The 121,896-nt window shown below is 39.7% G+C and overlaps 1 protein-coding gene across 6 annotated transcripts; it reads left to right on the top strand.

The window, feature by feature from the left end:
• The first annotated feature begins 543 nt into the window (after positions 1-543).
• Positions 544-83,062, top strand: MIB1 (MIB E3 ubiquitin protein ligase 1). 6 transcript variants are annotated; one of them, XR_012622864.1, is made up of 22 exons: positions 544-1,200; positions 11,392-11,563; positions 14,344-14,473; positions 16,221-16,325; positions 24,308-24,374; positions 28,150-28,354; positions 29,949-30,132; positions 30,443-30,587; positions 31,726-31,859; positions 32,882-32,989; positions 36,790-36,987; positions 39,490-39,641; positions 57,881-58,013; positions 58,368-58,454; positions 61,253-61,414; positions 65,415-65,596; positions 66,903-67,095; positions 69,232-69,310; positions 70,853-70,966; positions 72,124-72,224; positions 74,435-74,611; positions 77,415-77,527. XR_012622864.1 is itself a non-coding variant. In XM_074820941.1 (22 exons), exons 1-21 carry the CDS (start codon positions 972-974, stop codon positions 77,553-77,555), a joined length of 3,021 nt encoding a protein of 1,006 aa, XP_074677042.1. In that variant the 5' UTR covers positions 545-971; the 3' UTR covers positions 77,556-77,592; positions 78,495-83,062. The 6 variants fall into 6 exon arrangements, 5 of the variants coding, with proteins under 5 accessions (XP_074677052.1, XP_074677042.1, XP_074677059.1 ...); XM_074820941.1 differs by lacking the exon at positions 74,435-74,611 and adding an exon at positions 78,495-83,062 and having other exon boundaries at positions 545-1,200; positions 77,415-77,592; XM_074820972.1 differs by lacking the exon at positions 74,435-74,611 and adding an exon at positions 6,738-6,978 and having other exon boundaries at positions 1,117-1,200; positions 77,415-83,062.
• Positions 83,063-121,896: the final 38,834 nt, after the last annotated feature.

Below are 121,896 nucleotides of genomic sequence, written 5' to 3'. Positions count from 1 at the left end.
AAAAAAAAAAAAAAAAGGATTTCAGGGCACAGAAGTAACTAAAAAACGGGGAAAACACACTACAAGTTTACCTAGGCTACGCCGGGCAAGACTTAACCGAAACAATTTGATTTGGGAAGGCCGGCTCCGCGGAGGGCGGCCGTAGGAGCGCTCTCCCTGCTGCTGCCGCCAAAATCACCTCAGCGCCGGGCGGGGCGGGGCAGGGCGGGGCCGCTGCCCTCGGGGGACTCAACGGCGCCCGCAGAGGGAACCGCCAAGCTGGCGACTTGCGGGAGCCGCGGGCAGGTCTGCCGGCAGGGGTAAATACATCAACAGATCCCTGTTCTCTCCTCTGCTGCCTCCCATTCCCACCGGCAAAGGCCCGCCACGGGTTCTGGAGGGCGGGGGGGTGGCGGCCTCGGAGCGCCGGTCAGAGCCCACCGCGGCCCCGCAGGGGGCGCTCGAGCCCCGCCTCGTCTGGGCCGCGCTGCGCTGCGGCTGCGCGGAGGCGCCGGGGCCGCGCGCACGCGCAGGGCGGGGAGGCGGGCGCTGGGCGCCACCGCCGGTCGCCGTGGTGCTGCCGCCGCCGTAGTTCCCGGATGTAGCGGCGGGCGCGCGGGGCCGGCGGTGGCTTGGGGCTGTGGGGCGCGGGCGGGCGCCGCGGGCCGGGGGGGGCCGCGGGGGAGGGGTGCCTAGGAAGGTGGGAAGGAAGGAAGCAAGGAGGAGTGGGCCGGAGACTCCCGCCGCCCTGGTCGCGTCCCCCGGCCCCTCGGAAGGGTCCCGCCCTCCCTCCCTCCGCCGCTCACCGTCGCGCCAGGATTGCCCCTTTCCCCCCCGCCCCCCTCCCTCCGTCGCCGCGCCGTCACCCGCGGCCCGCGTCCTCCCTCCCCGCGCCCCAGGCGGCCGTCCCCATCGAGGTCCCCCTTCGCCGCCTGCGGGCTGCGCGGCCCCTCCAGCCGCCCCGGGGCCCGGGCCCGCGGGGCGTCGCCGGGATGAGCAGCTCGCGGAACAACCGGGTGATGGTGGAGGGAGTCGGGGCCCGGGTGGTCCGGGGCCCGGATTGGAAGTGGGGGAAGCAGGATGGCGGCGAGGGCCATGTGGGCACCGTCCGCAGCTTCGAGAGCCCTGAGGAGGTGGTCGTGGTGTGGGACAACGGCACCGCCGCCAACTACCGCTGCTCCGGGGCCTACGACCTCCGCATCCTCGACAGCGCGCCCACCGGTGAGCGGCGGCCGGGGGCGGGGTGGGGGGGAAGGGGCGAGCCCACACGACCCCCTCGGGGCTGTGGTGGGTGCGAGGGGCAGCACCCCAGGGTCCCCGCAGCGGGGTGAGGGTCGGGGGCCCGTCCCTGGGGGCGGATTGTTCCCCTCCTTTCCCTTTTCGGGGTGCGCCTTTTCCTCTCGGTTTTGGGGGGGAAAGTCAACCATCCTCCCCCCTCCCTTCGTAGGGTTGCGCGTGGGTGTCCGTACGTGCGCGTGCATATGTATATATACAAGCTAACTTAGAATAAATATGTAGCGTGTGGCCGTGGGGAGAGGGAGAAGTTGTCCTGGGACTTTTAAATTGGGGTAGACAAAGCAAAAGTGATCTGCCGTAGAGAGCAGGCTCCCGGTGTGCTGGGGTGGGGGTGTCAGTGGAGGGAGGGAGCCGAGAGGATGGTACCTCAAGGTTTTGTTTTGGTTTTTATCCCCCCCCCTTGAATTATATTTCAGAGCTGTTTTGTAAAATGGTGACAGTCATTCTGAGTCACGTTTTTGAGGGATTGCAGAAAAGAGGTGTAGCACCTTTTTTGATAAAGATTAAGTGGTTGAAATACCGTTTTGTCTGGTAATCTGCACGTTGCCTTTTATCTGTATTGCCAGACCTGCTATAAAATAGTGAAGGTGTTGGAAAAAAAATGCATTCGTTCATTCTTGTAATTACTTGACTGCTTGATATTTATGCTTTAAATTCAGTCAGTTTGGACAATGGGTTTAGATCTGCACTGACATTATGCGGCAGTGTTAGTGTTGCAAACGCTGCAGGGAAGTGTTTGTTTTAGCACCTGTTTTTACAGCGAAAATTCACAAAGAAAAATACATTGTTTAGTTTCATCAGAAACATAGTGAGTTGATTTGGGGCTGGGCAGGATTGCCTCAATAACGAGGTGATCGGACCGATTTGTTGGCGTACTTAGATGTACTGGTTTTGTAATGTGTCTTTCATTTAGAATATGATGGAGAGACCATCTTTGAGCCACCTATGTGTAGTGTTACAGAAAGGAAAATAGCAGTGGGTTGAAGCTAACAGACTTCTGAAGAGACACCATGATGGAATTTGCTCTAATTAATTAAGAAAATCTTGCTAAGGAAGAAACCCAACCACCGCACATTGCATTGTGAGCCTTTGAGATGAATTTATTTTTTCTATGTCTGGGTACCTTCCTCTCCCCTGACTTCATGGCTGGTTTTTTGTTGTTGTTTTGGAGGGTAGATGCCATTAAAATGAGCTGAAAAGCTTTTTGAAATGGACCTTGGAACAAGAAGTTAAGAGTAGTCTTTCAGGTTGTCAATCCTTGTCTTGCAGATGTTTATGCTTTGAAACTTTACCTGCATTTGATGTCCTGTAGAAACCAGTGAGACTACTTCTGCTTAAGATTGAAGTGTATACATAAGTGTTGAATATAAGCCTTGAATGCTCATTATTCTAGCTCTGCTTGATGTATTTGCAAGCTGACGGTATCCTGTTAACTGCATCTGGAAGCAATACTCAGTTTTAATTCCTTGGGTTTTTTGGGGTGGGTTTTTTTTGCTGCTTTATTCCTTCTAATTTTCAGTTATGTTTATTCTTTTGTATTAGAATTTTAATTTCTGTTTCAGGTAGGACTATGTATATTGCTGTGGGAAAAATTCATAATCATTGCTGTTTTCAGGCTTTGCAAAATGAAATTTCTCTTCCTGAGGTTTTTGGCCAATGTGTGCATCATCCTCACAGAACTGCTCCATAGAACTAGCCAGGGTTGCTTTTTGCTAGAGGGAGTTACTTTTGAGGTCATGGTTCCCTGAAGGTAGGAAGAGTAAAAATCTGTAAAGTAGTAGCAGCAAAAGGGCAACATTCATGGAATTAGGATGCTGTCAATTTGGAGTGAAATCCTGGGTTTACTGATTTACTTTGTATTCCCGGGCAAATTGCTTCCCGCCTTCACTTTTCCACCTTTTTGCAATTACTTATTTTTCTCCATGGTATTGATTATCCGTTGTTTAGAATAAAGGACTCTGACTTTGGGTGATAATTTGATACTATCTCTAGGGACATTTAGATAATTTAGATACAAATAGTTACAGGAAAAGTGGGATTAGGTGACAGGAGTTTCTAATGGTAGTATTAATAATGATGCTGTTGAGCAAGGAAATATTATAAAATATGGAGTATTTTTTGGTTTGATGATACTTGGCACAGTGTAAAATCATGGCTCAAAATGAAGAAAATGTCTCTGATTCATAAATTTACAGTCATAACATGACTGTAAGTTTATAGTGAGAATAAATATAAAAGTACAGCAGTAGAAAGCAAAATTAAATTATTTATTGCTAGGAGTTCTTTTTATTAGGTATTCAAAACCAGACTTGCTATAAGCCCTTAAAAGTAGTGCTTGCAGCCAGAGTTGCTGCTTTGATGAGTTTGAGGCCTGTGCAGCCAGAAACAGGAGTGATGCATCAGGAACCCATTGTGTTATAGAAGTAATGTTTGAAGTTCATTCTATTAAAAAAAAAAAACAACCTACCTGCGTTGGATACATGTATGTGCATATATATATATGTATATGCTTTCCCTTTGATGCCAGAACAATGCTTCATAGACTTAATGATGTACTGTTCTTGTATTTTAATGGTTGTAGGCTATTACCAGCATTGTGAGACTACGTTAACTTTTCCTAAAACTTAAATTCCATTACTAAGATTTTTGGATGGTGGTCTTTAAAATAAAAACTCATCCATGATTTACATGAAGTATCTCTTGTAAGCTCTTTGCTTCAGATGTAGTCATCTGGGTAATGAATGATTGGTGATACGAAGTTTTGTTTTTCAGTTATGTCTACCAGGCTAGCTGCATTAGGTGCCCACTGGTGATCATATGTACTTTGGCCAGCATTTCTTTAAGCAAGACAGAGCGATTGAGAGGGATTAGTAAACAAAGAATGAAAAGAAACTAAATTAGAAGAAAAGAAACTAAGTTAGAAGAAAGGAAACTTGAGTTAGGTCCTGCATAGTGGCCTTCTAAATGGAGTAAGTGGTGGGATGCAATATATGAGCAGTGCAGTGTGGTTGCCTGATTACATGCAGATAAATCATGGTCTTTCTGTAAAGTAGCTTTGTGCCTGCATCTAGGAGTCTTGAGAGTCCCCTTTTTCTGGTAGTATTGTGGAAAAAAAAAACAGAAAGGAGCAGTTTTCTGAGTTGCTGAACAGAAGTTAAAAGTATATAAACCCAAGCTTTATATTTAGAAGGGAAGGCAGCCTTTTGCCAGAGGTAAAGGCTGTACAGTAGCATGTTTGTAGAGGGCAGTCCCGACTGTTAACATAATACTCATGATCATTACAGAAACTTTCTGTGTTTATTCTCTTTCTGAAGATTTGCTTTCTACAAAGCTTAGGCTAAAATTCATTTGTCATCCATTTCCTCTTTTATATATATGGTTGGTTCAAAGTAACAATGTTATTTTCCTGCTGAAAATATTTACCCAATTGTGTTTGAATAAGGGGAGGTGGAGGGGCTGGAGTTAGGAAATGGAATCTTGACATGGAATTATCCTGCAGCTAGAGCGAGCATCTGTGCCGTGTGGAAAGCTCTGTGTGTTGTATTGTGCTAATACTGAAAATGTAGGTGTTATCTGTTGACGATCTGAGTGGCTTTCCCTATTAATATTAATAATTTTCTGTAAACTGAAGAGTTGCATAGGTCATCATGAAGTCATACATGTCAGAACATTTTAAAAGGTAGACCACCTCAGATGATTTATCCTATGTATTTGTTTATTTGTTCTTACTTTTAGCACATCAAGTGTAATTTAAGGCAAATAGTCAAGATTTTTTTTAGTGGCTATTTGTAAATACTTAGAGAACCCCTCACAAGTAAAAAAATCTAATAGCTTCATGAGCAGTGGTACTTGGGAAGCCTGTTTTTTTTAATAAACATGTCCTTTGTTCTTCCTGCCCTTCCCCCATGTCTCCTACACAATAATCGTCTCCCTCCTCATGTATCTTGTGATACCCTTACCAGATAGGACATATGCGTTGGCAAGTTGGGCATCTCTTGTCTGTAATAATTGGTCAGCTGGCTGCTGCCAAACAGAGTATTTAATAGATGAATAATGTTTGTGGGGACACCGATTTGAGTTTTCACACAATTTTTCAGAATCTGGTTAATCTGTAAAAATTCTTTCTTTTCAGTTTGCCTGGAATCTGGCCATAGTGTAAAAATTATCTGGAGTGAAAGAATGGGAAAAACAAAACATTGCTATTGCTTTTTAAATTGGGGTGTAAATGAATTGGTTTTCTAAGTAGTTTATGGTATCCCTTGCCTGATGTAGTATTGTCATATGATATGAAAGAATTTTGACTTATTAGAGTTCTGTAGAGAATAGCAAGTCCATTAGAAACCAGATTTTGTTGATTCTGAGAAGTAATTGAAATCACTATTGACTTAAGCTGTGCTTAAGAGTGAGTGGTATTGATATCTCTTGTACATCTTACTGTACTGTTAAAACATTCTTTTATTGGACAGCTGTATATTGCCACCTAATTAACTTTAGCACAAAAGAGAGATTCTTAACAAATTCAAATAGCAATTTGAGCAACACTGCTTCTATTTCCTTTCACAGCTTTAAGAGTGAGCATGGGTTTTAAAAACTTGTAGGCAAAGGCTGTAAAATTGATGTATAAATGAGTGGTGACCGAGGGATGGTGGGCTAGGTAATCCAGGGAAGATTTGGGAATAGATGAGAGAAGTGAAAATGACCATGGCAGAGACATAAAGGTAGGAAACTAATATGAAATGCAAATAGTAAAAATACTAATAACGAGTGGAGATCAGGAATACTGGATTTTATGGTGTACTAAGGTTGGAGGGACATTAGGAAATGGCAGCTATTTAAAAGTAATTGAGCATGGTGAAAGTACCATTCTCATTACCTGGTTTCTTTTGTTTTTTCAGTATACTATGGAGGATGATACAAAATCTGCTTCGTTTTGAAATAGCTTGCTTGTAGGAAATCTTGAGAATCTTTAGAGGTTTCATTTTTGCATTATCTCATTTTTGAGGTAAAGTGCTCTTCTGGTTCACAGCTAGCCAGCTGCAGGGCTGATGTTTGAATTCTGAAGTTTTTGTGGCACTTTAATGTATTCCAGTGGTTTAATTAAGGCAAGCTTTCCTAATACAAACTTTGTAAAGTTTGTGTTTCTCAACCTTTCTTAAACAGTCTTCCTTTTGAAGAGCAGAAGTGGTTTGTGTGACAGATACAGGTTGCATTTGCGTCAGGATTTCAATTTGTCTCCAGAGCCTACACTTGACCCAGTCTCCTGGTTTTCCCTGTGTAGTGTGCCACAGTTTACATCATGAGGTGGTTTTGGAGCACACATTGGTTTACTTTTTGGTGAAAATAAGTTGAAAGATAGGATCTCAAAGCTGATAAGCATTCAGTTCACTGGGCTAGAGCAGAGCTAGTCTGAAACATTAGAAATAATGTCTCCTTCCCTCCCCATAAATGTGTGCCACCATCAGGTCCTCAGGACTGAATTTTGGTGAGTAGATGGAGACCACGGTGATGTAGGCTGTCCCCTTACAGCCAGTGGAGGGCCACGATGGAGGAGGTATCCATGCTGCAGCTAGTGGGGGACCCCGTGCTGGAGCAGGTGGACATGCCCTGAAGGAAGCTGCAGCCCATGGAGTGCCCACGCTTGAGCAGTGTTTTCCTGAAGGATTGCAGCCTGTGGAGAGGACTAATGCTGGGGCAGGGAAAAGTGTGAGTAGCTATTGAGGAATGGGGGGGAGGGGGCTATGGTCAGTCCACAACTTCGCTGAAATTTCTTCACAGAAACGGTTGTCAGGCACTGGAATCGGCTGCTCAGGGAAGTGATTGAGTTACCATCCCTGCAGGTATTTAAAAGACTTGTAGATGTGGCACTTAGGGATGTGATTCAGTGGTGTATTTGGTAGTGTTAGGTTAATGGTTGGACTCAATGATCTTAAGAGTCTTTTCCAACAGAAATGATTCTATGATTATCTCCCCTGGGGAGAAGTAGAGAGATAGAAGAGTTGGGAAAGAAGGAGTAAAGTTGCATCTTGGAAGAAGGGGGAGTATAGGGAGGAGGTGTTTTAGTTTTTATCTTTCTCAGCATCCTCTTTTTTAGTGGGCTATAAATTTAATTTTCCCCAAGCCTGCTTTGCCTGTGATGGTAATTGGTAGATGATCTCACTTTATCTTGACCTGCAAGCTTTTTCATTTTCACTCCCTATCCTGTTGAGAGAGAATGAGAGCATGGCTGGGTGGGCATCTGGCAGCCAGCCAAGGTCAACCCACCACACTTGTGTACCTATAATATCTACTTCAATTTAGGAAAAAAAAAATTCTTTCAACCTTCTTTAAGACTTAATATTGATTTAAATAGTTCATTTTGTTTGTGTTATGAACATGAATAAGAGTTTAGCTATCACATTTTGTGACCCAGTAGTACACCTTGTTTTGCTTTTTTTTTTTTTTAGCAGATGAAATTAAAACTTAGTTCACTGTTACCAGAGGCATACAATTCTACTTCTCCCTCCAGATCTCTAGTGCAGTGGTTAAAAATTCTGTAACAGGATTACTTGCCTGCTCCTGCCCTGCAATGCTTTGTTTGTTGTGCCAGCAGTGTCGTACAGCACCACAAAGAATGGGATTGGGAAACCAATCCAGTTGAATATTTTTCCTCCTGGCTGTTTTCCAGCTGGGTATGTTTCTTGATCCAGTTTACAGCTCAGCTCTGGCATTCTTTCCATTAAAGAATGGAGCAGCATGGTCAGGTGAGGCATGCGCTGAAGTGGGTGTTGCTGCTGGAATCGTGTTTCAGGGAACGGATGAAGAAAGGCTGTATATCTCTTAGGGTGGTGTGTAGGGATCTGTGAGATAGAGATGTGACTCTCTTGATCAGAGGCTTCAGATATGCACTGTTGTCTTTTAAGTCCCAGATGCTATAGTCAGTAAAGTGACTTTTGAGTCAAATATCTTTGTATGTTTTTTTCTTCTTTCTAAGGAAGTTTCTCTGAGTTATTCCACAGCAGCTTTTTCCTCACTGGCTAGAAATGTTTAGTTTTTATTTGAGTTTGCTGTGAGATGACCTAGTTCTGTATTATATGACTCCTGATTATACCTCTCTTTTGCCCATTTTCCTGCTGTTTGAACAAATTGAAGAATCCTGCAGCACTCGATTCCTTGGTCCTTCTACATCCAGAATAAATGTGATCCTTGGCAAACTCTTCCCTGAAGTTCAGCAACTGTTAAAAAAAAATCCAAAGATGTGCAAGTTCTCTGTTTCTATGTGAAATGCCAATTTAGCAATCTTTTTTTTTTTTTAAAAAAATACCATCCCTCAACCCTAAGCACCATAACTAGTTAGACTTTTTAAGCAAGGCAGCAAAACACTTAACTGGTTATTGGAGTCCCTTTAATGTACCTGCTCTTGAAGACAACCAAAAAACCAGTGAAATGGTTCAATACAATTCATAGCAGTGAGACAGTTACTGTGAGATCATAGCTAATTCTATCTTATTGTTACAGATAATCAACAGATACCAGACATCAAAGTCTCAGTACGCATAACAAGATAGCTAGCGTTCTGCTTGATGTTAACCCACCGTGTTGGGAAGAAGGTCATTGACAGAGTTGTGTGGGGGGAGAAAATGTATGGGTGTTTTCCAAGTTCTTGTTCTGTAGAAAAATAGCCTTTTTAGTTGTTGTTACCAGGCAGCAAATACTTTTTAAATATAGAAAGCTAGTTAAAAAGAACGATTATGGTATACAAGGTGTGTTGTCTAGCAGTTGGAGTTGGCAAATAACATTGTGGGTTATAGGACTTGTCTTTGACAGACCTTCAGAATTTCAGCACAGACTTTGTGGTCGAAGTATGGATGCCACCTTAGTCATGAACCGCACCAGGAATTACAGTGATCACTTGGTATAACATCAGCAGTTTCAGGGTTTTTGTTGTCACTGAAGGCTATCTTTGACTGCCCTGAAGAGCTGCTCAGATCTTTGTGGTGCTATGTGCAGTCTTTGCTCCAAATGTGTTGCCTTTTCCAGCCTTACCTAAATATTTATTCCAGTGTTCATGCATCAGAAAATTTTTTAATTGTGAGGCCAGAAATCTTCCTAAATTTATAATCAGGGCTGAAGAGGGTGGAGTGAGAAGCCCTCTTTAAGAGAAATGAACACAAGATGATTTTGCTGGCATTCAGAGGGACCTTGACAGGCTAAAGAAATGGGCCAGCAGGATTCTCATGTAATAAAGGGAATGGCTGAACCCTGCACCTGAGGAGGATTAACCTCTGCACCAGTACAAGCTGGGGACAACTGCCTGGAAAACAGCTATTCAGGAAAGGATCTGGGGGTCCCAACGGACAGTGACCGTGAGCCAGCAATGTGCCCTTGTGGCAATGAAGGCCAGTGGTATCCTGGGCTGCATTAGGAGCATTGCCAGCAGGTTAAGGGAGGTGATCCTTCCCCTCTACTCAGTGCTAGTGAGGCCACACCTGGAGTACTGGGTCCAGTTCTGGACTCCCGAGTGCGAGAGAGAGGTGGACATACTGAGTGTGTCAAGTGAAGGGCTGCAAATGTGTTTGAAGGGATCTTAAGGCATCTGGTATGAGGAGAGGCTGAGGGAACTGGTGGTATTTAGTCTGGAGAAGAGAAGGCTCAGGAGGATCCTAAGAGTATAAATACCTGATAGAGGCTGTAAAGCGAATGGAGGCAGGCTCTTTTCAGTGATGTCAAGTGACAGGACAAGAAGCAATGGGCACAAATTGAAATACAGGAATTTTCACTTAAGCATAAGAAGAAACATTTTTGCTATAGGGATGATTGAACACTGGAACAGGCTGTGTTGTGGAGTCTGCATTCTTGGAGGTGCTCAAAACCTGACTGGATGTGGTCCTGGGCAGCCAACTCTAGTTTACCTTGCTTTGAGCAGTAGTGGTTGGAGTAGACAATCTCCAGAAATTACTTCCAACTGAGCTATTACATGATTCTGTGAAATGATCAGACAAGAAGGCATTTCCTTCAGTTTTGCCTCTCCAACTGTTGCTTTTTCTTCACTGTGGATGGCTCAGCTGTTGGACAGAAGTCCCTAATAGGTTTATAGTGAATTTGGCAGTCATTTCTAAAAGCATCCCTTCTGGAGGGGACAAAACCTGTTCTTCCTCAATAATTCGAGAGTGATGTTGTTTTTTGGCTGGTTTTTTTGAAGTTGAATGACTGGGAAAAATCTGTGTTACTCCAACCTTTTAGCGCTCATTTTTATCTTGTGCTACAGACTGAATGCCAGTGCTTCTCCCTTCTATTGCTCAACTTTTTCCAAACAGCAGCAGAATTTTTATTTTTTTATATAAACTTGTGGCTGTTCATGGTATTCAGGATGCATGGATGGAAACTGTGACTGATCACTTCCACTCTGCTGTAGCTTGACAAAGCTGTAGGAGTAAGTCTTGACAACTCAGTTTTTGTGGAAGGCTGGGCAGAGCACATGCTGATGGGTTACATCTGGTCTGTCTCTGCCCCATTCTTTTCAAAAATACCAACATATAAAGCAGTAAAATGCTTCAAAAGAGGTAACAAATTTTCATGAAGTTTATGGTATCTATCCAAGAGAGCTTAATTTTTTCCTATATAAAAAAGAATAGAGGTAAGCACTTACCTTTTCCACTGTACAAAATGTGTAAATCAAACCAATGATTTTCAAACTGTCATGAACAGCTGAACAGAGTGGCCTTCATGGTATAACATCTGTTGATAGTCTTAATCCAGAGATAAATTCCAAATTGTCTGTATATTTTGATATACACATTTCTGACCCTTTAACTTGTAGTTAAAGGATTTCTCATTCTCTTTCTCTGATTTGTATACATAGAAAAAACCAAACATAGCTTTTCTCAGCTCCTGAGAAAAAGCTCTTTGGAGCTCTTTGAGCTGAGAAAAGATACAACTTTTCAGGAACAGACTGAGAACTGGACATATGAGGCAAAGTCCATTATATTTACGCCTCAGTCGTATAGCCTGATAGGGTATGACTAGCAGCCTTTCCTTATTGTTAACTTTTTACTATATGGTTTCAAATTATAGCAGTGCACAACAGAAATCTATGTTGTGATGTGGCAAAGTTAAGTTTTGTTCTTTTTGTCCCCACAGGTATCAAGCATGATGGAACTATGTGTGATACTTGTCGACAGCAACCCATCATTGGCATCCGATGGAAATGTGCTGAATGCACAAATTATGACTTGTGCACAGTTTGCTATCACGGGGACAAACATCACTTGAGGCATCGTTTTTACAGAATTACCACACCAGGGAGTGAAAGGTAAAATTTATTTTTTTTCCCCATGAAATTAAATAGGAACAGTTACTTGTGGTTAGCTTTTAAACTGCAGATTTGGTTACTGAAACTTGGATTAAGTAGGATAGTGGCTTGAGGTGTAGATTCTTTACTGGTTCTACCTCTTTGTGAGGGAAGGTAGCTAGGACAGATCTTTGGAGCTTGGAAAACATGGAAATTTCAGAAAGAATGGAGTAAAGAGTTACAGTGTGATTATTCAGTTTCTTTTCTCATTCCAGTCTTCCTACGTCTTGTGTTATCATATAGCAGCTTTAAAACAAAGGCAATTATCTTTACATAATGTATAACCACAAAATAATTTGTCAATGAATTCTTGAATGTGAAAGTTTTACTAGGTTCAAAAATGGTGTAGACGGATTGAGGGCAAAATACCCTCCTTCTGGGCTATGAAAAACAGAATGATCTTGGAGACAAAACCTTTGACTTGATCTGCTTAAACTACTCACTACAGAAAGCGGAGAAAAGATGATGTGAAGGATTGTTCTACCCTTGTCTTGTTTTTCATGTTCTTTTCTTAAGCATCTATTATTGTCTCCGAGGGAAGAACTGAGCAAAATTGGCATTTAGTGTTCTTGCATAGCTGCTCTTGTGTTCTTTACTTTAAATAACTTGTCTGAATCCAAAGCCCCCCTCTGTCATGATTTATCTACTGGTTAAGTGAGAACAGTGATATTTGCCTGTTACTAAATACTGGGAGAGTTATGGTAAAGCATTGTTTAAAGACTACATGCTGCGGTATCACCTCTGTGATAACTCTCCAGAATGTTCTTTTGTTAAATCATTGGAAGCTTTTTTGTTAGATATGATATTCAGTTAAACGCAACACGTGTGAGACAACATTTATTTCTTCTTCTTGAAGAAGTAAGGTTTACAAATATGTTGTAATTCAGTGGTGTGCTTTTATCAGTGCTTTTACAGTTAAGGGAAGTGGTTGGAGCATACAGACTGAGTTCTCATATGGTGTTTTGTAGGGACTGTGTTTATTTTCTCAAGTGTTTGCCTTGAAGTTTAACCATAGCTTAAATGCTCAGGTCAGTGGGTTAATCAAAAAATAGCTTCTGTTTTGTTGAGATTCATGCCAGCAGATGTAGGTACCAAACAGATATCATAAGCTTAGTGTCTCAAATATAATGTTTAATGCAGAACAAGACTTGGAAGTTAGATCCAAGAGTAGAAAGTGCTGGCTTAGTGTAATTAATAGAGAATGGGTAACAAAATACAAATCTGTTTTTCTATTTATTTCTTTTAAAAAAATCTCATTGCTTTTGAGAATGCTTGCCAGACTTTTTTTTCTTCTACTTTTTTTTTTTTAGCTGATGTTTACTTTGTAGTTTTAAGTGGTCTGTTAGAGCGTATAAAACATAAGTTTTAGTTTTGGAGCTAGATTGTACACAATGTATAGAATTGCAGGAAATCTTTTGCATCTTGTCACTTTCTCCCTATCTTTGTTTACTCCCATTGAGTTGTTTTGCAGCTCTTATCTAGAAGGCAGCTTCATCTGCCAAGGAGCTGTTTCTATTGGATCAAGCTAAGCTGAGAAGAATTTGTTAAAGTGAACTGTTTGAGGGAGGAGAAAAGGGCAAAGCAGTGCTATTAAATTTGAAGGGTATCTCATTGGAAAAATGGCAAGAGGCATCTAATGATGTTTGGATGAAGGAAAGCAGAAGCTCTACCTATTTTCTTCTTGAGTCAGGATATCATACGGCAGCATACCAAAGTAATGTATGCTGGTTTTTGTCTCAGTTCTGTAGGTGTTGAGGACTTTCTAAAATGCTGCTATAAATAACATATCTTTGTGTTTTCTATCACTTTTTTATATTACTTAGATAAAAATGGCTAATATTTTCATCTGCTCTTTGCAATGATACTAACAGTTTAACTTTTTCCTTGTCTGCCATCTGCTGGCTGTTAAAAGTTTAGCAGGAGGGTGATAAATTCCTGAAAAGGTCAGGAAATGTTCAGAATTTCAGTTGAAAAATAATTCTGTCTGGCAACATTTTCCTGGCATGAAGTAAGAAATCTGGTTGCATGCAAGCTGGTGGCTTTTGAGATGACTGAAAAGGCAGGAAAATGTTTGTCTCTTTGTTTCTAGTTGTAAGTTAAATACTCATAAAATGTTCTGTTTGGACTTAGCTACTTCAGTTCTGTTGAAGTCAGAGGGAATGAAGAGCTCTGCTTTAGAAGAATAACATGACTAAAATAAATGGATGGTGATATATTAAATTAAATTTGCCAAGATATGCTGTAAGAAGTATGTAGAAATTAAACTGACACATGGAGGGGAAAGAGATGTAGCTCTTACTTAATAGCATAATTCTGAATAAAAACGGCAGGGCAATTGCGGGACAGTAATATTGGCCTAGGGTGCATGTAAGAGAAACAGAAGTGTGTTGTTTATATGACTCTGTATGTTTCTTTAATGATTTTAATAATATGAGTACAGATCTATATGTAAGTGGTTACAAGATTATTGCTGGTTGTAGGAAATTTGGAGAATTATCATTAAATTATTATAATTAAAAACTAATTATAAACATACAGTAAATCAGATTTAGGAATATCATGGTTTTTATTTTGAGGGCTTCTGTTTGAGTTGAGAATTGAATGGATATGATTCAGGCACTGAAATCTGTGCTTATGGGGTTATTTTTGTTTCAAGATGCTCTCCTCCTTTCCCATCCCCAAAGATTAATTTTGGACTTTATTATCTTGACATTTGTGGGTTCTTCTTTTAATAACTTCAGGGTATTGTTGGAGTCTCGCCGTAAATCAAAGAAAATTACAGCAAGAGGAATCTTTGCAGGTGCCAGGGTGGTGCGAGGAGTTGACTGGCAATGGGAAGATCAAGATGGTGGCAATGGGCGTAGAGGGAAGGTAAAAATAAAATGGTTTAAATAAAAAGATTTTTGCATGCTCATGTAATGGCCTCAGTGGCCTTTCTAATTGTGGGTAAAAGTACCATCATAAAAGTTACTTTTTTAATTTGTTGGACATTATTTAATCTTATTCTGTAATGCTCCAGCATTTACAAAGAGGAGGGGCATGTATACTATGACCAGTTATTTTAAATTTAAATTTACTTTTTTACAATACCAGCAGAAAATCTTTAATAAAAACTACTAAATTTTTGTCTTGGTTGGTCTGTTTAAGATCTGGGGCATATTTCAGCATTACTAGAGAGTTGGTATAAAACCAGAGTTCTCAAGTTTAGCCCTTTCTGGTCATCACTGCATTCTGTAGTCTTATTGCTTGTGGGTCAGCACATTTATGTAATTCTTGCTCTTGGTTTTCATGGCTTATACCCTGGACTTTTGTTTTTCATCTAATAATTATATGGACTTTTTCAGTTTAAAATTAAAAATTTTGCAGATGTTGGATGTGGATATTATATTACTGGCTTAGGGCATGATATGAATGTGTTTTTTATATAGTTGTATAATAAAAATATTTTGATTTACTGAAAATCGCATGGAATTATATGTTGCTAATCATAACCATTGCAAATTTTGCATTTACCTTGAGAAATAATGAAGGTTTGTTACAAGTATGAACATACAGCAGGGAGTGTAAAATACTATGACTTTAATCACCAAATATGAGATGTTCTAGAAAGATAATTGGATGCCCTTACTATCTTGGTGAACTGGTGGTTCTTGTTGCATTTATTTTTAGTACGCTTAAGCAGCATTTAAAAGAAAGTGCAAAATTCCTGAATAAGGTATTTATCCTATTTTATATCCTAGACATTTTTGGAAGCTTTAGGACTTTTAGGGATTTAATTTTGGATTTTATTGGGAGGAAATAATAAATTTACATCTCTTAAAGCAAGTGATATTCAGGTGCAGCTTTTTTCATCTGATTATTTACCCCTTGCTGTGAATTTGGCAAGATACTTTGAAATCTCTGAAACTTTGCAAATCAAGAATCTTACTCTGTATTGTCTTTATGTACTAAACTTGAATTAGTAGGATTATTTACAACCTGAAAATATAAATAAATGCATATAAATGTTTTTAACAAGGAAAAGCAGATGGTAGATAGCAGAAACAGCTCTTAAATACAAATAAGAATGAAGACAAATTCTGGAAATGGATTTTTTTTGAATAATGGAAGTGTTTTCAGAATTTGGTGCATGGCCTCATGATTTCAGAAGTGTCTTTTGTACTGTTGTTAAACAGATTGGCTTTGGAAATAAAACTTTGTCTCGTAATACAGTGCACCGCCACCAGGCTAATAGAGGTTAAACCAGGTAAATTGGAGCAATTAAGATAGTTTTCATCCTGTTTTTCTTAGTTAAATGCTGCTTCTAGTAAGAACATGTCAAAGCATTACAAAATAAATTTTTACAGTTCAGATTTTGTTCTCTACTTAAGGAGTTAGATTACCTACCAAATACACAAAAGAAAAATAGGCCTACAAAGTATATATTCAGGCTGCCATCTTATTAAGACACCTAGGGAACACTTGTATCAAACTGAAAACAGCTTCAGGATAAATTTGATTAAATTCAGTAAAACTGCTGTATCTTGAATTATTCTGAGGAGATGAACAAGGTTTTAAGTTCAAATTGTGCTTCTGAGTCTTTGTTCTAGAAACAGTTTTCTTATTTTTAAAACTGAAGGTAACTGAAATCCAAGATTGGAGTGCGTCAAGTCCACACAGCGCAGCATATGTTCTTTGGGACAATGGTGCTAAAAACCTTTACAGAGTTGGCTTTGAGGGCATGGTAAGTATAAAAGAACACAAAGGGTAAAATGCATGGTGGGGGAAGGGTAGTAAGAATAACTTGTTGTGCTTTATTATCCTGCTTTTCTAATATCCTTTGTCAGTTTGCATGCTGTTAGTCAGGCCATTGTGAATACAGCTGTATGGATCATGCATATGTATTAGTAAGAAAGTCTGATCTGGGTATTTATAAAACATGTGAATAGGGCAGATTTCTGCTAGAGGATAGTAAATGTTTACATCGCGTACGTGACTATCTTACTGTGCTACTATTGTGCTTAAATTAAAATTCAGAAAAGGAGAAGAGTCTTAGTTATGACCTTCTTAAAGACCCTATCTCTTTAACTTCTGAATTCTTCAGTTCACTTCAAATTTTGGTGGGATTACTGCAAGATTTGCAGTTTTTAAAAAATTACTGGCAACACTCAGAATCCTCCTGAGAGCAGTTTTTTTTGTCAATGAAAAGGTGTTGAATTAAGTTACAGCTGTAATTTGCTTTAGCACTAGATTTTTCTTTTCACTTCCTAGCTTCTACAGCTACTTCTACAGCTTTAGAGAGAAAATGGGTCAGGCTCTAGCCTAAGTGCCTTCTGTTGCTGTGTTTTCTTATCCTAATGGGGGTCAGGGAAAGGTTACTTTGATTATCAACTGCTTATAACATCTTAATTAGCATTTTCTTTGCATGATTTTTTGTTTGATACTGCAGAGGAAAACCATGTTAACTTAACATTGAACTGTCATCTTGTCACATGTGTATCAGTAATAACATGTTAAACAATGACTAGTCTACTTGTTTTGAAAGTAAAATATTTTGCCTTATAGCCTCACTTGAAATAAAGTTTAGAGTAAAAAATAAATACTAAATACGACTTTTGCAGTAAATTCATATTTCAGTGTCAGGTTTAAAAAGGGTAAACATCTTTAGTGCAGGTCAGCTTTTCTGATGCATGAAGGTGCTAAGGATAGAATATAAGTCAGTATTGAATTACGTGCTTCGCGGTCCTCCCCAGTTCTAAAGAAATTCCTTATGTACTAGTAAAATGGGAAGAAAGTTCTATGTAGTATTTTGTAGTATAATATTATTAAACCAATGGTTGGTATCTCCCTCTTATATTTGATTGTGGTACGTGAAAAAGGAACACAATTACAAAACCTGGATAGCGTGAGATACAGATCAACTGATTTTTTTTTAAAACTTTTTTTCCTGCAATTTCAGTTACTACGTTAAAATTTGTGGACTGCATAGTAGGAGTTCTGTGGAATCATTATAGATTCCTTCTGGCCTCAGAAAAAATACATTTAAGATAAATTATATTCTGTTCTGAAGTAGTTATTCCCTTAATAATAAAAATATTATTCATAAATCAACTATATTCTGTTGCCAAACTACTGCCACATAAGGAAGTGTTAAATATTTCTAGAATACTTAACTACTGCAGCTGTAAATTTGAATGGATAAGGGTGACCCCACAAGATTTGTTCAAATAGAAATAATTGGTCAGTGATTTTAATTAACAACAAAAAACCTGTTAAAATGTGTGTGAAACTGCATATATCTATGTATTATATATAAGATTATATATAAATAATATATGTACATACATATGTATAAAAAGGATAATTTGAGGCTTTATATGTAGTGCTTACCTGATTGCAGTACATTCCTACAATAATTTTATCTTTGTCAGATACTTTTATCAAGCACAATTTTCACTTCAGACAGAATGGATTCTTGGATATCTGTGACAAACAGTCATTTAAATGTAATGCTAAATTTTATAACTGATTAATTGCTTGCTAAGTGTACAATTGATTATGATGATTTACTACTATTTATGTGCTGTTATGTAACACTGACTAACAGACTGTCAGAAAGTTCATATAAAGTTGGGGCAAACTTGTTCTGGGACTTGAAAATTGGTTAAGAATGTCCAGAGAATGTGGAATCAACAATACTGGAGAGTGTGTGCCCATGTAAATACAGCTGGGAAGAGACCCCTGCTTGCAAATGAGTAACACTTGACTCAGATGCAAATGGAGCTGATTAAAGAAACAGCTTATTATTGTAAGTCAGGGTTGCTTGTTTGATAGCTGACAGGCTGCATCTGGTCCTCAAAATTAATCTATCTGGCCTGCCAGCTTTTCCTTGGGAGAGATGAGGATTGACTGGTGGGACAGCAGGTGCTGGCTGAAAACTTGCATTTATTTGTGCTCAGATCCTTAGAGTTTTTATTTGAGTTTGCTCTTGCTGTGTTTACGTATGAAGTGGTTGATAGAGGTACATCGTGCCTTTCTTTGTGAAGCCCAGCATTTAAATCTGGGAGTTTCTGCTGCCACAGGCCACAAATTCCCGAACTGTAATCTATTTTTATGATGCTGTTAGGTTGAATAACGTTTGCTACATCCATAGTAGGAATAAAGTACTGTTGGCTAATATGGTTATTGACACTGCTTGTATTTCATAGCTATATGTATTCTGATTCTAAAGCCAAACAGAGCTGTTAACCACATCACCTGCTTTAGAAATATGTGAACATAGCCTTTTGCAATAAAAAGATACGCTATGTGAAATTAGAGAGTTAATAAGAATATTGTGATGTAGCTTTTTGGACTTGTTTCTAGTTTTTATTTCTTCATATCACACAGCTGAGGATGTAAAGCTGGTAACTGCCGTTGGTTTTCAAAGCTTTATATTCCACTACTTATTAATAGAATGATTTTGCTATGAAAACTTAAAATAGTTCCATCAGCTGGAATGCCCTAAATCAATTTCATTATTTAGGAATCCTTTTGTGCTACTAAATGTCTCTGCTCTATACCACTTGCCTTTTTTCCTTTTTTGTTGTGATTAACCTCCTCTTGTTTTTCATTATGGAGGATCTTGCTTTCATCTGTGTAGCTTCTGAAAGAAGTAACTGTAGTTATCATCCATCATTGTCACAGTAATCTGTAAGCCATCTGTGTTTGTGTACTTTTGTCCACAAATTCTGAATAGTTGAGTGCATAAAGGAAATTGAGAAGATTCCTTGCCCTTGTGTTTTTGACGTTACTTTAAACTTTCTTATCCTGATTAATACCTAATGTCTGTTCATCAACATTTATCTGGATTACCCCTAAATATAATCCTTGAAATTACTGTAGAAGATTTTAAGAATGACTTATTAACGCTTTTTTAAAAAAAATAAGAAGGTAGATGTCTCAGCATACTAGGTACTGCAGGTGAGTGTTATATGTAGAAATATGCTTTCTGCTGTAGTTAGAACTGTCAGATTGGTAAGTAAAATCTTCAGCTCTCTAGTCTTTTATCTTGTCCCCAGTATGCTCAAAATGAGGAGTTTAGAAAGGAGCAACAAGAATTTTCATTATTTTGTTACTTTAGTGTCCTGTTGCTTCTAGGTGCCCATCAAAACTGATTTAAAATACAGAAATATGAATTTTGGCCACCTTTACACATGCAGCAGGTGTTTTTTATTATGTTACTCAGTCTAGCCAAAGTTAGGTGGTTAGTTGTTTTGGAATCCAGAGAGGAAGGAGATATTTATGTATCCCTTGTGCTTTTATTTGCATTTGTCAGCGGACTTTGTTTCACTTCTTGTTTACGTAGTCTCATTTCTCTACATTTCTCTTGTAGTCTCAACCAAGCCAAGTTTTTCATCTCTCCTTAACTGAGTTGCTTAGAAACATATTTCTGTTAAGCAGAAATGTGCTTACTGATCCTTTTCTAATTTTGTTATTTACAGTATTAACCCACAAGGAAGACTTTAAAATGATCCTTCTTAAAAAAAAAAGTTACACATGGGAAGTTTTTATAAGTGCCTATAATCAATAGACAGTAAGGTTATAAACCACCCAGGATTTGCATGAGGTTTCTGATTTCTTCTGTAAGAAGCTGTTGCTATTGTTTTTATACCTCACACTTCTTTGTCATTTCAGTCACTTTACCGTCTTCTACTTTCTCCTTTTATTGCCTTCACTTTTCTCAGCTTCTTGAAACTGAAAATTCATTAAATTTGAAATACAGCATTTCTTATAAACCTTTAGCTAAAACTTAAGGATTTATCCAGTCTGTTGTCTTCAGGAGGCGACAAAGTAGCATGCAGTGGGCTTTCTCCCTTTGCCCTGTAAGGTCTTACTTTCTTGCCAAAAGCTGTTGTGAGTTTAAAGACTTAAAATGACCTTTAATAGTTGTATTCATTGCTACCTCAGACACCTGCAGCTGTGACACCGTTCCTGCTGGTATATCTGTAAGATCAGTATTCATTTCTCTCCTGGTGTTTGCTGCTGATGTTAGATGCTATTTCAGTGTATCTGGATCAAACATTCTTCTTTTTCTTAGCAGCACACCTAGTTTTCTTATCAACTCTGTAGACTCCCCTCCCTGGTTTTGATGGATGGCATTCCATATTGATTAGAATAACTTTTTCAAGGGCATGTAGTGATAGGACAAGGGCTAATGGCTTTAAACTGAAAGAGGGTAGATTTAAATTAGATATAAGGAAAAAATTCTTCACTTTGAGGGTGGTGAGACACTCGAACAGATTGCCCAGAGAAGCTGTGGATGCCCCCTCCCTGGCAGTGTTCAAGGCCAGGTTGGACGGGGCTTTGAGCAACCTGGTTTAGTGGAAGGTGTCCCTGACCATGGCAGGGGGGTTGGAACTAGATGATCTTTAAGGTCCTTTCCAACCCAAACCATTCTGTGATTCTATGAATAGTTATTCCAGTAGGCAGCTGCTCATTCAGCATTGATTCACCCTTCAAGGTCAGGGCTGATGGTGCTTTTACGCCATCTGCCAACGCTGCTGACATTGCTGTAATGTACGTTTTTTCATTCTCTGAAGTTTTTATGATGATGAAATTGCTGCTGTTTTTTCAATGGTATAATTGGATGGTAAGTCAAAGTAAACTGTCATGTTTTCCATATTTCTCATTTGGCTGAGCAGATCATGATCTTTATGTAATGCAGTCACATACAGCTGGAATGCAAAGACTTTTTCAGCAAGTCAGAAGGTAGATGCTAGAAGACCAAAGTTCTCCACTGTAGGCAAAAAAACCCATTATTAGCCACTACTCCTGTGCAACAGTTGTTACTACTGATCTGAAAATCCTGCTGTGCAATGTTTTGTGCTCATGGTGTTCCTTGAGTTTTTATTATAATGCTTTCCTGCTTAACTGGGGCTGCCATCTCTTCTCTAACTATACACAATTTCCACAAAGTTTATAGCTTGTTTTTGTTGAAAGAGTACTATTCAGGGTTCATTGAATGATTTCTCCATCAAACTAGTGTATAACACTGCACGTTTTAGTGTATAAATTACACATTTGTCTCCACCATGGATTTAGACCCTACCTCACAGTTGTTACTACTTCTTCTGTACACGGTGTCACTGTGAGTCTAAAACTTGCATTTTAACATCCCTTGTGTTTTTGTGCATTTCCTTTTGCACTTGTACATCTCACCTCCAAATGATCTGCTATTTCAATCCATTTACAAGACTCAGGGAGACTTGTATAACTTGTAAAAATCCTGGTGGGATTCTCCGAGGTGCGGTACAGCAGAGCTGGCTGAGCGAGCACGAGAGCTGGCAGCAGCAATGTGCTGGCAGCCTGGCGTGGCCGGGCTTTGGCTGTGTTTGTGCTCCATCCTCACTAGGGGGGCCCCTTGCCACGCAGTCCCCAGAGGAGGATGACCAGGACCTTAACACCACCCCTCATTTTTTACTTAAACTACTTGGGCAGAAGAAAGCTTGTTTTCCTTTTCTGATAAATACAGTAGCTGAGTGCTAGAAGTACAATTAGTAGTTGTTTACCGAGCTTTTGTGGTACTGAAGTACAACCAAGTACAGTTTCCTATCTTAAAACTCCAAGATCTTTTTTGGGGTTGGTTATGTTTTTTAAGACATTTGCAGGCCTTCATCATGTTGATGTTACTTTTATTAGTAGTGCTGTTTGCAAAGTTGCTGAAGGAACTCTTTGCTGTAAATCTGTATGTAACTCTTTGCCTTAATCTCTGTTAGTGCCTCATCTTCCTGTGTGGTTTGGGTTGTCAGTTTTTTGGTGAAGGCTTATATAAAAAAAGTAAACATGTTGCCTTGCTTTTCTGAGATACTTAGATCAGACTCTTATTCCTTAGCGATCTAACATTGACTTCATGTAAGTGAAAGGAAGGCAGATGTGAAGCTGAGGTTAAACATCAAGCTACCACTTAGTTTTACAACCAAGTGTATCATTATATTTCAGAAATAGACCATGCACGGGGCACTGTACAGGCAGGGTAAAAAGACAGTACAGATTTGTAGGTTTCTGGGTTGGTTTGTTTTCTGTAAAATTTAAGGTATCTTAACCTGCTTCCTAATAATTTCTGCTGCAAGATAGTAATTAGCTTTTTATTAAGTATTTTATTTCTTCTGCTGGCTTTTAGCCATCGGTCTGCTCTGTACATCAACACCTGCTGTAACACAAGCGATCTTTTGCTCAGATTTTGCTTGGCTGGGAGGAGGACTGTTTAGGATGCTCTTGCGCTCTAAATGCTCTGAAGAATGTGAAAACAGCTCTTGCATGTGTACCTCTTCTTGACTCCTTCACAGACAGCTGGTTGTTGCATGGCATGAAGAGTTTGTATTCAGTGGGTGAGACCAAGTGCTCCCGGGCACATTAAATCTCTGTTGGTCTGGGGGAATGAATGAGTTTGCCATCTGGGATGGTCAGTGCAGCCCCTTTGTCTCTGACCGAGTTAAACCCAGCACCTGCCCACTGGGTAGCAGCATTTTGTTGCAGGCCTGCTGCTGCTGGGCTGAGCAAACTCTTTCTCTGATTTCTTGTAGGATTTGAAGAGCAGCTAAATCTCATTATTTTCATCTGGCTGTTTTCTTCACTTTTTCAAAAAGTGGCAGTACCTTCTTTATAGATCAGGATATATGCTGAATTTTGTATTGTTTCTGGCTGCTTAGTGGTTACAGGTCTTTGGGGGTAGTATTGTGCCTTGATAATTTGGAAGACTTGAGAGTTTTCATTTTAATCCTTTTGCAGGAGCTCAGACTGTCAGTAAACTTTAGGTGTGGGAAAAATAATTATTAAAGCATTTGTTTAGTTCTGGTTGATTATATCATAACCACCACCTGTCCTCTGTTTCCTCCCCCATCCCATAGAATATTCTGACACATTTTGCAAATAGTTTCCTATCTCCTCCCCAACTCATCGTATACATAAAATGCCCTTTGTTTCATGAGAATTGTTCCATAAGGAGCAATGGCAGATGGTAGCCATTTGGCTTTAAGGGTTACACAGGGAAAAAAACCTAGAGGAAAGGAGAATTATAGGAACACCACTGGCTTTATGAATACGAGTTAGTTATCACACTTGAAACTTCTGTTTCTCAGATAATATGAAACAGTCTTTCTGGAGGATAAGTTTTAGAACTTTTCAAAAATACCATGTTTAGCTCAGCGTAGTGTTGTTGTGTTTTTTTTTTTTAAAGTAATATCCTTGTGTTCTGTATATTCTTAATTGGAAATTAATTGGGTCCCAGGTTTTCTTCAAGTTAAACATATATCTGTCAAAAAGGGTTGAGAAGAGGGGACAGCGCTGATAGGCATTAAATGATCAGTACAGGAAAGGCTGCGGCCTTGAGCACTGTCTGCAGGTACTATGTTGTTTCCTTGCTTGTGTGCACAGACTTTTTTTTAAAAAAAGATAACTTTATAGAACAAAGCAAAGGAGCTTTGTGTTGTTTGAATACCTTTCTCTGAGTTAAAAATGTCTCATCCTTTATAGCCTTTTGTATTGGTAAAGGTTATTAAAAAGTTCAGAATGTCAAGGCTGATAGATGGGAAAGTGTTTGAGATTATATGCATCAGTAACGATTTCATGGGACATGATTTTTGTATACATAATTTTCAGCCTTTCTTAATTGAGTGTATTTCAGTTCTAGTTTCACTGACTTATGTTAACCTGGAGGACTAAAGTTGTCTCAATCTCTCTCCGTAGTCTGACCTGAAATGTGTCCAAGATGCAAAAGGAGGCTCTTTCTACAGAGACCATTGTCCTGTGTTAGGTGAGTTGAAGATAAAGTAAAATTATCTTGATGTGTGTAAACTATACTTAGTCTGCATTTCGCTTTCCTTCTTAAATGTCATCTAAAAGGACTGTGCTTACTAGTGAAATGTAAATGGTAGCATTTCTATGCTTTAATGATAAATTGTAACACTTTTCTAAATGTATTTGGTGTCAGTGTGCCAAGTGGATGGCAAGAGAGCTCTGAAGTGTTGACTAAGTAATAAATTGATTCACTGTGTCTTGTGCGCTATCCTTCTAAAGAGTCAAACACAGATGTGCATTCTTATTAGACTGTCATAAACGTTCAGAGATGTTTAGTGAAGTAGGATCTACCTGGCCATAAACAGGACTTACTCAAACATATAATTTAACCTGTTATCTTCACTAATACTAGTATGTGTTGTAATCTTGGTTGACGTTTTCCATATCAGCTACTGCACTGATTTATTCCTCTAGTGTCTTAGCTGGGCTGTAGACATGTGCAGAGTATGAAAAATAATTGCCAGGTGTTTTGGTTTTTGAAATATGGGCAAGTTGGGATAAAGTTTATAGATTATGGGGCACAAATTTCTTAATAATGTATATTTCCTTGGTAAAACACCTGGTCATAAAACTGGACACTGGAGAAAATTTTGCTTTTCTTCTTGGGTTTCTTATTATACTTTAACGCATTAAAAGCTCAGCTGATAATACTGACTTTTCTAAAGTGATGAGAATTCTCTGTTTACTAGTCTTAATCTAATTCCTTGCACGAGTACTTGAAGTATGTTCTTTTATTCACAGCACTGGTGAAAAGGTGAAAACAGTAACTGTTTTGATCAGGAGAAAAAAAGTTGTCCAAGAAGTTAGCTATTGATTGTCAAGTAGATGAATTGTATAAAAGGCCAAGGCACTCTGACCTTTGTATCTTGCTTGTGTACTTAAAATTAATTTTGTCATTTTAGTCTGACATGAATAAAAGTAAAAAAGTAGTAATGGGGTCTTACTGGCTGTTACAGAGGTAAACTTATGTTCTTATGCATGCCCTTTATTCATTTTGGTTCTTGCTTTAAAAGTACAGGTCTGTGTTTTCTGCATGGTGCTTATTTTTAGGGTGATACTGTATTTGAATGCATGAATATTAATCACTAAAGATAGTAGGAGACTATTCTTTAAGTTCTTCCCTTTCCACTATATTAAGTTGCTCTTAATGGATGACGATGAACTCATTTCGTCATTCTTGCCATATTATGCTCCACCTTCTTAGTCTTACTCTTTGTTAGAACATCTGTCCCTTTTATTTGTCTTCTGAACATAGTTCACAGATATGTTCATGCTGTGAATTTAGATGTACACTTGCATTAAAAACTAGAAGGTTAATTTTGAAGCTTGGCAATATTTGAAGTAGAGCATGAATAATACTCCAGCAGGGTCCTAATTAATATGGAGTAGTATGTAGTTGGGGCAAAATACTGGGACTGATTTTGTTCAATACCACATTAGTGACCTTGATGATGAGGCAGAATACAATCCCAGACAATTTGCAGGTGATTGCAAGTTGGCAGAGGGTTGGGGTTGAAAGCTTTATTCAGAAGAGCCTCGAGGAAGCGAAGAATTTGGTGAATGAAGACCTCATGGAGTTCAAATAGAAATGCAGTTTTGCACTCTGCTTGAAATAAGCCTATGTACCAGGAATTCCCAGACTGGGAATTGTGAATGCCTGAGTGAGGAGCCTTGCTGAGGAAGACCTGGGTGTTGCACTGAATACCAAATTGAATGAGACAGCGGTGTGCTGTCATTGCAAATAAGGCAAAATTCATAGTAGGCTATATTAGGAAGGTGGTGGGCAACAGAGCAGGAAAAGGTATTATCCCACTCTTCTGAGTGGTGATGAAGCTGTGTCTAGAATTTTGTGTCCTGCTTGTGTCATTCCTCTCCTCTTGTGTTCATCTCCTCTTCCCTCCCAGTTTTGAGAAAATGTAGAGGGTCTGATGGTGGCCTGCTAGAGTGGTTAAGAGACTGAGAGGACATGATTTGCAAGGAGGAGGAGCTGGGCTTGTTTAGTCTGGTAAGAAGGAGGTTAAGAGGTAACTGACTAGCCACCTACAACCAGTTGAATAGTGACTGAAAATAGTGGCACCAAAATTTCAGTAGTGGCAAATGGCATAAAAACAAATGGTAGTGGCCTTAAGGCTGCCTTGAGTGACTCGAGAGGTTCAAATCAGATATTGAAGTAGTTCTCTGTTACACCTACAGCTCTAATTGTAACACTGGAAAAAGTCACTGGAGAGCTGGTGGAACCTCAGTCCTTGAGTGCTTTCAGGACTCAAGCAAAACAACAACTGACCTCAGCTGGTTGTTAGTCCAGCTTTGTGTGGGATATCACACCAGATGACCCCTAGCGATCCTTTTCTCCAACTAATGCTTCTATAATTCTTTGCTGTTTTATATATCTTCCTTAGAGTTCCCTGTCTCATTGGGGCTGTCTCTGGGATGTTTGCTAAGTCTTCTGTCTAGTGAATTCCATATCAGTAGGTTTTCTGAAGAATTAATCTTTGACTTTGTCCTCTGCAGAAGTGTCTGTTTTCCATGTTGTGTGTGTTTTGCTGTGAAGGTGGAGGGTGCAGACTGAAAATACTGTTCCATCTGTAGGTCCTTTAAACTAAGACCAGGACAGAAAGAAGTCATTGGGTGGTCATAGAAGTCAAAGTCCATTGACTCTGAACATTTATTCATGGCTGTGTCTCCTTTCTCAGCAGTTTTTTCTTCAGTAGCATCAGATTCTCTTCTTCGCATTCTGTCCGCTAGAGACTTTTAGTACTGCAACTAGTGCTGCCAACGTCTGGTGTGGATTTCAGGCTCTGGAATCAGTCTCCCTCCAAATAAGGTTTTTGTCTCTGTGTCAGGCTATTTGTTTGTACTTATTGAGTGCAAGGACCCTTTCTCCATTATTACCTCTTGCTTGGAAGAAGAAAAACACTCACTCCCCCCCTTAGAGACAGCAAAATTACTAAAGGAACTCTGCTCACCCTGTCCTTTGCCACTGATGTTGGCCATGGAACTCAATCTACATGACTTCTGCAGTTGTACTGATCCGTGGATGGATGGCACCAGATACCATTCTCTGGTTCTGGCAGTGAGGAGGTCCACAAGTGTGTTCTCTCATCAGTTAACACAGCTTGACGTGTGTGAATGTATGCCGTTTCCCTCCAGCTAATGAATTTTTGCTATGACGCATCTTTTGAAAGGCATTGTCCAGGGAGAATGTTTTAATTTTAAATTCGCAGGCTGTTTTTCGGTCTGTAGTCATCTCCCCACTTAGAAGATTAAAGATTTTCATGGTTGGTCATTTTGGAGATATTCCTTTGCCAGTGCTTTCTCTACATTCAAGGACTGACCCAATTCAAAACCACTTTCTGTGGGACTTCTGCTTATCTTTCAGCCTGTCAGTGGATAGATGGCACTTTGTGTATGACTCTCAGAATTATCAGAGCTTTTATTTATCTGGATGTCTAACACCATACGATAGCTGTTACCATCCCAGTTAGAGCCTACGGTGGAGCATGTCACAAGTCTTTAGCGTTTGGCAGTGTCATTGCTATTTGCCTTGAAAAATCAACAAGAAACACCCAGTTGCATAGCCAGAGGTTCAGAATTCTTTTTTACCTGTTCAATCCCTTTTGCTATTGGCCACTACAGTTGCAGAGGCATTAAGTCTCAGAAAATAACTTCTGCTCTTTAAATTGAATGGAAATTTAAATTAGTGTAGTCATGTAAATATTTTCTTATTTCAGGTGAGCAAAATGGTAACAGAAACCCTGGTGGGCTGCAAATAGGTGACCTTGTGAACATTGACCTTGATTTGGAAATTGTACAGTCTTTGCAGCATGGTCACGGAGGATGGACTGATGGCATGTTTGAAACTTTAACAACAACTGGAACAGTTTGTGGCATTGATGAGGATCATGACATTGTAGTACAGTATCCAAGTGGCAACAGGTTTGTTATATAGCCTCTGTCATTGATTCTCACAAACTTCCTTTGCCTTCAGCACTTGTGATCACTTGGTGCCTGAAACATTCTGTTCTCCTTTTGTGTCTATTAAGATTTCCTTGAGAGTTTTTATATTCCTTCTACAATGTGTAATGAGGACTTAGCTTTAAAGATGCTTTAGTGGGAAAAGGAAGTTTGTTGCTTCTCCCATTTGGTAAAAATTTGAGTCCAAAATAAGTAATGACATTCTGGACTATCTTATTTCCAGCATGTAATGTTTTAAGCAGTAGTTTCTTTTTTAATTACAAAGCATCCCATGATTCCAAGAAGAATGGTAGTAGCAATACATTACAGGTTTTCAGGAAAATGGGTTAAGAGAACAGGTGACAAACTTCTTATGTTGGGGATCTTGTCTAATATAGAGTGAAATTGTCAAGATCTAGATCTATCAAAGGAAGGTTAGTTTATGTAAATAGGGACCAAGAATGGGAAATGTTGGGGAAGCTGTTGCCAAAACCACTCCCTGAAAGCCGTTTAGATTTTAAGTTTGAGCTGCATCCATGCTAACAGGATTCAAACCCAGCTCTACAGCTGGATCTGAGCTGATATGTCCACATGGTTTTGTGTTGTCTTGCTCTCAAGTATTTGGCTTATCTTTAAAAAACAGCTGATGAATGGAATATCACTTCAGTTTTATCTGGAGACTGACCTGCTCACTTTGTCCAGAAAGGATTAACAGTGCATTATTCATTCAGGCTTTCCCTCAAGATATTGTTTGTTAATATTGCGAAGTAATGCAAAACAAAGCTGTCTTCCCAGCTAACACAAGCTGAAGGGGATGCAAGTGGCTTTTCTTCTGATAGTCATAGCTGCAGAGCCAGTGAGAGGAGCTGCTCTGTCTTGTGGTTTCCTCCCTGACTTTGCCCATTATAGAGATTATCTGATGCTTCTCAACTAGATCAGATAGCTGAATGAAAGTTGACCTCAGACCAAATGGCACATAAAGGAGAGATCATAATTTTATATATTAGAATATAACTCAGCATAAAAACAGCTAAATGCCTCTAAACCAGTGAAATTTATAGTACAAATTAGGATAGTTTGGTCAAAAATTGAGGTGTATTTAGGATGTCCATTTAATTGAAGAGTATTTTTATAACTGAATGTTGCAGCTTTTGATTTAGGGGGGAGGGGGCAAAATTCCGTGTTCTTCCTATGTTGTTGCCTGAGAGTCCAATCCTTTGTGAGACAGCTTGGATCTTGCCCTTTTCAACCAGAGTCGTCATCTCTCCCTGGAAAAATAAATGAACTGTATAGCTGCTTTCAGGACTATTATACTGCTGTCAGCTTGCTTCCCCTTAGGCAAGGCATTTCTTCATTGCTTTTACAAATGTACATCTCTGAAGATTACCCTGGAAATATTCAACTAATGAGCCACGGACAAGTTTATGGACAAAAAATGGTTAACAACAAATACGCCATAGTATCCAACTGCAGAAAGTTTGTAGGCATACAAGCAGAATCTTGTCCAACAGATAATTTGTAAACATATATTTCACTTTGCATGTTTAAAACCTACTTTAAATGATTCATTGTCTAGGTGGACGTTTAATCCAGCTGTTCTCACCAAAGCCAATGTTGTCCGAAGTGGAGATGCTGCTCAAGGTGCAGAAGGAGGTACCTCTCAATTTCAAGTGGGTGACCTTGTTCAAGTATGTTATGACTTAGAGCGAATCAAGCTTCTTCAGAGAGGTCATGGAGAGTGGGCTGAAGCAATGCTTCCGGTGAGTAGTTGTATGTTTGGATTCATAGAATGGTAAAACTTGTATAATATTTCTAGTTATGATTGGTAATAATACCTGGAGGTTGTGGGAGTCAAAGGGATTTTCTTCTAAGTTAGAGAAGGTGTATTTCATCAAATGCAGTGTAATACTTGCTCAGGTGTAGTCTGCTTAGCCTGATGAAACTTAGCTAAAGGTATTAGTGACTGTACTATTAAACAATGGATTTCATAAAATTTGTGACTTAGTATAAAATATTCAGATTTCTAAATATTTTTAGTATTATTTGCATTTGACATTTTCTTTAATGCAGACTTTAGGTAAAGTTGGTCGGGTCCAGCAGATCTATTCAGACAGCGACTTAAAGGTAGAGGTTTGTGGGACATCTTGGACATATAATCCAGCAGCTGTCTCGAAGGTGGCATCAGCAGGATCGGCTATAAGTAATGCATCTGGTGGTAAGTTTGAAAAATAACCAGTAATATATGTATGGCAAGTATTTGTGTTAATTAAAAAAATGTTAATAAGGGCATAGTTTGTATGCAAGGTTAGTAATACTCAGTCTTGGCATTTGGCTAATTGATGTTATACCATTGAGAAAGACACAGGAAAAAGCTTGCAGGTCGGCAATGGAAATGTTGGTGATTGTTATCTTGATAAGGTGCAAAAACTCCAAATTGAATGTGGGTTTCTGTTTGGCCACAGTGCAGGTATGTCTTCGGAGGTCTGCTCTAAGGACCTTTAAAATTTAAATGATTGGAAGGAGCATTAGATTGGAATAGGGATTAAGGCGTGAAGAGAGTGTCACTGGTTGTAGCAAGCAGACTCCTTGTTTGATAGGTGGTGTGGGATAGCAAGCATAAGCAAGGGATCTGTTGCAAGCAGTTAGACAGGAAAATATTCTTTCCTTAAAATTTCTGTCTTAAAATTGTCATACATCCTTTGACTAATTACAGTGGGATCTGTAATTTTGTGTCTGTGTAATCACATTCCAGTTCTATTGAACCTGCTGTCATTCATGTAATAACCAGGTAGAAAGACTATCCAATGTGTTTTATGTTGTTGGCTGTTTCACAGGTCAATTAAACTAGAATGTTTTTCCTTTTTTTGGTCATAGCTAGTTGTTTTTTCCTCTTCATATACTTGTTTTAATGCCAAGAAACCTTTCTACATAGCTTTCTAGACTTTTTCTCAGGGAGACATAGATACAGTGAGTTTTCTACAATAAAGACTAAGTCACAGTGGTCATAAAACTAGCTAGAAGAGTAATATGACGTAGTGTTTCAAATCACAGAGGGCAGGATATACCCTAGAAGACTAAGCCTGTTATATCAATATGTAAATTCATGGTAGACAAGCTATTTGTGGTTCAGTCAACTTTGGTTTGAAGCATCAGATGTGACAGTCTCAACTGTCTAACAGGTACTGGAGTGCAGCGCTTACTCAGAACTGAGTAATAACTTACAGCTGCATTTTATGGTGGTTTTTGTATTATGATGTACATGCCTTTAGGAACGCGGCAAATTTAGCTGTTATTTTTACAATTCTAATCACACAAGAATAGAATCTTAATTGTCCTTTGTTTAATAATTGCAGAGAGATTGTCCCAGCTATTGAAGAAATTATTTGAAACGCAAGAATCTGGAGATCTCAATGAAGAATTGGTTAAAGCTGCTGCCAATGGAGACGTTGCTAAAGTGGAAGACTTGCTGAAGAGGCCAGATGTAGATGTGAGTGTTCTCTTTTGGGAGGACCTGTTCTGGGGACCTAAAATATTAAAGGAATAAAACTGTCCTAGATAGTCCTTGCTAGTCAGTAGTGTATCTGCATAGAAGTAGTATAGCTCATTCCAGTGTCTCTTCTCCCATTTGTTGTCCTATGAAATGTGTTAGGGGAGTGTGAATATAGTGCTTTACACCCTTTTTCGCTGGACAGATTTTGCGTTCTGTTGACTGCCATGAATTAAAATACCTTCCATCCTCTGTCTGCCAGAGGCAGGGCAAAGAACCAAACACTCCCAATTAGTAAGGGTCTTCAACTTCTTTTGTTTTGAAGGGGATAGAGGGAAGGAGTGTAGATTCAGGGGATTTTTTTTGCTGCTGTTGTGGGTTTTGTTTTTTTAACTCACAAGGTATATCATTTAATCTGTACCCTGTCAGATTCCTTTTACTAACTTGTCTAATCACCTAGTACTGAAAAGTCTAAAAGAAAATGCTTAAGAATTCGTTCAGGGAACGTGTTTTAAAACCACAATCAGATGATTTTTCTCACTACAGCAGTAGTAATTCTTGCAGGTAAACTTCAGTTGTGAGGATTGATTTGTAGCTCAGGATTACACCGTACATGATACTTTCTTCAGACTGACTCCTGTTGTTGCCATAAATTAGAAAATGAAGTTAAATATACTGTAGAGGACTGATATTCTGAGACCTGTTCTCAAAATCTTGCCTTTACAGTAGCCCAAAGATGAAAGTTTTTAATCCAACTACTGTTAAGGTCTTAATGGTTGAAATAAATCCATTTCTTGCTTCTTTACTTCAGTCTAGCTAACGCTATACAAATGAAATAGAGAAGACCTAGAACATCATCTGTATGTGCTAGAAAGACAGCTGTCTAAAAATTGTTCATTTGATACATTCATATGCATGCTGTTGCTTTAAGTTTTCTAACACACTTGCATGTGTACTGCTACAGTGTCTCATAGGTATGTGTATGTATCTTGCAACTTACCTCAGTGTTGATGTGCTTCCAGGTGAATGGACAGTGTGCTGGACACACAGCTATGCAAGCCGCTAGTCAGAATGGCCATGTCGACATCTTGAAGTTGCTTCTGAAACAGAATGTGGATGTAGAAGCAGAGGTAACCTAAATATTTCAAAATACACTTTGTGTCTCCTGAAGTTTTAAACTTTGCTACATACAGAAATCACAATTCTATTGGAGTTGCCTTCTTAAATGTCAGAGCTAGTGAAAAACTGCTTTTCTTACTGTGATTATGTTCCCAAATTAGCCTCCTACTAACAGTATTACAAAGGGTCATTATCTAATTGTTTAGCACCTCTGATTAAGTGAAATATAATGCTAATATAATAGAGCTATGGAAGCTAGTACATGATTGTGGTGGATGAAGCCCCTTCTGCATTTCTTTTATTTCATTTCAACAGCAGAATGCAATAGGCTAGCACACTGCCTGTGACATTCAGAGAAAAAGATGTTGCTGGATGCTGCATCTCCAACTTCAGATACTTGCCATGCTTCTTACGTACAGTGTTCAGTTAGGAGAAAGTTTTCCATTCTTAACTAAAGCAAGTTTGAGCAGAAAGTAGTAACGCTGTCTTTGGGTAGGAACTGCTAACTCTGCTTCCAGTTTTTCAGGGTTTGGTGGTGTTTTTTTTTTAACTTCACCCCAAGTGGAAGGATTTCATTTAAGTTTTTTAGAATTATTGTTTGTGAGAAAATTATCTATTAGCATACTGTGATATTTTAATTTTGAATGGATTTTGCCTCATTTGCTTACACAGAATGCACTGATATTGCAGCCTTTGCTCATTTTGTGAAGCACAAGAAGGATCTGTCAAACTTCTTTTATTAAGAATATAAATTAAAGCCTAACAGAATGCTTAGAAGTTAATATGTGTCTAGTTGTTGTTTACATAACAGAAAAATACCTTTACATGCTTGGGCATTTAGCGTTATATTGTATTTGGTACACAGGAGTTAAGTTAAAACATTAAAGAGGCAGTGATGTAATTCTTGGAACCAAAATATTCATGGATACACCATTACTTTTACATAACGGTTTTCTGCTAAATTGTGCAGATGGCTTAGATTTTATGGAATACATACTTGCTGTGGTCTGGTTTCTGTGAAGTAGCTTAATTTTAGAAGTAGTGCTTTCACTGCAATACATAGCATATACTGTTAAACTAGACTAAGCTACTTTTCATCTGTACTACAGCATCAAAGCTGCCGTGTTAATCAAGCGGTAGACTAATACTTTCTTTTCTGGAATAAGGTAGGGTTAGAAGCATTAGGGAAGTAGAAACACTGCTTAAACAGCTTCAAGGTAATACACCTAGTAATCTGCTGGGAGTAGAATTGTTAGGAGTTGATGTTTGCTCAGGCTTCAGAAGGCTCATAACGCTAGCATTAAAAATTTTCAGGGATTTTATTGGAATTTTCAAGCCTTTTTCATGTTACTTTGAGTTGCTTGTGAAGATGAAATTCCTACTTAATTACATAATTGCATTCGTTATTATAATATTAATCATATATAATATGATTAGAGTAATGATTATATGTTCTGGGCTTTAAAAAATGCCAGCTGTCTATGAATTAATGATGTGAAGACCCAGCAGAGCCATCCCATTAAGCAGAGAGCAAAAAAAATAGGCTGTTTACTTCACTGTTGTGGTCCATGGCATGGAAGTAGTGGATAAAAAATTCTTACTTTGCCTGCTTTATAGCGAAGCTGGATATATTTACACCTATAGTTTCTGCTGCAGAGCCTATACATTCATGATCACATATTCTGGGGATGCTCTCATATTATTGTCTTCTCTGTTCTTATGTGTCTGTCAGCTTAATGTAGAGTACAAGGGGCCTCTGTTTAGTTGGAAGACAATTTGTTACTGATGGAGCTCAAAAAGTCTGGTGTAGATACTACATAGTAAAAATATGTAGCCTTCTAGTCTGCAGAAATTAATGGGTATCAGTTACTACATTGACAGTACTGACTTATATTGTTGGCATGTATAGAAGTATAGTGTTGGCATGTATAGAAATATAGTGCTTTTAATATTTAGATGTGTATCTAAGTATAAGTCTTAGTACAGACACTTAATTAGTTGCTAGCTTTTTCTAGGTATATTAATATGCCATTGTGTAGAAACTACACAGTAGGATTTAGCTCCTGAGATTACTTGTTTTGATGCTGAGCTAAAAAAAAGGCACACACTTTCTTGGACCTCTACTCATTAAAGCAGGAGTTCTATACCTTAAGATTTTATAAAATCAGGGGTTTGTGTCTCAAAATTGGATTATGTTAAGACTGTAAAATATTTAAGAAATTATATGGGGTTTGATCGGCAAGTGTCTCTGTGTACATTGCAGACTGCAAGTATGAAAAGACAAATTACCACATACCTGTGAAACAAAGTGCTCTCTGAATATAAATGTTGTAGCAGTATAACACTACTGTCGTGCTCTTGATAAGTTTTACATCATGATTATCTTTCTAACCAGATGAGACATTTAGAGAAGTTCCCCTTTCTGATCCTTTCCCCTTCCAAATGGGCAAACTTTGGCTTCATTTGACTGTTTGTGTTGATGAGCCTGAGAAGGTATTCTGCTATCTTAAAAAACAATTTTGTAGCATGAGTTGATTTGGAAGGCATAAAAAGATACTGTTTTCAAAAGCTATTGAAACTGCTGTTTACTGCACTGGCCATCTTGAAAATTGTAATTCATATTTCCAAAAAGATATATTTCATAATTAGCAGATAAGTATCCTTAGTTTTTTAAAATGCTGTAAATAGTCTCATTGTTATCTTGTAATTATGTAAATACAATTTATTCTAAGAACTATTCATTTTTGCATTGATGTAAAGTATATTAGAATTGTGTTACACATAAAAGTAACTTTTGAAAGACATTGCTGAAGGAGAAGCAAATTGGTGAGAGAGACTGAGTTTATACAAGAGAGACATCCAGTGCACCCTTGATCAGTCATGATTTTCTCCTTACAGTTTTCAGTATTTCTCTGTTGTCAAAAATAAATCCTACAAATACATATAATATTCCACTGTGCACAAAAATTTAGTTAGAAACTAGCTTGCGGAAGTTTTTATTTCATCAAAACCTGTTATATACCTTCCATTCTACTTTTAGATTTGTTTACTGTCATTAATGTTGAAATCACTTGATTAATATTTTAAAATTTTTCATGTAGTACAGTCCACTTTTATGGATGTTAAAATAATCCAGACTGACAAATTTATGACTTTAATACCTTAACTCTCAGTTTAGATGAAACTGAAACAAACTGAATTTAATCAGAGCTTTAATGCTGTGAATCATCATCGTAGAACCAGAACTTCTAATTAATTTCATCATCAATCCAAAATTTCCTTTGGAAAAGTTTTATTAACAGAAAACTAAAACATGTATAATAAAACCTAATAAATACTTGCTTAATTGTATGAACAAGGCAATTCTCTTGTCTTACACCATGATTTGGAATCTGTAATGCTTCCTGGGTTACAAGGAAGGGTTACCCTCAGTTACCGGCTGTAATTTTTGGGGGTTTTGGGAGTTGTGTTTTGTTCGTGGGCGGGTTTTTTTTGACAGTAGTTGTTTTGTAGTAAAAACCCACTTGAATCTATTTGAGTTTCTGATGAACACATCACACAAAGATTCAGGGCAATAGTTATATATGGTATAGAATATAATATGTCATAGATGTTTATGAACAGACTCTTCATCCTCTATTACTGTGGTTTAAGCAATTGTTCTAATTAGGTATTTGAATGGTACCATAGTTGTCTAATTTTTCTTTCTCTTTTAAGAAATCAAATATGCACAATTTTTCAGTTTTTTAATATTGTTTAAATGCAAAGGAAATGCGTGACATCCTGGGTCAAATTAACGTTTCTACTTTAGGACAAAGATGGAGACAGGGCCGTCCATCATGCAGCCTTTGGCGATGAAGGTGCTGTGATAGAGGTTTTGCACCGAGGCAGTGCAGATTTGAATGCTCGCAACAAACGCAGGCAGACTCCACTTCATATTGCTGTCAACAAAGGTCATCTGCAAGTTGTGAAGACTTTACTCGACTTTGGCTGCCATCCTAGTCTCCAGGTAAGTAAAGTAACTATTAATGTAGATTCACTTTTTAGCTACTGAATTTTATGATTTGCTGTATATAGATGCTGTGTGTAGGTGACAGAAGAATAATGGAAAACAGGATTTGAAAGGAATGGACCTTCTGAAGTTATCTGTCTCAGCATCTACACCAACATGTGATCAGCTGTAATAAAAATGCTATTAAATCTTATTTGTTTTCTTGACAACGAGATAGGCACCTGATTTATTCTAGCCAGTCAATATTAATTAGTATTTTCAGACTTTAGTTATCTGTAATTTTTAACTTTCTCTCCAGATTAATTCCTCTATTGAATCCACAGCTGTTTGCTCCTTCTGCAAGGCACAGCTTTGCATTTTTTGCTTGGTGATACTGTGGAATGTTTTGTTAAAAGAAACCTTTTTTTCAGAATTGACCTATTATTGTTAGAACTATTTAGCCAGATTCTCTTTTCGATAAAAGGCAGAACATTTTAAAAAAGCCATCATGCATAGGGCCTCAAGTACCATAATTTCACAGGGAGTTTTATCTATAATGAATGTGGCAGAAGTTGTGACATGTGAGTGCAACCTCCTGTTGAGAAGGTAAAGTAGAAACCTGCTATGAAATAAGCAGACATCCACATTCTGCATGAGCTGAATACAGCCGCATGCAGTGCATTAGTAAACCAAATCAGAATGGCTAAGTTTGAAGAGGCTTGCAACAGAAAGTAAAATTTGTAATGTCCTGGGCAAATCAAGATACGCAGTAATAACACATTTACCTCCTTGTTTTGCCATGTCAGTAATCAGTGATTTTTTTTTTTTTTTTTCCCCCAGGCTGTATATCCATATAAAAAAAGATGAGCAAACTTGAAATTAGTCAATATAGCAATTGTTTATTTATCGGCTTCCACTTGGCTTTGTAGGTACTGTGTGGATCTCGCCAAGGGTGAGCTGTTAGACAGCTAACATCCATCCAGACACTATATAGTATCTGTTGAACAGTAGATATAATAAGGAGTCTGATGTGTTGAGCCCCATAAAGGTTGACTATGTATCATATAATGATATATGGGTAGCCAAAATGGATGTGTCTGACTTTAAATTATAGAAGTCTGTTTGGATTGAAAAATTCAGTAGAATGGTGCTGTGAAACTCCATCTGGAAAATATAATTGTCATTGAAGATAATGAACTTTTAGATCCTGCATTTGTGCTGAGGAACCCCGATGTGCAAATGTCAGTAGGTGATTGATTTGGTGGATGAGAGCACAGGAGAGTCAGACTGAGGCATGACTGGAATTTAACTGGCCAGCACTCTACTACTCAAGCCAATTCACTGTGTAAACAGAAACATATGTTAGTCTGTAAACAGTAAATTCAGGAAATATGATCAATTAAACTAAATAAGAGCTATGTAATTTAGTTTTGGCAAAGTGGTTCACACTGGTTCAAGTGTTTCTGTGTTCTGGCACTTTTTGTTTAGCAGTGTTGGATTCTCACTGTAAAGATTTGTTTTCATATTAGTGTACTGCTAGAATGTTCAGTTCCTGTGTTAGTTTGCAGTTGAGTCAGTGTCAGTGACAAAAGACTTCCTGACTTATATGGTGTTAGAATTTTACTGGAAGCATAAATCTAGAGAGTTTGCCTATATAGCAGCAAATAAGCTTAAATGGATGTGTTTTCTCACTGTTAGTCTAGGGCATTCCTTTTCAGTCCAACCATTTGGGTCCTTGAATAAGTAATGTACAAAATGCTTCTAGGAATAAAAAGTATTCTTCCCTTATTTGGGATATTTGAAAAATAAAATGTCAAGCTAAAAATATAAATTCTTTGCCTGTTCAATTATGAAATATTTTCATGTACCTTGTGTAATGTAATCTGGTATTGGCCATAACAAGTTTAAAAGCTTAGTATTGTTTATGACATTGGCCTTTGCTTCATGGAAAATGATCTGATTCAGTTAAAACAACAGATGTGCCTAAGTTTATTACTTGGACTGCATTTTATTTTGATTTGCTTATGCTTTTATTTCACACTGTCTTTTTGGTATTGTCTTTTATATGGTTAATTGCTGGCTCAATCTTAGCTTTCAGCACTCAAAATTCCCCGTCTTCTCCCTGTCTGGCTAGTCTCCTCATGTTAATTTTTGTTGATGTCCTTCTATTACTCATAAATTGTAACTTAGACATCAACTCCATCTGGATATGAGGCATAGAGAAGTTGATGTCTGCACCAGTGCCTTCAGTACGATCAGATGCAAGGCATGCTTGAGTTCTGGTAGTAGCGTACTTATAGAAGACTGGAGCACTGGGTGAGATAATTCACTGAAGGGTTTGCAAAACCCAGAGCAAGATCAGAAAGTAGCTTGCTCTGAACTGTGCAGTATAGCAGTGCTTTTAGGTCTGAAGAGCTGTTTTTGTGTTTGTATAATCAGTTTTCCTAGTGATATTTAAGCATCTTTTTTTCTTTGATGTGGATGCATGTAAAAATTGATGTAAGCTGTTTCTGATTTTAGGATTCTGAAGGTGACACTCCCCTTCATGATGCAATAAGTAAAAAACGTGATGACATCCTTGCTGTGTTGTTAGAAGCTGGAGCAGATGTTACTATCACCAACAACAATGGGTTTAATGCTCTTCACCATGCTGCACTAAGAGGAAACCCTAGGTAAAAATTTGGTTTTAAGGATTATTTTATTATTGTAAAAGGAAAACAAGTGCATGGGAGGGTAGAATTACAGCATTCTTCCAAAACATCCTTAAACCTACATGCAGTTATTTCTTAAATTTTGATGTTGCTCAGATGTGCGTCTTTCTAATACTTGGGAAGTCCTTATTAGAATGATGCTATTAGTCCTCTCAGTTTAATGCTGTATTCAGGTAACTCCAAATCCCTGGGAAATATCATATGGTGGCTGTAAAGTTTTGCCAATAAATGTTTTTGTAAGTAAATTATGAAGTAAGATCTTAAGATAGGATTTGTAAAAATGTTTCCCTTCTCAGATACTGGAATTGGGTAAGGGATTTGAGTTTTAAAGAAATACATATTTGTGAATAATTAATAAAGATACCATGCAGTAATAAAGTGATCTTAGGATTTTTGTATTAAATTGTATTTGTCAGTATAAGAAACACTTAATTTTGTTTTCTTAAAAGTATGTATAGAAGGAATTTCTTATTTTGCCTTTATTTAGCAGCTTATCTGAAGAAGTTAGTTTTAAGGTATGTTTTTGTTGTGCTAGCTGCATGCTATACATCTACATTCAATTTTCAATTAAGACAGCTTTCAAAACCTGTATTGCATAGATAGAACTTCATGGAAAACTTGCTGCACTGCTGGTTGCTTATGTTGTGGATAAATGGTATTCTTCAGAGCTGTCAGTGTAGCAAGGCTTCAATATGTTAATTGTGTGGTGGAGAATTTGGGATAGCTTACATGAAAGAAGAGACGTGTGTGTTAACTTGTTTAACTTTACTAAATTCTGCTACTTTTCAGTTGAGAGAAATTGGATAAATAAGGCTGTATATTAATGTATTAATGTATGGGAATAAAATCTGGGTAAGTCTCTTAGAACATAGCCATCAAGACTGATAGTTAAAATGTAAACATAAGCTTTTAGATATGTATATGCAATGGAAGCACACTTCACAAAGTAAAAGCATGGATTGGAAGTGTTGATAGGAACAATAAATGTGTTTACAGTTGTCTACAGTGTTCATAAAAGGTCTGTAGGAGAACATGTTGAGGACCTAGTGAAGGGAGCTTATTTTTGCGATTCAGGAGACAATTCTTTGAAGTCTGACTTAAGTCTAACTTACTCAATTCATGGGAATTCTCCATATTTACTAACAGCATTTGCCAGGAGTACTGTTTCCAGTTACTGAAATAGGGTAGTTCTTTGTTAGTTTTTTTGTTCTGCAGTGCTTTCTTTAGGCTGTTGTGAGATGCAGGAAAAACGTATAGAAAAAAAAAGCTCTTCGTGTAGGGATGCTGAAGATTTTTCTGTGGGTGAATGTTTTAGGAGCTGCAAGCTTTTTTCTTTGATGGAGGGATACAGATTGTATTTCAGACTGGGTCAGTTTGACAGCTGGCAGAATGTGAGGCACAGCGTAATTTTTCCCAAAGTCCTCTCTCCTTTACAAAATCTTTTACTGGAAGAACAGGAAAATATTTCTAGTATTAGTGATTTGAACCCTGTGTAGGTCCCTGACCCCATACATGAGTTTTCACTTGCATCTAAAACTGTTAGGTATCTAAAGCTGTTAAGATACCTACTTTTTTGGTTGCAGTTACATCTGAGTGCTTCTGAAGCATGTAAAAAGAGAGAATCTTGTATCTCTTTAGAGAAAAATAGCGGTTTTACTTGTTCATTTAGAAGTAGTAGTTTCATTTGTTCTCAGAATTAGGTATTTTACACATCAACCTGGAAAGACATTAATGAAAATAAAAGCAAATTAAATTATTTGGAAAATTTTAAACTTTTTTTTGTCCTGGCCAAAAAAAATCATTATAATCATTTGATTCATTTAGGAGTTAAGTTTTATTTTCTTTAAGATTTTGGTGATGGTCATTTATTTCATTGTTGATTCTGTAGTTCTACCACTGACCTCTTTTTGAATGAAACCAAAGACTTCATATTTGCCACTTAGTTTTTCTAATCTGATATGGAACGATGGATATTACTAATCTGTCAAATGCACTAAGCACAAGCTATTTAAAACACTGTTAAAAATAACCACCTGAACTTTAGCTTGTAGCTAGTGTGGGTCACAAGCAGTACGTAATATATTCAGCTTGAAACCTTACTTAAGGACCTATCTTTCATAATCTCAGTTTTCCTGTTGCACCTAAACTGGAGTGTTTGTGGCTTCAAGTTGTTGGTCCCTTATATGGAATACAGTGCACTAAATTCCCCTTAAGGTCAAATATATAAATATATACAGAAATGTTATTTTATAGAAGTTAAACATATATTCTTATATGTATATAAGCGTGTATGCATCTGTGTGTGTATCTAACAATGCTTACATACATAGTATTTTATTTTTATAAATGTAAAGTCCACATCCATCTTTCTAGTTACTGATAATAAAATAAATGCGTGTGCTAAGTGCGTGGATACCACAATAAAGTGAACTAGATTTCTATAGAATTTTTTATAGTTGATATCAAATAGGTGTTTGAAACTAATTTCATTTTCAGTGAAAAACCTATTCTGCTTCTTGCTTCAGTACTGGCCTTTACTAACAGTAGGGAGATAGATCTCCAAGCAAAAAACCACACAAACTGTGCTGAGGAGAACATTTGGAGGTTTTAAACTTTTCATATGAAAATTAATACTTGTATTCTATTGTAAATATGTGATTATTAGATAAACTGCTATCTTTCTTATAATATTTATGTCAGATACCTTAGCTATTTTTCAGCACTTAATCTTTCATGACAGTTTGGTAGTGTTTTCCAGAAGTTAAGGTATAGCGTGTTTTGGAGAGCATCCTATTACCCACTATTATTAGTGGAATATTTTTCCTTTTAATAATTTGTTTGCACCTAGTGAACTGGTATAGGAACAGAACTTTTGGTTTTCATGTTGATGTGTAATGTTGAAATGTAGATTGGATGTTACTCAGTTTATGTTGTAGGTAGCTTTAAACTTGTGCATGGGAGAGCTAAAAAGAAATTTGAAATGATGTGTGGGGAAGTGAAGACTGTTTGATACATGGTTTCTTGTTCATGATTAACTGAGTCGGTCGTATTATAAGTGCATTTATTTTGGAGTTTTTTCAAAGTACTGTGAACTTCAAAGCTTGGCAGACTTTGCCTTTTCAGTGTTAATGAGATTTTTCAGACAGAAAAAAGGAGAGTAAAATTTGAAAATACTGTACAGATTGGTTATTTTCCATGTTATCAACTCTTGGTTATGTTTGATCTACTCGCATACCTGTGACTTCAGATTTTTGAGCTGAAGACATGACTGTGAAGTGTAGGCGTATTTTATATCCGTTGCCCCAGTTAGTTTTAGCTTTGCATTGTATCTTGTGAAGAGAGCTTTATTCATACTGCAGCTAGCATCTTAAATAGAGGCTGCTTTTAGAGCTGACCTGACTTTGCACATGCGTAGTACTAGTTCTTCACAGCAATAAATTCTACCGGACTTTAAATCAAAAAATTAACATAACTGGGATAAGATGCAGATTTCATGTATTGCTGTCCAATAGCAAGGAGTAAGTCATCTTTATGTCCATAAACTAGCAAGTAGGAGACTGGTTTAAAATGGAATTATACTTTTTCGCCATAGTTGTCTTATTTAGTAGATCTCTCCTTGTTTTTAGACTTGCAGGTGGTTTGAACTGGTTGGCAGTGAAATTTTTACATGTTTTTTAGCATGTATTTCAGAGGTGGGGTTTCTCACCTGTACTCAGTGCTAAGGAGTGTTTCAGGGACTTTTGTGCTTGTATTGTTGTTGAGGTTCTCAGAGACCAGTTGTGAGGTAATAGAGTTGTACAATTACTTTTCATTTTTTGCTTTCATAGTTGCAGTTCTGACAGTAAGTGTAGGTTGAAGCTTAGTTGAAGCTGAGTGAAAAAAAAGCACGCTCCTAAAACCTCTTATTAAAGTATTATGTCAGAAAATGCTTTGAAAGAAGACTTTCGTTCAAGTTGATTTGGAGAAGAAATATAATCTCTGTGAGCAGACCTATAATTAGATAGCAGATTAGCCTGTAGCTGTTGAGGTCAGTGACAAATTTGTTATCTTTAAATAGTAAATAATATGCCCAGCATGTGCAAGATGGCACATACAAGGGAGTTTCCCTCCCTTGTGCAATAAAAAAAAGGGGGGGGGGGGGGGAGAGCGGCAGCATGGGAAGAGAGGTGCTCAGAAAGCAGACTTTCCCTCTGTTGCCAATGCTGTTCATGATTGCTTCCTTTTGATCAAGTGTTTTTTTGGTCAGTTCTGTTACAAAGGGCAACAGACTTCAGGAAAAATACAAGAGACAGTAAATCATTGGAAAATGTGTTTATTTCACTGTTTACCTATCTTCTTTATTAATGTTGTAAGAGATCAATTTTCACTGAATGTGGACAGAATATTAAACACCAGTAGCTGTTTATTTACAAGTAAAACCTTGAAATTTTGGAATACAGAATTTGCTACACTCCTTGTTACCTTCCATCTTCAAGCTGCCTAGAATAAGTGAACTCAACTACAGAGAAGACTGCATAATTACTCTGAGCAGACTTAATGTCCAGTTTTAAACCAATGAGAAATCCTGTAGTGATCAATGCATAGCTACAGCTGGTTGAAGGGGACCAAATCCATTGAAGAGGTGATTTGGTTCCATTTTACCAGCTTTAGCAAAGCATTGGAGTGCAGGAAGGTTATAATTCAGTAACACATTTTTAAGTACATGAACAGTTCACAAAGAACATGTGGCTTTCTTCCGTGTTACACGTTTTGTTTCTAGTCAGTGCAAATTTAAATTCCTTCACTAATTTGGAGACAGCAAAATAGAAAGCTGTATACCAGAAAGGCCTGTACAGTATCCAGGTTTGTTCCTTCCTTGAGTACTTCCTTGAGGATCTTTGGATGAGTCTCAAATCAAATTACAGTTACAATTTTAACAGTTTTCTGTCTGCAGTAATGAAATTCTAGAGTAGTGACCAGAAACTGTAGTCTTACAATTTCTACTCATGCTCCCTTGCCTCTTTATGTTAAACTCTGCTACGGAAGGTGGTTTCGGTTTTCCCCCTGCCACCCCCCCCCCCCGCCCCTTCATTTTCTGGCAGGTTCCCTTTTGCAGCTGCTTTAATGCTGTCGTTGGTTAGCACAAGTATAAATGTCAAGTGCTTTCAATTCCATTACTATATCTCTAGTTAGTATTAACTTTTTAGGAATGATTATATAATATAGCAGGATAGATTTTTAAATTTTTTTTTTTTTTTACCCTGATAGCATACATAAAAACATTAAATGCCCGGAAAATACAGCTTTCAAAGAATTATCTGGGGTTGCATCTGATTTCTTCTAAATTAAGGTCCTTGATACACTTGTGCATGGTCACATACCATTTTTATGTTGTATGCTGAACTCTTTGAGCTTTGACTGCAGTGGGAAGTAGGGGGCAACCTTAGTTCAAGCCATTCACTAGTAATGAGTATGTCAAGTATAGTCTACATCTGTTTGTTGCATAGTCTGATGCTGGTGAGAAGATTTTTTGTAAATATATTCCCAACACCATGTATCCTAATAGAAACATAGCAGGTGTGTCACTTGGACTTAAGCATTAAGATGGCTATAAAATTAGTTTCTATTTTTACCAGTTATACAGGAACTGTTTTACAGATACAGCTGCTCAAGTGCGCTTTTGGATGGCAATACAGTTTCATGTACTGGCCATATCGGGACAAAAAACGGCTGTGGAAAAAAAGCCGTGTAGCATTTGATAATGTCAGCATCTGTTATCCCTGTCAGTCACACAGTTGAAATGTTTGAGTTACAACTGTGTCAGCAGATGCCCAAAGTTCAACGTGTGCTTGGTTAAAATTGAACAGCTGATCTAAGTGATGGATGTGACATTTTAGAGTGACTGGGTATGTATTCTTAGAGATATGCTAACATGAACTAGCAGGAAGCAATGTCAACATATAATTTTAACTTTTGTATCACTCTGAACTGTCATTTTGTTTTGGAATAGCATTGCAATGTTATACAAAGAAGACAAGAAGGAACACAACATGATGAATTGTTACCAGAAACCTTTCAAAATAAATTTAAGCTGTTAAAAAGTTGGTCTCATTATGTAGTGGAAGCCAAATGAATTGGTGGTGAGGACAGGAACTCTTCAGGAAAAGAAGTAAACATATAGCAATTAACCCCTCTGTAAAGCTGTTGGTAATACCAGATTGCTTCTGTGAGCATGATCGAGTTCAGTAGCATTGCTCCATTTAGAAAAGCTACTACAATTTGATTTGTTTCCCACTATAAGCCAGGTTTTAATTTAGATGTTAAGATACTGTAGACTTCATGCCAAAATATCTGCTTATAAGAGAAATAGCTATAAAACTAATATTAATATTTTACTTAAGAAAATGGTTCTGGTAAGATAATGTTTCTTCTTGTATATATGTTATTCTGTAGTTTCAGATAATAAAAATAGCAGGCTATGTATAGTATTAGCTATTTGAGAATTATGTGAGTATTTAAGATTCTCCATCTAAAAATCTTGCACTGCCATTTTTTATTTTTCTTGGGTTTTTTTCTCCCAGGCATTTTAGTAAGCACAGGGCTACAGTTAGAATCTTTAATCTGGGCCAAATGTGCCTACTTACCATGGATGTATCCTATTTAATAACTGCTTTTAGAAGGCTGCTGTCACAAATAGGAATGGCTGGATTGATGAGCTGGGAGGTCTTTCCTCATATTTTTCTTTGTTCCTGAATTTGATGTTGAGTGTCTTAGGGATGGTGTGCACCCGGACATTTTAATTAATACCATTTTTAGAACTTGAAACTGTTGCAGAACTATTTCTCATGTAGTTCTTACAATTTTCTGGATGCTACAAAGTCGTATTTTCATGGCCAATTTTCTTAAGCTGAATTAATTTTAAATCCAAGTTTATTTAAAAATAGTATTTAAGATAACTTACCTTTTAGGTTGTAGTTGTCATTTGTGTTTTCATTTAGGAATCTGTCAATAGCTTTAATCCGCTGACTAGCAACTGTGGCCTAGAAATCTCTGTATTGTCACTTTCTGTGCATAAACCTGACACCGCACTTTGTATCGAAGAGCTCAGTGAGCATAACAAGTGCTGATTTGGAGAAAATTCTAACTTAAGTCTCATATACTGAATTACAGAAGTTATCATACTCATATTTTGGCTGTTCTTTTCTCTAAATCACAGCCTTAATTTCTGAGCTGTTTCTACTTGTGTCTTAGTTGCAACCTGTAGATTAAATATTCTATAGTAGATGTAAATTTTAATACTACTATCTGAAGTACACAGAACAGGCTGTGATTAATAGAACAGTGGCTTGTTTTTAATGAGATACATTCTGATAATCGTGCTTTTAAGTTTAGTTTAGAATCTATTAAGTGAGGAGCACTAATGGATAAATTTTGCAGCAGTCTCAATCAGTGCATTTCAAGGGTTCATTTCCAGCCTTGTTTTGAATTCTTTGTTTACAACTAATGTTCTGCTTATCAGCTGTTAACAATTCTTCCTACCCACTTTTATAGTCACTTACTTAAATGTTTTGTGATTTGTTACTAACAAGTATGAGTTATTTTGGCAATACCAGCTGACCCTTAGCAAGCTAATTTGTCACATGAATGTCATTCAAACAAGAGGGAAACCTGTTTCTTCCAACAGCTGTTTAGTTTCCTCTTACTGGTCGTTCCATGCCTGCCAAAAATACATACTTCTTTACATTCCATAGCATTGTATGTTCATATGGGTACATAAAGAAGTATGTACTCTGAGCAGGTACACACAGAGTTGCTTGACTACCTGTCAGATGAGCCTGAAGAGTATTTTGCTGCTTTCTGTTGCTGTCATTAGGTAAAACTCAGGCTGACAATTCTTTGGAAGAACAATGCTATGATTAACTGATGGTAGAAAGTAAACTTGCTATTCTAACTGAACTTTGCAATGCAATTTACCTGCACAGTGGCTTAAAGCCGGTTATAGCTCATTGTTCTGGGATGGTATGGACATTAGAAGTGCTTTTCCAGATTTTTGCAGCCTCTTGCTGTTCATTCTGAGTAACCACGTTTGAGTGGAGAGTTGTATCGCTGGCAGCTTTGCAACGTGTTTTCTTGGAATTCGTAGTTGTATTCCACTGTAAAAACTTCAGCTTCCTCCCAGGTCTTCTAGCAGATTTCCATGCTGGTGTACAGTTTGCACCTAGTGTCCTGAAGGGAAGTAGAGACTCATCTAATATGGCAGTTATAAACTTATTTTCCTACCCTCCCCAATCCCACTTCCATGCTTTTTGCATCCCATCCAGGGTTCTGCAAACTCTTTGCAGAGTTTATACTTATTTCCACTCTAGTTCAGAGTGGTTTAAAAAAAACCCAAACAAAACAGCAGCAGCACCTTCCACTGGTGATCCTGCTTGTTGTAAAGATGATGACACTGAATTAAGAAACAACCTCTAACTGCTGTGACAGGACTTGGATTGTTAGGCCAAAGGTCACATATGAAAGCTAATACCTATTCAACACTTCTGCAAGGAGCTTTTCTCATTTTTTAAAATTGGCACTCACCTGCTTCAGTCAAAATCTTGTCCACACTTGAAATATTTCATGACAACTAAAAAAAAAACCAACCTCAAAGAAACAGACCCCAAATTTAACCCTGTTTTGTCAAACTCTGTGCACCTTGGTTTAGAATAGTAGTTAAATATTTGATGTACAGTATGGGTTTGACTTCTAAGGGTCTGTCAGATACAGCTTACAGTTGCTTAATTTGTATTTCAGGACTTGATTGGGGTTACAGTAAAGAGGAAGCTTTGTCTTTACAGCACTAGAAGGTAAACTTGAAATAAGCTTAGCAATTAGTAAATGTAATAGTTGTAAGGAAAGCTGAGAGCAGAGGAAGTAAGAATTTCTGCAGCTCATGACAAAAACCTAGTGCAGCTGATAGAGAGCAAATCAGAGTGTAGCAGTAGCTAGCACAGTACTACAAGGAGAAACAGCAATGCAGCATTAGAATCACAGCAGTCACATTCTAGTTTTTAAGTAGGTTGTTTTCGTGTACATCTGAGATAAAGCACCTTGAAAATATTGCTTAGACCTACTTCACAACTCAGCATTGCACTACCACACTGTTTATTAGATTTTCTTTTTAAAGTTGGTAATTTTTTTAGTTGTGCATAGGAAGATAAGAATATATTTCACCGAAATGAACAACCGGTTAATGTCATTGCAATTTTTGAGTTTATCTTCTTTAAAAAGAATTATGCCTACCAAGCAAGTTGGGTTTTGGTTTTTGCTATGAAATTTGGACTAATGTTGTTTTCTTTCAACCTGCTCTTTACACTACAAATGCTTGATACTTTAACACACTCAATATTAAGCTGTTCCCAGAGTAGAGGGATTAATATAACAATAAAAAAACATTCTAGTAAATAAGATATACATGCAGAAAGTCATAGGCATCCTTTAAACGTGCAGAATAATGCAGGTCTCCTGATGTTCTATTACCTGTAAGCTTAGTATCATGCAGCATTTGCAGTTGGAAGAGAGGTAATGACCTAGAGACACATCAGCAGCAGCCATCTCATCCTGAGTGCTCTCTCACTCTATTCGCTGATTCAGCTCTTCATTACATGGGAGGGGGAGGCAAGGGGGGGCGAATGTCGGTGCATACAGTACCTCACCACCTTAAATAGATAAAACTTAAAAGGAAAAAAAAAAGCATGAAGACGGATGCCTAATTGGCACCTGCTGTCTTTCTTGGAATGCTAAAATATGGATGATGTTGTATAGAAATTATACCTTATGTCTGCTGGACTGAGAGTTAAGACTCCAAGGATAGATGCTAGGAAGCCAAGGGAAGGTGAACTTAGCCCACTGTCAGATGAAAATAATCACAGGCAAAAAGAAAAATAAAAACCCAACAAAAAAACCAAAACCAAGCCCCCGAAAGTTGGAGTCGCTTCCAAAAAAAAAAGAGGCACAAAAAAAAAGCGCGATCGTCTCCCCCCTCCCCCGGCAAATATTGGTTTCTTCTAGTTCCTTAGATATTGCACTGCATCTTTTCTTGCTTGAGGTTATGTTTCCAGGCTTAACTGTAGGCAGGTCTGTATTGAAGCTACTTTCCATCTTCAGAGGTCAAGTCTGCTAGCGAGGTCAGGGCTCCCGCACACACCCTACAGAAGACACTAACCGTATTTCCCACTTAGAGGGCACGAGCAAAACTGTTACGGCTTTATAGGCAGCTAAGCATTTGAAACATGCACTCCCAGGCAAACAGGCTCTCTTGTGCCTCTCTCTTCCCTGACCATATTTAGTCAACCATTGCAAAAAATAGTCTCTCAGCTGTCGATTGTCGATCCGGTGGCGGAGGGAGCCTCTATCCGGCTCTCTGCCTATTGATTGTGCAGCCTGCACTTCCACCGCCGCTTTAGCCATTTGTCCCCAGGTTTTTTTAGCACTGCCAAATAAAGCGCTCTCTCGTGTTTCCAGTTAGATTTCCCAGGTTTTCACTGAGCTTGCGCTGCTACTAGTAAACCCTGATGAGATTGTCACTATACTTAGAAACATTGGGGGGGGGCAGGGGGAGGAGAGAGGTTGGGGGGAGGAAGGAGAGAGGAAAAAAGGCAGCCCTGCTAGTAGCAAGGCAAGGACTTCACGCAGATAGAGAACAATAAATATCCTGCGCTGCCACCCCAGGTTGTGTAACCTGGCTTCTTGATCACTGAAAAATGCCACGAGTAACAACACGCTGTTTAACCTACGGTCTAAGTGGCCTTGTGTACATCTAGTTTTAAGTTCAACTGCAAATCAAACTGGTGTTTTGTAAATAAGTTGGTGTTGATTCGTGGCTCCATGTTTCCATCTTAAATTCAAGTTATAAATTCTTTGAAAAAGATATCTTTGCTTTAATTAGTAAATTCATATAATTCCACACTATTATGTTTAATAATTCCATAGTATTTTGTTTATAATGCTTAGCTATAAAATTACTTTTAAAAAGTAAATGCACGTGTAAATTAGGTGCTAATGTTCTTTGAAAAAACTCAAATGTTTTAGAAAAAAAGAATAAAAAAAGAAATTGAGTGAACAGCTCAGTGCACAAAATTGGCCTATAAAAAGACCAATAACTACACATTCAAAATACGAAAAGGGGATTTTCTTATTCATAGGGAGTATATGCAATCTTTTCTTCAGAAAATAATAAAGTAACTGAAGTGTAGCCATTTAAATGCAACACTCAGGAACCCAAATACTTAAAGACTTTCTCTGTATTTTTTGAACAAAATTCTTTATGGTGCTGAGGAGCAAGAGTGAAAATGCTGAAAATATCTCAATCTAAAATTAAACAAATTTATTAAATAAAAATGTAATCTCAATTAATATTGATGTAATTTGTAGTTACTAATATATTAAAGTTTGGTACTGTAGGGTAGAGTGTGAATTGCAGAGTCCTGAACTGACCACTGTCTTGGATTCGTACTCTCCTTGCTGCTTCTTTTTGTGTGACTGTCCTGTGCTTAGCAGCTGCTTACCCAGTAACTCCTGTTGCAGTATAGCTTTCTGGTAAAAGTCAACATTTTTTAATTTATCTTTCTTCAATTTCACAATCATACACTAAAGACAAAATTCTTGTGTTAGACCTAGGCTAACACAGAATATTAATAGAATATTAGTTTTTGTGAATTCCATGTAAATTTATATACCTCATTGTTTCTTTAGTTTCATGCATATTGAAATTGATTTTGTAAATACCAAGAGATACTTAAAAACCTGAGACAAAAAGGAAACAGCCTGCCCACTTAAACTTTTGCCAACTGAGCCATCAGTCAGATATGAAGTATTACATCCTAATTTCAAGATACAGCCTGCTCAGTAATACCAGTCTAAGGTATTAATCTATTCATTGTTACTTGTTCCTGAGGGATACTTCCTTCTTTCTTCCAGCGTTAACTCCCTGTACTGCACAGCGAGCGTAGTGTGAACCAGATCAGGGAACTGATTTGGCTTGAAGTTGTGTGCTGACGTGCACTTAAGATCATATCGTTGCCAAAAATAGCACTGTCCTGCTCCTGTGTTACTTCTTGCACTATGTTGGTACAAACATTTCTTTGGCTTCACAGTGAGCAGACGCAGAGTGAAGGGGTGACTTTTTAGATGCTGTGTTAGGACTACTTTTGAGGGAGGGTGGGGCTTTGAGCAGAGGTGCTAGTCAGAGGGGAAGAATGGGATTAGTAAAAAGTAGTCTTGCTTCTAATTGTGTGGTAAAATGCATGTCGGGCTACATAGCCTTAAAGGAAACTTTGCCATGGAAACTCTCTTTAAATTTGATCTGTTCCTTCAACTGTTTGAGTATGTAACAGGAAACAGGTCAAGAGGTTTAGCTAAGCCAGGGGTGGGAATAAGTGGACAAGAGGGTGTGTGTGTTGACAAGAGGGGTGCGTGTGTTGCGGGGGGAATACTTCAAGCCAGGATTGCTGTAAAATATCTTCTAGTATGAAACCATGTCACACTGAGACAGCGGAAAGCTGACCTGAGGGAGGAGTAGAGAAACTTGCAGTAGAAAGTGCACTGAATCATTACAATCCCTGGAGATATGATTCCTGATAAATTTATGCTGATCTAAGCCTTTGCTTCTGGAAAGCTCAGTCTGCCCTCCCTGTAATTCTAGCTTCATCATTTCCTTGTTCCTGTTGCTTCTAGTGCAGGGTTAGTTGGATTATCTCATTGATCTGTCTGAAAGCAAACTTGCCAAATCAAGAGTCTGGCAAGTTGCTTCACTCGCTAGACAGTGATGTGTCTGTAGAGCCAACATAATGCAGGAATTGAAGTGCAGGGAAAAGTGGGATAGTGTCTTTCAGTAGCCATTTAAGTTAAATGTGTTTTTGCTGATTGTGAAGTAGCCTCTGTGGGTTTTTTTATGCCTAAGTATCTGTTTTTAAAAAAGCCAAACAAGCCCCAAAAGGTCAAATAAAACCACTCTACCACCATCCTACAAACCCCCTACCTGACCCATTTGAATCATTCTGCAGTCAAATTGCAGTTGGTAGCATAGAATCTTCTCTAGTTTTTCTTTATATGTTTTTTTATCTAGGGTGGAAGGATGCCTTTGCAGTTAAGAATGCTAAATCTGGCATTTTTTCTATACAATGAGGTGCTAGTTTCATCTTGCTACAAGTGCAAAAAAAATCTTCTAGATTTTTCAGATAATTTCATTATTGTATGCAGCATTCTCAGGTAATGCTGATGAGCATCTGTAAAAATTCTATGAGTAAAATACTGCGTAAGGAAAAAGATTTTATACGTACGTTGATAATAATATACCATCTGTTAAAATTTGGTCATAACAATGATTTTTTTTGTATGTCTAATGTTGGTAACTGCTGTTGAAACAACTGCTCTATGTGGCTAAAAATGAATTAGTGTATTGTTCAGATCTGTGATGCATTTTATGTTGCAAGTACAAAATTCTTGCTGTTTAATTTTCATTTTGCTATTATTTATAACTTAAATACATCATATATATGTTAAGCTGTGGTTCCAGACTCTCTAAGAACCTGAGTTAAAAAAAAGCTCACGCGGCAAGGTCAAATTAAAGGTGCATTCAGCAGCAGCATTTGCTGTTATTCTTCTACATCTCAAATTAAAGGTAACACAGTATAAATGGTTGTTCCTTCTACCAAATCACTTCTAACTATTAGAGCCTGGACTGTCGTTTTATGGGGAGAAATTACGTGAATTATGGTGGGCTTTGTAAGTCACTGTACCAGCTGGGTCTGGGAAAGCAACAGATACCTTGATCTCAGCCCCCTATACACACGTGCTTTCTTTTTACCTTTTTCACTGAGCAGGTATCTAGCTCATATGAAAGAAGAACTAGTTTCCTCATCTTCTTCAAAGCTTTACAGACAACTTCCTCAAATTTTTACAGAAGTTTTTCTTCCATTGTCCCATGTAGAAAATTTCAGAACTTGCAGAAGATGATCCAACTAAAAAAGACCCAAATGTTTATCAGATTCCTGCTAATCTGAAAATACTGCCGGCCAGCAAATGCCAAAGCTCACCTGTTAACTCTTTTTTTTTCGTTAGTAATGCTTTACTGTAATGATCTTTAAATGACATAGCAAGGGCATAATTTCAGTGTTTTCATAAGGATTTTAAGCATCTTATCAATAATCTTTGAAGCTACTCAATTAACCATGTAGTCTGTTCAGTTGAATACACTGACAATGATAGCCCGAAGAGTTTTTCAGCTATTTCATGGTTGTGGTTACCATTAGATTTGCTGATTTCTTAATCTTTTCAATACAATTAGAGAAAGTAGTCAGTCTGTGGTCTGTTTTAATGTATACAAGATCAAAGCAAGTTTTCAGGACGACATCTGTGTTGTGGTCCTGAAAACAGAACACTACAACTCAGCTGCTTCTTTAATACTTCGTGAGGAAAAGTGAATCAAGAATTACTGTGTAATTGGCATGCAACATTAATTTACTAACACGACTTTTTGTGGTACAATGCATGCCTGTTCCAGTGAGTGCTGTTCTGAATGGTAGCCACTTAGCTGTCAAAATTTTGGCAGCAGCTCTAGAAAATCCTGCAAAATAGAATAGCTGTAGGAAGGAAGGCTGCAGTGTGAAGGAACAGGATCTTGCGCGTCAAAAGAAACTACCTCTCAGCTGATGAGAAGGAGGATGCAACCACTGGGCATCACAAAAATTTATCACTTGTAGCATATTAATATCTTGCAGAATTTTAAGGTGTCATGTCCATAAAACCATCCTTCCATCCTGCTGACCAGTAATTTAGCCCAGCCTGGAAGAGAGAGGGATGTGGTCTCAGCTTGCATAGGCAGAAGCAACTGAGGAGTAGTTACTGGCCCTCTGATGCTTTGCTGTGAAAAGTAGGATAAAAGTCTATTACACACAGAAGCTGTTCGTTTGGTTGGTCCTTCTGTTCTTTCAGTAGGACCAATGCATTTTAAAAGCATCCGAAAGCGTAGCAGGCATCTCATTTATATAAATGCAAGACGGCCCCAAATATTTTACAGTTCAACTTCAGATGAAAATTTTCCTAGTATTTGACAGCAAACTAAATAGGAAAAGGTTTGAAAGAGGATCTGGTAAGCCTAGTGCTCTTGCAAACATTAGGATGAGTACATTTTTTTCGTAGCATACAAAATAATGCCAATTTCTTACTTTTCTTTCAGAGATGAGAGGTGTTAAAGAAATGACAACAATAATGTTTCTGAAGTACATTCATTCTCGATGCATCTGCCAAAGTGTATGAATGTACTTTACATTTTATTTTATTTATCTGTGGAGTTGGCAGTTTCCTTATTTCCTTACTGAAGAAAAGGATATAAAGTATCATCTGGTTAGGATTGTTCCTTGTTTAGTGACTAGAGCTACTTTAGAGACAAGCTGGTTATAATTAGAGACTTGAGCGTTGATGCCTTCCCATAGCATTCATCAAGTTGTAGTTGCAGTTGTAAAAAAAATTTCTTGACCTTGGGTTTTTTCTTAGGTTAATGTTGCTCCACCTTTTACTGGTCACTCACAGTGGTTGTAGTGTTTGTCAGTCATAAGGAGTTTTCAGGTAACTTTTGTTGTGTTTTTTAGATGATCCACAGTAAATACTCTAGAGCTTTATGGGATCTTTAGAAGCACTGAGCCTGGCAAGTGAAGATAAAGAGCTTACATGACATGATACCCTGTGGGAAGCCACTGTAGAAAGTAGACTGGTTTGTTGTGCTGCTGTTACCATGTGCTCCTGAGACATGCTCTGTATCAGCCCAGCTTTCTGAAGAGCTGATGGTGGTGTGCCCAGGTGCAGCCCAGATCTGATGTGAACCACAGTGCTCCAGACTTGCTCCCTCTCTAAGGCAGCTAGAACCAGTTCTGATGTTGCAAACCAGAGACGTATTTATGTCCTAGGTTTGAAAATACATAACAAATACATCACAAAATAAATGATGTTTATCAATGCAACTAATATTCATTTATTTTGCCACGCTTCATAAAGCTTTGGTAACTTGTGTTTTACTAAATTATATCCTTAATTTCGGAAACGCCTATGTAAGTGGATCTCTCAAAGAATTAATGTTGGTGGGTTTCTTCCTCCAAATATTCTAGTCTTTTTTTTCCTAGCATGTGACAGAGCTGTAGAAGGCGTTATGAATAGAAGCTGAGCAATGGTTCACAATGAGCAATGTACAATCTGTTAAGTGTGCCTTCTTATTTTGCTGTAAGTGATTTCAACTGTGAGGAAGTGAGAAGTTCAGTCCTGTCAGGAAAACAAAAAATCCTAAGAGGTTGAGAATGGTTTCTTATTTATTTGCTTATCTCAAGCAAGCTGTGATTATGATGGAGTCTAAAAAGAAAGAGATAACCCACAGACTGCAAAATGCATTCAGTTCCTGGCCAGGCGCTTATGTCCAGTCTGCGGAGGGCAAATCTCCAGAGCAGCCTGGCTGTGGACGATTCACGTAGTAGTTGGTCGTGGGTCTTCTGTGGGCCTGTTGTGATCCTGCGGCCTGCAGATGCAGTCGCTTAGTTGTGATTCCTTCAGACACTCTGCATCTGAGGGAAAAAAGGGACTGTTATCTTGCAACTGTCAGGATGGTGTGTTAAGTGTGAAGCTGAGGATTTATGTTGTGTACTCAGTGCAGTAGCAGGAGAACATGAGGAGATGCTTAAGCAGTCAGGGTCTGTTAGGGTAGTGTCCAAGCACTGTGTAAGAAGGAGTGCATGTTCTTACTGGTAGTCTACCTTATGGACTCTTACTTCTGCTTTTCAGGAGGGCTTACTGGAGTGAGCTATCCCCAGAACCACAGCTTTTTGTTTGTTTTATAGGAAACTTGACTTAAAGGAGAGTTTAGGAGTGAATAGCACTTATACAGTGTGGATGTTCAAGGTAACAGATTATTGGAATGAATTAGGAGCTCAGTTATTACTTGACAGCACAGTCATCTTATTGCTATCTATTGAGAACATATTTAAGTAAAAGCTGAGAGACTCATTTTGTGAAGGTATTTCTGAGGCTTAATGAGATCCCACGTTTTCAATATCAGGTGGCTAACAAAGAACTGTTTAATTCAGTTATAGTATATATGCCTTGCAGGGCATTCTGTGACTGGTTCCACTTGCATTACCTAGTGTTACTTGGATTTTAAAGTTTGAATTTTGTGAAGAATCTCTGTTTCTCCTGTAAATAGCATGTTGCTTCAACAGTAGAGGAAGATCAAATGACAGAAGAGGTTTACTGACACAAGGTTACAGCAGTTTCTGGTTTTCTGATGTCTCTGAGGAGCTGTCGCAAGGGAGCTGCATGTGCTGTTTATAAGGATAAGACAATAAGGGAATTAAGTTTGGTTACTTACCTATTCCAAAAACTAAGTGAAGACATGTGAACTTAAGAAAAGTCTATTCCTAAGAGAATACAAGATTGAGCAATTTGTTTATCTAGCATGGTGGTATTAATACCCTTAACACAGCAGTCTTTGGACTTAATAGTCTACTTTAATACTCTAGTAATCCAGTTGCTTTTCCCCACCCTTGAATTTGAGGTGTAAGATGACAAATCCCCTTTGGTAGGCATCCTGGTAAGCACATACAGAAGGGGTGGAGTACCGGACTTAGTATGTTATACTCAGCTGCTATCTGTTACGAAAATATTCCACTAATTTGCTTTACAGTTTAAGCATTTATTTTGTCTGTGTCTACTCCAGTTTTATCTTAGAAATTGAAAGCCTTCATTGTTAGAGCTCATGGCATCAGCTTATAAAGTGATGATTTTAAAGAAATGTAATGTAGTGGAACTTGCTCATTAAATAATTAAGTAAAGGATGCTATAAGGATTTTGAGGGATAACAATTCTGTCACCTATGTTTCAGAATTTGTGTGAATACTTTTTTTTAAGGTAATTTCTAGTGCTAGAAAACATTCTTCTGAAAAAATCTGATTCCCACACTCTTGGGTATTGTCTGGTTAGTTTGTATGCTTTAACTAGAAGGAACTGAACATGAAATTATTATGCTTTGGAACTTTTGGTATAGCTTTTTACCCACTTTCTCTTTTTGAAAAAATACTAATGTTACTTTAGCTACTACTACTTTGTAGTTTTGAGAATGCATATTGTTTTACTGTTGCCCTGTCGTCATTCAAGAAATACATTATAGGTGCATTTATGCCACCTCTGCATGTTTATTTCAGTGCAATGCGGGTACTGTTGTCCAAGTTACCACGACCATGGATTGTTGATGAGAAAAAAGATGATGGTTACACTGCCTTGCATCTGGCAGCTCTCAATAATCATGTGGAAGTAGCTGAACTTTTGGTGCATCAGGTAAGGACTCTTTTCTCAGGAGGATTTAAATGTCACACATCAGTTAAACATCTGATGTGAAAATAGTTTGCTGCTTTATGCCTGCAATGGCAGTGTAGAAGCAATGGAGCAGGGAAGGACATGTGGTGAGCTCTAAAGGTCAAACTTGCCTTTGAGATCGTTACAATGGCCTAATGGTGCAGAGGGACTGAAAAATCTGATACCTAGTTTGATTCAACGGATCAGCATCTGTACAGTGAATGAAGTATTTAATCACTTCTGCTGTCGTATCTCCAAACAAGGAATCATAGTTAGGGTCGTATTCAGTGCCAGTTACTGTGATGATAATGCTCTAATGCTTTGAATATTTTTCAGGGCAATGCTAACCTGGATATCCAGAATGTTAACCAGCAAACTGCTCTGCACCTTGCCGTTGAACGACAACATACGCAAATTGTTAGGGTAAGTATCTTATTTGCAATAAGCCATATGGTTAATGGTACTTGACTCAAGCTGATTGTAGCTGTTAAGACATGGGTACTTCAAGAACATTTGAAAAATGATTTAGCAACATGGAGCCGTTGAATGTTTGTATGATAAATTTTGATCAATTCAGAAACCTGCCAACTTGCACAGAAGGTCAGTCAGCAATATGAAGGACGTTTCAGGAATGCTAAATTTTTGTATGTGTACCTCTGTGGTTGCCAATTCCAGCATCCCTCCTTGTTGAATAAGGGAGCATGTGTTCCTCTGTTACGTGTCTGAGTCTTGCGGTCCTGTAATGGGACCTTCAGATAGCATTTTTTGATGCCTTTTGCTGTATAAGTAATTATTCTTGCTCATAGCTTTTGCAAATTGTAGCTGATACATCTTTTTACAAGTTTAACTACTTTTCAGTCTTCTGAGTGTGTAACTTTCCCTGTTCTTAGCTTGGGAGAGCTATAAGCAGTAACAGAAGTACCTTGACGGTGAAAGTAATGCTATTTCTGTTTTTTGCTTGCATGGCTGCAACAGCTAATATTTCAGTTTAACAAAACTTTGTTACTGGCACAGGAAACGGGAGTCTGGCAGAGCTTGCCCATTCTGGCTTGTGTGCACTGTCCGTATGGGACCTATGTGATTTAGTGTTTGGGTTGCTGGCGTGGGCTGTTGAGCCTCAGAGAGCGCACTAACTGCTATAGGAGATGTTCCCTGAGTGACTACATCAACCTGGCCTTGGTCCTCTGCTTAAATTTTTTTCCTTTGTCTTTGTGGAGAGAGAGGCATCCTATATTAAAATCTGTCTCTTATTCAGGCCTACAGAGAATTGTCCCCGCTACGCAGACCTATATCTGTGTTTCTGTTTAGTATTATTTTGCCGTAAAGTTTCTCCATCTCATGGGGTTGATGGATGTGATCCCATTACAGTGAAACATGTGATACAGCCCTATAACTGGAACTGCTTGCTACCAAAAGAATGGTTTCCTAGAGTCAGTGTCACTTGCATCCTACAAGCTATTTGGCAGCTATATTTGGTGAGCTCTTGTGCCCTTCTGGAACTGACACGGTACCTGGGAATACAATACTAATGTAGCAGATGAGCAGGAAGGTAGGCACGTAGAAGAACTAGCATGTGTATTGGACTGTCATGCTTATATCTGAGAATGTTTAAGTGAATGACCCTGTAGAGTATCCGTACTTCAGAGTTGGATTAACTTTGAGAAATCCTAAAATAACTTGTGCAGCCATGCAGAGAACATGTTGGCTGTGTATTTCAAAATTAATTCCTATTGGGTACCTTCCAGGACTGGGTTGTACCCTCAGGCATCTGTGGAATAGTGGTCAAAGGTAGCAGGGTTCTTTTAAAAGCTCTGCTGCTATGACAGAGGGTGGTGGTTTGACTTCCTTCCCCCCCCCCCCTTTTTTTTTTTTACCTTCTGCAGAGTCTTTGAATTTCCATGGTAGCCAAGGATTCCAGGTGGCTCTGAAAAGAGTTCTTACAGATTTTCTTCCAGCAGAAACTCTTAAGCAGTAAATAGTGGCAGACACAAGATATGAGTATGAGAAAAAAAATTGGGCCAGAGTAAGTCCATTTAGGGTGTGTAAGAAGTTGGGGGGAGACTGTTGCAACTATTAGCTGGTTTTCTTGGTTTCACTTGTGGAAGAAAAGGTTGGGGAAAATGGTAAGCTGCAGTCAATTACAGGCAGATATTTCTTTGAAAATTAAGTTCTGAATTTCTTTTAAGTTTTTAAACTTTTTCTTTTAGACTTTTCTAGAATCTGAGATTCTTTGATTCCAAGAGGCTGAAATGCTTGCAAGCATGTGGGTTCTGAAGAGGGAGATCCCCCTTCATGTATTCCTGTTTCTAGGCTATGTCTTTTGTCTCTGCTGCTAATCTGAATTTTGCAGAGTAGCAAAAGCTCAAAACTAAAGTTAAAACCTCAGCTGCTATCTACAGGTTTCTGAATAACGACAGTGACGGTTTAATTTTTAGGGGCAATTGTTATTTGTCAGCATGTGTTGAATTTTTTTGTTTAACAGCGTATTTAAGAAACTTCTAGTGCATTGAATTATGGGAGGGCTGTATGCAAAGGCAGTATGAATAGGTTGGCCTATGCAGCCTTATGCTTGCTTTCGTGTCATGTGACCTGGGCTCAAACCCCGACAAACCCATGCATAAAATTAGCATTAAAGATGAGTCTTACAGTTCATTACTTTCCAAAGTGTTCTGAGATCAGTGTCATTGTTTTTTGTCTTCTGCTGAATAAGGGTAGACCTAAGTACCTGCTTAACTACTTTGCTAATGGGAAGATGCTGCAAATTAAGTTGTAAAGCTTAGCATGGTGTGAAAGTGGTAATTTTTGAGGTCATTAAAACCTAATATTGAAGAATATATGCATATATAAAGTATTGCCCACTTGTTCTGTTTCTGATATTTTGCTGTAATAGGTTATGTTGTTTGTAGGCTATCTTGTAAGAATTAGAGGTTTTCAATAATAGAAGGAATCCTCTAAAATAGCATCTCTTGCAGCGCTCCCTCAGAGTACAGGCAAGCATTAGGCTTCTGCTGAAATAAGCTTGATATTTGAAAGAGATAAATGCCTCAGATGAGGGCTGAGCTCCAAGTATGGAAAATGAACTCGACTGTGAATTGTAGCAAGATAACAGAATAACCTTTCTGGACCTCCTAGAGCATCCTAAACCACAGTTTCCTGAAATTAGTTTAAAAAGGAATAAATAGCTTTTTTTGAGTTTTAAATTGGGTTCTCTCTCTTTTCAGCTCTTGGTCCGTGCAGGTGCTAAGCTGGATATTCAGGATAAAGATGGGGATACTCCCCTGCATGAAGCCCTGAGACACCACACCCTGTCACAGCTCCGCCAACTCCAAGACATGCAAGATGTGGGCAAGGTAGATACTGCTTGGGAGCCATCAAAGAACACAGTAAATAAAATGCATTTATTTATTCCTTTTTTTTCCTGTACATTTGTCTCTTTATTTGTCTAGTTTGTCTAGTTCTGTACTGTTGAACTTAGTTTTGGCAGCGTAAGTTTATGTAGACATTCAGTAGGCAGAAATCATATTGTTATATGTGGCTTTTCACATGTAGTCATTATCCTTGTTAAATAAAAATAGGGTTATTTAGTTCAAAATATTTCTGCAAATCTACCTTCATAGTGAATATGTAAGGCTGCCAAAAAATCAAAAGTAGCTCTTCAGGAAAGACACATAAATGGTATTACAGTACAGAATAAGACTAGAATTGTTTTCTGTGATTCAGCATCTTGCATGTCTTTAGCTTTAATTGTTTAGCTGTTTCTATAATCACCTGAAAGTTTATTCTGCTAGAACAAGGCATTCCTAATCTTCGTGTGTTTATTATTATGTATGTTTCTGACAGAGTTAATTTCAGAAACTGTGCTGTAATAGGGAAATAGTCAAGGTAATAAAGATCAAAATGTCTTATTGAAAAAATAAATATTCACTCCCAGAAAGCTGTGTGAACCCCATGTGCAAAGATGAAGTTTATAGTTTTGCTGATAGGCAAAGGAGAAATACAATTCTGGAGTGATTGGGATTGAGAAAAACAACAGCTTTTTCTTCAAATATTAAAGATGCACAGCATAATGGTGGATCAGATTTGCCAAATCATTAGTTACTAGTGTCATAATATTTTCCTAATTTTAACTGTGGGTGGTAAGTTTTTTGCATTTCATTCAAAAAAAACCCTATGAAGTTTATTAAAAAGCCTTTGTTCAAAATGTAATTCCACCGTACAACAAATGTTTTTCAGACTGATTACTTAAGCTCAGTGAAATACACTGGAATAAGCTTTGAAAAGAGATTTAAAATGACTGGCGTATGTAGGAAAATGCTTGTGTCCTTTTAAGTGAGAGGAGGAAAGCAATTACAGCTCAGTTACTTCCATGATCTGAAACGCGCTCTGTGAGAGGTGGCCAAAATACTTTGTGTGCATGTATTTAATTGTGAAACGAATGAACAGGAGATAAATATTTTTTCTCTGATTCACCATTCATGACTAGGTTTCTCTGTTGCCCATCTTATTAGTGGTATCCACAATGAAACTAGAGACATTGTGTTTTGACTTTTTTAATGCAAGAATTGAGGTTTTTTTCTACCACCTTTTTAAATATTAGTTTGGGGGGATTTTATGTTTCAAAGAATTTTTTTCTTCTAGTTTCATTTGAGTTGTATCCTTGGTTTAAAAAAAAAGTAATTATACTTTTGGTTTATTTCTATTAAAATAACAATTTTAAAAGGGCGAGAGGGAAGACACTGCAACAAACAAAAGCAAAAAAATTCCTCCATGATTGTATCTCCGATCACCTAAAAATGTTCTAATGTTTAAAAAAAATCACGATCAACCAGTACCTCCTATATTAAGCTTGATCAAGCTATCAGTCATTTTTTACGCTTTGTTTAGCTGCAGGGAAAATTTTTGCCTAACAGAAAATTTGGGAGGTTTAAGTAGTGTGGAGAAGATACGTGCCTTCAGAGAAGAGGTGAAAACTTGCTTATTTTAATTTTATGTGGCAGCAACATAAGATGTGGCTGAAATGTAAAAGGTGGAGTAAAGCCTGGCTAAAATATACCTGAAAATTCTTTAAGATGATCAGCAGATCAAACTATCTTGAAAATCTTGTTTTGTGGAAAACAGGAAATGAGAACAATACTTGAATGTACCTACTGTTATTTAAATAAAGGTAATGTAAAAATGCTATAAACTAGATTTTACTGGTAAACAGTTTTAATAGTAAGCCACCTTTGGCCCAAAACATACCACAAAAAAAGACAGGATCTAGGCTGCTAAAATACATGCAGGCATCTGGACCTTTAAAGCTATCCAAGGACACCTTTGTAATTTGTGTTGTGTAGAACTGCAAAACAGGTGATGGATAATACAAGACAAGTAGGATTAATATCTTAGTGTGGGAAACAGTAAGGCTTCCTTTTTGTGAATATGATGACTGAAGTTAAATTGATGGAATCTGGGTTTTTTTAATTAATTTTTGTTAATTCCTTTAAAGATCGGGAAACGTGTCAGATTAGTTGATGTGATAGCGAATCTAATATGTAGATATTGAGTATTTTAGAGCTTACTTTTGCTTGGCTAAACTTTAACTTGGACTACTGTCTTGAAGATACCAACCTCCTGAGCCCTGTAGGGTGCCTCCGTAGCATTTCAACAAATAATGATTTCTTTCTTTTTCAATTTAATAAACTGAAAAAGAACAAAAATTTCTCTTGCAGGATTTTAGATGTTTCTTATTTGATGAAGTTGGTTGGACCAACCATTTGTTAGTTTTTGCTTTGGGCACAGTTTAAAATATGAAACAATACTTTTTACTAGTATTGTAAACTTCGTAAACGGAATTTATAAGTGCTGTTTGTACCTTATCATAGGAAAGAATGCAGGACCGTGAGTATCTGTGAATTCATGAAGTGACCTTCAAGACTCTTGTAGCAGCTCAGCAATACATACTTATATAAGAACTCCTAGCTAGAAACAAATGTATAGACTGAAGTTAAAAAAATTGCTTCCCTAGGGAACTGAGTGGCTGTACAATGAAAAGGATAATCTTACAGTTATCAAGGCAGGGTAAAGACATCTAATATATACTTCATGTGCTGCAAGTCATGGACCCCAACCAAGCCTTTTTCTTCACAAGTCACCTCTGAGGGGTGGGGGAAATAACTAGAGGGTTTTTGAAAACAGTTTTCTTTGTAGTTCAGACTTCAAGATATGCAGCATTTGGGGCTGCAGTGACACGTATCTGGTATTTCAAATTCATTCCATGCTTTTTTGTCAAAAATAGCATATCTGCTTCTTTAAATACAGAATGGTAGTTAATCCAATTTTTAGGAATGATACTTGACACCCAGCTTTTAAAAGACCAGTTGCAGGGATAGATTGTACAAACTGAAAATGGCATAGAAAGATGTACACCAGTCAAGTTGGGCACTTAATTAATGTAAAAGGTGCATACAAAATCCTGCCTTTATCCTAGTGTTGAAGCCTTTGTATTTCTGGAATTCAGCACTTAACACTTCTTGAATTGGAGCTGACCCAGCTGTGCCAAAGCTGTTCTTTGAATATAGTCTGGTGTAGTTTGCTGAGGGATTTTTAGTGGTGCCAGCAGTTTCATGTTATATGTAGTCTGCATTACACTTACGCATTTTACCTGATCAACCTTTAATACAAAAAGACGTTGGGAGCAGGCTCGGAATACTGCAGAGTAGGTGAATCCTCTCCTTGCTGGGCTATGGTAGCGAGCCTTCTCTCTTTGTTTTTATATCTGCCCTTGTGAATCGTACATAACAGGTACACTAATTCAGAAATGCAGTAATACTTGTAAAAGGGCAAAGGAGCAGTAGATGATTAGGAGAGTATGTGAATTTAAATCCCTTCAGGCTGAGAAGGCAACCAAAGTCTTTCTTGGGCAGATGCTTTACTCACTAGACTAAAAGTAAGTGTGCATTCATTTCTCTGCTTAGCTATGTTTTCAGTCCAGTGTGGTGAATTTTTGCTGATTTTTGTGGTGATTTGCCTGAACCCAGGGATTTCAGTATACTGCAAGTGTATTCTGAATATACCCACTGGGACTTTGCCCCTTACAGTGCTTATATAGAAGGAAAGCCACTACACAAGTGAGTATGGGTGTGCAGGAGACTGAATGCTTCAATAGCTGAACTATTCCTTGCTGAATCTTAGTTCCTTTAAAGGGGGGTGGAGTATAGCTGACTCAAAATTAAGCAACCATATGATTGTTTTGATTTTAGTTCTAGACGTGCTTCCTTGGGCTTACAGATCTATATGTATGTGTGTCTGTATGTGCCTGTGTCAAGTAGTTTTCCTTTAGCCAGACTATCCCTAACTGTTTAGAGAGTCTCTTAAGTTGCTGACGTATTTGTTTTCTTTCAGTTAATAATGGGACTTGGCACTCAGGGAGCAGAGAAGAAGAGTGCAGCATCTATTGCCTGCTTCCTGGCAGCCAACGGAGCTGACCTCAGTATTCGTAATAAGAAGGGTCAGTCTCCTCTCGATCTCTGCCCTGATCCTAGTCTGTGCAAAGCACTGGCTAAGTGTCACAAAGAAAAAGTCAGGTTTGTATATTCATAAAGTATGCAGTTTCCAAATCTCTGCTTTCTGTAGATTAACTGATGTATTTAAAACATTGTGCCTTGATTAGCAATAGTGTTAATACATACAAGCTTTTTCTTGACTTTCAGTTAATTCTTTATTTTCTATGGTACATTGAATGCTATTTACAAATACATTAGTTGAAACTTACACAAGTCTTATAGGGCTTTCATACATGTTAATACAGAAGGGAGGAGAATGGGAAGGTGGCAACGTGCAAGTGGAGTTTGGTAGAACTTCAAACCATCCCAGAAAAAATGGGGAGGGGGAAGTCACTGAAAGAATAACTAAGCATTGTGACAGGTTGCCCAGGGAGGTTGTGAGATCTCTGTCCATGCGAGTTTTGAAGGCTGGAATGGGCAAAGCCCAGTATAACCTGGTGTGAATTCAGTGTTGACGCTGCTTTGAGAGGGTGACCTCCTGAGTACCTGTCAACCTGAATGATTGTGTAATTCTGTAAAAAGAGGAGGGGGTAGGCCTGATGTGTCAGAAGCACTTCTCTAGGAATTATGATTTCAGTTAAATGTCATGCTATCAAGTGCATGCAGTATAAGAAGTTTCAGCTTGCTACTTGTCCTAGTTGTGTTCCCATCATTGGCTTACATGATTCTCCTCCTTAATTCCTGTATGGAAATCAAAAATGTACTTTCAAAATGTCACTGAGAGACTATTTTTGTTGATGCTGCCCTGGTGTGTAAGGTGCTTATTTTCTTCAGTGTCTTTCTGTCTGTGTCTGTCCATCTGTCTCAGCCTCATGCCTGTGGCTGTTCTTTCTCGCCGCCTTTTATGGGCTTGCGAGGGCTGTAGGAATGAGCTGGTTAGGTTCAACGTGCGCTCCCTCTGCCGGGTGAGCAGCAGCATAGGACGAAGATCCGAGGTGAATTCACTGCGGGAGTTTGGGGGTTCTTTTACAAGCCTGTCATTTGCTAAGCATTGGAAGTATATTCAAGATTAAGGTGTTAAGCTGTGCAGTTCTGAATCTACAGGGTATGTCTCTATTAATAAAGTAAACTCTTAGGATGGGAGGGAAGGGGTTTTTTATGTTCACAAGATACTATTCTAACCTGTGTGGCCTGTTTCTGTACAATGTCTTATCTGAGCATGTGACCTTGCACTCTAGTATCAACTGTGTGTTTGGGAAAATGCAGTTCAGATTGCTTTATGGTGCTTGAATGCATAGGAGTATATAGATAAACAGCCAGTTGATGTGCATTTTAAATTAAGAATTTAAAAAATTTTTGAAAGTCTGACTACAAGATTTCTTTGTAGTGGTCAGGTTGGTTCCCGAAGTCCATCTATGATCAACAATGATTCTGAAACCTTAGAAGAATGTATGGTGTGTTCAGACATGAAGAGAGATACTCTGTTTGGCCCATGTGGACACATTGCCACGTGTTCTCTGTGCTCACCACGGGTGAAAAAATGCCTCATCTGTAAAGAACAAGTTCAGTCTAGGACAAAGGTAAAAACTTCCAAAGTTCATTGGTTCTCTTTCTGGTTTTAATGGAAAAGTAAAAACGGAGATCAAGGAAAAGTGTAGTGTATTTTAAGTGGTATTTCGCCCTACAGGTGTCTCACTGGATGGAATTAATTTTGAATTGTGTAATGATATCTTGTCCCAACATTGTATGTTACTCTTTTCTGTTTGCCTGTACTCATGTCCCACCTTCCCCTCATTCTCTCCCCACCTTGCAATGTCTTTATTGTTCAGGTTCTCAGAGTTCCTAATACAGTCACCTGAGGATGCTTTATTTAAATAAATGCTATTCCCCTTTCCCTCCCTCCCTCCCCACCCCACGGTATTTTTTTTTCTGTTAAGATAAATTCCTGCTTTTTGTGAAGTATAATTTCCTTCAGTAATATTCAGTTATTCTGTGTTCTTTTATTCCTTAAGGCTGTTTGGAAAGATGATTTGCCTGTAAACTGAGTTAGTGAATATGTGCTTGTTTTTGAAGATAATAATTACTTTCAGCTTCCACCTTCTCTTTCTTTGGAATCATGAATCTCATGCTGTCTTTCTCCTTCAGAGTATCAACCAGTTGTGCCCTGTTTTGGCGACCTAATCCCAGTAAGGTCCTCGGGTTTCTCAAATGGTTGCTCCCAAGTATTTGTGACTGTATGGGTGCACAGCTGTTGCTTTTCTATTTGAGTATTCTTTCATTCCACATAACCACCAAGTCTTGTCCTTCTGTTGCCTTTTGGCTGTTTAAAAAAAATAAATAAATAAAAATACAGTGTTCCACACACGGATTTTTCCGATCTGTAGAAAACCCACTCTCTTCTTGTCTTTTCCAAACTATCTTTGACTAGTCTGCTTTTGTGGTATGTTTTTTTTTCCTCTACCTGCAAGTAAATATAGGAATTGTAAATATGAATTTTTACTGTTTATACTATTCGCTCTCGTATTCTTACTTCTTATACTGTTCACTGTTGTGCAGTGCATATTTTCAAAGGCTGAATGTTAACATAGTGTGAGCTCCTTTTCTCTAGACTTTCGTCATAGTCAGTGAAAAGGTTCTGCCACTGGGTGATTCAGAGCACTTCTAATTCCACTCATGCATCTAAAGAAGCTAATCTATGGAAATCAGCTTTCCCAGATGAAAGCTAACCTATATGGATAACCTTTCTTTGATTTCTTCTGGTAAATTAAATTGAGTGTGTGGAATATCTGTTCAATACTTCTCTTACATTCTTTTATATAAAAACTTATAGTAATACCTGCAAGGCTAAGAAATGAATGAACCTGGACAACAGTTCTATGAACTGGAAGAGGTGGTCCAGGCCAGTCTGAATGGACTGGTATGTGGTATCTCTGGTCACACTATGTATACAGTTCATCACGTTAAAGGACTTGAGAAACCCTAACACAGACTATTGAAACAGATTACTGTAAAAGTCTCTTGTAAGTGAATTTCATAGAACCGTAGAATAGTTTGATTTGGAAGGGACCCTTAAAGTTAGTTATCTAGTCCAACGCCCCTGCAATGAGCAGGGACGCCTTCCACTAGATCAGGTTGCTCAGAGCCCCGTCCAGCCTGACCTTGAATGTTTCCAGGGATGGGACATTTACCACCTCGCTGGGCACAACTTGTTCTAGTGTTTCACCACCTTCATTGTAAAATATTTCTCCCTAAATCTACCCTGTTTTAGTTTAAAACCATTACCCCTTGTCCTATCACAACAGGCCTGCTAAAATGTTTGTCCCCATCTTTCTTATAGGCCTCCTTTTAAGTACTGACAGTCTGGAATAAGGTCTTCCTGGAGCCTTCTCCTCTCCAGGCTGAACAACCCCAAATCAAGTATATATGGTAGAGCAAAGGAGGGGGAAAGAATAAAGAAAAAGAAACATATACTGCCTTAGCTGCTTCTCTGTACCTGTCAGTGTACTGAACGTATAAATATTGCCAGGAAATATCTAGTCTTAGAAGTCAGCATGACAACTCATTTAAGTTGCATTTTGAGGTGCTGAGTTAGTTAAAATAACACTAGATGGAGCTACTTAAAGTTCACATGCCTTGCCAAAGAGAGTATAAAAGCAAATTAATGTAGAGAGCAGGAGATAAAATTTTCTCATATGTGTGCTTACTGTTCTTTGCAGATTGAAGAATGTGTAGTATGTTCAGACAAAAAGGCAGCAGTGCTTTTCCAGCCTTGTGGTCATATGTGTGCCTGTGAGAGTAAGTAAACTTGACAGAAGTTCTTTTTGAAGTAGTTGTGAAACAATATTTTTAATCAGATTGCTAAAAGCTCATCAGTAATCTGACTTCAGGTCCAATTTACTTGATAGTCTGGTGCACTGGTCAGAATTTTGGCATTATTGGCATGTTGGTAATGAAATAATTGGGGGACAAACTGGAGATTTTCAAAAATTCAGAAAGCAAGCACTCTTCTGTCTGAATTATTTAATTGTGAGTAGGCTTGCTTAGTTTATAGAAGCCTGCTGTATATCATTAAAACTTCTGAAGGTAATTAGAATTAATTTTATTGCTGCTTTGTGGATTTTTTTGCATTCAGGTGTGCAGAAGGTGTTCTGAAAGAATATTGTAAATAAATCTTTAATAATCTTCATTACGAATGTACAGATTTACACATGGGCTATATTTTTCCCTAAAACACACATCATACATCTTTGCAAAGAGCACTGGTTATGATTCACTCTGATTTGTCTTATGTATCAAAAAAAGACATAGGAGATCTCCAGATTTTTTTTTTTGGAGAATATGTGGGTGAGAATGCAGCCATTACCTTGTCAACAGGCATTTCAGGGCTTTGTTGAAGGGTATTTGCCTAGAGAAGAGCAGTCCTTGTTGCTGAGAATCTACATAAGAGGTACTGTAATCATTCCCATAAGTAACTGATTGCTTGGTCTCACTAAAGAAGTCTTGTTTCTTCCTCTGTTCTGGCTGAGAGACCTGACATTGAATCACTGATCTGGCCTCTTTCACTATCTGCAGTTGAAAGATGATGAGAGAAGTTTTTTTTTGATTAGTTTCCCAGGAAGAAGACAGCAAAAAGATTGATTGCTGTGGTGAAGGATTTCAGCAGTGCAATACACATTACCAGGTCTAAGCTGTAACAAGGACAGCAAAAGGTTTAACAGAGATGTAGATGATTTCTTTCCAGATTATTCTCTGAATGTCTTGTTCAAGCAGGATGAGAGAGAGTCTTCAAGTCTGTGTAGTTTATAGGACCCACTCTGTTGATTCACAGTAACCTTCAGCATTTATGAGACATAATAATTTGCCTTTTGTAGAAAAATTACAGCCTCCTTGCTAGGATTATATCAAAAGATACAGGTTTACTCTTAAGGGTAAGGAGCCACACCTGTTTGCCCCTGGAGCATTAGGACAGTAAGTGAGATCTTTGTTCTAAAGTTAAAAACAGGTAGTCAAGACATTCTTGGAAGTTCTGGTCTGAAATGTGTGTGATTTTACTTTTTTAACTTCTGTAATTTTTGTGGAATAGATATCCATTTGGAGGAGGAGGAACCTGCTCGCTTGAAATACATTAAAAGAAGATAAACAGGTTTACTTCAGTTCCCAGCCAAGACGCTGTTTATAGGTGTGATTTGCAGAAAATGATGCAAAGATGAACACAAGTAGTTATTTGTATTACAAGCATCTATTATGGCATTGCTGTAAATAAACAAGTTCATGGATAGGAAGGAAGAAAAATGAAATATCAGGACTCAGAGTTGATTTATTTCTATGTCCCCTCAGATTGTGCAAGCTTGATGAAGAAATGTGTACAGTGTCGGGCAGTGGTTGAGCGAAGAGTGCCTTTCATAATGTGCTGCGGAGGGAAAGGTACAGAAGATACCACTGACGATATTTGTGAGTGACTCCAAAACCCGTACTCTTTCACCTTCCCCCACCAACTTCTTATTCTCATTCTTTTGAATGACCTAAATCTTTCCTCTCCTTTTTAAAGAAAGGTTTAATAAAAACAGTGTTGAGCCAAGTATCCATTTGCTGTTCCTACATTGGTAGCAGCAGCTGCAATGGTGACACCAGTTACTGCACTAAAGGATTGCTTCCAGAATCTAGAGTAGAAGCTGAAACATATATGACTTCTTGGCCACTTATTAATGTCCTGTGAAGCAAAAGCTGAAGATTGTCTGTAACTGTGCACATGAGCAAAGAAATGTTTTGGGTTTTTTGCTTTGCTTTGCTTTTTTTTTTACTCCTGGAACTCTCTGACTGATGAAGGAATGGTAAATATTTTGCTTCTAGGTACAAGCAACTTTAATGATAGATTGTTTGGTTTGACTTCTCTTGCTTTGACTGGTTTTTAAACTTGTGACTTCTCTGAATAGTTTCTGTTAATTATTTGCATTTACTCTGTGTGTGTATGCAGTGTTTGAATTGAGTTTATGTGAATTGGCATTTAGGTCATTCGTGTCATACTGTTCTTAAATAGATAAATACAAGAATAATCCTTAAAATCAGGTTTTTAATACTCACACTGGAAATTTAAAATCTGAAATACTTCTCAATTTTTCTGTTTCTTACATTGCTTCCCGGGTCAGTCAAATACAGGAATGTTAATCTGAGTTTGTTCAAATTTTGAACAAAGAACTTCCAAGATGCTTGTGCAGTTTTGAACAGCAAATAAATTGGTTATGTAGATAAGAAGTCTTTTCAGTGTGAAATAATTTGACTTTGCTCTTTACATGTGCAAAAAAATTTACTGCAGGAACTTCACTGCCAAGTAAGAACTCGTGAGAACATTAAGGGGCTGCAGACATTTTGAGCATCATTATTGAGGAAATAGTTGTCAAAGCAGCATTGCTGCTCAGAGAAGTCAAAGAACTCAAAGTTCTTTATGAATTGAGCTGCAGTGCTGTCATAGTGAATGTAATTAGACTATCAAATATGTTTGACTAACATTTCAGATAATTGAAAAAATGTAGTTAGTGCACTGGAAATAATCATTCCTGTTTCATTAGATTGATGCATAATCACATATCTTTATTTTCTCTAAATTACAGCAAGTGGAAACATTCCAGTTTTGCAGAAAGACAAAGACAACACCAATGTCAATGCGGATGTTCAGAAGCTGCAGCAACAGTTACAAGACATCAAGGAACAGGTAAAAGTGCTGGATAAAAATTTTATGAACCACTAAAATTGAAAAAGCCAATGCATCTTCTGTTATTTAAAACAAAATGACATGTCAAAGTGCTTCAGTTCTTAAATTTCTGTTAAATAACCAATATCTTGTGTGTGAGATGTGGCTTGTATGTCTTCTATGTACAGGTTTAAAAAAAAAAAATAAAAATCAAGTGGCCGTGTTTGATAATCCACCTATTAGAGCATCTGTGTTGGTGTGACTAAACAAGAATGCTCTGCTCAGTATGTTCTCTGCCTGTTTAGCTGACCTGAGTGTACAGGTACAGCAGAAGCTGTTTTCACAGAAAGTAATAAAAGTAGATATTCTTCATTATTCTGTATCTACCTCAATCTTTACTTGTCTGTTTCATGAACTGCCTTTGAATAATGGCTGGCAGTTACCTGTTGTATGAAGGCTATAGTTTATGTACTCTTCAAAAAATTTTATGGTTGCAAAATTAAAACCTTTGAAACTACTGTACATGTAATTTGAATATTTGGAATGTAAATGGTAAGGTTTGTCTTTTGGAATTATGCATAGTGTTTGCAGGAGGAAATTTATAAAAGTTGACTGTAGATTGTATTGATTATTCGCTGTTGAGTTACATGCAATTTAGAAACCTAACCAAAAAACAAAAATTAATGTTTTGGATAACTGACAGTTATCTATTTGAATTTGTTACATCTGTAAGTCTAGTTCCATTAGAAGTGCTTAAGTAGTGGTCTACATGCAGAACTTTCCTATGTTAAATTACTAAATTGTTTCCTTGCTTTTCCATCTGCACAAAGGAAAACTTGATTTTGAGATTTTTCAGCAGTAAAGGACCTGGGTATCTGACTATTTTATGAACTCACTCTCTTAGAACCCCGATAGTGAGATTTTTGGCTTCCTTATGTATAACACAAGTGGAAGAGACTTTTCATGGATACAGGAAACAGAGAAGTGTTCTTACTGTGTTACTTGTCTTTTCCTCTTGTAGGCTTACAGTAGTCAGTAATACTTCAGTGATGCCAGCATCACATTTAGTCCTGGTAGTTGTTGTTCTCAGCTGTTCATGTGTGTGAAAGCTAAGACTCAAGTGTTTAGATCACCAGTTTTACAGCCCATATCTCTAAATGCCTTAAATTTGTGAACTGATATGCTGCCAAATTTTAACCTCAGTGGCATGTCTGTGAAGAGCTGTTCCTGTTGTATGGGAACTTGGCCAACACCCCAGTAACAGAAATTCAAATATACAATTCAAAGCAGATTCTTTTGTCTGCAAAAGAACATGCAGATTAAAAATTGTCATTTGAAAAATGCATGTCTGTCTCGATGATAACGTTGGGAGTTTCTAGATATCTCTGACTTCTTACATCTACTCGTTCACTTTTTAACACTGGATGAAAAGAATAAGGCTACTGCTTTGGCATGTAAAATGATAGATGCAAAACATGCAGATGAATGTTTAAATGCAAGTAATCTATTCAGATGTATATTTTTCTTTTCTGGTTACGTTATTTTAGGAGTTTCTAAAAGATGGGAGTTCTATTTCGGTATGCTAATGCTTTTATGTATAGGGACATGAAAGGAAAACTACTTTGTTACAGTTTTTCTTCTTGATTAAGGAAAACTGAAAAAACTTAGGGTTTTTGTATTCTTAACAATTTTGTCTTTGGGATTTGCTAGCCAGAAGCTTTCTAACTAGAAAGTTATGCTGTATTAGGGAGAAGAGACTACTTCATACATGTCATTTTCTACTTGTATTTTCATATTTGGTTTTCATATTTGCAATAGTAAGAAAGATCTAATACTGGAATTCTTTGGGAATTCAAGTGCACTCTTTTGCTTTGAAATACCCTTTTGTCCAATAATTTATTTTAAATCAGTATAAAACTGAAGATTGTTCAATGCCTCTGACTACAAAGAGGTGGTTCTGGTCATTCTTGTGTGCATCTTCATTTGCGACTCTTTCATGTTTTCCTTAGTGTCTTTTCTGCTTAGTCTTGTGACAGGGCAAGTTATGAATCATACTTGTGAGTATCAAGTTGGATATGATTAAAATTAGTCATCTCGTCTTTTAAATTTGTGCTGGAAATGATGCACAGTATTCCGCTATAATTGTGTATTCTTTTGATTTGTGTTTTAACAGTTCAGTCTTCATCTTACATTGATATTTTTGTACTTAAAATTAATTTGTTCTCTTTCAGCAGGTATAATCCTATGTTTCAACTCATACCTTCAATGATAATCTAATATGTTAGTGCAGCAAGCTTTTAAAACCATTTCTGGTGCCAAGCAGAAGTGATGCTGATGTCAACAGAATCTCCCACATCTGATGACCACACCATTCTTCAGGGATTCCCTGAATGTGAACCCTTTTGACTGTAATTGCAATACCTTCATTCCATTTCATACATAATCACCATCATCTGTCTGATATCTTACGTATGTTCCTTCACCATACTTACATCACTTTCTTTCTCCTTAAAAATAAATTTATTTTGTCACTGTGCACCTGTATATTGTTGGAAAAACTGTTTTTAGAAATGAGGAATTGCTGTTTCAGGCAGTTTAAAATGCCTTGTTAGTGGTAAAAATTGATTTGAATTGCAAACCTAGTTATACTTAAAGGTATGATGAGCACTTTTTCAGACTACTTTTACTTATCCAAAGAAGTAATTCTCACACAGAACAAGTATAGTGCCTTTTTATGCCATTTGCTTTCATTCAAAAGATGGGAGTCAAATGTTTCATGTGGATAAAAAAAGTAGAGTGTGGTTTCACGCAGAGGATATTCTAACAAACTAATAGTACAATAGAAACAGATACTGCTTATTTCTGGCTGCTCTGGCACAAACTGGGTGTAAGGCATGCAGTGAACTTTCTTCCAGTGTAAAAGTGCGTATAAGCTGGTGGTTAAGTAATGAAAGCTCCTTGAAAGTTGGGTAAAACTCAGATGTTTAGGCTTGTATCCCACTGGGAAGCTGCTGATCTAATCTAGAAAATCCTTGTCAGAATAGAACTGCATAGCAAACAGGAAGTTTGGTTGTTCCTGCCAGCTGAATTCTCCTACTGTATGAAGTAACTTAAATGTTAAAATAGTATCATATTAAGAAATTAAATAGCTAATGTATTTTATATACTCTGCATTTGTACTAAGCAGGAGAAATTGGGCAATTTGCTAATGCTGCATGCAATTGCAGAAAAGATGTGTAAAAATGAAAATGTTAGGTTTTCTGTGCTTCACTGAATGAAACAATCAAAAATAATGGTGTTTGAACAGATTATTTTTTTTATTAGTTCTCAGTCCCTTGATGGATGTTTTCATTTTCAAATGATGGTGTGGCATTTGGAGAGAAACAGACCCTTGTAACTTCAGTAATTCTGACATTATATTTAGGCACAAAAGCAAATAATTACACTAAAAACATAGAATAAAGGCTACAAGTTTTTTCTCCAAAGGTAAGGTTCGGGTTTGCTTTGTCAATCCTTTGTCAAAGGGTGTCATGTCAGTACTACCAGGTTATAGACACTTGTCACGGGACAGCTATATATTAATTAGAAATAGCTGTTTGATATTTGAGGACTGTAGGTTACTGAAGGAAGAATGCTCTAATTGTCCCAGTGGGATGTGAAGGTGATGACTTGGTGTGAATGGAAAAATGAGCAGGACTGACTGACAGACAGTTGGTCTTTTGCAGATTTTTAGTTTGAGAGTGTTTTCTTACAGTACTGTGGAAATTCTGGCAAAGCTGGAGCACAGCATTTTTGGGGAGAGTGAAGGGGTTTTTTTAAATATAAATTGACATAGGGTTTTATCTGAAAGTTTTACATTCCTGCTAGCCCATTGTACTGGTATCCTGGAGATTAAAATAGGCGTTTGGCCAGATTCCATGCCACTTTAAACTCTGTATAAGCAGACTGCTGGTGAATTTTTTTGGTCTTCAACTAAGCTATCTACCCTAGGAGCCAATACCTATTGATAGAAGGTATGCTTTAAGGTTGTACTGAATAGGTTTCCTGCTATGGATTCTCTCTGCCATGAGATGAACAAACTGAAGTAAACCCCTGACCATGAGTATGGAAACAAGTCACAGGTGCAAGGTGGTGATAAAATGAATTTGCATTTGAAATATAAACCCTGTCAGTATTTCATATTATATGTGAGATCAACATTTATAAGTGTTAGATGTAAGTAGTGTGTCTCAGATCTGAGGACATCTTAAATTTGATTTGTTGGACTACAGAACGGTCTTAACAATTATCTGTTATAACATCTATTCATTTACTAACCTTTGACAAACTGTTATAAATGAAATCCTAATGTGGCTGCAGTATGTTTATGGTGAAGGAACATGCCTTACCAAAACTTCAATTTCTGCATGTGACAAAAGGTGAAGGACATTGTTCCTTAGTGGCTTGGTACAAAATGAACTTTGCTATTGAAGAACTTTTAGGACATCTTTTTTGGGCATTGGCTGTCACTTTAATGCTCAGCAATTAAAACTGATTTTAAAAGTTTGCTGTGCTACTGTTACAACTGAAGGTCACAGATCTATTAAATTGTTCTTCATTTGAAACTTGAGGTGTTCTTTTGGTTGAAAATCCAGATAACTTCCATGAACAAAGGCTGGAATTACCAGCATTGAATCTTTACATATAATATTGATCATGCAGCATTTTTATTACTTCTGTATGTGTTTAGTGCTTGGTGTTTAAAGGTAAGTATATGAATTATTAGGTAGCCTGAGAAGAAATTGGTAAATCATTACCCAAGCATTGTACACTGTGGTGTGTGTTCCCTGGAAGATTACATGACATTAAGGGGAACATTGCTGAAGAATGTCTTAATGTTGCAAACTTGGGTAATGATATTGAGAATGTGATGTCAACCTACTACTGGATTGTCTTTCTTAAAGGGATCATATTAGGAAAAAAGATACATAGGGGTTTTTTCATCTTGATGGGGTAGGAGAAGCCCAAATATTTTAAGTCAATGTGAAGTAAAAATGTGATTTAAAAAAAAAATTCTTAGCTTTCAGGTTAGTGGCAGGGTTATGCTATGGCAATGATCTGTTATGCCTAAGAAGGCATATTTATTGTTAAATTTCAATAATTTATATATTGCATATTTGATACTGTATCGCTACTGCCATTGACTGTGTAACCTGTCAAACTCTTTTACAGACTATGTGTCCTGTCTGTTTGGACCGTCTGAAGAATATGATCTTTCTTTGTGGCCATGGAACATGTCAACTCTGTGGAGACCGAATGAGTGAATGCCCTATATGCCGCAAAGCAATTGAACGAAGGATCCTTTTGTATTAAGTAGTGGAACCAATGTCTCTTATTAGCTTATGAAATAGTAAGGACATTTTGATGATTTAAATCTCCGTAAGTTTGAAAGGCAGTAAAGGGTTCTAATGAAAACATTTCTAATACTGTAGCATAGGTTCATTACATGATAGTTGTTTAAAGACTGTGAACACACCAAATAAGAGAACAGTATTTGAACAGTCAGCTTTTAGCTTTACCAGTAAACATCTAAGCCTGAAGCTATTAAAGCAGTCTTTTTTTTCCTTTTCTTTCTGTCTTCTTCTTCCCCTTAAAGTTTAAAGGGACAATCTTATTTTGGTTTCGTTCATGTTTTTTAATGTGTGTATCAGGTGTCAAGTGATGTAAGGGGGTTTTTTGTATTGTCAGTTAATATCAAATATAAATATTTAGCATTTTTTTTTTGGTTTATGCATTTCTGGACAATGTAGAAATTTCCTGTGACAGTTATGATTCACAATAATTCTGTCTTGAAATATACAATAATGCAAAACCAATACAAAGTGTATACACAGTAGTAATAAATATACTATTCCCATAAGATTGGACCTCAAAATACAATGTTATGGTAATTCTAACTTTATCATGCCCTTTGCTGAGGATGGATTGGGAAAGAAACGGTAAAAAGAAAAATCTAGTTTAGAAACATTATGTTCCCAAAACTGAACTTTAGTCTAACAGGTTCAAGCCAACTTAAATAGTGAACTTCTTCATTCTGCTAGCCACATAATTTTGTATGGTATTGCTTTTATCTTGACTGGAAAGGAAAACATGCGAGCAGTGGGTCAGCCGTTTCAGATGAGTGAATTTGATCGTTTGTAGAGGAACATATATATATATGTGGGGCCATTTAAAAAATTCTGGGTCTATGGATTAGGAAAAACTAGAGATTTTGCAAGATTTCCTCTCTTAAATTAGTTTTGTTTTCTCCAGGCAAACAGTATCAACAGCAAAAGAGAAGATTTAATATTGCTTATTCATCTAAGTTGGGTGTTAACACTAGGACTTATCTGTGAACATTACTGGGTAATACTGCAAATGAAGATACTGCTGACAGAGCAGTGAATTTTGTGAGTCATGCCTGGGTGAGTTGAAGTTTGCTGAAGGAGTTAGCTGTCACTGATGTGACAAAGAGGTGTTCCTGACTCCGAAAATGGTACTGTCAAGAACTGCAAACTATTAACATTTTGATAACAAGTACATCCTTCCATCTTTTTGCATGGAAGAAATTATGCTGATATAAGGATCTCCTGTAGCTAAAAGGAATGTGTGCTCACTCCTAAGTGTTTTGGCAGTTTTTTGAGTGCATAGTTCATGTAGCCTTTTGCCATTGTACAGACTTCATTTGGATGTGCTCTTTGCAGAACTATAAAAAAAAATCCATGCTGGAGTCATTTAGGTGCCTTACTTGCAGCTGAGATTAATTTCTCATTTAATTCTCATTGTGTATGTCAAAAAGGTGGAAAAAGGGATAGTTCAGAGGAAGATTCATGTAAGGATAAAGGTATAAAATTGTGATCTCTTTAGATAAAATATTCTCAGTCATTTGAAGCTTATGTTGATTTGCCAGAATTGTGCAAACATTGGCAGAAATCTCAGAAGAATGTTACTAGTAAACTGTAAAGATAGGTGAACTTTTAACCAGTAAGGTTTCAACGCTGAATAGAGTTTTCCAGGAAACAACTACAGTGTTATATGGGAAAAATGTATGTAGAGTGGCTTTTAACATAGCAAAGTTATGTAATACGCAGCCTTTCTATAGCCACCTTCAGTCCTGATCCAGAATTGCAAATGTTCGTCATTCTTTTCAGTAATTTTTCATTGGATACAATCTCAATCTGGAGTCGATATAGTAGTCTGTTTTATTTATATACTAGTAGTCATCTGTTCTCAGATAATCTGTGTGTCTGCCTTCACCAAATGAAATAGTCCTCCCTTTTCTTGCTTCTTGGGTTCCTATTCTAAAATACCAAAATTTCGAGGAGCTTTGGAAAGTTTTTGATATCAGGCTTTTTTTCAGTTCAGCATTTCACTATCTCCACTTAAGCTCTGAGTGCACCTGAGTGTTCATTGCAATTTTTATTTGGCCAATATGCATGTCACTAGGTCTGATTATTTTTTTGTAGTATGTTTGACAGCTACAGTATAGTAGGCTTCAGTTTCCTGTCAGTCTTCCTCTAAAAATAATTTTATAATAGGATGTGCTATTTGAAAATCCATTCTAAGTTTTAGCCTGTAATGTATCAGATGGTACCTTGGTTTCCTCTGGCTCTGGTAGACATTTTGAATATTGTGTCCTATTTATTTTTCAAGGGGACCTCTATAAACTGCTGTGAGCACAAAGGCAGGGCAGATTTCTTGTTGATAATGCAGCTCAAAACTGAAACCTCAGTATAGCAGTTGGGATTTTCCTAATTCTTCTTCACTGGACCAAGCCAGAAATACTTGAAAGTATTCCAACTTAGCATCATTTGAATAATTCAGCTGAGTAAAAACTGATCTAAAGCATCCTGGGTGGGAAACTGGAGTTGAATGTTAAATAGTCCTTGTCTGCAAGAGGCGCATATTGTAGCATAGATAGGCAAGTGCTCTGTTAGGCTTGTGCTTTTCAACAGGGAAGCTGCAAGTTACTTTATAACACTCAGTATTTGGATGCCTTCACAGTCCTATCGAAATAGAGACAATAACTGAAGGTGGTGTTCTAGGAGAAGCTATAGTCTTCTATACTGTAGTCACACCAGATGCATGTGACTGCATACAAGTTTGTGATTGGACTTGTTCGGCATTGCTGTGTGCCAGTTGAAATTAAATTATGTCAACTTGATGCTATTATGATGCCACGAGAAACAACTGAATTGGAAAAACTAGGTAAGCTAATAAACATGCTTGAATTATTAATATAGTCCACTTAGTAACAGGTGAAAGAGTCTTATATTGGGAAGGCTATACAGTGCTTGCCTTTCAAAAAACTTAATGAGGAAAAATGTTTGCAAATCCAGTATCATTTATGGAAATATTTAGATTCACACGCTGTCTTTGGATTCTGATGTAGAAGGTGGACTAGTGTTGCTGAGGTAGCTAGTAAATTCATTCACTCAATTTAGTCTGGTATCATCTGTGCAGTATGCACAGAGTGTGAATGTTTAATTGGATAACAAATAATCGAAGGATGAAAAACAGAAGCTCAGTTGGAAGCCAAAGGGATTTAACAAGTAGGAGAGTTGAGGATATGTCATTGTGCCTCTGTCTTCAGCAAAGATGAAAGTGTAAATCTCATTACTATTATTGGGGAGCAAAGTGAAAATTAGAAAAAAATCAGTAAGTCGTTTATCTCTTAATATACTGTAAAATCATAAAATGTAAAAGTTGCAATCTTTGATTATGAGTATCCCCCATTTGAAATTAAATTGAATGAAGTATCGTAGTTTGTTTCTTGAAACAATCAAGAAGGCACCTAATAATGTGTATTGTTAAGGTGTGAGGTGTGCCCAGATGTTTAAGTAAAATACTTTTTTTTTCCATTTAGTAAAATACATAAACGGTCACATCAGTACACAGTGATTTAAAGTATAAAGACAACCTAAGAGGCTAACAGAATATGCTAAATAGTTGTAGCTTCTTAACTTCTGTATAACTATGTTTGACTACTTTTTTCCCCAAACCTACTGTCTATCAATTACCCTGAGCTCATATGGCACTTCTCAAAATTTGGGCTATTATTACCTACTTTCCATTTGTTGAAATACTGTGTACTTGTCTGTTGGGGTTTGGAGGAACCCCTTTTTTGCTGAAGTGGATACTGAAACTTACACTGGCAAGATGATAAACAAGTTACTTTGTAAATGTGAAAGTTTGATTCAGAGGTGTTGTTCTTAACTTGGACTGGGTGAGAATATAGCAGATTTGCACAAGTACTTGTGCCTTGTTAGCATAGTCTTACAATCGGTATTTTAGCTTCTTTTAAAGACATGAAATGGTCTTCTAAAAATAATCTGATTTAAGTACTTGTTGTGTAGATATTTTCTAGAGATGAAGTTTTATGTATGCCTAATTATTTTTAGCAGTATTAATTGCAGTTTGTGTAAACACTAAATTGTTTGAAGAAGCTACTTTGAGCTAGTGATCTAAGCTTCCTCTACAAAATGTCAGAAACTTAATTTTACTCTTACAGTAGCAGCTGGTGAACTGAAGAGCCTATCCTGTTCTTTGTGCTGCATGGGTCAAGTTTTCACTTTAAAAAAAAAAAAAACACAAAACCAAAAACAAAACCAACAACACTACAATCTTAACTTTTAGCAGTGCTACCTCCTTTCTGTCAAAGTACTGAATTCTTCTCTAGTTGTTCTTTGTCTTTGGGAAGGGATGGGGAACACATCAGTTTTGTTTTGCTTCATCAGTTTTGATGTCCGAATACATTGCAAAAGTTTTTTTTTTTTACTGACTGTATAAATTACATACGATGGAAGTGTGTGATTTGCCACAATGTACATTGTATATCATCCTTGCATAAGTTGCTGGAATTCACACTATTGTCTTTTCATGCATTTCATAACTTTTTTTGTGTTGACAAGGCAAAACTGTTATCTGCAGAAGTTTTAGTATGTGCCATTTTTATACCTAAGCCTGTGGTAAATATGAAGGTTCTGACTCAGGGCTTTTTAACAACTTTAACACGTTCACAATATTCTTCAGCACATCTTGGAGAATAGTAGAGATTTAATGACTGTACAGTGCCTTGATAGAACTGTTGAATGGGCAGCAGCCATAGAGTCCTTACAGAATGCAAGTACCTTTTGAATCCAGTTAATGAGTTGATGTTAATATAATTGTAATATCCCTGTCATGGATTTATAAACTTGTATATACTTTCTGTAAAGGAAAACCAGCAAATTTAGGTATTAAGCTTTCTGAAAGTTGTTTGGATTGTTGCGCCTGTCATGGGGTTCTGAAGGATGTAGTATTCAAATTTAAAGAAGCAGCATTTGTGGCAAAAACAGCCGATAAAATGTTCTGTATGTGACATTTTTAGTGTGAGGGGAGAGGTCATTGTATAAACAAACATGTAAAAATACCTGCTTTACTCTGGCCCAGTAAGTCTTTTATAAGAGAGAGAGATAATCAGCAACAAATCTGTATGTTTGCATGCCATTTCATAGTTACAAAAATTTAAGTCTCATTTTGAGCTTCTAGGAAATACTTTCTTTGTCCCAAGCTTAGTGTCTTTATGACTGCAAACTAAACTATTCATGTTAGAAAACAGGTTTTACTCAACCACAGGAACATTTTTGCTTTTGTTGAAACCGACTTTGTATTTTCAGTAAATTGTAGATTTTGACATGACTGTTTATTGGAGGAATTTAAGGTTGTCTGTGTGAATGTAGTGGATTTCTGTATGCAGATAGCACTATATTATTGCTTTCATTAAAACTGCTTAGCAAGGTCTAAGCTTTTCAAAGGAAATGCTAATGTACTGTATGGTTAATAAAACTTATATAAAGATATATATTGACTTTTGCAAAAGCTTTGATTTAAAAGTGTAATTAGACTGAATTAATACTGATTTTTGTGCACACATCATTGGGAAGGGACTGGTGGCTCATTTGACTTCCTCCTTAGTTGTAGTGATGCTAGATGTCACCATGGAATTAGAAAATTGTATACCTGAACAAACGTTTGGTAACTGTTAGTTGTTGGCATATAATGTTTAAAAGCACACCAGACTTTATTGAGAAAGTTTGCAATCCAAACTTCAAAAAATTCTGATTCTTTACAAAGTATCCCTGAAGAGTGAGTTTATAGTGACATCAGAAATGCTATGTGCCTTTGAATTTCCCCCATACTCAAATATTCTTTAAGCAGCACAGTGGGAGTATGAAGAGTGGATTATGTTGTAGCAACAAAAAGGTTGATCTAAAATTTGTATCTATAGCATATGTGCAGTTTTTTCTGTAAATCCATAGTTCATATGCTGTTAAATTTATGTTAGACTCCGGGTTTACTTATAATTGAATGGCCTTTACAGATCTGGCTACATGAATGTCATCATTTAAAAATCTCCTGCCAGGTACAGTAACTCCATATTCTGACACAACAGTTGCTGCATCATAGTTTATACTTTCAGGATTCAATTTAATGAATGCATTCAAAAATATATGTAATGAAAGGCAACAAAATTAACAAAATTTAATGGCTTAGTGTTTTAATTTATCATAGTGTACAGGCAAAAAATGAATTGACAGAATAAAAGGTTCGTTGCTCGCTTTCTCAGTTTCTTTTCATTTTCTCAAGACTTGAACTTTGGTTTATATAACCGATTTGTATGAAAAACAGTATTTTCAGAGATGTTCTTTTAAACTTTTTATTTGAAAACAATGCAAATTGTCAAAATAGCCACTTGTTCTTTGCTTTGGGACTTAGAAACCGTTCACGTACTTCTCCATACCTGTTCATTGAAAGTGATGGGAACAGCATTGGCGTAGGTTTGACTTGGTCTCTGTGGTCTCTAGCGTTTCAGCCCCTAATGTTGGTCACAATGGAAACTGCTGGTTTTGTTGGTGTCTGATATGGATGTTTTTAGATTTTTGAGAAGGCTGCTTCATACTGTACAATATAATATACTTTATGTTATAATTATAATTAATCTCTGTATAATGCAGTTTGATGTTCTAACTAATTCCAGCTGTATCCAGTATGGAGCCATCCGTTTGTGACAGGGATGATGAAACTCCATGGAGATTTCCTTTGGATTTGACATTTAATTAAATGCAGAGGGTGCTTCTTCACAGGTAAACTCTGTTTCATTTAGGGCAGAAAAATTAGCAGCAGTATTTGAATGAAAAGCAATAACCTTCCTTTTCAGACTTGGTTTTCCACAATATGGGTAATTTGAGTTAGAAACAATATCACTGAAGAGCTTGTTCTTGTGCTTTGTGCAGCCCTGTTCAAGTCAACAAAGTAGCATGCATTGGAAAGCTTTTACCTTAAAGAATGAAGCCTATCAACTGTTCTTGATACTTTATGAAAAGGTTTGGGCTGAAAAATACTTTACGGATCTAAAGACTTTGTTCCCTTTGCAGTAATGTTGGTAGTATGTCCAGGCTCTTCAGGAGATAAGAAGTTGGGTTTTCTTTTTTTAAAAAAGCAGTCTTTAGAGAGTGATGCTATGATGGATTGAAGTAGTTTAAATTGTATTAGAAATCAAGAACTGTGCCAGCTGGTAATGTATAAGGTTTATTCTTGCACATAACAGTGCAAGACTTCAAGTTATAGGACATTTAATGCAAAATCTATTTCTTAGTTAGGATTTGTTGATGCTTACTTGCCTGCCCTAAAGAAGTTAATACAAAACTCAATTTCTGCAAAATTGCATAAAATCTGTAAAGTTCACTTGTGAAACTGTACTGACCCTTTGCAACACTATAACACCATTTCACTGAATTTTCCTTAAAAAATCTGAGGGAGGTAATCAGACAAACTGAAATCTGAGCCTCAGATTTCCCCAGTGACACTTGTGCATCCTAAAATGTATTTCTTCCACAAGGGGTCAGTAGCACCCTCTGTGACAAGTTGGTTTTTTTTAATATAAGCACAAAGCAAACAAGGGATAAGGATAGTGATGATTGCATTAATATGTGGGTGGACCAGACCTCACTTGTCCCCTTCTTCAAGCAGGCTAAGTATAATTAGCTTATTTGCTGACTTCAGTAAGCACCATATTCTATCCTCTGACTCTCATGTGACATGAACATTGCTACTATTGATTAGGGCAAAGTTCCAGTGGAGTGTTTACCTTTAGCTCTAGTTGAAAGTATTCATTTAGTCTAGCTTTTTTTCAAAAGCATGCAGTTGGAGCAGATAAACTACATGAGAGAGCTTGTCCAGTGGGCAGGGGAAAAGAATTCCTGTATGAGTGTCCCACATATTCTTAATGATAGCTACAGTCTCCCTAGATGGCTAGAGCTGATTAATTTTCCACCTTATAGTAACACAGTTTATAGTTAAATATGCTTTGAAGCCTATCAGTCTGCTCAGTGGAAGGAATGTCCAGCTTCTCAAGGCTTCCCTGAGTATGCAAGTTACTTGGAGGCAGAAGTTTGAAGTAACTCATTATCTTTCTACCAAGAGGCTGAACAGACCAGACAGCTATTCCCTAGACAAAAATTTCCAACCCTTGTACAAAAGTCATATTTCACAAGTAGTAATCCAACATGGTCAGTGTTGTTCAGGTTGGCACAGGTTCTCATGCTTGCTGAACTAACAAGGGACCTTCCTTAACCTTCATGTTTGCAAGTTATTCTTCTGTTTCGCATCTGTTACAGTTTTTGCATTTCATATCTTCAGTGCTTCCATCCCCCACTACTCAAGTCCTCCATTTCAATTCTTTCTGCATCCTTTTTTTTTGATAGCAGAAGTGTGTCCCTTCTTTCCTGATACATCCCTTCTCAATGTAGTTGTTTCCTCTGTTACACTGAGGTTGGCACAGTGCTTTGACATAAGCACAGTGAGGCCCTGTCCACTCTTAATTGCATGTACTGACAGGAGGAATTCCTGAATTCAGTCTTAGCAAAATTTTACAGTAACTTCTCAACATCCCTTATTTCTCTATGTTGGCAGTATCAGAAAGAGGTTTTGACTACCTCCTGAGGAAAGGGTAGGGGCAGTTCTTTTGGTCTAGCTACAACTGTTCTCAACCATATGAGGAAAATCAGAAATAAGTAAATGTTTCAGGATTGTTTGATTTTGTGGTTTGTGTTGGGGTTTTTTTCCTCCCATAAGCTGCCTGAAATTTTCATTGTATTTGTATTTCACGTTTGGTTTTTAGTGACAATTTAAGGTGCTTCTCGGAGAAACTCACTCGGGATGGAAGTTACTGTCTCCCAGTTGTGTATATCTTGCCCGCTTAAGTTGCCTGGAGGTAGTCTGTTCAGTCGGATCACTTGCAAGAGCAGGGGTTGTTTGCGAAGAGAAGGGTTCTGTTATTGGGCTTCTTGCTGCCTCTGTAGAGAAGCATGAAAAAGTTCTACCTCTTTGAATAAAGTAAATCTGAAACCACATTCCAAGTAATACTCTTCTACTAAGATTTCATAATCCCTACTGTGTATATGATCATAAGTTATCTTGTGATATTCTGTATGAAAGCTATATAAAATTGATGGCTACAAGCTCTTTAGGAGGGATAGACAAGGAAGGAGAGGTGGTGGGGTGGCGCTATATGTTAGGGACTGTTATGATTGCTTTGAGTACAAGTGTAGTGAAGACAGGGTACAGTGTCTTTGCGTTAGAATCGGGGGGAAGGCCAACAGAGCAGATGTTGTAGTAGGAGTCTATTATAGGCCGCCCACCCAGGACAGAGAGGTGGATGAAATATTCTATAGGCATTTAGGAGAAATCTCACGATCGCTTGCCCTTGTTCTTCTGGGAGGTTTTAACTTCCCAGACATCTCTGGAAATAAAACACAGCAGAGCGGGACCAGTCCCGGAGATTCCTGGAATGTGTGGGAGACAATTTCCTGAGGCAGCTGGTGAGAGAACCAACCAGAGAAGGTGCCCTGCTGGATCTCCTCTTTGTGAACAGAGAAGGACTGCCGACTAGGGCACAGCGATCACGAAATAATAGAGTTCTCTATTCTTAGAGAGGCCAGGAGAGGGGGCAGCAGAACTGACATCCTGGACTTCCAAAGGGCTGACTTTGACTTGTTTAGGCACCTGCTTGAAAGGATCCCTTGGGAGACGGTCCTGAAGGGTATAGGGGTGCAGGAAGGCTGGGTGCTCTTTAAGAAGGAAGTGTTAATGGCTCATGAGTAGGCGGTCCTCAGGTGCTGTAAGAGAAGCCAGCGACAGAGAAGACCATCCTGGCTAAACAGGGAGCTTTGGCTGCAACTCAGGGAGAAAAGGAGAGTTTACAGCTTTTGGAAGAAGGGGCTAGCCACTCACAGTGATTACAAAGAGGCTGTGAGGCTATGCAGGGTGGAAATCGGGAGGTCTAAAGCCCAGCTGGAAATTAATCTGGCTTCAGCAATCAAGGACAACAAGAAATGTTTCTATAAGAATGTGAGCAGCAAACGAAAGACCAGAGAGAGCCTCCATCCCCTGCTAGACGCAGGAGGAAACATGGTAACAAGTGATGAGAAGAAGGCTGAGGTGCTTAATGCCTTCTTTGCCTCAGTCTTTAATAACAAGACCAGTTGTACTGAGGGAATCCAGCCTCCTCAGCCAGAAGACAGAGACTGGGAGAACGACCCCCCCGCATTCCAGGAGGAGATAGTCAGTGACCTACTGCATCACATAGACACACACAAGTCTATGGGACTGGATGGGATACACCCAAGGGTGCTGAAGGAGCTGGCTGGGGTGCTCGCCAAGCCGCTTTCCATCATTTACCAGCAGTCCTGGCTGACCGGGGAGGTCCCAACAGGTTGGGAATTGGCCAATGTGACGCCCATCTATAAGAAGGGTCGGAAGGATGATCCGGGAAATTACAGGCCTGTCAGCTTGACTTCGGCGCCCGGGAAGCTGATGGAGCAGCTCATCCTGAGTACCATCATACAACACATGCGGGACAACCAGATGATCAGGCCCAGTCAGCATGGGTTTATGAAAGGCAGGTCCTGCTTCACAAACCTGATCTCCTCCTACGACAGGACAACCTGCTTATTGGATGAGGGAAAGGCTGTGGATGTTGTCTACCTTGACTTTAGTAAGGCCTTTGACACTGTTTCCCACAGCATTCTCCTGGCAAAACCGGCTGCTCGCAGCTTGGATGATCGCACGCTTTGCTGGGTAAAAAACTGGCTGGATGGCCGGGCCCCAGGGAGTTGTGGTGAATGGAGTTAAATCCAGTTGGTGGCCGGTCATGAGTGGTGTCCCCCAGGGCTCGGTTTTGGGGTCACTCCTGTTTAACATCTTTATTGATGATCTAGACAAGGGGATCGAGTGCACCCTCAGTAAGTTTGCAGATGACAGATACCAAGTTGGGTGGGAGTGTTGATCTGCTCGAGGGTAGGGAGGCTCTGCAGAGAGACCTGGACAGGCTGGAGCGATGGGCTAAGGCCGACTGTAGGAGTTTCAATAAGGCCAAATGCCGGGTTCTGCACTTGGGCCACAACAACCCCCAGCAGCGCTACAGGCTTGGGGAGGAGTGGCTGGAGAGCTGCCAGTCAGAGAGGGACCTGGGGGTGTTGATTGACAGCCGGTTGAACATGAGCCAGCAGTGTGCCCAGGTGGCCAAGAAGGCCAATGGTATCCTGGCTTGTATCAGAAATAGCGTGGCCAGCAGGGACAGGGAAGTGATCTTACCCCTGTACTCGGCACTGGTGAGGCCGCACGTCGATTACTGTGTTCAGTTTTGGGCCCCTCACTACAAAAAGGACATTGAATTACTCGAGCGTGTCCAAAGAAGGGCAACGAAGCTGGTGCAGGGTCTAGAGCACATGTCGTACGAGGAGCGGCTGAGGGAACTGGGGTTGTTTAGTCTGGAGAAGAGGAGGTTGAGGGGAGACCTCATCACCCTCTACAGCTACCTGAAAGGAGGTTGCAGAGAGCTGGGGATGAGTCTCTTTAACCAAGTAATAAGCGATAGGACAAGAGGTAATGGCCTCAAGTTGCACCAGGGAAGGTTTAGACTAGATATTAGGAAGCATTTCTTTACAGAACGGGTTGTTAGGCGTTGGAATGGGCTGCCCAGGGAAGTGGTGGAGTCCCCATCCCTGGAGGTGTTTAAGAGTAGGGTCGACATAGTGTTGAGGGATATGGTGTAGTTGAGAACTGTCAGTGGTAGGTTAATGGTTGGACTAGATGATCTACAAGGTCCTTTCCAACCTAGATGATTCTGTGATTCTGTGAAAATAAATAGCAGTTATACAGCATTTATTTCCCACTGGGCATGTTATATAGTTTGTTGGCTTTGAAATACAATGGTATCATTCTTCCTCTCTTCTTCCTTCTTTGTGATCAGACCTGTAAAATAAAAGACTACTTCAAATCTATATAGGCACAGCTGCTTTTCCTAACACAAAGGCCTTAGATAAGCTGTTTCTAGTATAGCCTTACAATTCAAAGCATCACGCCAAGGTTTTTGGCTGTATTTGTCTTATCTATAACACATGGCACTTAAAGAACCTAATCATAATATGACTGGGTTTTAATCAGGTGATTCTGATTCTGTGTAAGGCTGAGGGAGTCTTCATGTAACTTCTGTCCTCTTAAACTATCCTCCCACCACTTCGTGTGGGGGGCATAGAGTCTGGAAGTACTTCACACCTTTTTGGGATAGAAAAGTGTGTTTGAATAAGGGCACAGGGAAACCTAAAACTAAACTACAGTCATAGGCCTAGTTCTTAGGAATTTTGTGAGGTGAGAAACTCAGTTGGCAAATTTGACTAAGAGCGGCATGGTCTCTTGAAGAGTTTTAGATTCTTCTGTTCCCTCTCTTGAGAGCTTGTGTCATGGATACATCGAATCCTGCTTGTAACCCTGCCATCTCCTTTGTGTTGCATGCCCCACCACCCTGGATAGGTCCCTCAACACCAAATCTCCCTGGAGTAACATGTCCTATAGTTAAACTGGAACTATTCCACATGTGGAGAAGGAAGGTGTGGGAGGTAAAAACCAGTCCCTAATGCAGAAGTTATGGATCTGTTGTTCTACCTAATACAACTCTCTTCCCATGACACACACACAGGATGTAAAGGAGTGGGTGATCTTGACTTGGATTTACTGTGAACTCCGACTGTCCACAAACAGGCAGCAGTGTAAAAAAAGCTACTGCAGATCAGCTGCTCAGTAATTAGCTGTGTGAGGTGCTTGCCCTGCAGCAGGCAGTGGTTGGAGGCCACTTACACTTTTAAAGTGTTGCAGCCAAGTAGGATTGAGTGGGCCAAGCCCTCCAGGCATGTACTTGTCCTGAGCTGACATTGCTTTATTGGTAAGTAATGTGGAAGTGAATTAGATACGAAAAGCATATCTTCATTAACAAGATTGGGATAGTAGACATTTAATTTTAGGCTCTATCTGCTATGCTGAGTTTGGCAAGCTGTTTTTGAGCACTCCAGGAAAAGTTAGTCATTGGCTGATTTCATAGTTTTCCTTTTGTGCGTTTCTCAACTTTGAGGAGGTAGCCAAATAGTCTTCAGAAAAGGAAAAAACAAAAGGCACCTAGACAGGAGTATTTAACAAGGGAAGTATTTTTTTATTTTTCTTCTTTTTTCTCTCCACCTCTTCTGGATGGGAACTGCCTAGTTTTCATTTCCCTTGCCAATTTTCATTTAGCCAAAAATGCTGCCATAATTGCTGCTTGCTGTCTGGATTATTTGAAATCAAACATATATCCCCCGTGTCTGTCGCATCTGTTCCTGACCACCACCCTACCTCTCCCCAGAACACCCTTCCACAGGGTGCAAGGATACACTTCTGGGCTTATAGGAGAACTAGTGTTATCCTCTGTAACTTTCCAGGCCGAGGAAAGGACTTTATTCTCTAATGTTGATTTGGTCTCTTTCTTTCTGTCCATCTTCAATTATCAAATGTAGGGCTGCCTTACTTTTCTCAGATGGCATGTAATTTTGAGAGGGAATCAATGGTGGCGTCACTACTGTGCCTGGAATTCTTGGATTTGGCCCATCCTTTCTTACAAAATTAGGCCTGATTTTATTATCAGGTAGAGATGTTTAACCATTAAGTTTCCAACTGGAATGCTCATAGCAATATTAATAGAGGTGGCCTGGGGCTGTCAGGATTTCTAGGGAATATAGATAAGGGCTTAGCTCATTCTAGGTTAAGCTCTTCCCTGTCATGACCAAATGCTAAGTTGGGCAATGCTCTGTGAACTGCAGTGTTACACCTCTGCTTGAAGGGTAGGTATAGCTTAAGATACCTTCGTGATACAAATACCGTGTCAGTAGTAGCTAGCAGTGAGAGCAGAAGTGCAGGGCATCCATGATAACATAATAATCTTTATAAGCTAGTCAATAATACTGCGGGGAACCTGGACATAGACCGCTGCATGGTGCTTGGTACATTTACCCCAAAACTCTAGAACAAGGCTGCTAAGAAGCTGTGTGTATCCTTGGATTGGTTGTCAGTGGATTAGAAACAAGGGTATTTAAAGTACTCCAATTTTCAATGTTTGAGTGAAAGTGTCCCTCCCCACACTTTATTAATTTATTTCCTCCTGATACGGAAAGAACATCTGAGGGAGGAAGAGAAGCTAACTAGCCTAGCTTATTTTTCTGTGAACTGTGTACATGCAGCATTGAAGACCTCTGTAGATAGCTGTGAGTCTGGACAGTCAAAAAAACGGGGGAGAAGGGGGGAGGAGAGAGAGGTCTTTAATGATGTGTTAGGTTATTGATGGAATTTCTAACCCAGAGGAGAACTGCCTGCCGTGAAGCTGTGGTGGGTAGTGTTGCCCACAGTTACCACTTGTTTGTGCGTAGTTCATTTTTATTGTTCAGGTCAAAGATAAGCTGGTGGCTTTGTTAAGTGTGGTGACTAGCTGGGAAGAGCAGCGTGATTCTGCTCAGCACAGCTGCCAAAACTGGAGCAAGCCAAGGGAAAGCAGTTCTTTTGTCAGGGACAGAAATGTGGTCTGACACAGCTTTCTTATCAAAGGGAAGGATTTTTCACTTCAGGAGGAAGTTTGGCTGGGAAGGCATTGGATAACTTTTTCAGCTCTGTGGGAAGTCCTCTATAAATGTGTTTTCCATGAATATAATAGTTCTGCTCCTGACCCTCCTCTGGAGAGAACGTTCGTGGCTGTAGATGCGGGAAATAATGTAAAGTTGACTAAAATGCAATCTGAGTACGTCAGCAAACACACCTTGCGTGCTCACAGCCAGGAGCCATTTGCTCTTGGCTCATGCCATAGGGCAAGCAAAAACTGGTTCTCTTTTTTTTTTTTTCTAATTTTTAATTCCAAGTATTTCTGAAGTTTCCCTTGATCCTTTCCAAGCCATGAGGTTTTAATTGATTTAAAACCTAGCCTTTTCTTTTGGTGAACACTTTGTGTAGCAAGAGCTATTTGTTTGTGTTCCAGCTTTAAACTTGGACAATTTTGTTTAAACATTAAGAACCTACATGTATTACAGAGAAATTGCTCTAATAGAGTTGGAGAAACAAGCCGTCTTCTCATTGAGGCCATTAGACTGGGATTTGTGAGATTTGGTTTCCGTGGGTTTCCTGTGAGTCTTAAGTCACTTAGCTCTGTGTTTCCCCTCTTTCCTGTGTGTGAAATGGGAAAAATGCTGTTTGGGGGTACTAAAAGAAATCTGCTGGTGCATGCAAAGAAGCCTACAAAGGCATAAATGAGTTCCTAAGTAACTGAAATGCCTTCCATGCCAGCAGGCACATGGTGGTGTACCAGGTCAGTTTAGTGTTTACCTGATGAAAAACTAAAACCTAGTGCTTGTGTTACTTCATAGTCTTGCCAAAAAATGAATCTGCATAAAATTAACTAACATCTTCCACTGCCCAAGCAGTGGGAGTTATTAATTAACTAGTAATTATATACAAATGTATGTTTTGTTATACTTAACAAGTAACCATTGATCATTATTATTAAAGCTGTTAATGGAAGAAAGCTGTATTGAATACAGGTACTGCGTTACAACATTAAGCGAGCTGACAGAATGCCAGCTTTTTGGTGGCAATGTTTTTCTGAGTTTCTGTCTCTCGGTCATCTTGTCAGTGCACTGAATCATTTTAGTAATGACTCTCTGAAACTCGACCTGCCACAGCCAGTGGGTGTCACTGCAAGCATTGGAGTGAGGGAATATCAATTTTGGGGAGAAAGAATAAAAGTTCAAGTGTAAGTTTGTTTGGGGTTTTTTTTTTTTGAGCTAGAAATAAATACAGAAAAACAGATAAATTATATCCTTGCTTACTAACTGTACAGTTACCAAGATGTTTCTTGGAGATGCTTAAAAAGGGTTTGAAATGCTTTAAAAATTTTTTTTAAATAAGTATCCCAGATGGCCATGGCCAGATCCTCTTATAGAAGTCGTGTCACTGCCAACTTGCATAGTCATGCAGGCCCCAAATGCCCACTTGCTTCCTAGTGCTGAATCTTATGCACCTCATGGATGACGTTGATTAAAAGAAAAAACAAACAAACAACAAAAAAAACCCCACAAAAACCAGAGCAGGCTTTCCTTAAATCCTTTAAAACCACTTATATGAAATTCTTGGTGTTTGCAGATCTAAATGCTAAAGGTCACTCTGCCTCAAAGCACCCATCTTCCCCAGACAGCTCGCCATCCCCAAAACCAGACTAGCTCTGAAGCAAATGCCCTTTCAAGCGGTTGCCGCGAGAAGATGTGCATATACTCTCTTGGCCAGCCCTCCACCTCCCACCCTCGCACAAACAAACCAGCCGTGCACAAGCTTTGAACTGTTTACATGATATACGTTACCTAACGGTGCCTGCACTTTTGGAAGGGCCTCTCTTACACAGGTCGTTGCTAAGGCCCGCGTTGTCTCTGCCTATGTTATCATGAGGATGACAGTTTAAACAGGCCTTATCGCTGTGTATTCAATCAAGGTTTATGAGGGCTGATAAAGATGTCACCTAGTTGCTTTCTGTGTTCATTAAAACCCTATTCCCCAGTAGGACTTTGCTGTATTATCGGGTTTTTTTTCCTTTCTTCACTGGTTTTTAGCTATCTTCTGAAAAGAGGTACATGTAGCAGGGGGAAGCGTCATGCTTACTTTAGTATTTCTAATATTTCTGTGGGGAAGAATTAAAAAAACAACCCAAATTAGTAGCTTGGTTGACACAACCCTATCTGTATTTAATATCTTATGTTATCATAATTGCTGATTTAATAATTCAGTAAACTTTCCTAAGTTTAGCTTACACATGGCAGTAAAGTGACTTGTGTGCACTTTATCTGCTGTGCTGTGTTGCTGCTGAAGCTACCTCAGGAGGGGCTTGGTGCTACTCGGTTGTGATACAGGATGTTGTAGACTGAGCTCCCATTGCTGTTCTTCCTGATCAATGGAGACCGTATTTGCAGCACAGAAATGTAAGCCTTGCTGACCTATTGTTTTGGTTGTATGTCAAAGTTGAAGAAATTATTGCAATAAATAGGTAGTCATATAAAATGCATCAGTACTTTTCAGGTTATCTGGCTGTGATGAACAATGATAGAAGGGAGTTAAAGATTAAGTCTTTCTTTGTCTTGTCCTGTAAGCTCCTTCATTTCAAAGTGAGTGTTTTTCTCAACCCATGTCCTTTTCTTAGCTATAGTTTGAAATAAACACATTGTCCTAATTGTATCTAATACATACAATTCTGCCAACCTTCAGAAAAATCTCATTTCTACAGTGAGCAGAAGTTACTTAGTTGCATTTTTGTTGTTTAAGTAAACTTTGTTGTAAAACAAAACAGGTATACAAAACCGTAATGAAAAATTATTAGTTGCAGCTGTTTGCTGTATTATAAAAGAGGGAAATGTCAAAGGAATCTATTGACTAAAAAGAATTGAAAATATCTGACAGACTCAAGACCCCAGTTCAGGCACAAATCAATTGAGATGAAGCATGCATGTTTAGGATCTTTTGAAAAATGAGAAGAAACTGAATATTCAATTGATTCCTTAGATCCCCAGGTCATAGTAAATTCCTATTATTTACACTGCAGCATATTGGCCCTCTCTGCATCCTATAAACTTTTTGAATACTAATGGCTGTCGGCATTTCAGAAATTATTCTTTCACTTTGCTTACAATTTTGCTGCTGCTGGCAAGCATTGGACTATCAAAGGTTTTAATGCTGTGCATGTGCATTTCATAATAAAATGTTATTCTATGAGGATAATAACACTTACTAGAGATCAGTAATAAAATGAAAAACAGAGCCTCTCCACCATCACTTGTTAACACTTCTAATGATTGTTTGCTTATTAGCACTGATTTGTTATATGCTTCCATTTTAGCTCTATGCTGGCTGGCCTAAGCATGAGGCACTTGTGTGTGTATATATAATACTTCTGAATAGCTGTGCTGGCCTACTGATCTCTGCAATAAAAATTACTGTAGCATGATTTGGTCTGCTTTTTATGAAATGTTTTATATCAGAACCTATTGTTGACCCCTGCCTTATCAATTAACTTTGCCTTTAAACAGTAGTCACGGTACTCTCTAGAATATTTGCCTGGGATGAAGCTATTTTACCTGGTGCACTGGTGTCTGTTTAGTCTTAACCATGAAATACTCTCTGGTCATCCAGAAGTATGATATTTTTTGAAGCAGAATTGCTCATTTGTGCCAATAGGATCCCTGGAATATAGCAGAGAAGAGTCCAGTGTGACCCTTAGGTGTTGCACCTTAGTGCTTCATAAACACAACACTGTGCTTTCTATATTTTGTTCTTTATGCAGAACATCTATGGGCTCCAGAAGGAGATTGAGTGCACTTTACTAATGTGTTGTGCAGACAAATAACAAAAATATAGGTTTTGCTGAAGACTGTACACAGCAATGCCATCTACCTGCCTGCTTTTTTGAAGGAAATGTATTTGGACAACTCCATCTTCTGATTTGGGTATCTCTAAGAAACCTTTATTCATATTTAAGATTTTCTATAATTTTTTTCTGTGATTTTTTTTTTTTGTTTGTTCTAACAATATCTCTTCCCTCTGCTTGCCTTAAAACTAAAAGAAGTGATTCTCAACCTCTTGTTTTGCTTAAAGCAGTCAACTGCAGGCATTCTAAAACCATAATTGATTTGCCTTTTGGTATTTTTGGAGTTAAAATAGGAAGTGTCTCGATTCCAGCCAATTGCTGTGTTCAGGAAGCCTCATTCACTCAGTGAACAATTTTGGCAAGGTGTGGAAGGGCAATCTGAAGTATGGCAATGAAGGATACCTTTGGAAGGGTTTCCAGTTTCTGTGCTGAAGTCCCGCCCCAGACACATGTGCTTACACGAATTCTGCTAAATTGCCAGAACGTGGTTGCCATCCTAAAGATCATCTGGCTTTGAATGTATATTGATTTCTATTTCCTCATTTAAATCCAGAAAGTTTATGAGAGCGGAGTATTAGTCTGAAAATCTAGTGATAATCCAGTATAGAAAAATAAACTGGCTTAAATATTAACAATACCAAGAGATCCCTGGTCTGTTTCTAGCTAGCCAAATGGAAAGGCATTCTCAGTGCTAATTGACTTTTTGGAGCAGGCAATATATTCAGTCGTGTTCATACAGCTCTCATTTCAACCATGGCTGGTAGCTGTTCTACCTACAGTATTAAACCTTGAACACAGCCAGACAGAAACCACACTTCACTGCAGTTCTTGGCATTGGCAGTTGTCTTCACAGAGGGATCTTAGGCTGCTAACACCATCCTGTGGAGGAGTTTCAAGAGGTATTGGAGGGTTGCAATTGCTTCTCCCCTTCCATATTGAGAGGGGAAACCTTGGCAAACCAGAAGGAAGATGGGCCCTGTTATGGGAAGAGCTGTGAGTAATTGCGTGTGCCAACACCACCGCTGCCTTCCCAGAGCATGCCACAGCTTTGTGAAGACAGGAGCATACAACACTGATGAAAGCGCAGTGGTGGTGGTGCCATTGCTTTGCTGTGGTGTATTGTAGCCATGGCACCTGGTTATAGATCAATGTGGGTTGTTGCTATGTTAAGGTATGATTAGATATTTATTGGTAACAGCTACGCTAGTCCAGTCTAAAAGATGACTGAGGCCTCTGCAGATCTGTTGAGAAGACTTGCTTGCAAGTTGTGGCATTCATATGTAGGTTGGTGTTTACAGGCACTTGAAGGCTCTCCAATGGCCAGCCTTGTTAGTCCAGCTCCTATAGAGAGGTTAGTAGCTCCAAGCGCTGGGAGATTGCCAGCCCTTGTCTGTGAGGATGTGGTAATTGATTTTCTTGGTTGAGGAAGAAGAGGAAGACATTTTCTCCCTATCTGTCATTCTAGAGAAATTGCTTGCAATATTACATGATTTGTTCTTTCCTGCCCACCAGAAATATTCGGGGATATACAGTGAATGTAAGTTTAGGGAATAGGCTTGTTTCTTCTTAAGGTACCTTTCACATATCTTTAAAGCAGACCTCAAAGACTGTTGATTGAAAACTGTTACTCTAGAGAGTAGAATGGCTAAATCCAATCAGAGTTTATCCCACAGGTATTTGTGTACCTCCCTCAAATTTATGGAAATGTCAATAGCACTGATTTATTAACTAGAAACATTTCATTTTTTCTAATTAGTGAAATTACAATGCAGGCCAGCCACAAAGTTTTGTTGTTGTAACCCTTATCTGCCTCCCCTGTAATGTTACTGCTACTTGTGCTAATCTAAATGTAAATTGTAAGCTCTGTGTGACAGGGTCTGTCCCTTGCATTTGAAATGCCGCTCTCCCTTTTGTGGGGGGTTTTTTCTTATTAAATGTTTGCACTCGTCAGAGCAGAATGTCTATCGCTTGCCCTGTGTGCTCCTTGATCATTCCTAAAATTCATGTCATTAATCAAGACCACTCCTGGCCTCCCTCTTCAACCATGAATCAGAGTATCTGCAATAAACCATCAGCACAGAACATATTTTAAGATCTTTACAGTGTGTCCCACCAGAGCCTCCTCATTTCCCCCATGACCAGGAAAAATGAATTGGCTGTACGAGATGCCTGATGATCAACAAACTAGAATTGTTTGGGAAAAAAAAATAAATGGGTGGGCTGAGGGAGCTACAAAAAGCCAAGAGAACACCCTGCAGTTGCTTCTCCCCCTCTCATGAACGGAGGTCCTGCTCCAGCACAGCTGTGGCGGTGAAGCCCAGGCTGGGAGAAGGCTTTTGGATATGTAGGGTCTTGGCCATAGAGGGGTTTTACGGGTCAAAACCAATACCTGTATGTTATTCCATATAAATAAATCATATGCCTGTAAAATACATGCTGTAGTTTGCTGCTGGGTCCTGGGGGAGTAGGAAAGTAATTTAGCACAGCTGGATGCTTGTTCGTCTTCTGAACTGTTTTTATGGTTTAAAAGAATAGCTTCCTAAATTGCTGTCTTATGAAAAAGTGGGGTGTGGGGCTGCACCAGAGCACAAATGCACCGGCGTCACTTTAATTAAGAAATCTGCTCTCTCACTTACCTTCCAAAACATCCCCAGTCCCTCCAATGAAGGAATTTTTACCTAATCCAAGCGAGCAGCTGTTGTCTGCCAAATGGCCAGCCTGCACTCCTAGCTGAGTTTGCTGGGGCGAGCAGTGCTCCCCCTCTCCCATGCTGCGAGCAGCTTGGTGTGAAACCGCTTCCCTCAACTTGAACTCCAGCGAGGAGTCCCTGTGGTGTGTGGAGACTGAAATGGTCGTTGCAGCAATAAATACTCATTTACAAGGCGCCCAAAGACCGTGTAAGCGCCCAACACAACCTAAGCTGAGGACCCTTTGGAGATGTTGGAGTGCCAAGAACTGCTGCCTTGGTGCTAACCTCTGTGCTTAATGGGCCAAGTAATTTCTTCAACCACCCTAGTCAGTGGAGAAAAAAAAAAAAAAAAAGGCTTTTGTGAGCCCAGTGAAAGCTGTATGAATTAGTTGAGGGGCTTTGAAGACTGCAAGTGTGGAATCAGTGATAATTACGGAGATGCTTCAGCCTAAGGCTTCATTGCTTTGGTGCCAGTGATTCATGTAAGGGAGTGACCTGCCACAGACTGGGTGCTGCAGCCCTTGTGCTTAGAGACACTACAATGAATGGGCTGTAAACATCTGTGCATTCAGCTCAGCTATCTGAGGAGAAGTGGGAAACCAGTTCTGGTGTTTAATCTACAGGGCTAGCAGCAACTCAGCAGTTGCTCTCAGCTAAAGACTTAGGAACGCCAGCCAGCCCAACAAACGTTGTGAGCAGTAGCAGTGCCAAAGATTTGGTTTCTCCTCAATTTCTGGCCTATAAAATGCTCTGGTAGGTTCTGGCAATGGGTAGTTGGAAGAAAACTCTGTGGCCCAGGGTACATGGAGAACGTGGGCCCTTGTCAGATATATCACCCCTTTTAAAAATGCAAATTGATAAATAAACACTGAAACAATAGGGCTCTGCTAATCCTTTTACAAAGGGTAAATTGCTAATCTAACTCCCCAGCCAGGATGGCTGCTTCACCTTAACAATAGCTGCATTTATACCTTATGTTTTACTTGTAAACTGACATGTAGTGAATTGGAAAGGGTTTCGGCTCACCTGCTTACTGGGGGAGGGCGGCTAATCCTTTCATGCCCTGCACACTCGGTGAGCAGTGCTGCCATTTGATCACACTGAAGCAAAAAGGCCAGCGCAGAGCTGCCAAATTTTCAGCCACGTTAGACTCGGTTGTGCTTGTGCTTTAACAATGCTGCCAGTGTCTCCGGTAAGAGCAGAGAGAAAGGTCTATTCATGTCTTCACATAGCGAGTACCCGGGGGCCTGATCTTCAGAGGCACTGGGTACCCCCAGAAAGGGTGCTGAGCTCTCTGACTTTCAGAGACCCTGGTTTTCCTCGCTTTACAAGTGTGTTGAGTCCTTGCTAATGAATATGGGCAGCAGAGCATGTGTGTGCCTGTCTTTAACAGCCTGCTCCTGGGTGATGAGGCCATCATGGAAAAACAGCAGGAAAGGAGAAAGGTCTGAGTGCCCTTGTCCACCACCTTGTCCTGACAGGGAACCGAGAGCTTGAAAGGGAGGCTGTGTGGTGGGTTACCAGAAAGGTGGATTGGTGCCAACGGGTTGATTGATAGGTTGTGTGAGTCTTTGCCTTACCTAGCATTCTTGCAGATTTTATTAGCTTAACAGAATTGCTTGTGGTAATATTGAATAAGTCCTGGCTTGGAGTTCTGTCCTCAGCTGCCACAGCTTCTCTTTCTTTCCTACCTTATTTTTTTTTCCTTTTCTTTGAATTTAGTCTCCAGCATTAGATCTGATCCAAAGAGATGGAAATAAGATTTTTCTTGCTGTGTTTGGTCAGTAAGTTGTCTCCAAACCCATAAGCCTCTTTGGGAATGAAGGAAACATGGACAATCCTTAGCTGTAGAGTCACAAATTTAGGGCAATTTGATACAGAAGGAGGATTGAACAGATGTATCTCAGTAGGCAACAGATCTATGGGGTGCTCTCTTCCATGTAACTGCCTTTATATGAGGATAGAAGAGGAAAATCAGGATATTTTCTATTTTTGTCATCACCAGAGGGATTATACTTGTAATCTCCCAGTGTCATGGGAGATTAGCATCAACCTGTATGTTTACCAGGAGAAATTGCAACTGGCATCTGGCAAAGCAATTAATGCAGCTTGTATTTAAGGGATTCTTTGGAGAGGGAGGCAGGAACAGTCATGGGCCAAATGTGCCAAAAAGACACTGCGGAAGACTTGGAGGGCCTTGGTTAGATATTGCCGGTCTGAGGTCTTCTCCTCACTACCAGGAGGGGAGTGTTCATGCAGCATCAGCTCAAAGTAAAGTCTAGCCAAGTAAAGGACACTGTAGTATCTGTTGGCAGATTGAATTAAAGAATGTGGGAAAGGGGTTATTAGAATTTAAAACCTACTAGCTCATAAAGACCTTCAAGTTTGGTTATTTTTTAAACACAAGGTTTTACCTCAGCTAGCTCAAATTAGGAGTGCCTATTCCTTTTGCTTTGATTAACGAAGGCAGAGCTGGGACACGTAGCACCAATAGAAGAGTTTCATCTCCATTTCTGTCTCACAAAACCAAGAAAAATTCACACATGAAATTATTCGTCATGATTTTTATTAGTACTTTGATTCAAACTATTGAATTTGGTAATTCAGTGTGTGGTTAACGAACAGCAAATGTAAGTACCTATTTTTAAGAAGCCAGTGTTATGGGATTTTAATACTTACCCCCTTGTCAACCCAGCCTCAAATACTAAAAAATATTCAGTACGTATTTTGAGGGAAGGAATTATTAAATACGTGCAGGCAAGTGACCAAGAGAAAAAAAAAGTGCAAAAACTGTCATGACAGACTAGCAGGGTTGTTTCCTTTTGTAATGTAACTGTATTTATAGATAGAAAATACACAGTTTTTTCATCTTTCACAACTATTTTAAGCATTTACAATATTTTAATTTCTATTAATGGTTGAATTCTTCTAAAATTATTAGTGAACATGGCTAAGGAACTGGCTAATAAGGCAACAGCAGTGACTTATGTGGGAAAAAGAAATTATAGATTTGAGGGAGTTTTCTTGGCACAGATTCATAAGAATAAATCTGGCGACCAAGTTGCATTAATATTTTCACGAAGCATCAATGTAGGAGCATGCTGATGACCTGGAGTTGGGAAACATTATTCATAAAGAGTGGGATTTGGATCTCCACAAGGAGAACGAAATAATCACAGTAGCAGAAGTGACGTGAAATGTAATACTGCAGAAGATAAGATCTCACAGCATTTAGGGAGAAATAATAAACATTTTGGCAATGAACTGAAGCCGAAGGGTTCAGAGGAGGTGAAAGCTGGGGTGCTCTAGTGAGTCATAGGAAGTTTGAGTTGGATACAGTATCAGTGCAACCCTTTCCAGTGGAGAGGGGAGCGTTGTAGTCATACTGCGGAGCCAGGTGCTGTCGAGAGAGACCTCGTGTGAAATGCTGTGTATAGCTCTGAACAGCTGCCTTCACAGAAAGAATTAAAAAAAAAACCAAACCAGTCCGCACTGAAAGTAGGTGTAGCATAGGGCTAACAGAATAACCAGGAGGCTGGAAAACCTGTCTTGTGAGAGGCTAAACCAGCTTCACTGGCGCTCAGTAGCTACAGAAGGGGAAAGATGCAAAGAGTAACTGGAACTGAAGGACAGAGAGTATAAGAAAAAATTTGTGTAAGTTAGTATAAGGTGTATACATTAATATAAATTAGTATAGAGAGCCATGAACTGTAGATTTAAGAGAAAATTCCCATCATTTGAGCAGTGAGGTTCTAGATGAGCCTTCCAAGATAAGCAGCTTAGACAATATGATGATTGTTTAAAGTGTTTAGTACATACATTGTTAGATTGGCAAAGACAGCAGGCATCAAGCGGGCAGTGGGCAGGGCAGTATTCATTGTAATGCTGGCCTATGTTTGAGGGATCCTTAGGAAAGAAGGACAGGAGCAGTCATGAGCCAAATGAACTATGCTGGAAGGACAGAAAAGATGTGGAGGCTTTAGGTCAGATGACATGTGTCTGAAGAATTATATTCTCCGCCAGGAAAGTGGTATTAAGCAGCTCAGAATAAATGTAGTCAAGTTTGCTAGGATGTTAAGTACTTACCTGGCAGTGGAGAAGAGACGCTTGTGGGAAGTGATGGAGGAAGATGGCAGATTTTATTTCTATATTATTTCTCCATTATTTTAGACACATCCCCACACACACATATATAACGGTTTCATGAACAGCCTTGATATGCCTCGCAAGGAATGTATTCCTGCTTCAGTAGGGGACTTCAGTTCCCAGAAATGCTGCCTTAAATTTTGCAAAGCACAGGTGAAACACCTTGCCTTTCTTGTAGCCATCCTTGCTTGCAGTAGGCAGGGGGAGGAATGAACTCTTGAGCTGATGAGAGCAACAGCCCTTGTACAGTCTGTTGGGAGGTGTAAATCTCCATGTGGAGTAAGGTGAGAACCAAGGTTGAGCCCATGCTTGAAGCTCTGACACTTGCAATCTGCCCAGCTAAATTCCCTTTTAAACTGGGACCACAACTGTGGAGAAACCTGTGAGACTCGCAGGACTCTTACTAAAAGAGCAGCTGAACAAAGGTCAAACCCAGAAAGGGAGGAAAAAAACCCCAACAAGAAACTTTAAAACCTGTGGGAACAATCACGGAAGGAGAGGAAGGAAGAATGTTTCCTGGAAAATAACGAACCTCATTGAACTTTAAATCTAGCCCAGACACCCAGAGACAGTCCTGTTATGTTAGAAAACCTTAACCCAGCAAAAATGGGGAAGAAAAGTTAAAATGCTGGAGAAGTGAATGACAACAATTTGCTTTTGTGTCGTGCTCCTTCAAATCCCGACCATGCTGCATACCACAGAGGGATGCTGTGTGCAGCAATCCCTGTGACCAGGTTGCTTTGTTTCTAGATGGAGAAGGGAAATGTTTGCAGGGAGCTGAAGTGCCTTGCACTGGATCATCCAGGAGAGGAGGAATGTAACTCCAGACACACAGCTGAAACTGCCCTACAAAATGCAGTTGTTTGGCTGCACAGGAGAACCCCCACTCTGCAATCCTAGGCACACGCTGTGCAAAAGTTAAAAGCAATTGCAAGAGAATTTTAATGCCATATAAAATGTTGATTCACTGGAGCCGCAGTGAGCTGGAGGGCTGGTATTTGATCCAACTCTGAAGTGATAAATTGATCTGTAACTTTTGATGGTTTCTGTGCATGGCAAAAGTCATCTGATAGAGACCAGGGGTGCAGGGTGTGACTTGGAGCAGGAGCGGTGTCCTCCTGGGGCGGGTGTGTGCATGGCAGCGTGAGTCACTAATTGCCTTTGGGAAGAGCCCTCCGCACAGGAATGTTATCAGCACCTCTCCTGCTGAATTACTCCCCACAGACCCCAGTAGCATGGTTGGTTGCTAACTGCCCAGAGTTATGTGCACGTGTTCAGTCTCTTCTGCTTGAGAAAGGAGCAGCTGAAGGGCTTTAGCAAAGAATTGCTCCCAATCTGGTCCACACCAATGGTAAACAGCTTTTGCCTCTGATCACAAATGGCATCAAAAAAGACTATCCTGTTAGCTTTTTACTGTTGTCGTTTGATCACTCAAAAAATAAGGAATAATTTTTAGGAAATAGATTGAATTTTAAATATATATCAGATGTTTAGGCCAGATGCTTATTGAGTCAATGAATCATTTGCAATTGAGAAATATTTGCTCTCTCCACATGTTACTGACATCAGGAGTGCTTTTGTTATGGAGCATATGGAGGAACAAGTCACTCTCTGAGCAACGGAGTGAACTGAGTCAGATTTTCATCAGCTCTCGCTGGAGTGGATTCTCTGAGCTTCAGCTGTTCCCTGAGTGAACCATGCTGGTCTCTCCTGGTCTCTCTCGCTCTCTGCCCTCCTCTCCCCCTTGTTCTTTCCTTTTATGCAGCTGTATATTTTTCTCAAGCTTTATTGTACTTGGTAGCTTTGAGTTCAGTTTGTCAAATTTGGTTTGCCCAAGTTTCAGTTCCGTGTGATGCTGCACTAAATGCAAAATGGTGTAAATCTTGCAGCCGATTCATGTTCATTAACATAAATAAGGGGGATTGTCTTGAAGTCTGTGAATGTTGATGAGAATTGGGAGATCTGTGTCATCTAACCAGCAACAGTTCTCGTGAATAACCACTAATCACTATCTGCCTTGTTTCCCATACCTCTGGATCAAGAACAATATCTACAGAACCTAGGAGGTGCTGAAGTTATAGTCCATTCATATTTATAAAATATTTACAGGTAGACAGTTGTACTACATGAATATATTATTATTGTCCTAGCCAGGGCTGCAGAGAAAAAGAACAGTTTTTGAAAGATTCAAATAGCAGTCGATATCCAACATTTATTTGTGATAGGGAAGGTAAAAAGATCTTTAAATAAACTGGGTGGAGTTTAATGGGTTATCGATATTGATTCAAAATGCTCTCATTCCTGTGAGAAGCGAATATGTGCTGTGTCTTAGATGAAATACCATTGTATTTTTTTATTTCTGACATACCTGTTGATTTCTGTTGGTGGTCTTTGGTAGGGTCACTGCTCTTTTCTGCTCTTTTGGAAGTCAGTAGAGTCACCTACTTAATCAAAACTAGCTGTAAAGTTTTGGCCGAAATTTGTGTTTGGGTTATGATGAACCCAACAACCTTAAAGACTCTGGCAACAAGAGAGTAGCAAGTGTTGCATTTATCTAGCTTGCTTATTTAGTTCTGTGGATAGTTCCTTGATGCTCTTTGGGCAGTAGGTCATATAAGCATTTCCCCAAAGCTATCTGCCCAACAGGAAATCATGAAAGCATTAGACATGTGCCAGCTGAAGATCCTGCCCTGAAATGCTGTGGGGTTTTGATATATTTCTGCAGTAAGTGCTTTTCTCTGAGCTCATGTGTGAAGAAACCTCCTGGACTGGAGCTGGATGAGAAAGGAGAAGCTAGACAATGTGGTGAAGTTGACATTTTGAAACTATTTCCACTTATTTAAACAAATCTATTACCTGTTTGAATACCTGGAAGTACTCCAGAACTTCAACAGTTTATAATTTTCTCTTGTCTAACTCGCCTGGTTTATTTTCCCAGGCCTAGTAGCTGCTGTCTTGAAATCTTCTCACTGAGAAGGCAGAGAGATCCCTGTTTTCACACTGTCTTCATCCTTGCAGTAGCAGGACTGGTATCATGGTGTCACTATGTTATGCCTCTATCCCAAAAGTCTAATAATGTTCAAGATTCAGGTCTGCAGCATGGGAACAAAGGCTTTGGGCCAGTGGTGAGCAATGATAAGGGTTCTCGCCTTGAGGAAATGCTATAAAATTTTACTATGGTGGATGGCTGTCAACACAGGGGACTTCAAGATCTGGGTTAGCTTCCTTGGACAGGGGAATACGGAGCTGTTTGAGGGATCTTGCTCCAGACTTTTAGAAAGGATAAAACCCAATCCTTCCTTAAGCAGTGGCCAGGCACATTATTGCTTTGGTTGCAGTGGGAAATCACCGAGGCATGCGCTGTTTAGAAGGACTTAAAAGCAGCTTGATATATACACACAAGTGCTCTGTGGCATAAGCAGCTGTATTCATCTAACGCATTAAGGAAAAAAAACGCTGCAAGGGTTGACAACTCCCCTTCCTTCAGGCTATAAACCAATTTCTTGTTGTACCTTTAATTCCCCTCCTCTCTCAATAAAACAATGATTCTGTTGGCCAGGTGCAATGTCAGAAAGTAGTCCCTGTCAAGCAAAAACATTGGCCAGTGTCCATGGGACTTTATTAAATAATAGAGTACCACAGCAAAATATGACAGAAGTCCAACGTTACTGACCGCAAATAAATAAAACACCAGTCTTTGACCACAGGGAAAAACTCGAGCTATTTTGCACACAAATCTCTGGCCCTTGAAGAGGCTGGGGGAAGGGAAATACAGTTCCTTTCATAATGTTAACCAGACCTGCTTCCTAGTCAGCACTGAGCTTGCCATTTTGTCTTTTCAGAGTGCTTTTCCTGAAAGTAGGAAATGGTAATCCAGCTGTAGGGATCTAGTCTGCTCAGTTTCGGGTAATGCTTTCCTTCCAGCCATCAATATTTAGGGTTTCTTCTGTTTTCCCTTTTGCTCAGTTGCAGCCTATACTTCCCATACCTTTAGGGCAAAGCTTAGTATCAGAATCCTGTACCCTATCTTCTCTTATCTGTCTGGATTAATAAAATAACTTTTGACACACTTTCCTCCCTAAGTCGCTTTACTAGCAATGTCTCTCATATCTTCTAGGTGGGAATGGCTTTGCCATTTTTTGTTTTCCTAGGTTTTTGGCTTTTTTTTTTTTAATTTTGTGAAGAAGGAATAAAGTGTGGGTGGGGACAAATGTTTCCAAGGAAGCCAGTGGTTTGGAGTAGCTCTTTGCTGAGATACCAGGGCAGGCATTTCGTGACAGATTATTCAGCTGCTTAGATGGTGGGGACAGAGGTGCCTCAGTGGACTCTGGTGCAATTAAAGAACCTAAGTCACCACCTGCCTTTGAACATTTGAACCAAGACCATAAGAGAATGGCTGAATTATACTGTCAGAAGTTCTAATTCCCACTCTGCCTTCCACCTCCATGTCAGACTGATGTCCAGTGATTTTTGCACCTTCGTATATTCTGTAATTGTGTTCTTGAGTTTACGCTTCGCAGTGGCAGAGGAAGTCTCATATGTGCCTTAGGGGCACTTTCCTATTGCATTTTAGCTTGGCATTCCTCATCTCAGTATGTTCCTTCATTTAGTTTCTGTGAACAACGAGACACTTCCCTGCAGAGGAACATCCTCCCCCGCAGCTTGAGTCATGCCTGGGAGAAGAACACCAATCACTCAGTTTGAACACAGCTCCATCCGGGTGATGTTGGCAGACCAATACAGCTGTTTTCTTTCCATTTCTGTTGGTTATAGTTGGGTCCCACAATATGGTGATATAAACCTGATCTTGTTCATGCTTCTGATGTGCTTGTGTGCCCCACTTTTCTTGTCCCTGCTTTCACAGTCCTTAAAGAACAACAGACACCATTTGTCAGTATAAATGTAGCCTCTGTGGATCCAGGTTCCTTGATGTCCATCTTCGTTCTTGCTCTTTATTTAGGATGAAATGTCCATAGCACTTAAGAGTTGAGCACTCTTGGAAAGTACAGTCTTTATCACATACCTTTGCCCACATCAGAGGCCAAAGGACGTTGCCTGATGCATGAGGTGTAAGGAAGAGTTAACTGCTTGCAAAATAGATGGAGACCTTACAGCATAACCAGAAAACAGTACCTGGCAATATCAGAGTTCCCTTTCTAAGCCACTCAGCTATGGCTCTTGATCTTTTCCTTACCAGTCACTGTAGAACTCATAAAGGTTTGTAGAGGCCACTCTGGAGAAGAAATCCTGTTCTCTTTGAAAACCACTTTTATTTGCATTTTCTTCTAAATGGTATGTAGAAAATTAGTCAGTCATGTGTGAGGAGAAAAGCTAACATCACTTGTAACCAAGCAGTTGAATGCTCTATATACCTTGGCAAACAGGTTGCAGAAGCTGCAATTAACCACCTTTGACTGTATAGTAACTCCAAGTTTTCAACTTTCATGGCCACTCGTTGGTGTTTGCAGAGCATTCCTACAGCATATGGTAACCTTTAGCCCAGCACAGGCCTTCAGGAATAAGTGCAAAATCTTTGTCAATCCTGCATGGGGCATATGGTTAATATTACACTATGGCTTAGGTCTTGTTTGTTTGTTTGTTTGTTTTTGCTTTAAGTACATCTGAGTCCATCAGCTCCCATTCAATATCAGCTTTAGGGCTGCCTGAAAGACTATGTCGATACTAAAATACAAAGCATCTCATTTGCAAGACAGTCACACATAGGGTTCTCATTATTTTGGGCGCTGTGCAAACATTTTAAAAGAAACAGTTTCTGCCCCGCGACGTGCTCACCATCTAAAGAAATGCAGCAGAGAAAGGGCCAGGAGGCGGAGGCACAAAGTAATCCTGTGGTGACTCGGGTGAGATGACACAGCTGACAACTGATGGGACCAGGAATAGGACCCAGAAGTCCTCGGCCATGTTGCCTCTCTCACCCACTACATTCCCAGGGTGAATTGTTATTTTAAATGTTTGTGAAACATCTGCATGTATAAAAGAACAAATCATAAACCAATTGCAGTTTTCTGCCTTTCTGTTGTCAGAAGCATTGTTTTAGGGCCAAGGAAGAGGGACAGAAAGATCTGTTAAGCAATGTCCCACGAGCAGTATAAATCTCTTGAGAAAATAATGTGGCTTCTTCATCCTATCTGATTCCTGAAAGCCTTTCATCCCTCGTAGGATGGTATAGACTTTGTGTCCCAACATGTTCCCAAGGAGAAAGGCTGTGCTGGGCAGGCAGCGGAGCCCAGCTGGGATCCTGGCAGGGCACGAGAAGGGGGATGAAAGACAGTGGGTGTCCTAGCTGGCTTGCTAGTGTTTGGACACTGTCACTTCTTTTCCTGCAGCTTAAAGGAGAGAAGGGAAGCTGTATGGGAAGTTAATTACTCTCTCCCATTTCCTCAGCCTTGAAGGGGGATGTTGCCATACCTGTGCCCCCTTATTTAAATTGTTGACTACACATGATGTTTCACCTTAGTGTCTGACAACTGTTTATTTTGATCTTCTGTCACCCTTGAATAGAGTATGTGAGTGCTCAGTTAGGCAGTGCTGTAAAAGACCCAGACTAGACACAGTCTTTAATTCAGACTTATAGCACAGGACAGACCCAGGAAAGCTGGGGACAAAGTGGGACATGCTCCCCTCAATGGCAGGGGAGTTCGAAGGGCTCCAGCTTGTGCCTCAGGAGGGAAAGAGCTCAGATGGCTGAAGCGGTCAATGGTATCTGCTCTACCCATTTCCCCGAGGTGCTTCCTTGTGCAGGGGCAGTGGCAGGGGTGGAGGTATATCTCAGATGAAGCAGTTCACAGCTTGCAGTGTTGGAGCATCCCCCCTTTTATCAGAAGCTGGAGCTGACAGGGATGTTGCTGAGATGGGAGAGCTCGTGTCCTCCTGCTGCCATCCTGGTGCAGGGACCCAGCGACCTCCTAAACTTCTGCAGGGCAGGTGGCAGCAGCAGATGATTGTGCTTTGAATTGCTGTCTCTCTGCTCAAACACTGTGATAGGACCTTCTGCCTGCAAGTCTCTTGGCTCCCTGTGAGCACAAGTGACTTAGTCCCCATGGCATTCCCACTGACCTGGTATATTTTGTCCCTGCCTAACACAAGTGGGAGCTCTGGGCACCTCAAAAAGTCAAGCCACAGGCTTTCAACACTAAGCACCCAAACAGTGAATGACCCATATTTAAAAGACTCTTTCAAAAATCTGAATTCTAACAACTTTCCCCACAGTTACAGCAAACCAGTGGGAAAGTCACCCAGCTCCATGGTGCTCAGAGGCAGGCGGTTACATGCACAGACCAGTGCCTCCCATAGATAACCTTATCATTGAGAAATCCATGGTCTTTGAAAACACACGTCCAAAAACTTTTCCTGCATCATTCAGGGGTGTCAGCTCTTCAAGTGCAGATTGAAGCACTGTGGGGGAGAAGAACTGTAAAAATCAGGCCAGCTTCTTTCCCTCTCCTTTCCCCCAGCTCTAGGTTAGGATAAAAACTGAGGCCAGGTTACCTTTTCTGAGACGTTTTTCTGTGAAGACTTTGACATGAAAGCTGGGTAAATGATGGAAAAGTACGTAATCTGAGAGATTGCTGAAGGAACTGAGGTGTGGGGAAGTGAAGGAAGACAAATTGTCAGTGACTGATGATTTGTCTTAATTTCTAAGTCATGGGAACACAAAAGTCTGCCTGATTGTGACTTTGCACTAATCTAAAACATTAAGATGAGCAGTTATAAAATGGATGCCTAAATCTAAATCCCTGAAATCTGTAGTTAAGCATTTAAGTAGAGAGGATGCTGAAGCCTGTGGCAGGAGATCCCTTTGCTGCAGTGGGTTTGTTGGACTTTTGCAAAAACCCTGAGCATCCGGCAGCTCCTGCTGTAGTCTCAGTTAAAATATTTTTCCATTTCCCTAAAGTGCTGAATTATGGACTTAAGAACCCGACTCTAGGCACCGTTTTCATCTGTGTGAAAGATCTTGTTACAAGTATAATATAATAAATTGTACTAAAACGATTTACGGCTTTTTTGCCTTTTTTGCTAGTGAATAGATGGAAAAAATCAGATTTTTTTTTTAATGCTTCTCAGTCAGTAGGGATTGCACTGGGAATTGTGCTAGGAGCTCTTGCCTCCCAAACTATTCTCCAAACAAGGCTGTTTTCCCTGAGCTGGCTGAGCTGGTGGGCCTGCTCAAGCATGGTTCCTTCTGGTTCCAAGCATGCACTGAGGATATGCGGGGCCTGTAGCTTTTGCTCTGTACCAGTAGGAAGTGGTGATGAGCTGTCCCGGCCCTCCGAGATGAAGGATGTGTTTGAAATCTCCCTCCCCACATCCTCTTCTTTTCAATTTCCAATCTTTCCCGTCCAAACTCTGCTGGGGGTGCCTCAGCTCTGCCTGCAATGAATGCCATTGGAGAAAAAAAAAAAAAGACAAAACCCAAAGAAAAGCCTGCGGCCACAGCAAATCTCTGAAGTCTTAAGGCAACTTTGCTGACAGTAAAACTTCTGCAACTTCAGCGAGCAGCTCCGGTCCCTCCGGCCAGAGAGCCATGTTTCGTTATTCCTAATTAATAGCAAGTGGAGGAGTGGGTGAGTGGCACAATAGGTACAGTACTGAAGTGCTGCTTCTCCTGACGCACCCGCCCCTTTCCCGCTTTCTCCTGCCTGCCACTTTGTCCCACCTTTTGTCACCATCTGTACATGGTTAGCTGGAGAATGTTTATTATATAATTTAGTTAACTTTGGAGCTGCGAGCCTGCCTGTTTGATGTGCCCTCCTGTTAATGCAAAGCACACCATTACTAGTTAATGATCATGAACTGTCATCACAGTCACTTTGAAAAGGTGACAGTGATGAATGGAGCCGGCGGCTCCCAGGGAGGTTGATCACTGAATGGACAGTAAAGTTTATTTAAGCCCTGGGCTGATAATGGCTCTGCATATTTCAGATGGGTTGTTTCTACTCACTTCTGGGATAGCAGACATTCCCGAAATGATGCATCCTGCTGCCGCCCCCCCACCCCCCGCATCCTGCTCTCTTACGGTAAGAAAAAGTCTCCCCCCATTTCTGCATCTGCTGCCCTAACTGCTTCCCCCTACGCGCTGCAGTTCTCTGGCCAAAAGAGGGGAAACCCCTGGGGAAAATTTCCTCCAAGCTCTGAAGAAAGGAATAGCCCCTCTCAGAGCCATTTCCCGAGTGCATGCCCACAGCTGCTCTGCAGGCTGGGGAAGGGGCTCACGCTCTGATTTAACTTACCGGGGCTTTTCTGGCAGGATTACTGCCACTTGCCTAGCATGAGGTCTTGGGGATGGGACTAAAAATAAAATCTGCATCTCGTGGGGCCTTCCTAACAGGGGCTGGCAGCCAGCACCACAGGTCTCGGAGCTGGGAGACAACCCGGTGCTTTCAGGTTAGGAGGCTCGAGGTCCCAAGATAAACAAATCTGCTGGTGAGAGTGACCAGCATTAGGTCAGGCTAAGGGTCGCTCGAAGGTCAAGCTGCCCTGCAGCTTGGATATTTTGGTTGTGTATTTACCTTCCCAAAATGCACGGTGCGTTGGAAGGCTCGCCATCCCGTGTTGCAGAGCCAGGATCAATCTGCCAGCCGGTCCCAGAGTGGGGCACATCCCTGGGACATCCCCAGGGAAAGACCCCCAGGAGAGCCGGGTCTTGGTGGCACGACTGGCGAGAAGGAGGGAGAGGGCCTCTGCAGGGCGATAGCTGTTGGGATAGGCAAGGTCTCTGTGTGTCTGTGAGCAGGCAGAAGGTGCACGGGGTGATTTATGTTGGCATAGCCTCTTAGCTTTCATTTTAATGTATGCTGTGTGGGAAACGCTGGTGGTAAAAAACAGACGTGGTTTTCTCAAGCTATGTAAAACCTGGAGCTTCATCACCTGACATGAGCCCAGGCTGCCAGATTGCACTGCCAGAGCATCACACATGCAGCAGTCGGGTCTGGCTTAAAGAGCTGTAGACTCTTGAAAATCTGAAGAAATAGAAAAAAGTCCAAGGCACTCCTCATTTTTCTCCTTCTGACTTCTGAATCTTTGGAGGATCTGCCTGTCAAGCTTTGCTGTGCAGACAGAAAGGCTAGAAATACCGTTTTGTTTTTCCTAAGATGTGAAAGTAGAGATATTTGATGGAAAGACTCAGATAAAATCTTTAGGGAAGACATACCAATGTCCACTAAAAGTTGACAACTGGCTACACTGCAGAAGCCCAACTGCACCGACCTTCACCCCAGTACTCCAGAGACAGTTCTTCTTGGGACTCTGTTTGGGGCATGCTGGCTACAAACAACAGTGCTTTCTCCAGTTATTATCATGATTTTAGTGGACAGTACAGCGAAGATACGTATGTGGTGGATGTCCCGTGACGTATATGGTGAATGTCCTGTGAATGCCTAGACGTCCACCTTGTTCTCTTGGTTTCTGCACTTGTTGGGGATGGTCATCCTGAATGGGGCTTCCTGGACAGATTAAGAGGAAGGCTGGTAAGGTAAGATGAAAAAGAAAGGACCCACACATCCATCTAGAGAGAAGTAGTCCTCAAAGCTTTAATATGGGTGCCCAGATGAGAGGAGGGAGGGAACCGAGGGACACAAAAAGCTGCACTGAGGATAGGAATGACTGTTTCAGCTTGAGTAGAGTCACAGACCGGAGGGAAAAGGTTGGGGAATTTCTAGACATACATCAATGTCTGAAACAGTTACACCGAAAGCATTTATTGCTACATAATTCTTGATCTGTTCTCCATCTTGGTCACAGGATGCCTGACAATATTTTGGGGCGTTATCCTCATTGGATAGGATGACAAGGAACCTGTCATCCAACAGCAGCTATCTGCTTGTATATAGTACTTGTATGGCATGATCAAAACCAGGAGGTGTTAGGTCTCAGCTACGCAAGAAAATCATATCAATTTAAGTCAGTAATGATTTGTCTAAAGTTTAAACAATATCAAGCTTTACTTTCAAAGCAAAATAAGGACACTGCCACAAGGGAGCCACATTAACCAGCCCATTTATAAACTGACATGTCTTTTTCTGGTAGACAAGTCTATAAACTACTTGCTGGTATCTCAAATGGCAAGTTATCATGCACATTTAAGGGATACAATGGGCCTTTAGGAAAAATAAATCAATGGGTGGAATTAATGATCGCTTTCATTGTCAAAATAAATGTTTTAAGTGAGCCGCAGAGAGGGAGGCAAATTATTCTCATGAAGTTCTGAGGTTTGGGGGCGATGCCAGAGAGCTGCCGGTGGCAGGGGGCTGTCGAGCCCAGGCAGCGCGGGTGTTCGCAGCAGTATTTCAAAGCAAAGCCATGTCCTTCAGAGAGAGTGCTCCCCGTTGGCGGCGTGCAGCGAAGGCAGGAGGCCACGCACTAGCAGTGGCAGTGGGCTTCACCGCCCAGAGAAGCCTTCCTCTAACCTTCCCAGCACAGGGACAGGGATGAAGGAATGCCACCTTCGTCTCCATGCTGCCTCTACAGCCCCATGCACTGAGGGGAGGTGTCTATCCTTTTAAATTTGGGTTAAGATATTTTACTCCAGTGTCTGCGAATATTTAAACGCAAAACTGCTGCTGTTAACTGCCAGCCCATTGTCTGCCAGTGACAGTTTTCTCTGAAAGTCACTTACCAGGGGGTCAATGTTGATTGAGCAAATGAACACAAAGGGCCGAAGCCGCTGGCTGCAAATTGTGCTGCTGTTAGTTTAAACAACTTGAATAGAAATGGCATTATCTGAGTCGAGTTGGGGGAGCCGGGAGGAATATTCACAGAGAGCAAAATTTACAGGCAGTGACTAGCACAGTGAGACAGATGAAGTGTTTGGCCTTGATTGAGGTGTCACACTGGGTACGCTTATTGTACCCACGCTCCCTCCCTTCCAATGCGATTTAATCCAAGGCTTCTCCCTCCCTTCCAGTCTTCATTGCTCTGCAGCGTTGAACCTGTGCTCCTTCTTACTGGCACAGCCTAGCCAAACCACACACAGCCAAGGGATCTGCTCCAGTCTCAGCCCATACATTCCCAGTCCTGCATGTTCTGCCTGTTTATTTCCCATCTTTTCTACGGATTGGTTTATACCTTCTGTGGCTGGTGAGTAGGTCAGCACGACTGGCTGGTCAGAGGAGCTCGCTGGACTCTAGAAAAGCTGGGACAGAAACTCCGGCTCAAATGCGGCTAGAGGACATCCCCTCACTGGTGTGATAACACTCAAAAAACTGCCTTCAAGATGGGAATCAAAGGGTCTCTGCTCCATGCCAAATGCTCACTGAACCTCCTCCGGCTGATGGAAGGGCCACAGGGACGGGGGAAGAGAAACCACTGCCCATGACATGGCTTGGCCACTGCTAAGGTATGGGGAACAGTCTTGCAGATAAGAGGAGTCTCCGAGGTGTGACTCACAATATTGTTAGTGTTACAGACTTAATGTAAGAGTGGCTTCACCTTAGCTGTATTTGCCATATCCTTTTCCCAAGGCCTTTTTCAGCCTCTGCTGCCATGCTCACTATCACGTGCAAAGCAGCGCCCTTGGGCAGAGGGGTCCGTCCCCATGAGGGGTAAGGAGATGGCTCGGAGAGGATGGCAGTGCCCAGATCAGGTGAACTCTGGCTGACAAAGTGGAAGGAGAGGAATGAGAGCCCTGAGCATTCAAGGGGTAGGGAAACACTGACCCAAATGGAAGATGTGGATGTTACCTGATCAAATGGCAGTGAAATGAACATTTAAGAGAGATGAAACACCTGATAAATTAACATTTGTGTTAAATGAAATCTGGTCTGATTCCCATGGCTGAGTAATTTGTGAGTGTGAGGCATTGTGGCTGCAGACAGAGGCAAGCAGAACATGTTATTCAGATTATTTTCTCACTTGAATTTACTCAGAAGATGGGGGATCTTCCTGCTTTGCAGCCCCATGGGAGTAGCAGCTTTGGTGCCCAGCGTCTGAGTTTCACCGGGAGCAGGATATTTGATTATGGGAGACAGACACTGGTAGCTGATGGCATTAGTGCTGTTTTCCCAAGCTGGTGTGAATGCAGTAAAGCAAATACTGTATAAAAGCGAAAGTCTTCAGTGCTTCCACCACTTTGGCTTGCTGAGGAAGGAATGTAGCATCCCACAGCTTGTAGCTCTGTACCAGCAGTAACAGGAACTGCTGAGCTCCTTGTGGAGGCAAGGAGCGATGCATATCTCATGAATAGTAAGGTCTAGCCACCAAGATCCTCAACCTCTGGTTTGAATTAGTTGTCCGAACTACACTCTCTGCTCTGCTGTGCACAGGCCCACACCAAAGCCGTTGCACGGCTGATTTTTGGCAAGCAGCCGTAGTGCTGGAGGCTGTCCATGCTGGGAGAAGGGATGGCACCAGGGACACCTCGTAAGCCCCCCAGGGTGCTTGGGGAGACTGCCATTTGTTTCAGCAGCACAGTGTAGCCACAGGGCTCAGTCTGATAGGGCTTCATGTGAGTCCAGGTAAAATACTCCTGCTAGTTAATACCTCCCTGTCAAGTATCAGCACCAACCCTGAAAGCAAGGCATTGCCAGTCTTCAAGAGTGTGTGCTGCCACTCTGCTTACTCTGAGCCTGGTGCTTCCTGCAGCATGGTCCCGATGCCCAGCTGGTGGGAGGGACCCTGACCCCCTGCCTTCCGCCAAAGCAGTTAACCAGACCCAGACGATCTCTCTAACACCAGCCTCAGCTCTCATGGCCGGTATAATCCACTGGTGAGAGGGGTCAGGGCAGCAGAGTCTGCTTGAGTGGGAGTGACAGTCTGCGTGCTTTGGCTGATGAGTCTGGACATGGAAAGCATCAGTACAGGGCAGCTCAGGGAGCATCCAGTCTGGGTTGTCACCCACACACAAAGGATCAAAAAAGGAAAGAGGATATTTTTCCATGCTAGCAGGTAAAGCTTCCAGGTCATCAGCAATATCTATGCCAATAAATTAAACAAGGCCAGGATGTAGACATTCTGTATCACTGAATTGTTAGCACTGTACCCGCATGGTTTTGGTACATGCCAGTTACCACACCCCAAGATGAGATGAGAGCATTTCAGGTGTTTGCAGCAGCTGTGCCCACCAAGCCACAAGGCACGAGAACTGGCTGCATGGCTGTGAACGGCTCTGGGTTAGCAGGCTTCCGGGCCAGGGGACAGTCCTAGCACATTTTATTTACTTACAGAGATGTAACCACCCTTTACCTCCCTGCTGCAGCGTGCACTCGGCACTAGGCAGAGCTCGGTCCCTGAGGTGATCCTGCAGTAGGTAGGCAGCACGCCTTGGAAGAGAAACTTGGGAGAGTTTCAGGGAAACTTTCAGGGCTCCACACCCTTTGGTTTTACACTGTGTTGGGTATTACCCCTTTGTTGCTCCATCGTCTTCCCAGAGCGATCCTTCTCCCTCCGCACTGCCTGCGGCAGCACCTCTGTGCTGCCCATGTCTCCGGAGCTGGTGGTCAAACCTTCCCGCGCCTGCGCTCCCCTCTCCCTCATCCCCACACTTCATCCTTCTCCTGGCTGACTGTCCACACCTACTCTTGTATCACCTCTTTATGAAAACACATCCCCTGCACTGCTTTTCTGCTCATGAGAGCCACACACAGAGTCACGTCGTCATGCGCGTCAGCTGGCACGACCGCACTGACCGCTTGGGCAGGGGACACACGCTAATGTGGAGGCATCACCCTGCCACCATCCACACTGACACTGAGACAGACAACACAAAGTGAGCTTAATGCTGTTTTCATGGCAAGGCCTTCATTTACACCTCAGCTGGTATAAATGACGCCAGGTTTTAGCAGTCAATTTAATCCTTTTACTTCTGGTGTGAAGGAATGTGTGCTCAGACTATGGGGCTGCCCCACACAGACCCCTCCTCAGTCTCCTCCTTTGCTCCTGGAGGTAAAAAGTTCAGCAGGACTCTGCATGCAGAAGGGTTTTCAGCATCCCCAACTTGCCAGAGAAACAGTCAGTGTGCAGTAAAGCATTCTCGGGCTCAGGGATGAGAGGGTGCTCACCCTGGGCTGGGCAGGTATAGGCTATACAGAGATTTGGTCCTGGACCAGTGGACAAAGGGAGCCTGTAAGGCTGCTGGGATTTGCGGTTATCAGCGCCTGGGGCAGGAAATGTCCCACACCACAATAACCTCAACTCCACCTTATGTCAGCAAGCCCTACAAACAGAAGGACCCAGGAGCGAGCTTTTGCACAGCCTGGTACTGTACACCGGAGCCCGCTCACATGGTGAACGGACGGAAAAACAACATGACTGGCCTGTTCTGATGGCAAGCAGATAAACCCTCGCTCCGCTCAGACGGGTATTGTTTCCTTCCCACAGGCCTTCTTGCTGCCACCACCAAGCACACGATAAAGCTTTGGCTTTTTATAGGGCTTCTGTTTGAGTTTGTGCTGATTTCAATGCAGTCATTCAAAATGAACATGCCTGGTGAATTGTTAATTCAAGTGCCCTAGAACACAGCAGTTAGGAAAAATGTAAAGATTATTATTAACCGGTTAATTCTGGGTGCCAATTCCCACTGCCACTTGCACTAGAATTAGGGTTTTCTTCACCTTTCCGCAGCAGTTGACTTTGGAGCCAGGGCTGGCAAGGAAGGGAAGGAACGTGAGCAGTTGTAAAGGGCTGTATTTTTGGTTCTAAGGCCATAATTTTGGTCAAACTCTGCTGATATTGCTGTTTCCCGATCTGCCCCCGAGGTGGCTGGGGTCGTTGCTCCAGCCTGGACTCCAGCAGAAATGAAACCAGACATTCACATAGGCACTGTCAGGTACTACATCCCACCACATCCACGTATGGCCAGAAACAGGAAAGACCTATGGGACATTTTAAACCTGAATTCTTGCGTTGATTATTCCCTAAAGTACTGACAATGAGTTCAGATATTTTGCTGAATTCTTGGTGCGTTACGGTAGCACCCTGGGATTGTCATCCTGGGCTGCCTGCTGATATCCTCTCCCCACGCCACAAGACCCAGATGGCAGCCGCCCACCTGGGCATGCTCAGGCAGAATGAGCAGGTGGGAAAACCCCCACCACTCTTGGGCAGGAGTTTGGGTTTTCAGTTGGATGGTTTAACACAACAGCCTTTGGGAGAAAATGTAACTCAGGTACTCTAACTACTGACAGCCTGTTTCCTTGTATTGCAGCAGTGTGGGCGTTTGACTTAATTGGTGCTTCCTACACTATTTTAAGGCTGAATGCTCTTTCAGGAAAAATAAATGGATAACAAGATCTTTGCAACACAAACAACTATTATTAAATGCTCCTCTCCTGTGTGCAGCTCATCCACAGCCCTTTCCCTCCATATGTTCTCCATGCCCTTGTCCCTCACACTCTGGAAACCACCGGCCTCCTTTAAATATTTTCTGAGAGGCTGAAGTGACTTCTGTCACTACCATGATCACATCTGGCTGTACGCACCTACAAGGACGTGGCTCTTTAATCCTTCAGACCAGTCTGGGTTTTCATGTGTCATGTACTGCACAGGCAGTTGAGCCTTTTTTCCAGCACAGGTAGCTCACTGCAGCTGGTCCACATTTTTTTGTACTGGATTATCTGCAGCAGTTTTTTATGTTTCCTCTGTTTGTGAATTGATTTGTTTCTGCTCTGCTCCTCCTTGCCGCATCCACCGTCCTCACCATAATTCTGCCCACACTAAATCTTCACCTCCTGTGAAGAGGTTAATTTTGCTTGACTGAAATATGCAGTGGGAACATGGGAGAATCTCCCATGTCCTTGTAAGTCATGTGTTTCTCCTCTTTTCCAAAGCCAAACAATACAATTGGAAAAGACACAACAGCCTAGGCTCTGATGCAGTACAAAGTCTCTGCTCCGTCAACACAGTCAGCAGTGGTACTTGTCAATGTCGAGCATGCCCAAAGGTTTGGTTTGCTGCTGCTGCTCCTGCTGCCACTGCTCAGCTTGGGGAAACAACCAAGACAGCTTCACTGCCCTGGGAATATGCAAAACTCAAGGGAGAAACAGTCACTGGCCCGAGGAACTTGCAGTCCTGTTAAAGACAGACAGAGACAGGGAGAGGAGGCACAGGGAGATGGGGGACAGAGCGAGGAGTAATTAAATCCATGTTCCTGCCCATGAAGGGCTCTCCAGGGCTCTAAGTTGCCCACTGAACCAGAGCCCAACTCTAAATAGATTTTTGTAGTCCATTTTACTTGATCAGTGAATATTTAAAAGGATATTTTGAAATTCCAGCTTTTATTTTATTCTGTGCATTTCTGGCAAGTTTTTTTTTTTTTTTTGGTTGCAGCACTAACTCAATAAGCAGGTAATTTCAAGCTGATCTGATGTCTCCTGATTGTAAGGTCTTTCTTTGGACACACTGTGAGCCTCCTAAGGGATGGCTTTGCCCTGGTGTCATCTGAAACTCTCAGGCTGGCATATACAGCTTGTGAAAGGTGCCGAGAGTCTTTTGCCTAAGAGCTTATTAAACACTGTGACAATTGCTGTGGTCAGAGCAACATCTGCTTCCTCTGAAATATCACAAGCGTGGAACATACCAGGCCAGAAGGGACAGAATTGGAAAAAAAAATCTTCTAAAATTAAAAAAAAGAAATGCCCTTCAGCAGCTACAGTGTGTCAGCGATAGGTCCTGGCACTGAGGCTGGCCCAGCACGGGTGCGTGCATGCCCGTGTGCCAGGAAAGCCGTGCTGGCTGGTGCTCAGCCTCCCAGGAGCCACACGTCGTCCCTGCAGGCCTGGCTGCTGCCTCGTGTCCTTGTCACTGTGCAGGGATCCCCATTCTGGTGGGGCAGGAGGACCCCTGCCAAGGAGCGGGTCCTTGTGCCTCGGGTCCTCCCCTGTTGTACCAACCTCATGGGCATGTGTGGCAGGACCTGAAGTCCAGGGACTGTGACCAACAACATGGAAACCTGGGATTATGTTTGGTATGGGCATATAAAATGCCGATATATGTGCATGCAGTCTCAGGTTGAATTAGTTACATAGAGTACAGTTGGGTATTCTGGGTATTTCTGTATCTCTTGCACTTCTGTTGCCCTCCACAGGAGGCACACAGCGACCTGTACCTCCAATCCTTCCCACTGCCACAGGAAAGAAACGTTTGGAAAAGTTTTCAGCCTGATCCTCCTCCTCGTTAAATTTAGCACAAGCTTGTAAAGCGCCATCAGGAACAGCAATTAGGGAGCTGTGCGTTTTAGTTCATGGTTATCTGCAAGGTCAGAGAGAAGTACAGCCTGTTAGTGAAGGTTCTTCAGTTCTCAGGCAGTTTAAACACAGAGGCTTAAAAATAAGAAGAAAAGCAAAATGTCCTGCCTCTCACAAATCTAAACCCCTTCCTAACCCCCAGCCCCCAAAGTTGCTCCTTCCATTTGCAATATTGATAAAACATAATCAGCTATGTTTAATGGAGGTTAACTTTGATGAAGGCCGGGAAAGTCAATGAACAACGTGCCACCATGCAGGGCTCCCAAAACATACCTCTGGCTAAATGGGGATCTCCCTGGGGATCGTCAAACTAATGACTTTCGTACTAAGAATGTTTTACCATCCTTTGTTCTTTTTTTCCTCTTTTTCTTTTTTATCTTTACCTTCTCCCTTTCTCCTCTTCCTGCTCAGCATCTCCCTCCCTTTGCTTTCAGTCCTCTCCCATGCTCTGTCCCCACTGCTGTGTGTGTTCTCCCAAACTTTTTCTTCAAGTCTCCTCCCCTTGCATGCCAGGCTGCCTTCATCCTGACTGTCCAGGCTCCCTTTGGTCTTTTGGGCTCTCTCCTGCCCTCACCCTGATACCCCTCTCCCTCATGCCAGGTCCCTACCTGTCCATGGCACTGCTGGGGGACAGCCCAGTGGGTGCCCCCTCTTCCACTGCCATGGTGATGGCACCACATGTAGCAACCATGGCAAGAACAAGCATTTGCTACAGCATGAGAAGGGGGAGTGGGATGATGTATCAGTGACATTGCTCATCAACCCCAGGGACAGGCAACACCTCCCTCAGGCTCAGCCTGGCTTTGACCTGCCATGGGCAGCTCTCCAGCCTTATCCAGTCTCATC

The sequence above is a fragment of the Strix aluco genome, chromosome 1, assembly GCF_031877795.1.
Source record: "Strix aluco isolate bStrAlu1 chromosome 1, bStrAlu1.hap1, whole genome shotgun sequence".
In the NCBI taxonomy this organism is placed as follows: domain Eukaryota; kingdom Metazoa; phylum Chordata; class Aves; order Strigiformes; family Strigidae; genus Strix; species Strix aluco.
The sequence above is the reverse complement of the archived record's forward strand: the minus strand, read 5'-3'. Positions and strand labels throughout refer to the sequence as shown.

Bases quoted from the DNA above. Each gene is read 5' to 3' on its own strand.
- MIB1 (XM_074820941.1), top strand. From the start codon at position 972: ATGAGCAGCTCGCGGAACAACCGGGTGATGGTGGAGGGAGTCGGGGCC. The intron at 1,201-11,391 runs GTGAGCGGCGGC...TTGTCCCCACAG, and splicing joins CCTCGACAGCGCGCCCACCG to GTATCAAGCATGATGGAACT. The intron at 36,988-39,489 runs GTAAGTAAAGTA...TTCTGATTTTAG, and splicing joins GCTGCCATCCTAGTCTCCAG to GATTCTGAAGGTGACACTCC.